Source organism: Pistacia vera, unplaced genomic scaffold (genome assembly GCF_008641045.1).
Source record: "Pistacia vera cultivar Batoury unplaced genomic scaffold, PisVer_v2 Contig715, whole genome shotgun sequence".
Lineage (NCBI taxonomy): Eukaryota > Viridiplantae > Streptophyta > Magnoliopsida > Sapindales > Anacardiaceae > Pistacia > Pistacia vera.
Genome location: NW_022196574.1, coordinates 152,622 through 290,412, shown reverse-complemented (window position 1 = coordinate 290,412; position 137,791 = coordinate 152,622). Strand labels below are relative to the sequence as shown.

General features: G+C 36.2%; 20 protein-coding genes and 1 non-coding gene across 32 annotated transcripts in view; 10 read left to right on the top strand and 11 right to left on the bottom strand.

The window, feature by feature from the left end:
• Positions 1–1,833, bottom strand: part of LOC116114622 (casein kinase 1-like protein 3) — a 7,209-nt gene extending 5,376 nt beyond the window's left edge. For all 4 annotated transcript variants that reach the window (XM_031400761.1, XM_031400763.1, XM_031400762.1 and 1 more), the window contains exons 1-6: positions 1,536–1,833; positions 1,413–1,453; positions 908–977; positions 670–818; positions 382–477; positions 216–286 (exon numbers count right to left, since the gene is read on the bottom strand). In XM_031400761.1, the coding sequence (XP_031256621.1) occupies positions 216–286; positions 382–477; positions 670–818; positions 908–977; positions 1,413–1,453; positions 1,536–1,611 (503 nt within the window). In that variant the 5' untranslated portion in view covers positions 1,612–1,833. The remainder of the gene's footprint in view (positions 1–215; positions 287–381; positions 478–669; positions 819–907; positions 978–1,412; positions 1,454–1,535) is intronic.
• Positions 1,834–2,228: 395 nt separating this feature from the next.
• LOC116114621 (splicing factor 3B subunit 1) lies at positions 2,229–6,490 on the bottom strand. Its single transcript, XM_031400759.1, has 2 exons — positions 6,416–6,490; positions 2,229–6,294 (listed from the first exon to the last, which is right to left on the bottom strand). The coding sequence occupies exon 2, from the start codon at positions 6,266–6,268 to the stop codon at positions 2,486–2,488; it is 3,783 nt and encodes a 1,260-aa protein (XP_031256619.1). The 5' UTR covers positions 6,269–6,294; positions 6,416–6,490; the 3' UTR covers positions 2,229–2,485.
• Positions 6,491–13,010: 6,520 nt separating this feature from the next.
• LOC116114615 lies at positions 13,011–19,290 on the bottom strand. The gene is made up of 5 exons (XM_031400753.1): positions 19,276–19,290; positions 17,954–18,035; positions 17,682–17,836; positions 15,177–15,387; positions 13,011–13,450 (listed from the first exon to the last, which is right to left on the bottom strand). The coding sequence occupies exons 1-5, from the start codon at positions 19,288–19,290 to the stop codon at positions 13,011–13,013; spliced, it is 903 nt and encodes a 300-aa protein (XP_031256613.1).
• A 3,070-nt stretch (positions 19,291–22,360) lies between these two features.
• On the top strand, positions 22,361–25,661 carry LOC116114629 (protein NRT1/ PTR FAMILY 1.2-like). The gene is made up of 4 exons (XM_031400771.1): positions 22,361–22,385; positions 22,479–22,696; positions 23,907–24,457; positions 24,629–25,661. The coding sequence occupies exons 1-4, from the start codon at positions 22,370–22,372 to the stop codon at positions 25,503–25,505; spliced, it is 1,662 nt and encodes a 553-aa protein (XP_031256631.1). The 5' UTR covers positions 22,361–22,369; the 3' UTR covers positions 25,506–25,661.
• A 1,857-nt stretch (positions 25,662–27,518) lies between these two features.
• Positions 27,519–30,527, top strand: LOC116114635 (protein NRT1/ PTR FAMILY 1.2-like). The gene is made up of 4 exons (XM_031400778.1): positions 27,519–27,671; positions 27,768–27,985; positions 28,706–29,256; positions 29,544–30,527. Exons 1-4 carry the CDS (start codon positions 27,560–27,562, stop codon positions 30,409–30,411), a joined length of 1,749 nt encoding a protein of 582 aa, XP_031256638.1. The 5' UTR covers positions 27,519–27,559; the 3' UTR covers positions 30,412–30,527.
• Positions 30,528–31,806: 1,279 nt separating this feature from the next.
• On the top strand, positions 31,807–34,815 carry LOC116114634 (protein NRT1/ PTR FAMILY 1.2-like). The gene is made up of 4 exons (XM_031400777.1): positions 31,807–31,959; positions 32,056–32,273; positions 32,994–33,544; positions 33,832–34,815. Exons 1-4 carry the CDS (start codon positions 31,848–31,850, stop codon positions 34,697–34,699), a joined length of 1,749 nt encoding a protein of 582 aa, XP_031256637.1. The 5' UTR covers positions 31,807–31,847; the 3' UTR covers positions 34,700–34,815.
• A 555-nt stretch (positions 34,816–35,370) lies between these two features.
• On the top strand, positions 35,371–37,822 carry LOC116114614 (protein NRT1/ PTR FAMILY 1.2-like). The gene is made up of 4 exons (XM_031400752.1): positions 35,371–35,520; positions 35,617–35,834; positions 36,321–36,874; positions 36,967–37,822. The coding sequence occupies exons 1-4, from the start codon at positions 35,451–35,453 to the stop codon at positions 37,820–37,822; spliced, it is 1,698 nt and encodes a 565-aa protein (XP_031256612.1). The 5' UTR covers positions 35,371–35,450.
• Positions 37,823–40,139: 2,317 nt separating this feature from the next.
• Positions 40,140–45,838, bottom strand: LOC116114613 (tocopherol cyclase, chloroplastic-like). Its single transcript, XM_031400751.1, has 9 exons — positions 45,663–45,838; positions 45,169–45,413; positions 44,632–44,711; positions 42,959–43,035; positions 42,629–42,798; positions 42,383–42,480; positions 40,828–40,944; positions 40,454–40,603; positions 40,140–40,316 (listed from the first exon to the last, which is right to left on the bottom strand). The coding sequence occupies exons 1-9, from the start codon at positions 45,836–45,838 to the stop codon at positions 40,140–40,142; spliced, it is 1,290 nt and encodes a 429-aa protein (XP_031256611.1).
• A 2,222-nt stretch (positions 45,839–48,060) lies between these two features.
• On the bottom strand, positions 48,061–51,951 carry LOC116114612 (tocopherol cyclase, chloroplastic-like). The gene is made up of 10 exons (XM_031400750.1): positions 51,599–51,951; positions 51,250–51,494; positions 51,097–51,176; positions 50,389–50,465; positions 50,065–50,234; positions 49,828–49,925; positions 49,270–49,377; positions 48,799–48,915; positions 48,469–48,618; positions 48,061–48,370 (listed from the first exon to the last, which is right to left on the bottom strand). The coding sequence occupies exons 1-10, from the start codon at positions 51,949–51,951 to the stop codon at positions 48,194–48,196; spliced, it is 1,575 nt and encodes a 524-aa protein (XP_031256610.1). The 3' UTR covers positions 48,061–48,193.
• A 1,121-nt stretch (positions 51,952–53,072) lies between these two features.
• On the bottom strand, positions 53,073–53,154 carry TRNAS-CGA. Its single transcript has one exon. It is a non-coding gene; the product is annotated as a tRNA-Ser (tRNA).
• A 228-nt stretch (positions 53,155–53,382) lies between these two features.
• On the bottom strand, positions 53,383–59,071 carry LOC116114604 (probable beta-1,4-xylosyltransferase IRX9H). Of its 5 annotated transcripts, XM_031400740.1 has the most exons (5): positions 58,818–59,071; positions 57,401–58,689; positions 56,421–56,670; positions 55,643–55,851; positions 55,367–55,413 (listed from the first exon to the last, which is right to left on the bottom strand). In XM_031400740.1, the coding sequence occupies exons 2-4, from the start codon at positions 58,306–58,308 to the stop codon at positions 55,681–55,683; spliced, it is 1,329 nt and encodes a 442-aa protein (XP_031256600.1). In that variant the 5' UTR covers positions 58,309–58,689; positions 58,818–59,071; the 3' UTR covers positions 55,367–55,413; positions 55,643–55,680. The 5 variants fall into 5 exon arrangements, with proteins under 5 accessions (XP_031256603.1, XP_031256601.1, XP_031256600.1 ...); XM_031400743.1 differs by lacking the exons at positions 55,367–55,413; positions 55,643–55,851; positions 56,421–56,670 and adding exons at positions 53,383–53,811; positions 54,039–54,247; positions 54,817–55,066 and having other exon boundaries at positions 57,401–59,071; XM_031400741.1 differs by lacking the exon at positions 55,367–55,413 and adding an exon at positions 53,384–53,811 and having other exon boundaries at positions 57,401–59,071.
• A 526-nt stretch (positions 59,072–59,597) lies between these two features.
• LOC116114636 (ER membrane protein complex subunit 1) lies at positions 59,598–66,068 on the top strand. The gene is made up of 12 exons (XM_031400779.1): positions 59,598–59,825; positions 59,922–60,049; positions 60,161–60,223; positions 60,700–60,821; positions 61,283–61,398; positions 61,494–62,298; positions 62,868–63,599; positions 64,187–64,408; positions 64,495–64,590; positions 64,669–64,863; positions 64,989–65,102; positions 65,617–66,068. The coding sequence occupies exons 1-12, from the start codon at positions 59,731–59,733 to the stop codon at positions 65,875–65,877; spliced, it is 2,949 nt and encodes a 982-aa protein (XP_031256639.1). The 5' UTR covers positions 59,598–59,730; the 3' UTR covers positions 65,878–66,068.
• Positions 66,069–66,262: 194 nt separating this feature from the next.
• On the top strand, positions 66,263–67,849 carry LOC116114639 (E3 ubiquitin-protein ligase PUB23). The gene has a single exon (XM_031400781.1). It carries the CDS (start codon positions 66,812–66,814, stop codon positions 67,808–67,810), a length of 999 nt encoding a protein of 332 aa, XP_031256641.1. The 5' UTR covers positions 66,263–66,811; the 3' UTR covers positions 67,811–67,849.
• Positions 67,850–69,418: 1,569 nt separating this feature from the next.
• Positions 69,419–71,942, top strand: LOC116114638 (L-gulonolactone oxidase 3). The gene is made up of 3 exons (XM_031400780.1): positions 69,419–70,201; positions 70,604–70,859; positions 70,949–71,942. The coding sequence occupies exons 1-3, from the start codon at positions 69,530–69,532 to the stop codon at positions 71,776–71,778; spliced, it is 1,758 nt and encodes a 585-aa protein (XP_031256640.1). The 5' UTR covers positions 69,419–69,529; the 3' UTR covers positions 71,779–71,942.
• Positions 71,943–75,896: 3,954 nt separating this feature from the next.
• Positions 75,897–83,226, bottom strand: LOC116114625 (protein EMBRYONIC FLOWER 1). 2 transcript variants are annotated; one of them, XM_031400767.1, is made up of 8 exons: positions 83,001–83,226; positions 82,642–82,738; positions 81,858–82,056; positions 80,966–81,393; positions 80,765–80,881; positions 79,189–80,654; positions 76,937–78,635; positions 75,897–76,811 (listed from the first exon to the last, which is right to left on the bottom strand). In XM_031400767.1, the coding sequence occupies exons 3-8, from the start codon at positions 82,013–82,015 to the stop codon at positions 76,801–76,803; spliced, it is 3,879 nt and encodes a 1,292-aa protein (XP_031256627.1). In that variant the 5' UTR covers positions 82,016–82,056; positions 82,642–82,738; positions 83,001–83,226; the 3' UTR covers positions 75,897–76,800. The 2 variants fall into 2 exon arrangements, with proteins under 2 accessions (XP_031256627.1, XP_031256628.1); XM_031400768.1 differs by having other exon boundaries at positions 79,189–80,651.
• Positions 83,227–90,887: 7,661 nt separating this feature from the next.
• Positions 90,888–97,111, top strand: LOC116114611 (protein tesmin/TSO1-like CXC 5). The gene is made up of 10 exons (XM_031400749.1): positions 90,888–90,991; positions 91,109–91,160; positions 91,268–91,648; positions 92,352–92,459; positions 93,236–93,413; positions 94,032–94,388; positions 94,754–94,854; positions 94,954–95,048; positions 95,866–96,285; positions 96,885–97,111. Exons 3-10 carry the CDS (start codon positions 91,272–91,274, stop codon positions 97,109–97,111), a joined length of 1,863 nt encoding a protein of 620 aa, XP_031256609.1. The 5' UTR covers positions 90,888–90,991; positions 91,109–91,160; positions 91,268–91,271.
• Positions 97,112–98,074: 963 nt separating this feature from the next.
• On the top strand, positions 98,075–101,634 carry LOC116114631 (putative esterase YitV). The gene is made up of 13 exons (XM_031400774.1): positions 98,075–98,332; positions 98,514–98,590; positions 98,670–98,750; positions 98,970–99,098; positions 99,191–99,277; positions 99,581–99,634; positions 99,861–99,951; positions 100,039–100,109; positions 100,204–100,273; positions 100,413–100,465; positions 100,760–100,853; positions 101,175–101,272; positions 101,488–101,634. Exons 1-13 carry the CDS (start codon positions 98,092–98,094, stop codon positions 101,575–101,577), a joined length of 1,236 nt encoding a protein of 411 aa, XP_031256634.1. The 5' UTR covers positions 98,075–98,091; the 3' UTR covers positions 101,578–101,634.
• Positions 101,635–102,100: 466 nt separating this feature from the next.
• LOC116114632 (protein PEROXIN-4) lies at positions 102,101–104,379 on the bottom strand. 2 transcript variants are annotated; one of them, XM_031400775.1, is made up of 8 exons: positions 104,293–104,379; positions 104,164–104,197; positions 103,692–103,758; positions 103,261–103,380; positions 103,058–103,186; positions 102,562–102,691; positions 102,262–102,448; positions 102,101–102,226 (listed from the first exon to the last, which is right to left on the bottom strand). In XM_031400775.1, the coding sequence occupies exons 3-7, from the start codon at positions 103,695–103,697 to the stop codon at positions 102,360–102,362; spliced, it is 474 nt and encodes a 157-aa protein (XP_031256635.1). In that variant the 5' UTR covers positions 103,698–103,758; positions 104,164–104,197; positions 104,293–104,379; the 3' UTR covers positions 102,101–102,226; positions 102,262–102,359. The 2 variants fall into 2 exon arrangements, with proteins under 2 accessions (XP_031256635.1, XP_031256636.1); XM_031400776.1 differs by having other exon boundaries at positions 102,101–102,229; positions 102,265–102,448.
• Positions 104,380–105,486: 1,107 nt separating this feature from the next.
• Positions 105,487–108,429, top strand: LOC116114620. 2 transcript variants are annotated; one of them, XM_031400758.1, is made up of 3 exons: positions 105,487–105,738; positions 105,839–105,957; positions 108,147–108,429. In XM_031400758.1, the coding sequence occupies exons 1-3, from the start codon at positions 105,584–105,586 to the stop codon at positions 108,164–108,166; spliced, it is 294 nt and encodes a 97-aa protein (XP_031256618.1). In that variant the 5' UTR covers positions 105,487–105,583; the 3' UTR covers positions 108,167–108,429. The 2 variants fall into 2 exon arrangements, with proteins under 2 accessions (XP_031256618.1, XP_031256617.1); XM_031400757.1 differs by lacking the exon at positions 108,147–108,429 and adding an exon at positions 107,183–107,315.
• A 1,077-nt stretch (positions 108,430–109,506) lies between these two features.
• Positions 109,507–116,441, bottom strand: LOC116114618 (TOM1-like protein 9). 2 transcript variants are annotated; one of them, XM_031400755.1, is made up of 10 exons: positions 116,098–116,441; positions 115,378–115,456; positions 114,439–114,537; positions 113,458–113,571; positions 112,939–113,099; positions 112,425–112,506; positions 112,063–112,148; positions 111,696–111,887; positions 110,604–111,130; positions 109,507–110,229 (listed from the first exon to the last, which is right to left on the bottom strand). In XM_031400755.1, exons 1-10 carry the CDS (start codon positions 116,196–116,198, stop codon positions 109,616–109,618), a joined length of 2,055 nt encoding a protein of 684 aa, XP_031256615.1. In that variant the 5' UTR covers positions 116,199–116,441; the 3' UTR covers positions 109,507–109,615. The 2 variants fall into 2 exon arrangements, with proteins under 2 accessions (XP_031256615.1, XP_031256616.1); XM_031400756.1 differs by lacking the exons at positions 114,439–114,537; positions 115,378–115,456; positions 116,098–116,441 and adding an exon at positions 113,671–113,763.
• Positions 116,442–117,477: 1,036 nt separating this feature from the next.
• Positions 117,478–120,818, bottom strand: LOC116114630 (D-amino-acid transaminase, chloroplastic). The gene is made up of 5 exons (XM_031400772.1): positions 120,441–120,818; positions 120,248–120,294; positions 119,962–120,140; positions 118,595–119,268; positions 117,478–117,857 (listed from the first exon to the last, which is right to left on the bottom strand). The coding sequence occupies exons 1-5, from the start codon at positions 120,607–120,609 to the stop codon at positions 117,763–117,765; spliced, it is 1,164 nt and encodes a 387-aa protein (XP_031256632.1). The 5' UTR covers positions 120,610–120,818; the 3' UTR covers positions 117,478–117,762.
• Between the last annotated feature and the right edge of the window lie 16,973 nt (positions 120,819–137,791).

The following is a 137,791-nucleotide window of genomic DNA, read 5'->3' as shown; positions in this document are numbered from 1 at the left end:
ACGAACGGTAAATTTAGTCCACAAGAATTTACTGGCAATAGAATGTTTGGGTAAACACAACCAAAAAAGTTTTTAAAATAAGGCATATATCATTAACTTCACTCATATGGGATAGATATTATGTGTACAGTACCACCCAAAATCAACAACAGCATGTGGACAACAGAAAAAGCAAAAACCGTATATATGGCAGGACTTCACAATTGATTATTCACCTGTAAGGAATATGGCGGTTTGTGGTGGAGTCCCGATATCTTTTTGCAAGTCCAAAATCAATAATATAGACCTGGTGATAGCATATAAAGAGAAATAAAATATGAGATAACAGAGTAATTCGTGTAAGTCAGATAATGAAGTAGTATGCCAAAGCACAATAATTACCTGATTTGCTTTCCTACCAAGACCCATGAGGAAGTTATCTGGTTTGATGTCTCTATGCAAAAACCCTTTGGAATGCACAAATTCTATTCTCGTAATCTGCAGCAGGGTGAACCCAACAATCAAGTGCATTAGAATATCTGTCTTTTTTTTATTCTTCTCTTCATCCAGGTTCATGTAAAAAACTCTGATCTTACTTCTTCTAATACTAAATCCCAAAATAATGATTATAGATAGGCTGACTACAACAACAATCACCCCCAAAAATCAAGAAACATATTTGCTAATTACCATCTGATCAGCCAGCATCAAGACAGATTTCAGTGAAAACTTCCTCCCACAGTAGACAAATAGATCTTCAAGACTCGGTCCTAGCAAGTCAAGAACTAGAACGTTATCATCGCCATCTACTCCATACCATTTGATGCTCGGAACACCGCCTGAAGCAGAAAAGACATGTCAAACCAGCATCAACAATAGCACATAAAAAAAAAAAAAAAAAAAAGAAAAAAAAACCATTGACTCATACTTCCTCCTTGAAGATTCTTATATATCTTGGCTTCATATAGCAACTGTGGATGTTTGGTTTTGTTGTTTTCCTGCAAAACCAAAAGAGAACACAAAATGTAGCCCGTGCCCATAAATTCTCCAGAGGTATATAAATACGACTGCAGCCAATTAAAAAATTATGACGACTTGGTGTAAAACTTGGAAAGAGAAACTTAAACCTAAAAGCTTAACAAGCCAAAGGAAATAAAGCAGCATAGCGAAATTCATGACAAATTTTACCAAATGGTGATAAATATCTAGAGGCTTGATACTTAAATAAGGACGTAAATTCTCTAAAATTGAAGTTTGCAAAATCAGTGACCACAAAACTTTAGGTCAACTAAAAACAGTTCATATCCATGAATTATTAAAAAAGATTCATCAAGAACTTCAATCTTATTCTTCATATTGAAAGCTGTCCATATACACAGAACAATCAGCTCAAACTTTATACATTTCAAACAATTACAGTCCAAGAGACTCACAATTTTAACTGCCACGATTTCATTGGTGTCGACATGGGTCGCTGAAACAATTAAGGAAAGAATTAACCAGTTTCCTTTAACAATGATCAAGAAAATTGAAAATTATATAAGATATTGGCATACCAAGAAATATTTCACCAAAAGATCCGCTTCCAATTTTGCGACCTAACTTGTACTTGTCTCCGATAATTCTCTCCATCTCTCTCTTTTAGCTAATAGCTTTAGGATTGAGTTGAATTTCAACGTGAGAGAGAGAGATTTAGGGTTTTAGGTGGAAGATTGTTAGGGAGAGGGAGAGGGAGAGGGAGAGGGAGGGCGATCGAGGAGAGCGAGAGGTGCGAGCGGGGGTAGTTAATGAGATTTTAGAAAAGTGAGGGGTTTTATCGAATTCTATACTTTGAAATTATAGTTGGGAAGGTGGTTGGTTTAGGATTTGATTTGTATTGTTCGATTTATAGTTCATGAGAATTGCGTGACGGCGTCTTGAAATCCTTTGGATATTATTTCAAGTAACCCAAGGAAATGACGTTTCTAATTTTCTGGTTGTCAAAAAGAATATCATCATCTTCGAAAAGAAACAATGCTGGTACAAATTTGATTTCTTGTTACCCATTATTAACTGGGAATAGATAAAATACTGAATGAAAAACACAATGCTCCAACGCCAAAAGTATCTCAACATCAATTGATAACGTATATCTAGGATTTTGACAATTCAACATGACATTCATATTTTCACCTTTCATTACCACATCGCAAATCCAAGTAACTCAGTTGATAACAGCTGAGGCTATGTAAGAAAGCATGCATCGAATCTGTAATGAACCCACCAAAATTAGAGAATCCACAATCACTAGAAATTACACCGCTATGAGGTTTCTTTATATAAGTGGACTACTAACAAGCTATTAAACAAAATAATAAGATGAAGCACCAGAAATTCTGATACATCAATCCAGCCCAGTTGCGGATACAACTAAAACAAATTACTGCAGCCAAATGCAAATATAAATCTCTAATATAAGCTCTAATACGAAACCATCTTTCCTCTCTAGCTGCAATGACGTTGCACCTCAGACGAACATCAATAACTCAGGCCTACTATATATGTTATTGTGCTCATCCTCCAGTGTAGGATACGCTGCCACAAGAGCATCTTGAGAGCCAATATATAGTGAGTTGTAAATCTTCCAGTAAACTTCCCTAACCTTCCGAGCAGGATGGAAAAGCCCCTGCAGACAGTAGTTCAGCACAACAGCTGCACCCAAGGCAACCCTCATTCCTTCAATGGCTTCCATGACTGCATTTATGACATGAGGGGAAGTCTCAAAAATATTTGGCCAGACATAGTTCATTAAGTGGACCAGAGCATCCTCACAACCCAATCCAGCAACCCCCAAAGCCATGTGCTTGACAGCAGATGCTGCAGTCTGCCTGTGAACCAAATCTCTGTCCATCAGGGCATCCTCAAGTAATGGAGTCACAGCATAGATATAGTCCTTGCCCATTTCGCCAATGTACTCAAACAGGAAGGAAAGGGATTTCAAAACACCATTCTGCACATTGAGCTCTGGTACACGGTACTCATTCATTAGGGCCGGAAGAACTGTAAAAGGAGAACAAGTTTCTGCAACAATTGCAATAGCAACAGTAGTGCACACACGATTCTGACGTTCCTGCACCTTGAGATTGTTTAAGAGAGTAGCCAGGACATCTTGTGGCCCAATGGCTTTAGCAATATACCCAAAGGTGTTCACAGTAGCTCGACGAATTCCCTTCTTGTGGGCTTTAAGCATCTCAAGAAGTTCAAAGCAAATCCTCATCCACTCCCTAGCTGGGACAAACTCTGCTCCACGATCAGCAATTCGACCAACAAGATCAATACAGTTTTCCTGGACTTTCTCATGCCTATTCTTCAAAATGGGAGTCAATCTGGGAAGTAAATCCTTGATCGGAGGAGTCATTTTTGTCATACCAATAACATTCACAATGGCCTTAAGAGCACCCAAAATTGATCCAAGAACTTCAGGATATTCTTCTCCCAAATATTCATATAACACAACACCAAGATGACCCATCAGTTGCTCCTCTTGGCACTGCTTCATCACCACTGCAATCCTTGAAATAAGATCTGCTGCCTGCTGCCTCACCTTGGCACTTTTGTTATTCAAACGCCACTTAATGGTACCACAAATCTGGGGAAGGTATGGCTTGACCCTCTGCCCAAGAGAATTCACGACTGCACCAAAACCATTAAGCATCACATTGGCATCATCACTGGTCTGCTCTTGGAAGGCATAAAGAATTCCGTCAATAAGAAGCTCTTCCAACCTAGCATCAATATCAGATGCACCCAAATTAGCAACCACCTTTTCAATTGTTTCCATAACCATTCGCCTATAAGGTTCACTTTCATCTTTAAGATCCTCAACAATTCTCCCTACTATGTCAGCAACTCCGACTTTGTTTGCAATCTCCACAGTTGTCTCCACAAGCTGCTTATAGTTTCTCCGATCTAAAGCCATCCTTCTAACCCAGAAATTCCTAAAGAACTCAGGAAGAATATCACTTCGAATATAATCAGCTTCCACACCCTCTGTACTCACACACTGCTTTACCACTTTCAACACAATTTTCTTCATTTCTTCATCAGGAGACTGGAACTCACGTATCAGAATAAACATAACTTCCTTGGTATAGTAACTAGCATAAATTGCATCCATCAGAGGAATGATAAAACCAATAGCCTTCAAAAATGCTGCCAAGACCTTACCACGGTGTGACCTAATACCCTTCCACAATGGCTTCAAGACAGAGTCAAAGCTTTCGATACCATATGGAGCAGCAGCCTCAGCAAGGGCGGCAAGAGACAAAGCGGTAATCGTCCTCACCTTCTGATTCTCATCATTCAAACCATGTTCAATAATTTCCACAAGCGACCTAAGATGTGGAAGAACAGCACAGCCAATCAAGATAGCAATCTGCTGTACAATCTTGATCCCAGTGTGACGTGCTTGCCAGGATTTCTTACTTTGACACACGGCTTTCAAGAATGGCAACAGTGCAGGAATTCCAAGAGCAGATGCAACAACACTAAAAGCTCTAGCAGTTGTGTTCCTAACGTACTCATCAATATTATCAATATCTGGACGCATAGCAGCAATCATAGTAGCCAAACCAGCTGCCTTACTCAAATTAGATATAATTTCTCTTCCCTCAACACGGGCATAATAGTCCTCATCAATTAACAAAGGCTCAATAACAACAAGAATCTTATGCACATAAGGCCTAACCAACTCATCTAGCTTGTACAGCACCCTATCAATAACCTTAACCAAAAGATGCCTCTCCTGATCTTCTAAAGTGGGTTGCATAAGCAGAGGTAAAATACGATTAAATAAAGGACCTGCACCAAATTCTCTTGCTTTGTCAGTGAGCTGTCTCAATGCAGTCTTCCTCTGGGGAGGAGTGCCATTCTTCACCTTCAATAACAGCTTCATAATTTTTCTCTCTTTCTGCTCATCGGGAGTCAACTCCTCCTCCTCATCCTCATTCAATAAAGCCCCAAAGTACTGATAATCCTCAGGCTTCATAAATGGCAATCCACCAGGCGCTTCCTTGGGCACATCAAACTGCTGTCCACGATTCTCTTCAGGAATTTGATACATTGGAGTCCCAAGAGGTGTAGGTGTTGCAAGTAGCTTCCTTGCCGGAGTCCTTATTGGCACATAAGATGCCGGTGGTTCCAAAATCTTATACCCTTCTTGTGGAAACATAGCATCAAGCTCTTCATCAGTTAATGGACGGTTTCTTTCTTCTATATCCTTCTCCCACCTCAATAAATTATACTGCTCAGGAGTAATAGAACCCCGCAAATTAATAGCACTCGGAGTAGGAGTTGCCACGTCCATTGCTCCCACAGGAGTAACACCAGGTGTATAAGCAGCGGCAGGTGTGGCTCCAGCCATTGGAGTGGCACTGCCCATGGTGGCAGGCGTCTCATCCCACCTCGACCGCTGTCGTTTTGGCGTTGGAGTGGCTAACCCTTTAGGAGTGGCATCCCAAGTCATTCCAGCTGGCGTGGCACCAGGAGTAACCCCACCGGATGGTGTGGCATCAGCATCTGCTACTCGTCCAGGTGTCGGGGTCTCATCCCATCGATTCCGTCTCCCCGCCGAAGGAGTTGAATCAGAAACTCTCCCAGGTGTGGGAGTGGCATCCCACCTACCAATGCCGGGCGTGCCATCAGGTAAATCCCAATCCGATGTGGCTTTAGCCTTCTTAGCAGGCGCAGCACCAGCATCAGCATCCTGAGACTGATCCCACCTATTCCTCCTCTTAGGTCCCTCAGCTTTAGCAGCTTCTTCCTCTTCCTTCTTCTTCTTAGCGATTAATTTCAATGTCTCTTCCTTCTCTCTCTGCAACGCTTGCTCCCTCATGACATCAGCATAAGTCCTAACACTTGGATCAGGCGTCTTCTCTCCCGCAGCAAATGCATCGTGCCTCTCAGGCGAAATCACACGTTGCAGCCTCCGTCTTCTGTACTCATCTTCACGGTCAATAATTTTCCCCGGTTTCTTAAACCCTAGATTACTATCATCATCATCACCACCACGGGGAATCTCATTGAAAAGAGACTTGGGAGCCGTGTAAGATGCGAGTTTTCGGGCAACCTCGGAGTCCATGGCGTCGAGATTGTTGGCTTCGTCATCGTCGTTAACTGGAATCGAACTGACGTAAGCTTCACGATCAGTGCCGCCATAGAGGTCGCGATCGTAAGTCAAAGAGGTAAGTGAAGCAAGCTCTTGCTCCATTCGTTTACGCTCTTCTTGCGTCTTTGCGATTTCTGTATCCATGATTATTGATGTGGTTTCTCAAAGCCCTACAAGATTTAATGAATTTGAAATTAAATGGGAATGAAATATAGAGACGAAAGAGAAATAACAACAATTGATTGGTTAAAAAAGAAAAAAAAGAAAAAAAAAGAAAACAGAAACAATTACCTGAGTCGAACAGAATGAGGGAGATTGATGTTTTAGGGTTTTGTGGAGTAGATTGAGGATATTTGGGGACAGGGGTGACCATATAAATGTTGGGCTTTTTATAAATGAAAACCGACTTAAAGAAGGTCGGTTTGTTTTTCAGACTGGGTTATGGCCTGCCTATCATTGGGCTACCTGAGTTCTGTCCCAATTCTACAAATTGGGTGGCCTATACATATATTTGCAAATTGCAACAAAAGTGACTCGGGCCTATTACTCTTGACTACCTGTTTAGCATGAGCGATTACACTACCAGTTTGTATATATCTCAATTAATCTCTCAAGATCCTAGAATTATTGATCGGATAAGAGCTCCAGACTCCTATTAGTAACCATAGGGACTTGAACTCGAGAGGCTATATTAGATCATTCTTTTGCTTTTTCACTTCAAACTCAAACTTGGGAAACCATGTTACATCCTCCTCTTAAAAGATCATGTTAAATCATTCTCTTACTCTTTTATTATATAAAGAACTTGATCTTGAAAAACTATATTAAATCCTCTTTTGATAACCCTTGCTGATATTGGTTGAAGCCCAGCTATCCTTTCCTCCTATTTTAATGACTTCATCAAAGTTGTTCATTGTGAATGAAGAAGATTATTTTTAAGTTGTCTATTCATGAGTTCTACAAACTTCGCAGTCTACACTATGCTCAAGTTTCTCAATTATATATATATATATTCTCTCTCTTTTTGTGTCATTGAAAACGAGTTAATCTCTCCCTTAAAATCTGCATCAAATCTCCTAAATCACGTTTAACCAGACTCCTTATCACAGACAAATTAGCATGCGCAAATACTTTTACTTGTGAATGATAATGTATTTAATGAGAATGAGAGAATGTGAAACTTGTATTATAAAATATTATTTGAATTATTTATCTTTCAGGTCACATAAATTAACTTTCACTTCCACCACTTCAATAGTTAATCTAAACAAAGACAAGACAGTTTTAATGTTACTCAACACATGTATAGATCCTCTCAACTAGTTAATCTTTTAATTTCCCAGTTTATTAAAAAGAAGAAGAGTGCACCATTAATGTTACTGTACCATCTTCTTCTCACTTTTACAGTTATTAGAGGGCTACTGGTCTTGCGGTTGCAGAAGTGGCGGCCAACATTCTTGGCTCGTTATCTCTTGTATTCACAAAGAACAGAAAGACAGGAAAGGTTTATGCCAAATCTAATTAAACTCCTTCCACATATCATATAAATATCTAGTTATATAATATCCAAACAATATTATTTGATAGAATTGAGAGGGCAAGAGATACAATTGGAAAGAGTAATAGTATGTGTTAAAGATATCTTTGAGAGGGTAAGAGAGACAACTGAAATGATCGGAGTATGCCTAAGAGATATCTAAGAGAAATTCAATTGACTTTGTAAGGATATAAAATATTACAAATAATGATACAATCTCAATAATAAAATAAAGAAAATTATATCTTAGTATAATTAGGAACGAGAATATGTGATTCTCATTCTATGTCCAGATGATATGTGAATTAATGTCATATATTTTCTTCTCATATTCGCGTGTTAACATTCCTCCTTAAGTCAGGGCCGTCTCAAGAACAATTGTGACCATAGGCAAAAGGTATTATAAAATTATTTCAAATTTATTTTTCTTGCCTTTTGAGATGCAAAATCACTAATTAAATTTTGATATTCAAGTTTAGAAACCAAATCTTTTTCAATTGATAATATAGCCAAATTACTTAATATTTTTTGTGACATAGTTGAACGCAAATAAGATTTTATTAACTTTAATTTTGAAAAACTTCTTTCTGAATAAATCCAAACCATCAATATTAGAGAGCATGTCATGTTTTAAAAAATTTTCAAGATTTAAACAATGTTTCTGCAAACTATCATCATCAAGCAATTTTAACTTTTTTATATTATAAATGAAACAAAAATTATTACTATATATTTCAAATTGTTCAAACCTACTTTGAAGTGAGGAAATGGCATGATCAACTAAATATGTGAAATAATATATTCTAAAAGATTCTTCGGTAGACAATTTCATCTCTTCGTTTTCATTCTCATCAAATTGTTTTTTTTCTCTTTATTTTACGTTTTTCATGAAATTTTGGTTCTATATTCATTTGCTCTGCAATCTCTTTAGCAGAAATCATAGAAGATATAAACCCATTATCTCTATATTTTTCAAAAAATGAAACAAGACATTTCAACTGATTTGTTGCAACAACAATGTCCATATTTTTAGATTGTACATATTTACTAACTGTATTAACAGCAAATAACATTTCATACCAAACATTCATGCTTAATAGAAATTCAAAATTTTCAATCTCATATGTTACGAAAGAAATAGCTTCACTTTTTGTTTTAGGATCTTCACTAGTTTCTACTAATTAATATAAATCATCTCTTATTTGTGGAGCTTGAAATTTTATTGCTTTAACACTTTCAACGCGACTTTCCCAACGTGTTTGTGATAATGGCTTAAGTGTCAAATTAGAAACATGATCTTGCAAAATTTTCCATCGTTTTGTAGAAGAAGAAAATAATGAGTATATACGTTGTGTTACTCCAAAAAATGTAATAGCATTAGCATATGAATTAGCCATATCACAGAGAAATAAATTAAGACTGTGACAACCACATGGTGTATAAAATGCTCTAGAATTTATATTTAATAATCTTTTTTGCACACCTTGATGTTTATATTTCATATTAGACCCATTATCATATCCTTGTCCTCTCATATTATTTACATCAAGTTCAAGATTTTTTAATATACTTGTGAGAACATTAAAAATGCCTTGACCAGAAGTATCATCCACTTTTATAAAATCTATAAAGTATTCTTCTATTTTTATTGGACTTATTAAAATATCTACACATTTTAATATAAGTGACATTTGTTCTTGATGACTTGTATTTGAGGTACAATCAAGCATAACTGAAAAATATTTTGATTCTTTGATTTTTTTTAATAATGGTATTTCTTATTTCTAATGCTAAAATATTTATCAACACATTTTGTATATTATGACCAAGATAATGAGTATGAATTTCTCCATTTTGAATATGTCTAAAGTGTTCTTGCATTATTGGATCAAACTCAGCAATCATTTCAATTAAACTCAAAAAAATTTCATTATTTTCTTGATAAATCTTCTCATTTGTACCACGAAATGCCAAATTATTTTTTGAAATTTTTTTTACAACCGCTATAATTCTTAATAGTACATTCTTCCAGTGCGCTCTCTCTTTATTTATTTTCTCTTATAAATATTTATCATTTGTTTTGTTTTTAAGCAATCTCATCTCAACATCAACACAAATGTTCATATTTATAGCATGTTCATTGTTTGTTTCGTGACTTTTAAGCTTGGCACTAAGATTTTTCCAGTCTCCACACCCTTCATTTGCTAATTGAATTGTATTTGCTTTTAAACTAAATAATTTACAACAAAAACAAAATACTTTATTTAATTCTTTTGAATATACTAGTCATTTTCTATCATGTTTTTCTCTATTTGGTAATTTTCGAATATAATGAATTGTAGAAAAGCGTCTAGAATTTTCATCTCTTGGAAAATCTAAAACTTGTCTAATTGGACCTTTCTCAACTAATAAATCACATAAGTTTGTGTCTAAATTATTCCAGTGTACCGGATCATAAATATTTTTAATAGTTATTTCATCTTTATCATCAATATTTTCATTTTTGTCGAATGAAATTTCTTCTTCTAAATTTTCATGATACTCTTCACTAGTATTTGATGAATTTGAATTGTTATCTTTAAAAATTTCTTCACAATTTTTAATTAATTTTTCATTTAAATCTTCATTTGGTTTTTCTAGTATTTGGTGTTTTGTATTAATAACAAATTTATCAAGTGCACCTTTTTGGGATTGAATTAGTTCTTTTATTCTTTTTTTTTTTCCTTACATTTTTCAAATCCAGATTCATACTTCCTAGTAGACATCTATATTCAAAGAATAAATAATTTAGAGCTCTTAATGTTGTTTTGCTAAAATAAAAATAATTATAAAAACTAAGAAGGAACTTTAGCACCTGATTTATGCTCCTGATTTTGCTTTTTACTGTGCTGATACTCTAAAATCTTATATTATTACCCTACATAAAAATAATAATATAAATCACTTATTCACTTGATCAAATATAAAGTAAATTCAGTTGAGAATGCTAAGAGTAAAATGATTTAAAGCTCTTAATATTACCTTGCATAAAAATAATAATGTAAATCACATTCATTTGATAAATTTACGTAATAGAGATGAGAAATGAGAGACAAGGGAGTAAAATGAGATGGGAATAATAAGAGTAAAAGATAAGAAAACTTTAAGTGAAATGAGGTTTATATAAGAGATTGTCTTTCGGATTTGGGAGAGAGAGGAGATGTGATTTGACATTTGAGAGTTGGAGAGTTGCGTGAAGGTGTTTCAATTTTCAACGGAAAAATGAGCCGCCAATTGTGTCTCAAGTTTAGAGATAGGCATGGCTGATTGGACACATGGTGGGATTGATGAAAATTGAGAAATTATAAATATATTAAAAAACTCTTAAAAAAAATATTTTGGGTAGAGATAGGCATATGCGATAGTACATGGTGGGATTAATGAGAATTAAAAAATTATAAATATATTAAAAAATACTTTAAAAAATAATTTTAGGCCCCTTTTTTTACCCCTTTTTTTGGGGGCCCTAGGTAGGGGCCTCACCTACCTAGGGGTTAGGCTGGGCCTACCTCAAGCTTGTGATATGTATAAGTCATAAACCCCAAACTTGTGTAGTGGATGCGAATATTGTTTGCCATTAGATTAGAGCGGATTGATTAGCAAAAGCTTGATTACGGAAGACATTATCTAACCCAAGTGCCTATGTATCTTACAACTTGAAGCAAAACTTGAGCCTAGAGTGGGTTGATTAACGAAACAACTCAATAACTCAAGATAGTAATAAGAGTTGAAAATGATTCAATATACACTAGGAAAATTTCTAGGAAACACTGGAGGGGTCACAAATGGTCCCATTTAAAACCCAACATTTTTAGATATTTATCGTATTGTTGACATAATTTTCCTAGACATGCATATATGCATATAAATAGCTAGACATGCATATATCCATATGAATAGCTACTCATTGTCTTAAAACTGGATGCTCTGATACCATCTCAGAATTAAGAGGGTAAAAAAGGCAATTGAAGAGAACTGTATTATGCTCGAGATATATCTTTGGGAGAGCAAGAGAGACAACTGAAATGATCGGAGTATACCCGAGAGATATTTGAGATCAATTCAATTTAATTGTATTGAGTTGTGAATACACAACCTATTTATACAAAAGTGTGATAACTATGTAAGGATATAAAATATTACAAATAATGATACAATCTCAATAATAAAATAGAGAAAATCATATCTTAACATAATTAGGAATGAGAATATGTGATTCTCATTCCATGTCCAGATGATATGTAAATAAATGTCACATATTTTCTTCCCATATTCGCATTTCAATATTATTGTTCATAATATATATCATGAGTGGCACTAACAATAGGTTGATGCTAAACATTTTGACACCCAGGCATGGAATAAAAACTGCAAGAGAAGTCAACATAATATTCTTCTTGTCAGTTGCCACCCATTTCATGGAAATGGCGGTTCTTGGGGCTTTTGTTGTGCCCGGATTCTTAAATAGGTCGAAAATGAACGTCGGGTTTGGATCTCTCAATAATGTTGTTAAGAAATAAGGGAGATGTGTTTGAATAACTTTGTGTGTATATTATTCTGTATTCTGCTTTACAAAATATATAGGTGTATAATGAAACTAAGTATGTAAATTTACAAATAAGGAAAATATTATATTGTAACATATGCCTAAAAAGAAGAAATCCCTGATTTTATGCAATCCATAATTTTGGAAAGATACGATTCTGTCAATACTCCCCCTCAAGTTGGCGCATGGAGATCCGTAATGCCCAACTTGCATGAGAAATGATGGAAAAGTTCTTGGCCTAAAGCTTTGGTGAAGATATATGCAATTTGCTCATATGAAGAAATGTGAACTGCTTTGAGGAGACCGAAGCGAATTTTATCGCGAATGATGTGGCAATTGATCTCAATGTGTTTAGTACATTCATGGAACACTGGATTGTGGGCAATGTAAAGTACAGACTGATTGTCACAGTAGAGGTTGAAAGGCTTAGGATGAGGGAGGCCAAGATCAGTGAGAAGTTGCTTTAGCCAAGTGAGCTCACAAGTGGTGACAGCCATGGCATGATATTCAACTTCAAAGGAAGAACGAGCAACGGTAGCTTGTTTTTTTGTACGCCACGAGATCGGACTGGTACCGAGCTGGATGAAGTAACATGTGGTGGAACAGTGTGTGGTGGGACAACTAGCCCAATCAGAATTAGTCTAAGCTGTAATTTGTGTGGTGTTAGAGAAAGAGAAAAAAATGTCTTGGTCGGGACTCCCTTTGATGTAATAGAGAACACATGTAGCAGCAGTCATATGAGGAACACGAGGGGCATGCATGAACTAACTAAGAATGTTGATGGCATAAACAATGTAAGGTCGAGTGATGGTCAAATAAATGAGACAACCAACTAGACGACGATAAATGCTAGGATCAGGAAGTAAAGATTCATCTTCATTGGAAAGCTTCAAATGTTGTTCCATTGGAAAGGAGGCAGTCCGGGCACCAAGTTGACCACTATCAGAAAGTATATCCAGAGCATATTTTTGCTGATTCAAGAAAATGCCTGTAAAAGTACGTGCAACTTCGAGGCCAAGAAAGAACTTTAGAGAGCCAAGGTCTTTGTTTTTGAAGTGAGTGGAGATAAGGTTCTTGAAAAACTGAATTTGGGGTAGAGCATTGCCTGCCACTAAGATTTCATCAACATATACAACAACAATAATGATGCTGGTATGAGTGACAAGAGTGAATAATGAGTGATCAGCCTGAGATTGGCGAAAACCTGCATCAAGAAGCACAGTAGTTAGTTTGAAAAACCAGTTGCGGGAGGCTTGCTTGAGACCATATAGGGACTTTCTGAGTCGACAAACATAGGTCTCCCTCTAAGTGCAATAGCCAGGTGGTAGGATCCTGTAGACTTCTTCATCAAGATCGTCGTGCAAGAAGGCATTGTTGACGTTGAGCTGATAAATGATCCAATTTTTTGTTGCAGCCATTGCCAATAAGCAGCGGACAGTGGTCATTTTGGCAACCGGAGCAAAAGTCTCATAATAGTCAAGACCTTCAACTTGAGTGTAGCCCTTGGCAACCAATCAGGCTTTGTACCTCTCAATGGATCTGTCAGCTTTGAGTTTGGTTTTGAAAACATTTACATCCAATGGGTTTCTTACAAGGTGGAAGTTGCTCGAGAATCCAAGTGGAGTTATCTTCTAGAGCTCGGAGCTCAGCGGACATTGCCTTGCGCCAATGAGGGTGTCGGATAGCATCAGAATAGCATGAAGGTTCAATGCAAGAGGTGAAAGCATTTAAATAAGTAATATGTGAGGGAGAAAATCGAGAATATGAAAGAAAGGTCGATAAGGGATGAGTAGTACCTGAAGCCGTTGTAGCAGGTAAAGACGTCGTGGGCTCTGTATGTAAGGTGGGGCATATGTAGTCCTGGAGATAGGCAGGCCGTGTAGTGTGGTGACGAGGACAGGAGATGAGTGGAGGTGAAGGTGGGGAAGGTGGTGAAGGTGGGGTTTCGAGAGGGTTATAATGCAACCAGAACAGCTCAAAACGTCAACCTTCCACATTGCTTCATCCCAAACAAAACATTCTTCATTCATTCTTCCACTCCAGAACCCAAAGATTCAGAACTTCAAAATCAAAACCATCTCAGAAACGAAACCCACAGATTTTGGACGACAAATGAAAAGCACCAAAAAAAAAAAAAAAAAAGAGTCAAGAGTCTTACTTATCTAAGCAGGCGACGACAACAGAAATGCATATTGCAAAATGCAAATGAGAGAGAGATATGTTAGGGAGGGCACAGTGATTAGAGTTTTGGGATGGGATGAGAAAGAGGTTAGGATTAGGGTTTGAGAAAAATGGATAATATACTTAGGATAATACTGTAATTAAAAATATAGTATAAGGTAAATTAGTAAAATTGACACTAAATTTTTGAGCTGGGCCGGGACTGAAGATATACCCATACCCGGCCCTACCCTTTTGAACCTTAAAATCAGCTCAAGCCAAGTTCGTCACCCACGGTTAAGTCCAGCCTTTTCGGGCCGGTTACCCAAAATCTTGGGCCCATTGCATCTTGTCGGACCTACTCCGGTTTTTGTTTAACAATTTCATTGTCTTCTCTTTTTCTACATCATACATCTTGAATATGTCTTTTTTAATAGTGTTTCTACTCACAACCTTAAACAACGGTTGCATGTTGTTACAAAATTTTCTAAACCCGTAATGATCAACCATGCTCAAAGGATATTCGTGTAGAACAATCATCATTGTTAGGTCCTTCCTCACCGACTCTTGATCAAGCTGATGCGAAGTTAAGGTCATTTGTGACTTTGAACTTGAATCCTCTCCCGGGGTCATCGACAGAATCTTCTGTGATACATCTCCATACTTTCACCTTGGACAAATTTTAATATGTTCATGCAAGTGCCTTGTCCCATTTTTGGAACCACCAGCAAGTTGTTTACGACAATAGTTACACTCTGTTTTATCCTTACCGTCAACTTTAACTTTCTTGAAATGTTGCCATACAACTGATTTTGTCCTTACAGTATTGCTGCAACTGTCAACATCATTAAGGGGGCCATTTTCTTCATGTGTTTCTTCCTCAGTATCAGCAATTGGGGATTGAATTTGACTACTTCCAATCAGATCCGGAGTCGGCAATTTTTTCGATGAGTCAGAAGGTAGATTATTTCCTTCTCTAAGCTTTTTCGTTTACCAAGTAAAGAAGTTTGAATTGACATGTTGAAACCTAAAAAAATGAACAAAAAGTATGAATATCAAATAACATTACAAAATAAAATTAAAAGAGATGATATGTCATATTAATTTGTTAAAAAATAATAGTTATCAGTAAAGTGGTTAGCTTTAGACTTTAACGAATTGCATGGCCTACAATGTCCCAATTGTCAATTATTTAAAGTATGGACAAAATTTTAATAATCAAATAACATTGGAATTTATATAAGTCGGATAATGACTTCCCTATTTTTTTCAACTGCACTCCTCATACTTTTAATATCCATATACTTATTGGAAATTTGATTATTATAATTTTGTCCATATAATCCTTACTTATATGTACAAAAAAACTTCTGATACGTTTCTGCTATATTTGAAATTTCACAAAAATTTCATTTACCAATATACCAAGTCTGTTAATTAGATGTTTGTTCATATTATTGACCACCAACTAAAGTGTCTATCATCATAAGCTGAATCAAAGAATTACATAACCTTGTCACCAGAAAGAATGCATTATATTTTAACAACAATATTTTAAATCTAATTCAAGGGTTCAAGGAAATTTAATAAAAGAAGAAGAAGAGAATCTCACTTTTATAGGACCACTAGTCTTGTCGAGTTCGTATTTCACTTTACTCCCCTTGCCAATCTCTACGACCTACAACAGAGATTTACATTATGATATGGAAGCACGAATTATTTTTGGAGAAAAATCTGCCTATCATTGACAAGAACAACTTTATGTGAAACAACTCCAAAGCTAAGAATCAACATTCAGCAAGCTACTTCAAGTGAAAATTTGGGATATGTGGCTTTATGTTGTGGACTGGTGGGAACAGGATTAGCCTGATGTTTTTATTAAGAGTATGTAAGTTTGTTTTTTGGGACTTGTAATTGCTTGCAAGAACTTTGTTGAGTATTTTAACTCCTCTCTCTCTCTCTCTCTTTCCTTGTATGCTTCGTTTGTTTGTTTTGATGTATGTGATAAGTCTAGTGAAAAGTAAAAACCAAGTGATGATCTAGGAAAGGTTAGGAACCAAGGAAAAGGTTTGGGACCACTGAAGCTCACATAAAATATTCTAGTAAAAATGTTCTCTAGAAACGAACAACAAATTAACAGAACAGAACAACCGGAGGGATAACGAATTAACTATAACAAGATTGAAACTCTTATAACCATAAACCTTTTCTCCACATATTCATTACAAAATGCAACCACAATGGGATACTACCTTGAAAAAAGTACTTTCTCTTCCACCAATTTATATGTAAATAAAAGCAGTCAAATTTCAATATTTTCCCCTAGATTGAAACTCTACAGAAGCCACATCTGATGGAAACTGCAATTTCCAAAATAGAACTGCATTAACAGTCTCGAGCATCCATTGCAATACACCCAACTCTGCACAGACTGCAACTTTGCTGGAAACTGCAAAAGAAAAGCTACAGACTCCTGAAATTAAATTAACCCAAAACCCCATTAAAACAAGTCTTAAGGGAGTCCATCTCCATACAGTCAAAAAAAATGAAAACCCCCCCACGTAGCAACCAGAACAGCTCAAAACGTCAACCTTTCAACATTGCTTCATCCCAAACAAAACATTCATTCATTCATTTCTTCCACTCCAGAACCCAGATTCAGAACTTCAAAAATCAAAAACCATCTCAGAAACGAAACCCACAATTTTGGACGAAAATGAAACACCAAAAAAAAAAAAAAAAAAAAAGAGTCAAGAGTCTTACTTATCTAAGCAGGCGACGACAACAGAAATGCATATTGCAAAATTGCAAATGGAGAGAGAGATATGTTAGGGAGGGCAGCAGGTTGAGAGAGTTTAGGGAATGGGATGAGAAAGAGGTTAGGATTAGGGTTTGAGAAAAATGGATATATATACTTAGGATAATACTGTAATTAAAAATATAGTATAAGGGTAAATTAGTAAAATTGACACTAAAATTTTTGAGCTGGGCCGGGACTGAAGATATACCCATACCCGGCCCGTACCCGTGGTTGAACCTTAAAATCAAGCTCAAGCCCAAGTTCGTCACCCACGGGTAAAGTCCAGCCTTTTCGGGCCGGGTACCCAAAAATCTTGGGCCCATTGCCATCTCTAGAGACTCCCTTTGATGTAACAGAGAACACACGTAGCAGCAGTCATATGAGGAACACGAGGGGCATGCATGAACTAACTAAGAATGTTGATGGCATAAACAATGTCAGGTCGAGTGATGGTCAAATAAATGAGACAACCAACCAGACGACGATAAATGCTAGGATCAGGAAGTAAAGATCCATCTTCATTGGAAAGCTTCAAATGTTGTTCCATTGGAAAGGAGGCGGTCCGGGCACCAAGTTGACCATTGTTAGAAAGTATATCCAGAGCATATTTTTGCTGATTCAGGAAAATGCCTGCAGAAGAACGTGCAACTTCGAGGTCAAGAAAGAACTTTAGAGAGCCAAGGTCTTTGTTTTTGAAGTAAGTGGAGAGAAGGTTCTTGAAAAACTAAATTTGGGGTAGAGCATTACCTGCCACTAAGATGTCGTCAACATATACAACAACAATAGAGATGCTAGTGTGAGTGACAAGAATGAATAATGAGTGATCAGCCTAAGATTGGCAAAAACCTACATCAAGAAGCATAGTAGTTAGTTTGAAAAACCAGTTGCGGGAGGCTTGCTTGAGACCATATAGGGACCTTTTGAGTCGACAAACACGGGCCTCCCCCTGAGTGCAATAGCCAGGTGGTAGGGTTCTGTAGACTTATTTATCAAGATCGTCATGCAAGAAGGCATTGTTGACGTCAAGCTAATGAATTATCCAAATTTTTGTTGCAACGATTGCCAATAAGCAGCGGACAATGGTCATTTTGGCAACCACAGCAAATGTCTCATGATAGTCAAGACCTTCAAGTTGAGTGTAACCTTTGGTAATCAATTAGGCTTTGTACCTCTCGATGGATCCGTCGGCTTTGAGTTTGGTTTTGAAAACCCATTTACATCCAATGGGTTTCTTACCAGGTGGAAGTTGGTCGAGAGTCCAAGTGGAGTTATCTTCTATGGCTCAGAGCTCAGCAGACATTACCTCGCGCCAATGAGGGTGTCGGATAGCATCAGAATGACATAAAGGTTCAATACAAGAGGTAAGAGCATTTAAATAAGTAATATGTGAGGGAGAAAATCGAGAATATGAAAGAAAGGTAGATAAGGGATGAGCAGTACCTGAAGTCGTTGTAGCAGGTGCAGACGCCGTGGGCTCTGTATGTAAGGTGGGGCATATGTAGTCTTAGAGATAGGCAACCCGTGTAGTGTGGTGATGAGGACGGGAGACGAGTGGAGGTGAAGGTGGGGGAGGTGGTGAAGGTGGGGTTTCAGGAGGGTTAAGAGGTGTTTGGGAAGTAGGTAAAACGGGTTCAGGGATGGGAAGAGGAATAATTGGAGATGGAGAAGGAGATGAGGAGGTGTCTAGAATATCTTGAAAAGGGAATTGTTGTTCATAGAAGGTGACGTCATGAGAATAGAAAATGGACCATGTATCAAGATTGTAGAGTTTGTATGCTTTGTGGGTGCTGGGGTACCCGAGAAAGACACATTTAGTTGCACAGGGGGAAAATTCATCACGGTGAGCACGAAGAGTTTGTGCATAATAGAGGCACACAAACACACGGAGGTGATCATAGTTGGGTTTTTTGTTGAAAGAACCTCAAAGGGTGATTTGTTTTGGAGAGTACGATTGGGAGTGCGATTGATGAGGTATCCAACGGTGAGAACACAATCACCCCAAAAAGAAAGGGGTAAGTGTGCTTGAAAACATAGACTGCGGGCACCATCAAGAAGGTGCTGGTGTTTACGCTCTGCAACGCCATTTTGTTGAGGAGTTTCAATACAAGTAAGTTCATGAATAATGCCACGATTAAGAAAATAGGTTTGAAATTGATGAGAGAGAAATTCTTGTCCATTATCAGTTCTAATTATTTTAACAGTGGTATTAAATTGATTTTGGACAAGGGCAAAAAAATGCGTTAAATGAGTATAAGCTTCAGATTTGAAACACATAAGATATATCCAAGTGGTACGGGAAAAATCATCAACAATTGTAAGGAAATAATGAGCCTCACATAAAGAGGAAGTATGACATCCACCCCAAATATCACAAAATATACGATTAAAAGGAGAAACACTTTTATTAGCAAATATAGGAAAAGGTGTACAATGAAACAAGGGAGATGTGTATGAATAACTCTGTGTGTATATTATTCTATATTCTGCTTTACAAAATATATAGGTGTGCAATTAAACTATGTATGGAAATTTACAAACAAGGAAAATATTCTATTGTAACATATGCCTAAAAATAAGAAATCTCTGATTTTATGCAATCCATAATTTTGGGAAGATATGATTCTGTCAATCGCTGGTTAAAAGTCCATTGACAAGGGTTAAGCTTGGTGAATCTGAGGGATGAAGAAGACAAGGGGAAGGGAGGGTTGGGTTGGATGAGTCAGCCATGGCTTTGCAAGACCTTTTTCTAGTCTGATACCATGTTAAGAAACAAGGGAGACTTTTTTGAATAACTCTGTGTGTATATTATTCTGTATTCTGCTTTACAAAATATATAGGTGTACAATGAAACTAAGTATGGAAATTTACAAATATAGGTGTACAATGAAACTAAGTATGGAAATTTACAAGTAAGGAAAATATTATATTGTAACATATGCCTAAAAATAAGAAATCCCCGATTTTATGCAATCCATAATTTTGGGAAGATATGATTCTGTCAATAAATATTTTACTTACAACTGAGTCATACAACCAGACAAAAATTACACAAAATTTATGTAAAATGACTACAATGTCTTTTGTTTTTTGTATGATTGTATGACTCAGTTGTAAGCATAACATTGCCCTTGATCTATTCTAAATGTTCTTCTTTCATGTGTTTGTGAATGTAACTTAATTTAACACATTTCTTTTTTATCTTTTTAAGATTCAACTCTAAAGAAAGGAATTAAGATATCAGAAAATGTTCTTCAATTTAGGTATGAAATTTTTGGGATTAGTTATTCATTGTAGGGAAACAATATTCTTGCGTCTAAGAATAGGATAAATATGAAATGTTTTTATAGGTTGTCTTAGAAAATGAGGAATTGAGGATGATTGTTCCATCTATATGGATACTTAATAAATGTGAATCCTGTGTCAAAACTATTTTATTCCAAAATCATGTTTGGCAGAGAGTAGTAATCTAATATAGGAACAAGAACAGTCACAGAAGCACCCATGGCCGACTGGATAAGGCATATGACTTCTTATCAGGCGATTGTTGGTTCGAGTCCCACTGGGTGTGTTAATGTATCTTTACTTGCCAAAAAGTGACAGACTTGAGTTTTTTCTAGATGTGTTTCAAAGCATGATAGTTTTTCTCCTTCTCTTACTGTTTCTTATCTCTCCTGTCCTTATATTTTGCTTCTTTTTCCTTGATTTGAGGAACGGTTGATGCTACCACATTAATGTGGTTATTGATTTGTCCATAAACGAAGACTTTCAGGGTTTGTGTATATAAAAGTCAATGCCAATGGCATGGCAGTGGTGCCACCGCATGGTTCATTGCAGCGTGTCTCAACTGGAACTGTAACGCCTGGTTAACTCCGGACTAACCTTCAATCCTCGTATATATAAACTTAAATCAATGTAATAAATCCCATATTTAATTGTCGCTGTATGATAATATATTTACTGTTTGTACAAATAACCTTAGTATTATGATTTTGTTTGATTCATATGCAATAGGGGGAATAATCATAACATTTTCACATTTAATATAACAGTACAACAAAATTAATTTCGTTTTAATTGATGGAAGAAATTACCAGAATTATACAAGACATTAAGAGTAAATGACTTTTTCCCACCCAAATAATAATTTAATGACACTTTCTCACCCATAGACTTTTAAAATACTACTTTACTGTTCAAATTTATATTCCGTTTCCAATTCTGACATCGTTGTGACCTCATATCACTATCGTTCTTTTTTCCAATCATCACTCATCAAAACCCCTTAAACTTTACCCCTAATGACCTTGTCAATCATTGATAATCAAGTGATTAATGTTTGCACAATCTGTTCTCCTAAGTTAAATTTTGATCAATCTCAATTACTAAAATCCAATCTTTTATCATCAAAAAATTTATCGGCTTTTCCTCTTTAAAAGTCTCAATAATTTGGATCGAGTTTATTCAATGTATTATCAAAATATAAATATAAATAATAAAATGATGGATGAAAAAAATATCATCCAGTATTTGAGTAAGAAAAAGTCGTTAACTCAAGATATTAAGCATGGATATTGTTTGAAAAAAGTGGCTGAAAACGAGAGAACGGTGGGTGACAATTCCAATAAGACTGGCTGTCCCCCTTTCCGGCTTTCCCTTTGGAGTCTCAAAATATTTTATTAAATTCATCACTACATGCGTGTCGTGACCAGCAACACTTTCAGCTCCTGATGCTGATTTCTTTTTTTCTATTTAATTCTGCTTCACTTTTTCAATACTGTAGAAAACTTGAAAGAGAAATGTTAGCTTAGTTTAGTTCTACTTTTCACAAGTGAACTTCACATCCCACGGTCACGATTTCAACTGAAGAGAGATTATTGGCTTCTGATCTTTCAAGATTCTTCCTTTGTTCTTATACTAGTCTTTCTTCCTTGGCCTACCACCTCCTTTCATTGTTGAATGCTGAGTGTCCACACCTCTTCTCACACTACCTACAAAACCTGCAACTTAATTTCTGTTTTATTTACTGCGCTAAACAGCTAAAAGCTGCTGCTCGTTGGGAAGAATCAGATGGGAAGTCAAAGTGCTTCTGCTTCAGATGAGAAGAAAATGATCACCGAGCCACTGTTGAGCGATAATCTGAACCCAAAGGGTGGCCTCAGAACCATGCCTTTCATCATAGGTAACTCTAACATGAATCAAAACCATTCTATTTAAATTCTTATGTACATGTAAATTTCATGAATTAATGAACTGTGTTTTGTGATTTCGACAGCAAACGAGGCATTCGAGAGGGTGGCGAGTCTTGGTTTACTGGCAAACATGATATTGTATCTATCAAGAGAATATAACATGGAAACTACAGAGGCATCTAATATACTCTTCATCTGGTCAGCTGTCACTAATTTTACGCCAATTCTTGGGGCCTTTATCGCCGATTCTTATACGGGTCGCTACCAGATGGTCGGTTGGGGTTCCATTGCTACACTCTTGGTAATCTTTTATTCTTTCAGTTCAGTTTTAGTGTTCATCATTTCTTGCATACTCAGATAGATCTCCTCTAGCTTCCCCTGGGTTATTATGTTATATTGGTATTGGTGGACCATGTTTTCCTTTTCACTCTTCCGAATTCTAAGACTTCTCCTCTTTTCTTTTTTGTATTTTTCGCCAACCTTCAATTCAATGTCTTTTTCTCTCCACAAGACAAATTTCCCTACACAACCGGCTTTGAATTCTTTAATAATTTTTGTTTCTAGTCTTATCTCTCGTCCCGCAAACAAAAAAATAGTCTATTAATTTCCGACAGATGATAACTAGTGTTAAAAGATACGATAATTCGTTCGACGGTTGGTGAGTTCAGATCTTCTATTCGGAATTATAGTAGTAAATTTAATAATTATTTGGCTCTGAGATTATACTCTATTGATTAATCATATATCTTTAAAAATCTAAAAAATTGTCGAAATCACTTGAAGTGCACAGAACCAAAATCAATTTAAGAAAAAAGTATACTTGGTTCGGAAATCGAATCCTAGTTTGATGTTAACAGTATGGATTTTCGGAACTGTGCCTTTCTCAAGATTTTTACATATTTTGACCTCAACTTTTTTGGCTCCAGGGAGCTAGCGAATTTTTGAGGCAAAAGTCGGAGAGAGCTGTATTGGATTTTGATTATATTATTTTGTTTATGACAGGATTTTCCTACACATATAGTGTCCTGAAAGCTGATATATGTTAACAATTCAACGGTAAATGTCTTAAGTCTTTGTAGTTCATGTCTAGGGTTCAAGTATTCTTTACCTAATTTAGATGCAGAATAGATTGTAAACGAAATTACCCAATTTGATTTTTTTGAAAAATATATTCTTTTCTTGGGAAACCAAGGTCTAAGTTCCTGTTTTCCCTGACGACAAGAAGACAGTGACTTGAGATATTCTGTCTAAATATGCAGTTTCGATCACAGAAGTTTTCAGTGTTAAGGTTTGTGTTGGAAAATAATGCTGCTGGCAATTGGCAGCATCTATGAAAGCTGATTGTCATTTTGGAATAAAAATGGGATATATGGAACCTAGTTTTTTTATTTTTAAAATTTGAAGAAGATTGATGCCAACAATAAATAAGGATTATTTTAGTTGTGTATTCTAAGGTAGCCTCTATTATATACAAATTATAGGAGTTTCTTTTTAACTTTTTCATGTTACAGGGGATGGTTCTTTTATGGTCTACAGCCATGTTTGAACAAGCAAAGCCTCCTCCTTGTGAGCCAGGAAGTAGCATTTGTGAACCCCCGACGACATTCCAACTTCTGTTATTGTATTCTTCTTTTGGTCTTATGTCTATTGGAGCAGGTGGCATAAGGTCATCCTCCTTAGCCTTTGGTGCTGATCAGTTAAGCAGGGGAGACAACCTCAAAGATGCAGGCATCTTACAGAGCTACTTCAGCTGGTACTATGTTTCAGTCACGGTTTCATCTATGTTTGCAGTAACTTGTATTGTGTACATTCAAGATAACATGGGATGGAAGGTGGGTTTGGGAGTCCCGGCTGTACTGATGTTCTTATCAGTTCTTTCATTCCTCTTGGCTTCTCCCTTTTATATCAAGTTGAAGGCTAAGACAAGCTTGCTTGCTGGGATCGCTCAAGTCTTTGTTGCCTCTTACAACATTAGACATATGAAGTTATCATCTCAACCCACCGATGAAATATACCATCAAAGAAGGGGGTCAATGCTTCTCAAGCCAAGTGAAAACTTAAGGTATTATCAAATAAACATTATGCTGATAGTTTTTCAGCTTTGTATTTTATCTTTGTTCCACATTTAGTATCAGAGCAATGAATTAGAAATTAGAAATTAGACAAAAAAATCTGTTCCTTATGTTTTTTATTACCATTCTTTTATAAAAAGTATTACAATTTGCCTGTCCAGGTGTTTCAACAAAGCTTGCATTGTTAGAAATCCTCAACAAGACTTGACAACAGATGGAAGAGCCTCAAATCCATGGAGTCTTTGTACAGTAGATCAAGTAGAAGAGGTAAAAGCATTAATCAAGGTGATGCCACTTTGGTCGGCAGGAATCATGATGGCTGTGACTATTGCTCAAAACACCTTTCCAGTAATCCAGTTGAGCACAATGGACAGGCACATCACTCCTTACTTTGAAATCCCTGCAGGCTCTTTCAGCATATTCATGATCATCACTCTAATCTTATGGATTCCCCTCTATGATAGCATCATTATCCCACTAGCTTCTAAAATCAATGGAAAACCAATTTATCTAACCTTGAAAAAGAGACTGGGAATTGGACTACTTTTCTCTTGTGCATCCTTGGCAGCATGGGCAATTGTGGAGAGTTTCCGCCGAGAAATTGCAATTAAGGAAGGATTTTCGGATAACCCTCGAGCTGTGGTGCACATGTCTTCGATGTGGCTACTGCCACATTATGTCCTGGCAGGGTTGGCCTTGGCTTTCAACATCATTGGGCAGACACAATTCTATTACTCTGAACTACCTAAAACCATGTCTAGCATCGGCTCCAGTCTTGTAGGAGTAGGAATGTCGGCAGCGAGTTTGGTATCAAGTTTTATAATGAATGCTGTTGATGATGTTACGAAAAGAGGAGGAAACGAGAGTTGGGTTTCAACCAATATCAACAAGGGTCATTATGATTATTATTATTGGGTTCTTGCGGGTTTAAGCATGGCTAATTTTATTTACTTCCTGGCTTGTAGCAAAGCCTATGGTCCTTGTAAAGAAGAAGAAGTGGATGGAAAGGAAGAGGATAGCATGAGTGATGAGCGTTAGTTTTTAAATGATCTATAATATTGTATATATTAACCAGCGAAGTTAGTTATGCTAATAAAAACGAAGAATTGAGGTTTAATTACCCAGTCCCCATTAGCTAACTTGTATGCGAAGAAATCTTTACTTTTCTCCTCACTGTAAGTGCCTGTGGGTGTGACATTTCTATTGCGTCTTACAGTTTTTTGCAGTGCCCATGGTGGTTCACCTATTCTTTGGCTCGTTATCTCCAATCTTCTGAAAGAAGAGGAGGAGGATCCCAGATGGTAACACAACTGAAAAAGTCCTTATGAGAAGAAAATGATATCGAAGAGGTACTCTTGAGCACCCTAAACCCTAAGGGAACGCCCTTCATTATAGCTAATAAATTAAGAATCCATCTGTACACATATATGTTGATGTACATGTACTGTGATTGATTAACGTAAGTAAACGGTTTATTGATGATGAATTAATATTACGAGTGCCATTAAAAAGAGTTAGAACTTTAAAGATAGGTTTTGTGTGGCAGCAAATAAGCATTTGAGGTGGTGGGAACAACATACTGTACTTGTGGTCAGCTGCCACCCATTTTATGTCAACTCTTCTAGACTGTTATATCGGCAAGTTAGAATCTAGGAAAATGATAGAATTATCGAAAATTACACACTAAATTCATGCATCAAATAATATGGTAAAATTCTGACTATTGATTAATATTAATTTATAATGAATCAACGGTTAAGATTTCGTTACGTCATTCGATACACGAATTTGGTACACATCCTTCTATAATTGTAGTATTACTTCAGAATCTATTGCTAGCTTTTTCATATTCTTTCGTTGATTCGTATCTTTTTTATTATGTCGGCGGGTCAGATCTATTGCTAGCTTTTTCATTTTCTTTCGTTGATTCATATCTTGCTTATTCAGCTTTACTTCTGTTATTTGTTTCATTAATTACTTGAAGGCCTCATTACATGTCACCCCCACAGGCTTGGCGAATAACAAAACACCCACTGGTTTGAAAAATTCAATTGTAATCTCCATTCCGTTAGATTTTGCGGTTAAAACTAACGGATAGAAAGGTCATTTTGACCTTTTAATAAGGATATTATTGACTTTTTAAATACCCTTAGAAACCCGAATTTCTTTTATATCTTTCTCCCCTTCTTCTTTCTTCTTTATCCCTTTTTCCCCCTGTTTTTTTTTTTCTCCTTCTTCTCCTCTTAAATTCTTTGATTCTTCCTCTTTTTTTATTCTCCCGCACCATTTCAGTTACCAGATCCCGGCATCTGGTAACTGAAATTATAAACTTTACTTGGGAAAGTGTGAGAAAGGCAAACCTTGGGTGGGAAAAAGTCGTTTACTCTTAGTTTATTATAAATTCCTTCCACAATGCGAGGAGTTATTTTGTCTCAGAATTGGTGCAGTTTAGTGCAGTGCCAATATTTAAAAGAAAGAAAGAAAATTCTAATTAAATTTTAAAATAAATGGGGACCAAGTAGTCAATTACATTATTGATTATTATAAAAAGATCAAAAACGGGGACCAATAACATAAAAATAAATATTTAAATTTAATTATCTTTTTATTAAATATTTTTTAATAAACAGGGACCAATGTACATCACAATAATTCTAATTAAAATATGCTAAAAGTTATCATCAATACGCTAATAATAAACTATTTTAAAAGGAAAGATCAGCAGAGAAGGTGGGTGGGTGAGGTTCCTACTCCTAGTCCTACTATATACAATTAGTATCAAAACGTTGCTTAAATTCATGACCAAAGCCATTAGCTCATGGTGCTTATTTTTTCTATTTAATTTTTCCTTCACTTACCATTCAATGCAGTACCTTCCGCCATAACTGATAAATGTTATATATATTTAAGTTTGTTTATATCTCCTTTTCAGAAAGGGAAATCCACTCAAGATTATTGGCAACTTAGAAGAGACATCTTTCTGTAATCCCTTCTCCATTGAATCATTGTTATATTATATTATTGTCTACCACCTTTTATTGATTGCTCAGTGTCCACAACTCTTCTCAGTTTGATTACAGATACTGAATCAGATGGGAAGTGAAAGTTCTTCTACTTCAGATGAGAAGAAAGTGATCATGGAACCTCTCTTGAGCGATAATCCAAACCCAAAAGGAGGCCTCAGAACTATGCCTTTCATCATAGGTAATACTATAACATGAATCGAAATCATGCATGCATGTTTAATTACTAATATTTTTTTTCATGTGTTAATGAACTGTTTTTTGGTGATTGTGACAGCAAACGAGGCATTTGAAAGGGTGGCGAGTATTGGGTTGCATTCCAACATGATAATGTATTTGACGAGAGAATATAACTTGGAATCTGCTGCAGCAACTAATATACTCTTCATCTGGTCAGCTGTTAATAATCTTATGCCAGTTCTAGGGGCCTTTATTGCAGATTCTTACGCAGGTCGTTACCGGATGGTCGGTTTTGGTTCCATTGCTACCCTCTTGGTAATCTCTTCCATCTCACTTTTACATTACTGTTCATTGTTTCCTTTTATATTATTTTTGGACTGGACCATTTGTGTTGTCCTTTTCATTTCCATTATTTAAACATCTTTTCATGGTTATTATCACCACCATCAACTCTCCTTCGCCCCAAGTCAAATTACCCCGAGACCAGGGGGCAAGAAAATTAATATCTAATAATTCTTGTGGCTAGTATATATATTATTATCTACCGCCCGGGGACCATGTTTGTTAATTTTGGGTGAAGTATTCTTTGGTAATGTTTCGTCAGATTGTGTCATGAATGCTGGTATATGCTAAAATTTTAACTGTACATGCCCTTGAGTTTTGGCTCATTATTTTTCATGTGTATTCTTCAAGCACTTCTACTTAATCGAGATGATTAATAGATGGTAAACGAAACACGTAAATGTTTTTTATTTCATTAAATATGAAAAATAAAGCCATTTGATTCCTTCCAGTTTTCTTTACTGAATAGAATCTACACATATTATGGCTAAACCCATTTCAGTTTGGACCGCAGAGTTTTTGTTGAAACCTGGTTTTTCATAAGTTGAATTGGATCGAGCCAAAATTGCCACCATTGCGAATGAATAGAAGAAAAGTTGTTTCTTTTACTCGAGTAATACAAGGATTCCCCTATCATATAGATACACAAATTGTTTAGAGGTTCAGTTTAGCTATTTGTTTTTCATGTTACAGGGGATGGTTCTGTTATGGTTGACAGCCATAATTCCAAACGCAAAGCCTCCTCTTTGTGACCCAGCAAGTGGCAATTGTGAACCCCCGACGACATTCCAACTTCTGTTTTTGTATTCATCTTTTGGCTTCATGTCTATTGGAGGAGGTGGCATAAGGTCATGCTCCTTAGCCTTTGGAGCTGATCAGTTGAACAGGGGAGACAACATAGAAAATGCAGGCATTTTACAAAGATACTTCAGTTGGTACTACGTTGCAGTCTCGGTTTCATCCATTTTTGCAGTAACTTGTATTGTGTACATTCAAGATAACCTGGGGTGGCAGGTGGGTTTGGGAGTTCCTGCTGTACTCATGTTCTTATCGGTTCTTTCTTTCTTCTTGGCTTCTCCCTTATATGTCAAATTGAAGGCCAAAACAAGCTTGCTCACTGAGCTCGCTCAAGTCATTGTAGCCTCTTACAAAAATAGACATATGAAGTTATCATCTCAAGCAACGGATGAAATATACCATCACAAGAAGGGATCAATGCTTCTTATGCCCAGTGAAAATTTAAGGTACCATCAGATAATGATTATGTTGATAGTTTTTCATCTTTCTAGCTATATTGATCTTTATTCCACGTCTCATATCAGAGCAACAAATTGGCACATCATATTTATCTATTTTAGGAGCACCTTTTTTTATCTGTGATGTGGACTGCATTGAAGGTTTATGTAGGTGATTACACGTTTGGGATATTTCTCCTGGATATCAAATTATATCGAATGTTTAAGAGTGACTAAGCATATTCTTTCTAATGAATTTTGGCTTTAGCCTTCTATTAATCACTGAGAATGTCCAGGTGGTTAAACAAGGCCTGTATAGTGCGGCATCCTCAACAAGACTTGACCTCAGATGGAAGAGCCACAAACCCGTGGAATCTTTGTACAGTAGATCAAGTAGAAGAACTCAAAGCATTGATCAAAATTATTCCACTTTGGTCTACAGGAATTATGTTTGGTGTGACTCTGAATCAACAATCATTTCCCATAATCCAGCTGAGCACAATGGACCGAAAAATTACTTCTAACTTTGAAATTCCTCCAGGCTCCTTTGGCATATTCATGATTATCGCTGTAATAGTATGGATTCCTCTCTATGAACAAATCATTATCCCTCTAGCATCTAAAATCAGTGGAAAACCAGCTTATCTGAGCTTGAAAAAGAGACTGGGGATTGGACTACTTTGCTCTTGTGCATCCATGGCAGCATGGGCAATCGTGGAGATTTTTCGCCGAGAAATTGCTATCAAGGAAGGATTTTCCGACGACCCACGAGCTGTGGTTCACATGTCGTCAATGTGGTTATTGCCACATTTTGTCCTTGGAGGCTTGTCCATGGCTTTCAACACCATTGGTCAGTCTCAATTCTATTACTCTGAGCTACCTAAAAGCATGGCTAGCATATCTTCCTCTCTCCTTGGAATAGGAAGTTCAGCAGCAAGCTTGGTATCAAGTTTCATAATGAACATTTTTGATAATGTTACTAAAAGTGGAGTAAAGGAGAGCTGGGTTTCAACTAACATCAACAAGGGTCATTATGATTACTATTATTGGCTTCTTGCTGGTTTAAGTATGGCTAATTTTATGTACTTCCTGGTTTGTAGCAAAGCTTATGGTCCTTGCAAAGGAGAAGCCAATGAAAAGGAAGACATGAGTAATGGGGAATAAGTTTTATATAAACCAGTGAAGTTGCAGTAATGAATTTGACCATTGTGTACTGTGTAATATCTAAAAAATTGGGTCCTTTCTTATGTAATCGAGGGCATTGAAATAGTTAAATTGGTTCCCCATGAAAAAATGCATCAGATCCCCGGACATGATGTTTACCCAATCCTTATCAAATACTACAACTTAGCATGAGTAAAGTTTTTAACTTGTGAAAAATAAATTTAACGAGAAACGTGAAACTTATTATAAATAATATTTGAAGCATCTTTCTGTCACCACACTTTCAATTCCCTTTTTTCCCGGTGGTTCATTAATCCACTGAGAGAAGATGGTCTTAAATTAGACTAATAATTTGAGGCTTAACCAGTCGTATCAACTAAATAAGCACACAAATATCTTTGAGTACGTAACTACCGCCAGTTAAATCTGCCAGCTTCTCTCACTTTTGGTAGATGTCAAAGAATTGTATAGAGATTGTATATTCAATATTAAAAAAAAGTGTACAATATATAGGTTCAACAATCATCCTAATAATGAAATTAATTAAAACTATAAGGAAATACAATCATCATTATAATGAATTTAATAAAAAATATAAGAAAATATAATAATCGTGATAATAAGAAAATAAATGATTTTATTCCTTAATAGATGTGACATTGCTAGTGTGTAATGCACTTTCTTGGTTCGTAAACTCCAGTCTTTGCAAAGAAGAGAAAAACAATTGGGATTAGTTTATTATAAATTCCTTCCACAATGCGAGGAGTTATTTTGTCTCAGAATTGGTGCAGTTTAGTGCAGTGCCAATATTTAAAAGAAAGAAAGAAAATTCTAATTAAATTTTAAAATAAATGGGGACCAAGTAGTCAATTACATTATTGATTATTATAAAAAGATCAAAAACGGGGACCAATAACATAAAAATAAATATTTAAATTTAATTATCTTTTTATTAAATATTTTTTAATAAACAGGGACCAATGTACATCACAATAATTCTAATTAAAATATGCTAAAAGTTATCATCAATACGCTAATAATAAACTATTTGAAAAGGAAAGATCAGCAGAGAAGGTGGGTGGGTGAGGTTCCTACTCCTAGTCCTACTATATACAATTAGTATCAAAACGTTGCTTAAATTCATGACCAAAGCCATTAGCTCATGGTGCTTATTTTTTCTATTTAATTTTTCCTTCACTTACCATTCAATGCAGTACCTTCCGCCATAACTGATAAATGTTATATATATTTAAGTTTGTTTATATCTCCTTTTCAGAAAGGGAAATCCACTCAAGATTATTGGCAACTTAGAAGAGACATCTTTCTGTAATCCCTTCTCCATTGAATCATTGTTATATTATATTATTGTCTACCACCTTTTATTGATTGCTCAGTGTCCACAACTCTTCTCAGTTTGATTACAGATACTGAATCAGATGGGAAGTGAAAGTTCTTCTACTTCAGATGAGAAGAAAGTGATCATGGAACCTCTCTTGAGCGATAATCCAAACCCAAAAGGAGGCCTCAGAACTATGCCTTTCATCATAGGTAATACTATAACATGAATCGAAATCATGCATGCATGTTTAATTACTAATATTTTTTTTCATGTGTTAATGAACTGTTTTTTGGTGATTGTGACAGCAAACGAGGCATTTGAAAGGGTGGCGAGTATTGGGTTGCATTCCAACATGATAATGTATTTGACGAGAGAATATAACTTGGAATCTGCTGCAGCAACTAATATACTCTTCATCTGGTCAGCTGTTAATAATCTTATGCCAGTTCTAGGGGCCTTTATTGCAGATTCTTACGCAGGTCGTTACCGGATGGTCGGTTTTGGTTCCATTGCTACCCTCTTGGTAATCTCTTCCATCTCACTTTTACATTACTGTTCATTGTTTCCTTTTATATTATTTTTGGACTGGACCATTTGTGTTGTCCTTTTCATTTCCATTATTTAAACATCTTTTCATGGTTATTATCACCACCATCAACTCTCCTTCGCCCCAAGTCAAATTACCCCGAGACCAGGGGGCAAGAAAATTAATATCTAATAATTCTTGTGGCTAGTATATATATTATTATCTACCGCCCGGGGACCATGTTTGTTAATTTTGGGTGAAGTATTCTTTGGTAATGTTTCGTCAGATTGTGTCATGAATGCTGGTATATGCTAAAATTTTAACTGTACATGCCCTTGAGTTTTGGCTCATTATTTTTCATGTGTATTCTTCAAGCACTTCTACTTAATCGAGATGATTAATAGATGGTAAACGAAACACGTAAATGTTTTTTATTTCATTAAATATGAAAAATAAAGCCATTTGATTCCTTCCAGTTTTCTTTACTGAATAGAATCTACACATATTATGGCTAAACCCATTTCAGTTTGGACCGCAGAGTTTTTGTTGAAACCTGGTTTTTCATAAGTTGAATTGGATCGAGCCAAAATTGCCACCATTGCGAATGAATAGAAGAAAAGTTGTTTCTTTTACTCGAGTAATACAAGGATTCCCCTATCATATAGATACACAAATTGTTTAGAGGTTCAGTTTAGCTATTTGTTTTTCATGTTACAGGGGATGGTTCTGTTATGGTTGACAGCCATAATTCCAAACGCAAAGCCTCCTCTTTGTGACCCAGCAAGTGGCAATTGTGAACCCCCGACGACATTCCAACTTCTGTTTTTGTATTCATCTTTTGGCTTCATGTCTATTGGAGGAGGTGGCATAAGGTCATGCTCCTTAGCCTTTGGAGCTGATCAGTTGAACAGGGGAGACAACATAGAAAATGCAGGCATTTTACAAAGATACTTCAGTTGGTACTACGTTGCAGTCTCGGTTTCATCCATTTTTGCAGTAACTTGTATTGTGTACATTCAAGATAACCTGGGGTGGCAGGTGGGTTTGGGAGTTCCTGCTGTACTCATGTTCTTATCGGTTCTTTCTTTCTTCTTGGCTTCTCCCTTATATGTCAAATTGAAGGCCAAAACAAGCTTGCTCACTGAGCTCGCTCAAGTCATTGTAGCCTCTTACAAAAATAGACATATGAAGTTATCATCTCAAGCAACGGATGAAATATACCATCACAAGAAGGGATCAATGCTTCTTATGCCCAGTGAAAATTTAAGGTACCATCAGATAATGATTATGTTGATAGTTTTTCATCTTTCTAGCTATATTGATCTTTATTCCACGTCTCATATCAGAGCAACAAATTGGCACATCATATTTATCTATTTTAGGAGCACCTTTTTTTATCTGTGATGTGGACTGCATTGAAGGTTTATGTAGGTGATTACACGTTTGGGATATTTCTCCTGGATATCAAATTATATCGAATGTTTAAGAGTGACTAAGCATATTCTTTCTAATGAATTTTGGCTTTAGCCTTCTATTAATCACTGAGAATGTCCAGGTGGTTAAACAAGGCCTGTATAGTGCGGCATCCTCAACAAGACTTGACCTCAGATGGAAGAGCCACAAACCCGTGGAATCTTTGTACAGTAGATCAAGTAGAAGAACTCAAAGCATTGATCAAAATTATTCCACTTTGGTCTACAGGAATTATGTTTGGTGTGACTCTGAATCAACAATCATTTCCCATAATCCAGCTGAGCACAATGGACCGAAAAATTACTTCTAACTTTGAAATTCCTCCAGGCTCCTTTGGCATATTCATGATTATCGCTGTAATAGTATGGATTCCTCTCTATGAACAAATCATTATCCCTCTAGCATCTAAAATCAGTGGAAAACCAGCTTATCTGAGCTTGAAAAAGAGACTGGGGATTGGACTACTTTGCTCTTGTGCATCCATGGCAGCATGGGCAATCGTGGAGATTTTTCGCCGAGAAATTGCTATCAAGGAAGGATTTTCCGACGACCCACGAGCTGTGGTTCACATGTCGTCAATGTGGTTATTGCCACATTTTGTCCTTGGAGGCTTGTCCATGGCTTTCAACACCATTGGTCAGTCTCAATTCTATTACTCTGAGCTACCTAAAAGCATGGCTAGCATATCTTCCTCTCTCCTTGGAATAGGAAGTTCAGCAGCAAGCTTGGTATCAAGTTTCATAATGAACATTTTTGATAATGTTACTAAAAGTGGAGTAAAGGAGAGCTGGGTTTCAACTAACATCAACAAGGGTCATTATGATTACTATTATTGGCTTCTTGCTGGTTTAAGTATGGCTAATTTTATGTACTTCCTGGTTTGTAGCAAAGCTTATGGTCCTTGCAAAGGAGAAGCCAATGAAAAGGAAGACATGAGTAATGGGGAATAAGTTTTATATAAACCAGTGAAGTTGCAGTAATGAATTTGACCATTGTGTACTGTGTAATATCTAAAAAATTGGGTCCTTTCTTATGTAATCGAGGGCATTGAAATAGTTAAATTGGTTCCCCATGAAAAAATGCATCAGATCCCCGGACATGATGTTTACCCAATCCTTATCAAATACTACAACTTAGCATGAGTAAAGTTTTTAACTTGTGAAAAATAAATTTAACGAGAAACGTGAAACTTATTATAAATAATATTTGAAGCATCTTTCTGTCACCACACTTTCAATTCCCTTTTTTCCCGGTGGTTCATTAATCCACTGAGAGAAGATGGTCTTAAATTAGACTAATAATTTGAGGCTTAACCAGTCGTATCAACTAAATAAGCACACAAATATCTTTGAGTACGTAACTACCGCCAGTTAAATCTGCCAGCTTCTCTCACTTTTGGTAGATGTCAAAGAATTGTATAGAGATTGTATATTCAATATTAAAAAAAAGTGTACAATATATAGGTTCAACAATCATCCTAATAATGAAATTAATTAAAACTATAAGGAAATACAATCATCATTATAATGAATTTAATAAAAAATATAAGAAAATATAATAATCGTGATAATAAGAAAATAAATGATTTTATTCCTTAATAGATGTGACATTGCTAGTGTGTAATGCACTTTCTTGGTTCGTAAACTCCAGTCTTTGCAAAGAAGAGAAAAACAATTGGGAAGTTCTTCGGACGAGAAGAAAATGATCAAAGAGACACTTTTGAGCACTCCAAATCCCAAGGGTGGCTTTCAAACGTTGCCTTTCATCATAGGTGAGTATTTTTTTTTTTTTTTTTTTATATACAAATTAAAGCATTCATGTATAGACCTACACTTGATGATGATGCTGTTGATGTTGGTGATGGCAGCAAATGAGGCATTTGAGAGGATGGCAAGTGTTGGCTTGATGCCAAACATGATATTATATTTGACCAGAGAGTATGGAATGGAAACTGCAAGAGGAGTCAACATACTATTCATCTGGTCAGCTGCCACCAATTTCATGCCAGTTATTGGGGCTTTTCTTGCAGATTCTTATGTGGGTCGGTACCACATGATCAGCTGTGGATCTATTGCTAGCCTTCTGGTATTCTTTCCTCAATTCATCATTAATTTTCTTCTTATCATCAATTTTTCTCCTGTGTGCATTCTCTAGATTTGTTGAATGATATATATGGTTTTATATTCTGAATGTTATTATTTCGTCTTTTTCTGTGTAGGATTATGAAACATTAATATAGTTGAAGAACCTTGATGTTGCGTTCTAAGAATTTTACATTTGATAATTATAAACGATCGTTTAAATGGGTGGGAATCTTCATAATTCATTGTTGTGACAAAATTTACATAAATTCTAAGCTTAGGTGATCTTTCTTTGTTGTTAGATATGAGTCTTCCTTACTGTAATTTTGGGACTAGAGAGTAGAGACTAGACAGCGATTAGAAGTATCCCCTCTAATCCACTTCATTATGACTTTAGATATAGCTTATTGTCATGCCTTGATCAAACCATGTGTATGAAGCCAGTTTTTGTCGGGATACAACAAAAATCAGTTAAACTTGTCTTGTTGCAGGGATGTTTCTGTTATGGTTAACAACCATTTTTCCGCCAGCAAGGTTTCCTCACTGCCACGAATTAAGTAAAAACTGCTTATCTCCCACGACATCCCAGCTTCTGCTCTTATATTCATCTTTTGGATTCATGTCAATTGGCGCTGGCGGCATTAGATCATCCTCCATAGCTTTTGGTGCAGATCAGTTGAAGTCCGGGAGAGACAACCTAAACAGTGACGGCATATTAAGGTGCTACTTCAGCTGGTACTATGTTTCAGTCTCAATTTCAGCTATTATTTCAGTAACTTGTATTGTTTACATTCAAGATAAGCTCGGATGGCGGGTGGGTTTTGGAGTTCCTTGCATGCTGATGTTGTTGTCCGCTGTCCTTTTCTTCGTGGCTTCTCCCTTTTACGTCAAGCTGAAGGCTAAAGAAAGCTTGCTTACTGGATTTGCTCAAGTTGTTGCAGCCAGTTATAAAAATAGGCATATAGAATTATCATCCCAAGCCACAAATGAATATTACCATTACAAGAAAGGAGCAGTGTTTGTCAAACCAACTGAGACGTTAAGGTATAGTATCAATTGGGTTTAGTGCTGTTCATATTGAACATGACAAAACTTGTAAGTTCTTATAAGTATTCTTTTTTGTCCTCTCTGTCCAGGTTTCTGAATAGAGCCTGCATAATTAGGAATCCTCAACAAGACTTGGCACCAGAAGGAAGAGCTTCAGATCCGTGGAGTATATGTACAATATATCAAGTAGAAGAACTGAAATCGCTAATCAAGGTGATTCCATTGTGGTCATCAGGAATCATGTTGTGCGTGACTCTTGGTCAAAGCTCAATTGCAGTACTCCAAGCAACTACAATGGATAGACACATTACACCAAGCTTCCAAATTCCTGCAGGCTCCTTCAGCTTCTTTATGATTTTCACAATAACAATATGGATAACTCTCTATGATCGTATGATTATCCCTGTAGCATCAAAAATCGTCGGAAAACCAACTTATCTCGGCTTGAAACAAAGAATGGGGACTGGACTTATTTTCTCCAGTTCATCCATGGCATCATTGGCAATAATAGAGACTATTCGACGCAAAAGAGCGATCGAGGAAGGATTTTCAGACGACCCACAAGGTGTTGTGAAAATGTCAGCAATGTGGCTACTGGCATATCATATTCTGAGTGGTCTGGCAGAGGCTTTCAATGTAATAGGACAGATTGAATTCTATTACTCAGAATTGCCTAAAAGTATGTCAAGTGTAGCTTCCTCACTTGCTGGAGCAGGGATGTCAGCAGCCAGTTTGGTGTCCAGTCTGATATTGAGTTTTGTTGAAGATGCTACCAAAAGAGGAGGAAAAGAGAGTTGGGTTTCCAGCAATATCAACAGGGGTCACTATGATTGGTATTTTTGTCTTCTCTCAGGATTAAGCTTGCTTAATTTTGCTTATTTCCTTTCTTGTTGCAAGGCTTATGGCCCTTTAAAGGAGAAAGCAATAAGATGTGCCCTTCAATAAAGGGCTTGCGATGAGAGATGATTTTTAGTTTTTAAGTTAATATTTTCAATAGGTTAGGTTATGCATTTAGTTTTTTAGTTTTTTATTATTACTTTCAATAGGTTTATGCATCATGACATCAATAATTTGATGTTCAATGTTAGGTAAATATTATAATATGCTCTGTTTTAAAAACTGGACCGAACTAGTCGGTTGGACCGAGACCCGGCAGCTTCTCCGGTTCGGTTCAGATCTTAGGGGATTTTTTTAATATTTCAAAATTATAAGGGTTACTTTGTAATTTTATAGGGGTGTTTTGGAGATATGTCAAAAGTTTTAGGATTAATTGGTAATTTTTTTGGGGGCATTTTTGAAATAAATAAAAATTGTAGGGACTAATTGGAACTTTTTAGGGGAATTTTTGTAATATATTAAAATTTGAGGGATTACTATGTAATTTTTTAAAAATAAAATTGTCACTGACGTCACCAGTGTTGGACCGGTTGACCCGAGACCCAGGTAGAAAAACGGTTTGGCCTCTGATCCGGGTTTTAAAACAATGATAATATGTAATTCATATACTTAAATATTAATGTTAAACCCTTGCCTAAAGTTTTTGGTTAAGTGGTTACTTAATTCGTGTGTCAAATTTGGCTGTGTTTGGGGCATTATTCAAACCCTATCCTATCCTACTATCTTATCCAAAAAAATAAAAATGCATTTGTTTTAATATTTCCAAAATCCAACCCTATCTATTCAACTCAAAACATTAATAATTATTTTTTCAATAAAAGTTTTAAAATTAACAAAAATACCCCCACCTTCTCAATAAAAGTTTTAAAATAGCAAAAACACCCTTACCTACCCATTAAATGCTGGCCACCACCGCCGAACAGTGGCTGAAAATCACTGGAATAGCACATGATTGGCTGGATTTGACCGGTCATGCGTCGATTTGGCTTTTTCGACCAGATCCACCATAGATCTGGCCATTTTCGGCCAAATCTGTAGTGGATTTGGTCGGAAAATGCCAGATCAGCCCACGATCGACCAGATCTAGTCTTTCGTATGCTATTCCAATGACTTTTGGCCATCGTCCAACGGTGGTGGCCAGCTCTTGGCATTTAATGGATGGATAGGGGTGTTTTTGTTATTTTTAAAACTTTTACTGTAGGGGGTGTTTAGCTAAATTAACAAATGTAGAGAGTTAAAAAATAGTCTAAATATTTTCAGAAAATGTTTTCCAAAAATTTACTAAACACATTTTCAAATTCAAATCCTATTCTTGTGAAAACAAACCAACTCAACTCAACTCAACTTTTTCAAAAATACTATTCTAAATACTCAAACAAACACAACCAATCTTGATACCTTAAATTTGGATTTTCAAATCAACCTCTAAACTGAAACCAACCTTAATCAAATTCAAATTCCACGTGAAGAGTTGTCTGTCATCGAGTCCATTCCATTAGAGCTTAAAATCATACTCATTTCAAGTTGGTCTCTAACGATTGAAATTGGACCTTTACTAGAAACTTAATATGTTTCGTAAAGTGGTTATTTAATAACAATAATGCTAGACATACAAAGAAATCTTACAAATATTTATATACAAAGTGATATGAAAGAAAATGAATGGAAGAGTGAATACAAAAAGTCAAACTCATCATATTCACTCTTTATCAATTGATAATTGTAGTAAATTATATACAGTCCTATTCCATGAATAATGTGAACAATAATAAAGATAGGCTGACAAACGAATCTTACTAACTTTCTCTCACAAACTGACAATTGATAACTGGTTTCTAATGAATTCATCATACTAAAAAATTTATCAGAAACCAATTAGCAGTTGTCACGTCGTTTATGAGAGAATGTTCGTTTGTCAGCATAATATTTCCCTGTGAACAAACAAGTGAAGATGCTCAACCAACCGCAAAAAAAAAAAAAAAGGTGTAATTGCATTATAGCAGCGCTTTTTCCCCCATCCACTGTTTTCTGTTAAAATCCAGGAATGAATGCAGGGGATGAGTTAAGTGAGATGCAGATTCATTTGCAGTCTTTAGTTTTGCTGAAACTTCGCATCAACCTTTGCCATATTCTAATGATTCATAAATCAACTTGAAAGAATATGCACTCCCAGAACAACAACAACAACAACAACAACAAAAAAAAAAAAAAAATTATAAATACAAACTAAGGAACCATTGCAAACATCAAACCCTCAACTTTAAGCCTTGCAGTTTTTTAAGATTTTATACAGTAAATATAAAATTATCACTTTAGATATTTTACAAAATAGGTCTCTTTTTTTTTTTTAAACACTGGACAATGGCTATAGACCAGGGGGCTTGAAAAATGGAATCAAACTAAAAAACCCATCCACATCAGCAGGAAGATTTAGAGCACAGTTAAGAATCTCCGGTGAAGCAGTCTTACCTTTCCAAGTGTTGAACCATGGTCCTCCTCCAACCTCTACTGCAGCCATGCCACTTGTAACATCCAGAATGACCTACATATTGAAAACATTTAATTAACTCAGAAAAAGCATGGAAACACCATATGTAGAAAAAAATACGCTGACAAGTTTTAATTATAACAATATGCATAGGTACGAATTAGAGAAGAAATCCAGTGTGAGAAACAGACCTTCCCTTTGGTGCCATCAGATCTTCTCTCCCATATTTGCAATCTTAGCTGACCAGAACAACTGTCTTTACAGACTGTAGCAAAGCCAGCTTCTGCAGTTGGAGCACGTATGGGAGTACCTGGATCTGTTGTTGTCGCCTTTAATTCAACCTGCCTCGGACAAACAAATACTACGTATTAAATAAATCATTTGAAAGAAAGTCCATACTGGAATCCAGATTTTGATTCCAATGCATAAACTCTCCCAAGTCGAAACGTTGAGGCCAAATACACAGGAAGGTCACTTCCTACAGCTAGCAGGTTTTATTATATGAGATTGGTTAATTAGTACTAGCCTGTCAGAAGAAGAAAATATAAGCAAGATGTAAAATTACCATATGTGTCTCGTTCTCAGCAGCCATGTTCCAGTAACCCCATGGAGCAATTTCCCAATTTGCAACACCATTCCATGGCACAAATTCATAGAAAATTCCATCACAATGTACTCCAATCTGCACCAAGGTATATCATAGTAAATATGTTAACATGTAAAAGAAAAAGTTGGAGACTCAGCATAAGATCGACTCTAAATATATCAAAGACATTTTCTGCANATCATAGATCAACAAGAAGTAAAGAATACAGCAGACAATAGGTAATTACTAGTCTTCAAGAACACTTACTATGACAAAATTGGGCTCAATTTATCATTATCGGAAGTAGGAGTATTATTAAGAGCATCTCCAATGGTGTTTTTTTTTTTTTTAACAGTATTTTTCATATAAACAAAGATCATCTTCATTAATTTCTAAATATAAAAAATATAATTTTTATTCAAATCTAATAAACTCTTTAAATTTAATAAAAATGCTCTTTATTTTCAAGATAAAGACTTAATATGGGAGAAAATTAATAAATAAAATGCATAGAAACTTATAGTTTATTAATTAAAATTAGGATACAGAGTGAAATTTGACTCTATGAGCCAAACTCACTCTTTAATTTATATTTTAAAGATAAAGAGTGTATTGGACTCTTGTTTTTAGAACATCTTCAAATGACTCTTTATATGACCCAAACTCTTTATTATAAAAAGTCTATCCATAAAAACAAGAGTCCAACAGACTCTTTATCTTTAAAATATAAATTAGAGAGTGAGTTTGACTCTCCACATTTAGAAAGTCAAATTTAACTATCTATCGTAATTTTAATTAATAAACTACAAATTCCTATATATTTTATTTATTAATTCTCTCTTCCATTAAGTCTCTTTCTTACAAATAGAGTCTATTAGATTTGAATAAAAATTATGTTTTTATATTTAAAAATTAATGAAGATGCTCTTTATTTATATGAAAGATGCTCTTCAAAATAAAGAGCATCATTGAGATGCTGTTATGGATAAATTCTTTATAATAAATAGTTTGGATCATATAAAGAGTCATTTGGAGGAGATGGCTCTAAAACACATCACTTGCACATAAAAACGTAAAATTTAACAGTATAAATGGCCTTAACATTACACTTGAAGAGTAGAACGAGGCTTCACAGACAATACTTCAAAAAATAGATAAGCTGCATACAACTAATAACCTCACTAAGTACAAATTTTCATATGAAGAGGTTCAGCAAACAAACAGTGCATCGGAATATCATGTTGTCTCACTGCACACAAAAAATGGCTGCATGATCAAGGATGGAGTCTTGTGCAAGCAACAACACGGCAAGACAATTTTATATCCACCTAAGTCAACATTTGAGTGGAATAATTTGATGAATGACCTTTAAGAGGTCTTCGAAAATCAAGACTGGAATAATTTTATAATGTAACCCTTCTTAAACAGTATTTTTTATCACTGAGAAAAATGCAAGACTGAAATTTACTACCAACGGTATATTTAATTACTAAGTTGAACATTATCACAGCAAGAACAAGCAAGGAACAGTTACCCAAAACCACTTTCTGGGAAAGGCTCCACCCCAATTCTTTTCTGAATACGAAGGGGCATCTTGAAACTCAAACAATTCACCATCCCACTCTATCCAACCTATGATCAGAAGTAAAAGCCTGAGCTATAATCACACAGTAGGCAGATTTCTTACAAGAGCCATTTCACATTTATACTTTTTAGTTAGAAATGGCAAATCATAGCCACAGAAAAATGTCAATATAGGAGGAGATTGATTAGCAAATACCTGTTGATAGTCCACTTGCCATGCATATTTGCCAATGGGGTTCAAAAACAGGAAAAGCCGCAGGCCAGCCCGCTGTAGACTTCTGTTTAGAATCAACATTACCCCATCCATAAACAGGGCGAGTGCTATACTCCCAACGTACAGTTTTCACAGTTTCAATATAATTTGACCTGCAATCAGAAGTTCCATCATTTCAAAATAGAATTAGTCAGATACAATTGTGTGAACCTGTTTAACCAAAATACTAAAACAACCTAATTAATGCTGTGGCCAGGCCTCTCTTGATTCAGAAATTAAAAAAGAACCAAATACTATCCAAGAATAAGATACCTGCCATCATCATGAATAGAACCTTGATTCCACAGTGGAGTGACTTGAAAACCTTCAAATACTCTTCTATTGAATTCCTGCAAAGAATAACCGATGTAAAATGCAGGTATAGAAATATTCCATGGTTGTGACATATAATGTTAAAGACATATGCAGGCAAAAGAATATTGAATGGTATCTGACATGTAAGCTTTCAAGCTCTCTTCTCCCAAATGTTCATGACAAGTTTCCACATGGTAAAACAGTGATCCAACCAATTGAATAATTCACTACCCGGAATAAAGAAAACTGAATTTTTAAACCTCTCCAGAGGAGGCATAGATGTTCCCATATTGCATGTATCTAGGACTGTCAGACGAGTTGAGTGGCTCGCGAGCCAGCTTACCTCGACTCGACAATTATCGAGTCGACTCGGCTCGAATTCGGTTTATTAATTGAGTTGAGTTCGAACATGGGGGAGCTCGGCTGGTGGGCTCTCGAGCCTGGGCTGGCTCACGTATGCAGTTATGCAGGGTGCTTTGGTGAGTTTTATAAACCATGAGGTACTAAACTGTTATGTGGCAGTGAAAAAACTTTAAAAAACTGACACTTATCTATTCTCCACATTATTCTGCCACTTCCTCACATTTTCTTCAATCTCTTCCACATTTCTTTAAGCAGCATCAACCTTACGCTCCACTTTGTCTTTCGCATCCTTCAGCCTATTAACTTCTTCTCGGAGATTGTCAAAGTTGGTATTGTAGTTGTACAAGTACATAAATCGACGCCCAATCGGAGCAGCCAACCACTTGCAAACTTGGATAACAACACCCAAGACACTCGAAATATTCCCGACAGGTTCCACCATTTTCAACCCTTTTTCAAGTTTGAAAAACAGAAGACAACGAAAGAAAATGAAAATAAAACAGAAATAATAACAGGACAAATAGGGTGCAAACTCAAGTAACATAACAAGAATATGGGAAAATGTTGAAAGAGATATATATAAAAAATTTTGTAAACGAGAAATAAGGAAGAAAGGATTTTTATTTTAGTTCGAGTCGCAATTCCCAAGCTCGTCAGGCTCAAGCTCAAACTCGAGCTCGACCCTATAGTAAACGAGCCGATCTTAATAAGTTGAAAACTCGACTCGGCTCGGCTCGTTTACAGTTCTACATGTATCTCTAAAGTGTACCCTAAAATTTTAAAAAATCAATCTCAAGAATCCTATGTTAAAGAGTGTTATGAGAAAAAAAAATTATTCTCAGCAAAATTTTCGAAGGACAGAATTTATTAAATTTAGTACATAACCAGTTGTTTAGACCCTGGCCCAAAGGCCATCTAAATATGTCCTTTTACTAAGTTAAATGTGTGGCAAAGTAGTTTGAAACCAATGCCAGAAGCTCTGAACCATACAAGATAAATCCGTTGAACTGATCAACCTAAGACTGTTGAGTATCAACGGCAACATATCATAGATCAACAAGAAGTAAAGAATACAGCAGACAATAGGTAATTACTAGCCTTCAAGAACACTTATTAAGTTATTATGACAAAATTGGCCTCAATTTATCATTATCGGAAGTAAGAGTAGTATTAAAACGCATCACTTACACATAAAAATGTAGAATTTAACTGTATAAATGGCCTTAACATTACACTTGAAGAGTAGAATCCAAGTGATGTATGTTAACCTGTGGAAGAACTTCTTTGTTTGGAGGCTGCGAATCTTTCTCAGCTGTAAAAGTATTCCCCAATATCAAGCCATGCCTACCTATCCATTAGCAAAATTTAATTAAGAATTCGACAAGAAGACAAGGTGGAAAATAGAAAATAAAATGACAGGATTACTGTTCCAAAAGTGATGTCATGACTTATGATAGATTAATAAAATAATAAACATGAGAAAGTCCCATGATCTATTAGGCTCGGCTCCTTACCCCTTTTTTTTCTTTTTTTATAAGGATCGGCGTATTCAAACCAGTTTCACGTACCTCAACTAACCCCTGAGACTCTAAAGGTAAAAACTCTAGTTACTATCCCTGTTAACAATCAAGAAAAGATTCAAACTTAACCTTTTGAGTAATATATCTAAGAGTTTTTATCAAACTATTTTGTTACCTACATTAGTTTTGGCTCCTTGTCTTAGTAAGACGGTAAAATAACTAATCAGAATTTACAAAAATAGAAAAAAATTAAATTATTAAAAATAAAATAAAATAAAAACTCACTTGCCCAAAAATTTGAAGATTCTTGAGAGTTTTGACATATGTACTTGTCATCGGCACCAAGAATTTGATCCCCAACTCCAGTGAATCGAGGACCGTACTGTCCCAATTCCAATGCTGACAATTTTGTATTGAAGGCAGGATTTTCCACAGTATACATAAAGCAAAAGCTCTGTCTCTGCTCTGGAATTGAGACCTTGAAGTACCAACCCTCAAAAAATTTCCGCGCAGTCCCATCGAATTGGTACCTGATTCAAGTATTTATCGCCGCATACCACACAAACCATTAATATAAATCACAAATTAACCGATCACTAGTACATGATCTTTCAAAGCGTGTCTGATTATAGTTCTTTCAACTTTGCACGAACGTTGAAACAAAGATTTTCTTTCTTTCTTTTTATAAACATTTGCATTGCATGAAGTATTATAAGAGCAAAAATGGGAGGCTCTGTACAACACAGAATTTGAAAGTGAAAGAGAGGTATGAGTATTACCCGCTGTGAGGAGTTCGAAGGTGTCGATTGGGCGGTGTGGTCTCATAAGAAGAGACTGTGTTCACAGTAGTCTGAGTTGAAGAAGTGGAAGCGGAAGCCAACACTCTAGACCGCAGTTGAGGTTGAAAGCAACTGCGTTTTGAAGACAGAGAGGGCAAACAAATGATTGTTTCCATCTCAAATATAAAAGGGAAACAGAGAGGCCAGTTTCAGGCAACGGTTGAAGCGAAAGCAACATGAACATGGACATCAGATCAACGTACTGTTTGTTGCGTGTACACCTTTGTGACATGTTGGACAGTTGCAGCTAAACCATTGGATTGGCAATGACTCAAAATTAGATTCTCTTAACTGTTATTGGCTTGTAGATGTAAGCAAAACTATAAGAGTCCATAAAGGAAAGTTTAAAAAAAATAAAAATAAATAATTTAATATGGTGAAAATGATCATCATACTTGAAAACTGAACCACTAATGAAAGTCATGAATAATAAAAATTAAAGAAAAATGTGCAAATTATTTGGATGATTCGGGGCCTAAGCTTTAAAACAGTTGGGGATTGTGTCATTGACGCAAATTACGCAACAACCGAAGCACAGGGAAAGATATGGCTCGGTTGAATTCTCTCGTGTTGGATTATGAAGCTTTAATAATATTAGAGTAAACACGACATATTCTCACCCGAGATTTAACGAAATTCAATTGAATTTTCGTCGTTGGAATTGATCAAAATCTAGCAAAGAATAGTGAAACCCTAAGCCTTACGACGCCGACGATTGAAGGGGCCAATGAGTTGGGAACCAAAGGGGTTTTGGAGGACGGACGACGGGGAAGGTGATGCAGGTGACCAAGGGGTTCAACACCATCAGAAACAACCTAGATCCAACAAAAACCGAGAGGGTGTGCAGTCACCGAGGGTGTTATTGAAGTAATTTGAAAATAAGATGATTAATTTTATAATTTTAGTAATTTAGGGGTTAAGACATAATTTATTAATTTATTTATTAAGGGCATTATGGTAATATCACCTTCTGTAACCTAAATATTGCTAACAGTGTTATTTTAAGGGTGGGAATCTAAAATAAATGGAACCAGGGGTATTAACTTAGGATTTCGTCAAACCTTTGTGGGAATATACATTGTTTTAAAACCCGGACTAGAGGGCAACCCGTTTTACTGCCTGGGTCACGGGTCAACCGGTCCAATCGGTTGAACCTGCCGATTGGACCGATAATGTCAGCGACAATTTTATTTTTAAAAAATTACATATTAATCCCTTAAATTTTAATATATTGCAAAAATTTACCTAAAAAGTTCAAGTTAGTCCCTAAAATTTTTATTTATTTAAAAAAATACCCCAAAAAATTATCAATTAATCCCTAAACTTTTGACATATCTCTAAAACACCCCTATAAAATTTCAAAACCCTTATAATTTTAAAATATTACAAAAAGTCCGGTTTTTAAAATAGAGGGAATATGTCTCATTTACTCATAATATTATAATAACATGGAAATAAAACACAAACCTTGAAAATCTTCATCCTAAACAACTGCATAAAATTGTACAAATCAAATAGTTGGTAAATCCAATCAAACGAAACACAACAAAAAACAATACACAACATGAAGCCACAAATTCAACAACTCAAAGTTTAGAATAGTGTTTTCCAAGGTTTGAGTAGCATTTATTTAGTTACGTGAAACAAAAAAATAATAGTGGTCAGCTTACGTACACCTTAATTAATTATTTGAGACTCTAGAACCATCGGTCAGGTAAGAGTTCTAGTGGCTACCTCTATTATCAACTGAAGTAGAATTTAAATTCAAGACCTTTTGAGTAATACATCCAAAAATCTTTATCGAATCACTCGATCATTCAGAGATAATTGTAACCGCATCTTATTCCCACCCGTCAAATTTGATTATTTTATTTTATTTTCCATATCTTCTTCAAATTAATTATTCAAAGGAAATATAGAGTATACACACAGCACAAGCTTTTAAGCATATATATTATTAAAATTGAAAAATATATTTTCTCTACACATCCCAATAATTATAAAAAAATAAAATTAAATAAATCAAGACTTTATAAAACTAAAATATTATCCATAAGACATTAGTACAAACAATTGCTAGAAAATAATTTCATAATTTTTTTTTATGATTGATCTTTTGATTTCATCAGAGATGGCTTCCATATTTATAGATTTCCTGAATTACAATTTATTGAATGCATAAATAAAGTATACACTCACCTAATTAAATAAGAATTAATACTTTTGGCATATTGCTTGCTTTGTTGCCCAAAAGATTGTTCCAAATCCAAGTCACAGATAAGACATTACTTGGGACAGTCCTCATAAACTCATAGTTACCTCAGCATCATATTCATGAGAACCCTAAAATTGATTTTTCCAAGAATTTTCCCCAAAATCAAGCACTGTAATTAAGCTATGCCATACAGCCTTCCAGAATGGGTATTCATTTACATAAATATCACGCATCCTTTCCCTAGCGTAGCAACTGGCTATAGACCAGGTGGCTTGAAGAATGGAGCAAAACCGAAAAGTCCATCCACATCTACAGGAACACCAAGAGCACGTTTAAGAAGCTCTGGTGTTGCAGTCGTCCCTGTCCATGTATTGAACCATGGTCCTCCTCCTACTTCCACCGCTGCCATGTCACTTGTAACGTCCAATATCATCTACATATTAAAAAAAATTGGAAGTATGAAATCTATACAATAACTCCATCCACAAGTGGCATGCTAAATATGACTACCAGTGAGAAAATAGTATACACCTTTCCCTTACTGCCGCCATGTCTTCGTTCCCATAACTGCAATCTTAGCTCCCCAAAACAAGTATCTTTACAAGCTGGAGCTAGGCCACCTTCTGAAGTTGGAGCCCGCAAGGTAGTACCAGGATCCTTTGTTGTTGCCGTTAATTCAACCTGGCCATAGACACAAACACTGTCTGTTAAATCATTTCAAAATGTAAAGTCTCACACGTCCAAATCAATGAAAAAAAAAAAAAAAAATCACAAAAGGTCCCGACAATGAGCAGGTTATTTGATGTGAGACTCTTTAGACTAGTGCACAAGAAGAAAGAGAATATAACAAGACAATCTTACCACATGTGTCTCGTTTTCTGCAGCCATGAACCAGTAACCCCATGGAGCAATTTCCCAATTTACAACACCATTCCACGGCACAAATTCATAGAAAATTCCATCATAATGCACTCCAATCTGCATCAGTGTACATCATAACACATATGTCAACGAATGAAGGAAAAAATGGTTCCAACATGCCAGAGTCTGTAAGATTGGCTCTATATATATATATATATATCAAGGCACAGCGTTCTATGCAATATGACAATGAATGTTAAGCTAGCAAGAACTAATTCCAATTTCTTAATCAATTTTTTAATTAATGTCCCTTGAAAAAGATTACACTGTCATAGCACAATGATTAGGACATAAAAATGAGGCAGCATGCCTCTTGGTTTTGGTTTCACCCTAACCTAACTACTGAGCAAAAGAAACTTTGACAGGATGAAGCAAAACAACACAGATGTAGAAATTGCCATAAAAACTTACCAATGCAGCATTTTCAAAGGTGTCAGACAGTCCAGGTAGTTGCCTCAACCCACCAGCTGCAGTCAAAGCAACTTCTCCACTTGCACCTTCAAAGACATTACATTGAACCTGAAGCACCACATGAAAAATGGGAGATGCAGAAAGTTACAGCATGTAGGTAGTTCAGCACAGTGCTATTACTGTGAGGATATCAAAATTAGATTGCATCCAATTAAGAACCTAACAGAGCATAAACATGACCAGCAGACAGAAAGTGTATTGTCATTGAAAGCAGCCTTGCTGGGTAACAAAAAAGTGGGCTTCATAATCAAAGACAGAATCTAGTGAAAGAAAGCAAAACAATTTAATATCCACCTAAGTCAAAGTGTGAGGTGCAGAATTTGACATAGAGCCTTTAAGAGGATGTGATTTATCCAGAATGGATAACAGGAAAATCTATTCATCTTAAACACAATTATATCACCAGACAAAATGCAAGAGTGAAAATTATAGCCAATGAAACAATTAATTGCTATGCTGAAAATTAGCACAGCAAGCTGCTAAGACTTAAACATTTACCCAAAACCACTTTCTGGGGAATGCTCCACCCCAATTCTTTTCCGAATAAGAAGGGGCATTCTGAAACTCAAACTTTTCACCATCCCACTCTATCCAACCTAGGATCCAAAGTAAAAGCTTCAGCCAAATAGCACAGCACATATAAAAAACTATAATATGATTGTCAACTGCAAAGCAAGAAAATTAGCCAACAAATACAATGTGTTTGTTAATTGTTAAAAGGAGATTAGTGAATGCCTGTTGAAAGTCCGCCTGCCATGCATACTTGCCAATGGGGTTCAAATACAGGAAAAGCTGCCAGCCAACCAGCCGTAGACTTCTGTTTAGACCCAACATTACCCCATCCATAAACAGGGCGAGTACTATACTCCCAACGTGCAGTTTTCACACATTCAACATAATTTGTTCTGCAAGTAGAAGCTCCGTCATGTCAAAGTCCAACTGGTCAAATAAGGTTTGGTACTTCTAGTAAAGTACATGTCAGCATTACATGATAATAAATTCAAAAACTTAAATGCAAGATATTAAAACCCCATATATATATGTAATAAAAGAAGGTACCTGCCATCATCATAAATACAACCTTGATGCCACAATGGGCTGACTTGAAAACCTTCTAATACTCTTTTATTAAATTCCTGCAGAACAACCATGTAACGGTAGCCAAAAGCAATTAAAATTGAGAATCCATAGTATAAACTATAACAAGCATTTCTTACAAATGATGAGAACAGAACTAAACCTTCCTGCTTGGTTTTTTCACCATGCAGATATTAACTTCTTTTGAGAGAGAAAATTCAAGAGAGAAAAAAAAAATGTTTATCAACAGTAATCCCTAATGGTTGGAAAAAGAAATAATAATCATTTAATTTTCTGACTTTGGAGTAGAGAGATAGCAAGTAATGCAAAAAGTCAAATATCAATAATGAGGCAATACAGTGGCCAGATCCATATCAATTGACGTCAACAACCTATAACCTATGCCTTCACAGCAATAATTGGATAATGTGATGCACTACTATCACTTGATATTTTTGTCGAGCAACCTCATTTTCAAGCATGATGGGCTGCAATTGGCAAACTTTCTGGAGGCATTTTCCTTTAACTCAGACAAATCTAAACCAATTATGTGGTGTAGACATATAGGCCACCAGACTCTCTTAACCCAAATGTTAAGAAAAATGAATTTAAATGAAAATGAAAATTGACAAAGGAATGAGAATCCTTCACAACAATTGAAAGTGTAAGATACAAGTAGTATATACTAACCTGAGGAGGAACCTCCTTATTAGGAGGTCGTGAATCCTTCTCAGATACAAAAGTATTCCCCAATATCAGCTCATGCCTACCTATGTATTAAAAAATTGTCAATTAAGCACTGGCCATTAAATATTGAGATAACCATAGGTGAGCAAAACTTACTTCCCCAAAAATTAGAAGATTCTTCGGAGAATTGACATATATACTTGTCATCAGCACCAAGAATTTGAGCCCCAACACCGGTAAATCTAGGCCCATGTTGTGCCACTTCCAATGTCGACAATTTCTTCTTGAAGGCAGGATTCTCCACAGAATACATAAAGCAAAAGCTTTGCTTCCGCTCTGGAATTGAGACCTTAAAGTACCAACCCTCAAAAAATTTGCGAGTGGTCCCATCAAAATGGTACCTGATTATTATTATTTTTGTATAAATAAACCATTAATATAAAAGACCAACAACAACAAACTGATAACATCAATGAATTTGTAAGTAAATTAAAACAAATCTGACCCGCTGTGAGGAGTCCTAAGATCTCTATTGGGCGGCGTGGGTAAGTAAACCGGATTCACAGAGACTCCGCTCTCTGTTTGAGCTGAAGAAGTAGAAGAATCATTTCTGGTGACCGAACCGGAAGCCGCGACTCTAATACTTGCCGTTCGAGACCGAAACTGAGAATCAAAACTGCATCGCTTTGACAATAAACAGGGGCTAAAAGTGATGTTAGGGTCAACAGCCGGAAAGCCCAGGTTCTGTGAGAAACAGACGTTTGTTTTCATTGGAATAGTGCGAGATCCACCAGAAACGGAAGTTGCTTTTGTATTTTTAAAGTTTAAACAAGTGCATAAGTGGGTATCAATTGTCATAGAAGCGAGAGTGAAACACGTGGCGCCTAAACTCGAAAACAAGACAAACGTCACCGTTTGATATATAGTCCCTTTATTTTGACTTCCGTCTAATTTTGTGTCCATCATATTTAATTCCATATAATTTCCACTACATTTTTTGGAATTAAAAACATTCAAATTGTTCATACTAAGTCAGATTGATAAAATTATTGTTGAATTCTCAAGGAATTTGGTCCAATTACAGGATATGCTCACTAGCAACTAATGAAGTTAAAATCAGATGGGTGTATATGAGAATTTACATTTGGCCGGTGGAGAATTGTACACATCCTGCTCCTCATATTCACTCATATTCTTCCTCTCAATAGCCACATGTTGAAACTAAAAAACAAAATAATCAAAGGCAATTAACAAACGGTATTGTAATTTGTATTTTAATACAATGGAGACCAAAGTTGTTAAACAACCCAGAGCTCTGCAATCACCGAGTTAAACAACCCAGAGCTCTGCAATCACCGAGTAACTGCATCATCAGCAAATGTTAAGCAAGGTTTAAATCTGAAGAACTTCAGTTCATTATCTTCGAGCTTTGAGAAGCTCAGCATTCATGCGGGTTATGACGTGTCTGCCCTTTTCTTTGAATTCGGGGACTACACGTTGGAGCCAGGATTGTGAAGCCGAAACAATATCAATGGCGTAACGCAGTATCATGCAAAGAAATAGAAAAAAACCCAGCTCAAGATCGGCCTCTACTGTCTCAAAATACGGAGAAGAAGTCGAATAAACTGTGGATAGATCGATAGCGATAATTGACAAGAGGGATAGAGAGAATGCTAGTGACATGAGAATGACGATGAGTAAGACGAGCAGAAGAAGAACAAAAGCAATGAAGGAGCCATGTAGAAATGCAAGGAGGATGAGGTCTAAGTTTGGAACCATTTGTAAATTGCAAATGAGAAATAAAAGAAAGCTGGCTAAGAAAAGAGTTTATCATTATGAATTGTTGATTCAGAGAAAGCAATTCAAATTTGAAGAAGACAGGCAAAGAATGAAGTAAAATGCACTCATTCTACGGCATAGAATCAGAATTTTACTGCAGTATAAACTAACGCCCAAAAACGAGAAAATAGAGTTCAAAACGTCGACAGCAGGATTCGAACCTGCGCAGGCAAAGCCCAACAGATTTCGAGTCTGTCTCCTTAACCACTCGGACATATCGACTTTTATATTCCAATGCTCAAATACATTTACACAGTATTAAAATTTAAATTTAAGACAAAAACTCAGACCGTATGCAATGAAATTTCGATTTGCGGCTTGAATTATTCTCGAGATATGCTGCTGCCTTGCCTTGCCTTTGTAATGATTTTCTTATTCCTGTTTAAAAGAGAAGTCAAGTTTTAATTAGCTCACTGGTCTGATCCAATATGACTGTTATCTTAGTTCTTGAATGAATATGAACAAGCCCGAGAGCACCAAACAACTAAACGTATTGCTTTTGCTTTTACACAAAAGGAAAAGTAAAGCATGAAAATGAGGGCGTACAAAAAAATTACATAATTTATATGCAACTCATAAACATAGGATGGTTTGCTTTTGACCATCCTGTCCAACTTAGCCACATTAAATGTCACCTCTTTGAACATAGGAGGCGACTCAATGCACAAGTTGAATAACTCAAGCAATTGTAGCAAAATAATGATAACTCTTGTCTGCAAATTTTTTGCATTGTTTTGGAAATCGGAAAAAATGGTGTATGAACCAGCCTCTATGCTCACATTAATGAGAACTCTAAGCAGGCATCAGCCAGCCTCAATCTGGGACAAGTTTTAACCACAATCAGAAGTGTCTGTGATCACACTGCTCGACTGATTTGTCCTATCACAACAAAATCATCAACATGAAAAATCAGAGAACAGTCGAAATTGAGTTAGCATATAAACATATTCATGTATGAAATGTCACTTCTTTTCCATGTGACAACTAAACATCCTGAAGTGAGAAATCTGAACATATATATATATATATATATATGTATGAAATCCAACAAATTTAGAGTAATATAGTATGGAAATGCAAAATAAATGTCAGACGAAATCACTTACCTTCACCATACAAATTTACATCTTCCAAATCAAGAACTTCACGCAAGCGGGGCAATGACATCAAGATTATTCTTCAAGAACCATTTCTGAGGATAGAATGAGTCAGATGACTCAGAAGGAAGAAGCCAAACCATGATTCTGGAGCAGTTCTCCAGCAAGCCCTCCATTTGGCTTTCATCTTCCACAATTTGTTCAATAAATGTGCTTGCCTGCAAATAGAAACCAATGAGCTTACTTGTTGAAGTCAATCTCAAAGGGGTAGAATGATGCATTTTAAATTAAGGACTAATCATTTTGGGCCTACTAAAATTCAAAACATCAAGCTTTCTCCTTCTTTTAAAGTTTGTCTTCATGAAAGGAGAAGATTCGGTCTTAGCTTTCTCTGGAGATCATCGACCATCAAGCAGTGAAGAGTAAGCTCGTCAATTTGCCAAAATTAGAACTTGATTTGGAAAAATAAACCCTCCCATCTTCATTTTCAATAATGAATCGATAATAATATGTTATTTTAGAAGGAGAGACATTTAAACAACAATCTCTTTACGGGAAACCGAATGTCTGTTACATCTAGACCTTGCACACCAAAGGCATGCAACTGAAGACCCACAAACCAGAATAGCACGTTACTAAGTTCATTTAGTGTTTGCGAGGAAAAGGCAATTTAATTTAAATGATAACACTTCTCGATCATGTAGTATGATGATTTTTGTTTTGTCCCATGAGAACATGCCAAGCAAAAGGATGATGAGCGACCAAGATTAATAATGAGACAACTTACTTGAAACCCATCCTTAGTTGTATCAATCTGCCGAATAGGTTCAAGGGTAGGTCGGTGCCATTGCTTTGGATCCCAGAGAATAGTACTATTGAAGGCAAACCCTGACATTTCAGCATGGAATCTCCGAGACCTCCTACTTGGTTCATTTATATGCCATCCAATGACTTGAGTTCCATTGCAAATGGGACCCTCCAAGACAGCTTTGACTCTGTTTTCTGTTAGTTTGGCCACTGTCCATGTTCCAAATCGCCTGCAAGTTAAAATAAAATGAACCTTGCTAAAACAAGATGCACCAGAAAAAGATGTATTTGCAATTAGATTATCTGGTTTCGAAGGAGAGGGTATGGCAATAGAACCTAAAACCAATAAGCAAGTGCCACAAGCAGAGAATGACAACTAGGAACCACGCTAAAGAGAAAGTTCCAAAGGAGCATCAACAGCCGCTTATTGTTAATTAGAAAAATGTGCAGAGAGAAACTCAATCACTTTAGAGAAGTTATGAATCAAATGAACATGTGGTACAGGTTCAGATAGATATACNACAAGTTTTAACCACAATCAGAAGTGTCTGTGATCACACTGCTCGACTGATTTGTCCTATCACAACAAAATCATCAACATGAAAAATCAGAGAACAGTCGAAATTGAGTTAGCATATAAACATATTCATGTATGAAATGTCACTTCTTTTCCATGTGACAACTAAACATCCTGAAGTGAGAAATCTGAACATATATATATATATATATATATATGTATGAAATCCAACAAATTTAGAGTAATATAGTATGGAAATGCAAAATAAATGTCAGACGAAATCACTTACCTTCACCATACAAATTTACATCTTCCAAATCAAGAACTTCACGCAAGCGGGGCAATGACATCAAGATTATTCTTCAAGAACCATTTCTGAGGATAGAATGAGTCAGATGACTCAGAAGGAAGAAGCCAAACCATGATTCTGGAGCAGTTCTCCAGCAAGCCCTCCATTTGGCTTTCATCTTCCACAATTTGTTCAATAAATGTGCTTGCCTGCAAATAGAAACCAATGAGCTTACTTGTTGAAGTCAATCTCAAAGGGGTAGAATGATGCATTTTAAATTAAGGACTAATCATTTTGGGCCTACTAAAATTCAAAACATCAAGCTTTCTCCTTCTTTTAAAGTTTGTCTTCATGAAAGGAGAAGATTCGGTCTTAGCTTTCTCTGGAGATCATCGACCATCAAGCAGTGAAGAGTAAGCTCGTCAATTTGCCAAAATTAGAACTTGATTTGGAAAAATAAACCCTCCCATCTTCATTTTCAATAATGAATCGATAATAATATGTTATTTTAGAAGGAGAGACATTTAAACAACAATCTCTTTACGGGAAACCGAATGTCTGTTACATCTAGACCTTGCACACCAAAGGCATGCAACTGAAGACCCACAAACCAGAATAGCACGTTACTAAGTTCATTTAGTGTTTGCGAGGAAAAGGCAATTTAATTTAAATGATAACACTTCTCGATCATGTCGTATAATGATTTTTGTTTTGTCCCATGAGAACATGCCAAGCAAAAGGATGATGAGCGACCAAGATTAATAATGAGACAACATACTTGAAACCCATCCTTAGTTGTATCAATCTGCCGAATAGGTTCAAGGGTAGGTCGGTGCCATTGCTTTGGATCCCAGAGAACAGTGCTATTGAAGGCAAACCCTGACATTTCAGCATGGAATCTCCGAGACCTCCTACTTGGTTCATTTATATGCCATCCAATGACTTGAGTTCCATTGCAAATGGGACCCTCCAAGACAGCTTTGACTCTGTTTTCTGTTAGTTTGGCCACTGTCCATGTTCCAAATCGCCTGCAAGTTAAAATAAAATGAACCTTGCTAAAACAAGATGCACCAGAAAAAGATGTATTTGCAATTAGATTATCTGGTTTCGAAGGAGAGGGTATGGCAATAGAACCTAAAACCAATAAGCAAGTGCCACAAGCAGAGAATGACAACTAGGAACCACGCTAAAGAGAAAGTTCCAAAGGAGCATCAACAGCCGCTTATGGTTAATTAGAAAAATGTGCAGAGAGAAACTCAATCACTTTAGAGAAGTTATGAATCAAATGAACATGTGGTACAGGTTCAGATAGATATACCCACTAAGCTGATTAAACCATATGATAGAAGCACAGGTTTGAAATTCTAGATATAAAATACTTTCAGCTATATGATAGAGATTCTGGGTTAGTGGAGTGCATGCTTAAGATCAACTGTACCCAAGACAGTAATCTAGCAACAGACAGAGGTATCCATTTTTTACTATCAATTACCACTTCGCACGAAAGCCTTACCCAAACAATAATTTTAAGCCTCTAACAGGTCCCTTGTATGCCAACAGCCTAAATTCAGGCAAAACAAACAGATCCACTACCAATTACAAATGCAAATACAAATGCCAGCATGTGATCATATATGGGGGATCTGAAATCAACACCTTTTATTCTAATACCATGTTAAGTTACTATTTCACCTAAAAGTTAAGTTTTCAAATAACAGTCCAAACGATAATTTTAAGCCCTCTAGCAAGAAAAAGTACCTGATCTCTCTCAGTTGCTCGAAAAGATCAGTAGAATATACATTATCATCATCGGCAAAGTAGACAATGCCATCAAGACGATGATTCTCAATATGAGATAGAGCCACATTCCTTTGGTAGACTCTTCTATCTTTCACATCAGTTAGATTTTTTTTGCAAACAAGATGCCTGTACATAACCCCAGTTCTCCTTAGGATGTCAGTTGTTTCCTCAGATTGGGAGGACATTTCCACAACTATCCACAACAGAGGAGGTTGGACCATCCATAATGTGTGCGCCAAACGGTTTAGATAATAAGCTTGAAATGGTTGAGTATTTGTTGGGGTCACAATTATCAAAAGTTTCCGATACACCAAAGCTGAATCTTGAGGAATTGACTGATTTGCAGAGTCATCATTAGATAAAACATCAATTGATTCAAGTTTCTTCACTTGTGATTCTACCGTTGCATTACGCTTGGTACTTTCACTATTTATCAGCAGTGCTGCATTGCTTGTTGTACCATCGTATATTTGAAAATTCCCAACAGCAGAGACCATCTCAAAGGTGAAAGCGTGTTGCTTTGATATAAGATTTGTTGACAAATTCATGGAAACAAATGAGGTGAGTCCAACAAAAACCCCAACCACAAAACAAATCAAGAAATGAGAACCAGCTCTCCTCCATATTTGCCCCTTTGGTTTCGACCTCTCAAGGGATCTGGAAGGTCTTGGTGAGGAAACACCAAGAACCGAAGCTTGGGGGTCCAGTGAACTGAACAAAGAAGATAACAGTCCGTTGGAAGCTGGAGGGTGATTCTGAGTACATGATGAGGTCTTTGATAAAGGTGAAGCAACCGAAAAAGCTTCCCCATTTAATAAAGTTCCCGCGCTAGGAACTGGAGACAAGTTTCTTCTAAATGATGCCATCGAATCGAAAAAACCAAGCCAATCTTAATATCTCACCTACTTAATAGCTCCTAGCAGCATCTTAACATTATCATTGCCGCTGAAAAACATAAAAATCTACCAGTCTCATTATTCTTATTTGATTTACTAACTTAAGTTCAAAAATACATAAGTTGTCCCATTTTATACATTCTCAACAATATCTTAATGCTCGTTACAAATAATGGTAGACTTCAAACCAAACTAGTATTGCCACCATTATATAACTAGAAAATCTCCATCCAACTCATCTTAAAAAACGCAACTTTTCTCTCTTATCTCAACGATGTGTTGGGAATCTAGACAAGCTCTGATTCACAATAAACGTCGCAAAACAAGTTCAAATCGAAGCATCAAAAGAACCTTCAATACCATTTCAAATCAAACCAAATTAACGTTAATAACACCAATGAGGACCCGAAACAACGAGATTCATAAACAAAACATTTAAAAATCCAACTCAAATGAAATGAGAGACCGGATTACCGCACAAGGCCAAAAGGGTCTTCAATCTTTTGAACTAAAAATCATTTAACGGCAGCGAAACTGACACTCTTGCTCTGCTCACTAGCAAAAAAAATCAGCGCTTTGGATCTTCCCGCTAAGAAAGGCCGAGACTTTTTGCTGTTCTGAGGTCAAATCAAGTGAAAAATAGGAGTTGCAAAGTTCTTTTGGAATCTGAGTGAGTTGTTTTTAAAGTAGCGTAAAAAAAAAATACAGTGATACTTCACTCCACAGTCTCTCCCAATCACGATGATTCAGACACTAGAAAAAAAACAGTAGATTTTTGTTTTCCTTTATATCTGGATGATTATGTCACCGGTAGTTTGATGGATTTTGTATACCACCTAGGACAATGATCCATGTATAAATGGGTCATTGGACCATACCTGTGCAGCCAGACTTTGGTCCAGTCATTTAAGGATCACCGTTGATCTTAAGATCATAAAGATTAAATAGGAAACAATAGAATATAGATGTTTTAGGGTGGATTCTGTTAATCAATAATTTCTATGGAACAATTAAAGAGGCTATTTGCATTCATAAAATTACTGTATTATATTATTATTACATCCTTTAATTATTATTATTAGTTTTTCCTTCATTTATTCATATCAAATCATAATTTAATATATAAAATATTTCGCATAAACATTTTATAAATGTACTAAAAAAATAAAAAAGAAGGTTATAAACTTGAGGAGGGGACAAATGATACTTATTGAAACCAAGGGGAGGTCCTAATATTCCACATAATTATGTATCAATTTTTAACTTTATTAGATGCAGCCGGCTTTTTGTAAACACTGTTCACTTATAAGCTCTTACAAACTCGTCCTCGTCTTCTCAGATCTGTCTCTTCTCACTGGCACAAACAGAGGGGGAGAGTAATTTGCCATATTCATGGCGACTAGAGTTTTTCTTCTTATTCTACTACTTTTATCATGTGCAACTTCCATCTTTTCGCTTTACGAAGATCAAGTCGGCCTCATGGATTGGTAACTCATTAACGCAATTAATTATACTTCAAATCGTTATTTGTTTCGATCGTGTTAGGTTTACGTTTTGATTTTTTTTTTTTTGGATTAATTCAGGCATCAACAGTACATAGGCAAAGTGAAGCACGCAGTGTTTCACACACAAAAGACCGGTCGAAAGCGTGTGCTGGTATCCACTGAAGAGAATGTTATTGCCTCGCTTGATCTCCGTCACGGCGAGATTTGTTAGTTTCTCTTCCCCGACTATAAACTGAATTTGTTTTCATTTTGATCCGTTTGAGCTGTCTATCAAATTTTTAACTGTACTGAAATTGGCTTCGCTGGCACTTTTGCAGTTTGGAGACATGTTCTTGGGACTAATGATGCTATTGATGGAATTGATATTGCGTTGGGTAAATGTAAGTCGTCGCGCAAACTATGGTTGTTTTTTTTATTATTATGTTAGAAGTGATATCTGTTTTGTTTTTGCCTAGTTATATGTATGAGTGATATGAGTTAGTGGCTTTGTGCAAGTAGTTACTTGGTCATAGATGAATTTCCTTCAATAAAAAATAGAGGCAGCACGAGGATGTTTTATTGAATTTCAATAATTCTCAATTTGGCATCTCTTGGACATTAGTTTGGCTGTAAGAAGGATGGAAAGGAAATAGGAGGATGATCACTTTAATCCCCAATTTTATAGTCGACTTTGAATTTCAATATTCTTATGGTTCTATCATGTCTAGGATGTTAATTATCATTCAGTGATACTCTTTCAGACTTTTTTCTGTCTTTGGATACTATTGTTTTTCCCTTTTGGCATTACCGATAGGAGGTGCAAGTACTGAAAAGGAAGAGTTCATTAAATTTTGAATGTTTCATTCAATTCTTTCAGATGTTATCACCCTTTCATCGGATGGAAGTATTCTAAGAGCGTGGAACCTTCCCGATGGGCAGATGGTGTGGGAATCTTTTCTTCGTGGTCCAAAGCACTCAAAGTCATCATTAATGGTGCTGGTCAGTAAATAACATCGAGTGAATGTTACAGTAATTGTTGGAACTTATTAAATTAACACTATGTTATTTGTGATTCTTCTTCCCCTCTTATTGTCTTTCTTCTTTTTCTCTCAGAACCCATTGTTCTTAAATAACAATTTTTAGAACATCTTGACAATTGTTGCACTTAATTTAATTATTCAAAGGAAGTAAATAGTTTAGTTTCAGATCCTTACTATTTCTGTCGAAAGTTGACTTCTAAATGTCATGGGTCATGTACAGAATAATGCATGCTATCAACATGTCGTAAGAAGCTTCTTTATTGAATTTTTCTTTTCTTTTTATCTTAATTTGCACCCTTCCTGGAATTTCATTGCTTCTTCGAGGCATTCTCCAGGCAGTTTGCACATATCTATTAAGTTTTACTGCAAATTTCTGCCTAAATTTGGAAAATATGTCATTAATTGAAATGGATAATGCAGAAAACTTTGAAAGTTGACAAGGACAAAGTGATCATTGTCTCTGGTAAAGGATGTGTTCATGGTGTTTCAAGCATAGATGGTGAGGTTCTTTGGACAAAGGATCTTGCAGCTGAAAGGTTAGTTTGGAGTTTCATCTCTCAAACTGTCTCTTTAAGTTGAACTTGTTGGCCATCAGAGTGCCACTGATATCTTGTGGTCTTTCTGTCTGCAGTGTAGAGGTTCAGCAGGTAATTCCGCTTCATGATAGTGATAAAATATATGTGGTAGGTTTTGCCGGTTTAACTCAGTTTCATGCATATGAAATCAATGCTATGAATGGGGATTTACTGAAGCATGAGACCACCGACTTTTCTGGTGGTTTTGTTGGGGAACTTGCATTAGTTTCAAGTGAGACACTGGTGGCTTTGGATACCACTCGATCAATTTTGGTGACAGTAAGCTTTAGAAATGGGAAATTAAACTTTCATCAAACATATATTTCAAGCCTTGTGAAGGATTCTACAGGGATAGCAATGATATTACCTTCAACACTAACTGGGATGTTTACTTTAAAAATAAATACCCTCAAGCTAATTATAAGAGTGACAGGCGAAGACCAGTTGGAGTTAGTGGAAAAATTTGATCATGCAACAGTAGTTAGTGATGTTCTCTCAATCTCTGAAGACAAAGAAGCATTTGCAGTGGTTCAGCATGGAGGCAATAAGATTCACCTTCAAGTAAAGCTGAGTGATGACTGGAACAGTGATTTGGTTAAAGAAAGCATTGAAATGGACCAGGAAAGGGGGCTTGTCCATAAGGTCTTCATAAACAATTATATCAGGACAGATAGGTCTCACGGATTTAGGGCCTTGATTGTCATGGAAGATCATTCACTTTTGTTACTGCAACAGGGTAAGATTGTTTGGAATAGGGAAGATGCTCTTGCCTCAATAATAGATGTCACAACATCAGAACTCCCTGTGGATAAAGCTGTGTCAGTGGCAAAAGGGGAGCACAACCTCATTGATTGGCTCAAGGTATGAGTTCTTTTTGAAATGCTTTCAAACAAAGTTATGATTGTATTGTCATGTGTTAATTGTTATAAATTCACATTGAAATACCATATCTTTCTACTTAATCTTGAATGGAGGCAGAAATATATATGAATTTTCCTTTTAGGGTATGAAAATGCTATTGTTGTGCTTGCATTTTGCAGATGAACAAGCTTTTCTTTACCTATTAGTGACATTTTCTTGTATTTGGATTCAAATAAAAGCTTGTTGTCTTGTTGGTTGATGTTGTCTTGTTACTGCTATGAAGTCATGGATTAAGATGCTCTATTGTCCTTTTCTAATGTGCAAAGGAAAATGATGAATGAATTATTGTTATATTTCCTCTCCATTTTGTAGTATTGCCATGTTTAATGTTATATATGTCCTCTTTAAAATGAATAAATTTTGTTGGATCTAAGAGTGACATTGCTGTGTTATTTATCTCCCCACCTTATATCTTTACTGCTCCACTTATTCCTTGAAATCAATGATGTATACATTTGATTTATTCCCCTCTGTTAATGAGATTTTAACATGTTGTTGCTACTGAGAAGGGACACATTCTGAAGCTTAAAGGGACCTTAATGCTTGCAAGTCCTGAGGATGTGGTAGCCATACAAGCAATTAGGTTAAAAAGTTCTGAGAAGAGCAAGTTGACCAGAGACCACAATGGTTTTCGGAAGCTGCTTATAGTACTTACTAAAGCAGGAAAAATTTTTGCTTTACACAGTGGAGATGGACGGGTTGTCTGGTCTCTTTTACTGCCTTCTTTGAGGAAATCAAAAGTATGTGATTGTCCAACTGGGCTAAATTTGTATCAGTGGCAGGTCCCCCATCATCATGCGATGGATCAGAACCCATCTGTTCTTGTTGTTGGCAAGTGCGGATATAGTTCAAATGCACCAGCTGTACTATCATTTGTTGATACTTACACTGGAAAGGAGCTTAATTCTTTGGATCTTGGTCATTCTGTAGTGCAAATTATACCACTGCCACTTACAGATTCAACTGAACAGCGTCTTCATCTACTAGTTGATGCAGACAGGCGAGTGCATTTATATCCCAGAACTCCTGAAGCTAGAACTATTTTTCAACAAGAGTTCTCAAACATATACTGGTATTCTGTTGAGGCTGATAATAGCATTATCAAAGGTCATGTGATAAAGAGAACTTGCATTGGTGAGGTTGCTGATGATTTCTGCTTTGAGTCTGGGGATTTATGGTCAATTGTATTTCCTTTGGAGTCAGAAAAGATCATTGCAACTGTATCAAGAAAATCTAATGAGGTATTTCTTTTCCACATAGCATCCTTGAAGTTTTTTTTTTAATTATTTATTTATTTATTTATTTTGGGATATGCTATTGGAAATTTCCCGTAGATGCCTTAATATACATTTCATGGTTTTCAGAAAAATGTTGTTAATCTTATTATTGTGCTTATTATTATTATTATTTTCACTTTTTTGTAACATCAACATTTTAAGTTAATTGGTGCTAAAGAGGGGAAGGCGGCAAAGTTGTTTAGATAGCATGATGAAATTTGACTAGTAACAGTTATAAAATTTTACCTTTGATCTTGCCTATTCATGGTTCTGATTCCCCCTTCACTGTTTAGAAAGTCTAATCATCTGTTGCTGGTTTTTTATCATGCTTAAATTTTATATTTAGTTCTAAGTCTGGTGATAGATGACTTTATTATGCTGTCAATGCCATACGGTAAATAAATATCTCATTTAGGAGAATATGTTCCTCTCTGCAGTCTTCCCTCCTCTTTTGAATTGGCAATGATCTATTCTAGCTTTTTGCAAGATTTATTAATGCTTCAGTATTATGTATGAGTTGTAATGTTCTGTTTTTGATGTGGGTTTACCAGGTGGTTCATACTCAAGCAAAGGTTACATCAGATCAAGATGTGATGTATAAATATATATCGAAAAATTTGCTCTTTGTGGCTACTGTTTCTCCAAAGGCCAGTGTTGGAATTGGATCTGCTGACCCAGAGGAGGCATCGTTGTTTGCATATCTTATTGATACTGTAACTGGCCGTATTTTGCACCGCATGACTCATCATGGTGCACAGGGTCCTGTTCATGCTGTGAGTTACCCATTTTTTTTCGCATGTCTTGTCACGTATCAAATATCATCAAATATATTGGTTTATGTTTTTGTACTTTTTTGTAGGTTTTTAGTGAAAACTGGGTTGTGTACCACTACTTCAATCTTAGAGCACACAGATTTGAGATGTCGGTCATTGAGATTTATGACCAGTCTAGGGCGGTAAGCCTATGAACTTGAATCTTGTAATTTTGTGTACCTTTGCTGCATATGATACTTAAGCGAGTTGAATATCTACAGGAAAACAAAGATGTTTGGAAGCTTGTTGTAGGAAAGCATAATCTTACTGCACCTGTTTCTTCTTATTCACGACCTGAGGTTGTAACAAAGTCTCAGTCCTACTTTTTCACCCATTCTGTGAAAGCGATAGCAGTGACGTTAACGGCAAAGGGTATAACTTCAAAGCAGCTTCTTATTGGTACAATTGGTGATCAGGTTGGTTAAGATTTTGAAAAACCAGATTCCCGAAGTTATTTTATTATTTATTTGTTATGGATTTATTTTTGTGGTTCTTCCTGCAAAAATGGGCCTGTCTGAAATGCCACTTCATATTTTTACAGGTTTTGGCACTTGATAAGCGTTTTGTGGATCCTCGCCGAACAGTTAACCCCTCACAAGCAGAGAAAGAAGAAGGAATCATACCCCTTACAGATTTTTTGCCAATCATTCCTCAGGTCAGTTGTCATATATTTTCTTTCTCCTCTATCATCATATTCTTAAAGACAGTTGTTTAAGAGAATATGACAGTTGTTTATGATTTATTTTCTCAAGACTGTCAGTTTACCACATTTCCCCATTAATAGCGATGTCATTATATGTATACCAATTCTCCGAGCTCAAGATGCATATACAATTAGAGTCAGTTTCTTGCATTATTCATACATTTGGAGAGGGTACGTTTGGGGTTGTTTAAGTTTAACTAAAGCCTGGTGATTTTACAACTTCATGACATGTGTATGAATTTATCCCATCATCTATTGGTACATTGGGGATTGCAATTTGCTTGTGAGCCTGAAATTGCATATTAATCAAAGCCATCTAAGCTTGCTGTGTTTGCAGTGAGCTGCTGTAGAGGAGTTTGGTTGTGGCATGTCAAGTTTTTTCCTGTTACATTTTTATTTGCGTGATAATTCATTTATTGAAAGATTTGATTATTCACTAATTTTGATCCATAAATTGTTCCTGCAGTCGTATGTTACACATGCCCTTAAAGTTGAAGGTCTCCGAAACATAGTGACAGTGCCTGCTAAGCTGGAATCAACAACCCTTGTCTTTGCATACGGAATGGATCTCTTTTTTACTCAGCTTGCACCCTCCAGGACCTATGATTCACTCACAGAGGATTTTAGTTATGCTCTACTGCTCATTACAATCATTGCCCTTGTCGCGGCTATCTTTGTGACATGGATTTTGTCGGAGAGGAAAGAACTGCAGGATAAGTGGAGGTGAGATAGTCGTTATGGTTAGCATGTCTGTGCCCTAATAGGTTTTTTTAGCATAAATTGCATTTTGATTGGATCTATTCACTGCTGACTTGTAAGTTTTCATAATCTTGTAGCATCTCCTCTTCAAAAAGCATTTTTGTCACCGTTTTACAATGGAATATTTATAATTTATTTCACATCTTGATTATATCCTTCCATCTTTCTGTGCCTTACTGCCTTTCTCTCTAGCTGCCGATGTTTTAGTTGATTCGCGGAATAATGCGAGAAACTCCAGAATTTTTTATTATCATATTACAAATTATGACAGAACCAAGATTTATTTTTTCTCAATTCAACTACAGCCAATCGAGAAAATTGTAATAAAATCATGCAGAGTTTCTGAAATTATTGAACTCTAATAACCTAAACAAAGGAGATGATGGAGTCTTGAACGAATCTTCCCAACCGGACCACAATTGAAGCCGTTACTTGGTCATAAGGACGATTACAATCACATAGCTTTATAATTTAGGACTGCGGCATGTCAGTTGAGTTTGTCCTCAAGTGAAGTACATTGTAATCTTGCTGAAAGCAAGTAAGATTTATCATTTTTTACTGGGTAGTCTTGTTGAAGAAACAGCAGAGCTCACAAGCATGGTGGGACATCGTGTTCATTCATTGAAAATGATACGTTTTGGAAGTGATGTCATACTGCTACTGATACAGCGATACTTGTGTCTTTTAGATGACCAACTTCCCAGTAGTCCCCATCCTCACTGGCCTGAACCTGAACCTGAGCCTGAGCCTGAGCCTGAGCCTGAGCCTGTCATCGTTCAGTGACAGTGTCACGAGCTCACTTCCACTTCTTCCAAACTTCCATTATTGTTCAATTTTTACTGCTCATACCAAAACCCTTCAACATTTCTCCCTCTTCACTCTCTTCACTTCCATTTTTCAACATGAAAACTCACCACCATCATCCTAAACTCAAAACCCAACCACGTCCACTCTTCTCTTGTGCCTTCTTTCGTCATTGCACTCAATCTGTACTCAGTCCCACCAACTCTCAATCCCCTCCTCTTCCTCTCACTCCTCAACAAACACCTCCTCCACCACCACCTCCGCTGCCGTCCCCACCACCACCATTATCAACCCATCAACCTGAATCTTCCTCCTCCTCTTCCTCCACCTCCCAAAGCTTCACTCAATGGAAATTCCCTTTCCCTCTCCCCGCTTCACCCATCCACCCACAATCACAACCCGACCCCAAGCCCATCTCTCTCCCGCCTAAACCATTACCGCCCCCAATCCCCTACACTAGCCTCCAAGAACTTTTTCACCTAGCGGAGCTCCAACTCACTACTGGGTCTGATTCCGATCAACTCGCCGCGCTTCATCTTCTAGAACGTTCCCTCGTACCGAACCCGCCTTCCGACCAGGCTTGCCAGCCCGAGTTGATGCGCGGGGTCGTTGCCAATTTGAAAAATAAAGCAGGGGCAAAACCGGCAACTAAAGTTTTATTAGCGCTTTGTCTTGGGGAGAGTAATCGCCACGTGGCAGTGGAGGCGGGAGCGGTTGGGACGGTGATAGAAGTGATAGCGGAGCTGGAGGGTGCGGCGGGGGAGAGAGCTTTGGCTGCACTGGAGCTAATGTGCACGGTGGCGGAGGGAGCGGCGGAGGTGAGAGCCCACGCGCTATCGGTGCCGGTGATGGTGACGATGATGGGGCAAATGGCGGGAAGGGGGAAGGAGTACGCGATAAGTGTGATGGCTGTGATTTATGGGGGAGGAGATCAATTAGTGTTGGCAGCGCCGCCGGAGGAGGTAGCGCGTGCAGTGGCATTGGCTTTGCAGGGGGATTGCACTGCTAGAGGAAGGAGGAAAGGGGCACAGTTATTGAAAGCGCTTAATGAGTATGGACGGGTGGATTCGAATGAGGAAGAACATGAACAGCTGTGATTGATTTGTGTGCTAGGCCCATCATTAGTTCACGTACAGGGCCTGTTTATTGTACTTTTTATTTATTATTATTCTAATAATTTAATATTAAATAATTATATGAAATATGGTACTGTATATATATTATGAAAATTAATTGATGGTTTTTTGAAATAAAACTTTATCGTATAAAAGAAATTTAACAAGTTAATAAAAGCAACAAACTAATAATAATGTCAAAAATAGCATTTTGTTATACTATTTTCATGTATACATAATTATTTATCATTTTATTGTGTACTTTCTGGTATATTATTGCAATGCTAAATTTATTAATTATTTAATATTGAATAAATATACACACCAAGTGATTGTCACTAAACCTAAGTACTGTATATATAGAGATTAATTTGAAGATGCAGTAGAAAATTAAAATAATATTTGAAATTTATGTGAGTGTGGTATGGATAGTGTGACGTCTCTCAAATATTTCATCAAACATTTAAGGCTGCACGAGTTCGAAGGAAGCATTTCATCAAACAGTTAAGGTTGCACGAGTCCGAAAGGAAGCAATCGGGTCGTGACAATAGGAATATGTTTGCTTTCAATCCGACTCTCTTTCAATCTAATTCCATAACAAAACACTCTCATGGTCACCGTCACCTCATGGAGACACAAATTAAATTTAATATCATATATTTAAACAATAATCTAAAGTATTAAAATATATGTGAAGTATATCAGATTCCTGACCTTCTCTCTTACATAATTAATTAATTTAAACTCCACGAAGCATTCATGGATAGTGGTTGAACATTAAATATACATGAATGCTTCTCAATTTCAGTCCTAACTCCCAGCGACTGTCCCACCACAGCCGAAGGATAGAAAGAAAATGAATGAAAATTAAAGTAAAGAGTTAACGACTTTTCCCCACCCAAATAATGGCTTAACGATACTTTTTTACCTACAAATTTTTAAAATACTGTTTCATTATCTAAATTTATAACTAACGGTGAATAGAGAGTAAACTCGATCAAAACTGTCAGAGTTTTTGAAGAGGAGAGGTCGGTAAATCTTTTGCTGGTGGAATGTTGGATTTTGGTGGTTGAGATTTATCAGAATTTGACTTAAGATGAGCAATTGCGTAAACCCTAATTTCTCAATTACTGATGATTGACGAGGTCGATAAGAGTAGGGTTTGAGGGGTTTTAGTGAGTAATGATCAGGAAAGAGAATAGTAATGGTGTGGGGTCGTAATGATGTTGGAATCAGAAACAGAACATAAATTTGGATAAAAAAAAAATTGTATTTTTAGAATTTGTAGGTCGAAAAGTGTTATTAAACCATTATTTGGGTGGAAAAAAGCCGTTTACTTTTAAAATGAATTATATAATGATCCAGGTATTCTCTTAATCAGGCACAGATCAATTTGTCAAAGCGTAAAAACTCTTGTATTAATTAAAGGAAGGTAGTAAATTTTCATATTCTAGGATAATGTGAATGCTGACGCTTAATAAGTCCAACTATAAGGACCTTTAGCATGAAAATATTTAATTATTAGTATAGTAGTGCTACACATGTTATAATATAGTATTATTATCTATATGCATTTAACTTAATCTCTAATTCAAGGAACTTCCTTTCTTTTGTGTCGTACGTTCCCTTCAAAGCATTCCCTTCATCTTCAGTCCCACATATTCAAAACTTTTGGATCGGCTACGGCTACCAGACAAAGCAATGACGCCAAGATGGATGCATTCTTTTTGGTGGGTTCTCATCATATGTGTTTCAACCACCCACGCCATGCCACCGCCACCTCCCGTTCAATGCAATGAAACTGGCTGCATCCTGTCCAATTCTTACGGTGCATGGGGAGACAGAATTGACTGTCATGTCCCAGATGTTACATATCCAACAACTGAACAAGACCTTCGCTTAGCCGTCGCACATGCTAATCAAAACAACCTCAATATCAAAGTAGTAAGCAAGTTCTCTCATACTATACCCAAACTCGCCTGCCCTTCTGCAACACAATCAGGAAACGCGTTACTTATAAGCACGGAGAAATATAACTCCAACATTGAAATTGATGTAGCCAATTTGGCTGTGACGGCAGATGCCGGGGTGCCTCTACGCCAGTTGATTGATCGAGTTGAAGAAGCGAATCTGAGTTTGGTGGCTGCACCGTATTGGGAAGGTGTGAGTATTGGAGGGTTAATTAGCACTGGGGCACATGGTAGCTCTTGGTGGGGAAAAGGAGGAGCTGTTCATGATCATGTTATCGGCCTCAGCCTTATCGTTCCTGCTAAACAATCTGAAGGCTACGCCAAAGTTATTAGAATTGAAGCTCAGGATCCGCTCCTTGATGCCGCAAAAGTTTCTTTAGGATTGCTAGGAGTCATCTCCAAGGTCAGTTTTTTTGTCTCCTTTATGAAAAGTTACAGTTTCTGATGCTGATTTTGTACCAAACATTATTTCGCCACCGACAAACAAGAATGCTTTTTCCGACATTTTGATGGTTTGAAGGAATTATTTAGTCTACCCTAATCAATAATAAAATATAATATTTATATATATAAAAAATAAAATTTGGTTTCAAGAATGATTGTTCAAGCGAGATATCTTTGCGTACAAGCACAAGCATGTCAAGTGAGACATCTTTGCGTACAAGCACGAACATGTCCTAACTCCTAATTATTAACGAAACCGCGCTTAAAACTTATTAAATTATGTTTAGTTTAACTAACGTTCTCTGGTATTGCTCGGTGGATTTATTTGAATGAATGTTTCTGAATCAAATTATGATTATAGGTAAAGTTGTCACTGGAGAAAAGATTCAAAAGAAGCATAACCTATAATTTCACTGATGATGCTCACATTGAAGATTTGTTCATGGACCATGCAAAGAAGTTTGAATTTGCAGATATAACCTGGTATCCGTCAAGAAATAAGGCTGTGTACAGATACGACAACCGAGTTCCTTTGAATACACCTGGTGATGGAGTGTTTGACTTCCTTGGCTTTCAATCCAATTCTATTTTGGTCTCCAAAGCAACTAGAGCAACAGGTATACATATATGCTCCATTACTCATCTTCTATTTAATGTTCTACAGTGTACGAATATTTTAAGTAGCTGAAAACTGTATGAGTTGCAGAGAAAGCATTCGAGACTGCAAGAAACGTGAATGGAGAATGTACGATGGCATCTTCATTTGTCGGGTTTAAGAAATCAATCGCCAATGGATTAAAGAGTAATGGTCTAATATTTACTGGTTATCCAGTAGTTGGTCGCCAGGGAAAAATGCAGACATCTGGTTCTTGTTTATATTCACCTCCTTCAAGAATTGATTCATCTTGTGCTTGGGATCCCAGAATCAACGGACTATTCTTTTACGAGTCAACAGCAATATTTCCCGCTAAAAAGTTCGGAGATTTTATCCGCGATGTGAAGAAACTGAGAGACCTAATTAAACCAGAAAATTTATGTGGAATCGATATCTATAATGGGATTCTAATACGTTTCATCAAAGCTTCACAAGCATATCTGGGTCAAGCTGAGGATTCAGTAGTAATCGATTTCAACTATTATCGCGCTGATGATGCTTCAACTCCAAGACTGAACCAAGACGTATGGGAAGAAATAGAACAAATGGCGTTTTTCAAGTATGGAGCCAAACCTCACTGGGCTAAAAATAGGAACTCAGCTTTCTCAAAAGTGAATCAAAAGTATCCAAACTTCAACAAGTTCCTTGCAGTGAAGAAACAACTGGACCCGCAAAATGTGTTCTCCAGTGAATGGTCGGATGAGATATTATTTGGAAAAGAAGGCGGTAAAAGCGATGGATGTGGCCTAGAGGGACAATGCATCTGTTCAGAAGATAGACATTGCAGCCCAAGCAAAGGGTATTTGTGCAAACCTGGTGTCGTTTACAATGAAGCGAGAGTTTGCAGATATTCGTCATCTTCCTCCATTTTGGTCGTGTAATATTACCAGGTAATCGACAATAAATAAATTATTTATTAGACCATGGTTTCTATTATTTTCAATTGTAAATTGAGGTGTTCCTTTCAAGAACACTATGAGAAATAAATATCTGTTTTCATAAAAGTATATATGCCAATATTTGTGATGGCACCTGCAATGATAATTAATTGTAGGGCACCATGTTAATGGATTCTAGGTATTTGAAAGGAACCAATTAAATTGTGCAGTGATTCTTCTGCTTTATGTCAAATTTGGAGTTGGATCAATCAGTTCTCACTATATGATAATTAAGATGAGAGTGTAATGGTAATTGTGTGGTGAAAAAAAGAGATAGAGAGAAATCTGGCCCAACAACACCAACACCACTTATTATGTTAATTTAATTACCCTAGTAAACCAACTAATTAGACCAATATTTCATGCATAGTTAACGATAAATATATAAAAAATGAAGAGGTTTCTTGTTTAAAAATGATATGTTTTTTTTTTTTATAATACCAAAACTCCTATGAAACATATGATTTTTGTATTAAAAAGGTATTATTATTACCGTAAAACTTTTTTATATTGATATTCTATATAGGAATAAACTCTACATAGTCATAAATTTCTTTTTTCCCAATTTGGGATAGTTATAAATAAGAATAAACTCCACGTTGTAATTAGTTATAATTTTTCTAATTCCCATCTTAAAGAAAGTTGTCTCCACATAGTAATAATTATCTTTATATTGTAAAAAAATATATGGTATGTTACATTAAAGGTTTAAGATTAAATAAAATATTTATTTGAAGTTGTTTGAGACAATAATTTATGTTTTAGAGTTGTTATTACATCTTTTAACTTGCGGGTACATTACTCGCTAGCATAGACATTTTCTTGTTAAAGCCAAAACATTTTTAGCTTTTCAAGCATGTTTGGAGCTTTTTGACATGAAACTTTTTGTATTTCCGTACTATCATCCTCATAATTATTTCATTTCTCTTCTTGTTTAATTGTAGAAATGATTTTTTCTTTTGTTAAAGCATACATGACTTATTACTTATTTGGATGATTAAAGAAAACATTAATATTCATTCAATTAGTGTAGTAAAGTTGTCGAATCTGATCACTCAATTCTACAATAACTCTTTGGTTCTCCTCATCCACTTCATTTGTAACTTCCAATTCATTGACATCGGGGTTCCTAATTTTGTAACGCATAAAACAATTGGCAATTGTCTGTTACTTCACATCAGTTGTCATACAGAAACTACATTTATAATTCCATCAATGACAGTTATCTTTGTTGGTTTCAAAACACGATCTTCTATCCGTTTAAAAAATAAGCAATTGAAGCGCTGAATTGAAACCCTAATATTATTCAAACATGAATTGAAATCCTAATATTGTACTACTAAAACATGAATTATGAAATAAGAAATTTTTTTAATTACACCTCTATTAAGTTATAACCTCCTCATAGTAATAAAATTAGTTAGTCCGATCATTATGACTATAGAGATGTTTTACTATAGTTAACGTTGTGTAGTGGATAAATCCTCAATTGGCATGCAAATATCTTACGATATGGATCTCATATTCAAGCAGGCTGAAGATGACGAAACTTTTCGTTTAATTTTATTTGAATATATCTCCAACTCAGCCATGTTACTAACACTATATAAACCTCATTATAATCTATTTTGGGGGATGGCAAAAATAGGTCATAGAGAACTCATTAGAAACCTTTTGTAAAGGTAGATCGCTTACTTCACATGTTCAATAACATAATATTAGACGTAGGTTTTGTATTATAAGCATTCGAATCACTTTATAAAGTTTCTTTTGTTCTTTAATATTTTACGTTAATTACTGCATATTATTCATCATATTACTCCATCGCTGATCTATCATGATTACACATACATCCTACGTACGTGGTTCTAACATTGTCAATCACGTAACTCTGGTTGCTGTAAATCTTTGCATCAACGGTTAATAAGGAGGTGGACCAAAGGGAGGAAATGGATAAATAATCAAAGAATACTATCACTTCCTTTAATAAGATGATTTGAATTATTCTAAATAATATTCTTCATCCTAAATATCCATAAAAAAAATTAAAAAAAAAAAAGAACAAAACCCTTTCCTTGGCTGATCAAACCAAGGAAGTTAGGTAAGCCAGATATAAGTGGACCCTGTAGTTTACTATTAATTGAATAATTGATCCATCGATATCTGCATATTTATTATTTAAACGAGGAAACAGTTTCACAAAAAAGACCAAGACATGTTTTAAATACCTTTTGCTTATGCAAATCTTTTATTAGCTGCCAGTTGTTGAGAAGAAAAACCAGAAACTGGATGGATCTGCCAGTTCCTATAAGGGAGAAGAAACAGTATGTGCATTGATTGGTGTCGCAGAATATATATACATGTGTTGGACTGCTACTTTTGTAAAAATTAATGGCAAATACAAAGACAAACAGAATGAGATTTCCAGAAATTAGTGACACCCGTATATAATAATTTCCTCCAGATTATAATCCTGTAATATATGTGCTAGCGAATGAATCAGCAAAGCATTAGCTTATACAGTATATATATATATAATCAAACATAATTCTCAGTTAAAGGAGAAACGAAAAGATTGATGGGGGTTTGGGTTGACATCCAGTCCAGAAAGGTGAACTTGACTTGTATGTGATTCAACCATTGCCAGACCTTTAACATGATCGATCCATCTTTCTAGAAATTCCCCCGCCGGCCGGCTGGTTGTTCAGCTGGACTTTTAGGTTTTTCATGAATTAATAAAGTCAGAAATGATTCGCAAGATGACGTTATAATAACCTATAATTAGCTGATGCTTTTATGGATGGCGAAGATGACCATGTGGTTGTGGGGCTCTTAGTTAATTTTATCCATAAATATAACCATGAAGAGAGGTAGCCACGTCCTACAGCCCACTCACCAATTATTCCATTCCATGCATATTACTAAATTTATATATACTTCTCTACAATTAAAATAACTAATATTAGTTTACTTCAATTCAAACCCATCAATTAAGATTAAACTATACTATTAGATGGCGTATTTATCAACAACTGTTAACTTATATGCATTACTCATTTTAAAAGTCTGTATTTCACCAGGTTCTTATTAAAAGTAAACCTGATCAAATGACCTCATTTTTGTAACTGGGTTGTTTTAAATATGGAAAATATTTTCTACCAATTAAACTGCTAACTAATTAAGGATGGTGTTCAGCCTTTCATTCATCAGATTCTGCTACATCAACATCTATATATATATATATATTTAATCCTTTACCCTAAATGTACATATGTATGATCTTAATCTCTTTTTTTTTTTTTTAAAAAAAAAAGAAGAAAATCTTTTATTTAATTAACAGCGGTAATCAATTATTAATGTTACAATTAGAGAAAGTGGATAATAACCTAAAGAAAGTGAAATCTTAATGGGATATATAATGAAATCCAGTGTTGTTATGGTTCCTGTGAATTAATATAAAGCTAAAAGGTAGGTAGATATAAAAGCATGCACCCATTGCCATTATCTATGGATGATAAGTGCAGAAGGTTGGAAAATACAATGGAAAGAAAGTATCAACTTTCACTTTCCAACTCATTTTTCAGGAAAGCATTACGCATACATACCAAATCCACACAATATTCTCCGGATAAACTCCATTAACCAACCTAAACCCATTGCTTTTCTATTTATACAACCCAATCCTCATCCTCCCACATTTTTTTTTTTTTTTTTTTTTTTTTTAACATTTGGTAGCTCATATATTTGGTCTAATTAAAAACAAATTAAATGTACATCTCTTTTTTTTTTTTTTTGGTATCCGAGGGTGTCCAGGACAACTTGCGGGCACCTCGTTGTGTGCATACATTATTATGATCATTTAATAATTATATTATTTTCTAAATTTAATAATAATAGATAATATACAAACCCTCTTTACTAATTGACTAGCATGAAGTGAATGAATATAAACTAACTCAATAATTGCTTAATTGATAGGGGTAAAAACAAAGTTACCCTACATCAATTGACATACAAAAGTTTTCTTTTAAGTATTCATGGTACATTCAATATATGCGTGTGTGTTACACTTCCTTTCTAAGTAAAAATACATCTCCGATTAATAAACTTAGATTTATTCGAAAACTGATGAAATAAAGGGCAATCTTTTCTCATCTATAAACACAGATTCAAGATCCATCGACATCAGAAAAATCTGCAAAACCATAGGTTTTGGCAGAAATTTCACTTCAGTATTTAAGCACAAAATTTCCTTCAATCTTTTCATCAGGCAGAGAAACGTCTAAGAACAAATCTCAGAGGATAGGAACACTTAAGTAACAGTAATCTCTCATAACAGGTGGTAAATAGAAGAAATTTCTTCAACAAGGTCATCGAAGAAAATAATATTAACTTAAATATAAGACATATTTCTGCTTTCAGAATCTGGTATCTGGCAGTCTTATTTCAGGCTTTCAGATACCAGATTTCCCCTAAAGTTTTGACACTTATAACTAAAATATGTAAGTTTAATCAACAACTACAAACCCCCTAGCTAGAGTACTCCAAACATATGCATCCAAATATTATATTAGCTTATTGAGAAACCCCCTGTTCTTTTTTCTCTTCACTCCCATTTCCACCAGGGATTGAGCACAGAAATAATCACAGAATAACAAACAAGCCCTATAGGCTTTTACAAAACCTTTTACAGTACAACATACAACACCAAATTCAAAAGTACATACATCTAATTGTATTCCTGGAAGGTTAAGGCATATGTAAGTATATACAAGCCTCGCCCTGCAGCCAGTCTTCCACAGCCAGCTTTGGACATTAAAATGCCAACATGATCAAAAGTTGATACAAATGGATTATTGGTTTTATAAATATCAGCTTCTGTGCAGCACAGGATTACAACATTTGCTATCTGACATTTGTAATGCTTCTAAGTCATTTACGTATTGAGGTAGCTAGCACAATACTTCAGACTTTACCTGCTCAGAGTAAGCAAATCAAATTCTGGATGAGTATAAAACAAAGAAGAAGAAAAGAGCTCTGTGCCAAATTTTAGAAAGATGAGCCCTGCACTCATCAGTTTGATGAAGAGGTGAATTTCAACCTTTTGCAGCAGTAAGCTTCCTTTGTCGCTTGCGCCGATCCAATTTGATTAAGCCAGATCTATTATCAGAAAAGACTGGCTTTCTAAATTTAAGGTCTTCACCTCTAATCATGTAAATATTTCTTGCTTCTGGCGTGCTAAAATCAGCAGGGTTTCTGTTAACACTGCATTTTTCAGTCTTGGAACTGCTTTTCAGAGGCAATATACCACTAGTAGTATTGCAGGCTTCCAACTTACGTTTTGATGCATTTTCCACTACATGGCACTGCAAGGGGAAGGCCATAGAATCTGAAGTGCCAAGGAACATTTTCTGCATATTAAAAGGAATGGACCCATGATTTGTGCTTGAACCACCAGTTGTAAGCACAGATTTTTGAGATCTATGGCTTTTATTTTTTGAAGGTGAATCAGAGCCTTTAGTCTTCTCCTTCTCTTGGGACCGAAGTGATGCCTGACCTGTAAAACCAGTGGTCTTCTTGACACCTTTATCATGATGAAATGAAAACCCAGAAGCACCAACGGTTGACATGCCAGTAATATATTCATGAGAATTCTCTGGAAGGTGATTTTTGCCATAATAATCATATAATGGGGGTTTCATGGTACTGCTGGTCTTGTATCCCCCAGATGACATCCCAGAGACGTCCTTAGAATGATGATCATGCAAAAAGGAGGGTTTTTTGTGGAACTTTGGTGTCCCATCAATATCAATTGGTGCACCTGACCGCAATCCTGCATCCATGAGACTCAGTAAATGCATTGCAGGTATGGTTTCATTAGAATACAGATCTAGTGATCCCATCCTGCTATGTTTACAAGCAAGTGGATACTCAGCTTGTGGCCTGCTGACATTTTCAGAATCAGAGTTCCTATTCTGCTTTTCAGTGCTTGTAGCGTTTAAATTCAGAAAATTTATACCGTGATTTCCATTTAAGTTCCCCTTGCGCAGACTGTTGGGATAATGTGGAAATGCATCTATGTTGCTTGATGGATCTGCATGTTTTTGAGCAAAATTATATAAAAAGGGCATGTGATTTGGCATCATAGATGACCAAAGATGAGCTGCTTCTTTATTCTGTCGTGGAACACTCTGGCATGTGTTACAAGCTCCTAAAGTCTGCAAATTAGTTTGAGAGGACCTGTGCCCCAATATATTCCCAATCCACTGGCAATTTTGAGAGCTGCCATGCTTACTGAAACTGGTATCAGAAAATTTGACTCCACTTGGTAGCCTCTCTTGACAGTGAGGAAATGCCCTAAACTCTGTAGGGGCACTAGTTGGTTCCAACTGGTGTATATTGATGTGTTCTCTATTGACATGAGAAAAGCAATCAACTGACTTCTTTTTGGTACTTCCAACACTTCCAACTCTTGTGATCTTGCCATTTTTACTACTTTTAGCTCGAGGTTTTGGCTTCTGAGCAGTCTCCTCCAACAGAAAGTTAAACTTCCCCTTTGCGTATATCTCAGCATTACTGGTGTTAATGGTTGTTTCTGATTGACGATTATCGTTTTCAACATCAGGAAGACACCTTTCATACTGATTCTTTGCCATGAGTTCAACAATTTCCATGGGTATGTCATCGATAATTCCCTGTTCAGATACCTTATCAGCCCGTTGAGCACAATGTTTCTTAGGAAGCGCTGAATGCTCCAGTGTTTCTGTAGATTTCATATTGTTGTTTCTACCACAAAAATCCTGCAAAAAGTTGGCATTATTGTCACAAAACTATCTAGCACTTCAACATATCAACTCCACAAAGACAGATAAAGGATAACTGTGGAAGGTGACAGCTCATAGAGAAAGACAAATTTTAACATCTTGTCATTAAACAAAAAAGCGAAAAAGAGTTCTCCTTTGCATTGCAACATCATTTACCAACCCCAGTATGTTAGAACAAAATGAGATGAAAATCAAGCATTCTAATACTGAAATACAGATTTAAATATAGGCTAGCTCAAGTCAGATTTATTGGTCTATAATTCATCAAAACCAGAGGTACTCTTTATGAGGGGTTGCAGCACCATGAGTTGTGCCAGATTCTAAAGCCTAAAATGGTTTAAAAGACAAAGTCCACCAATATCTATCACTGTTGAGAATTGACTGACATATATAACTGAACATCAGACAATATGAAAGCTAAGAAAGAACATAAGGGAAACAAACGAAAATTGTCATTCCTTCCACACATACATATAGGCAAGAATATAACAATTATAAAGAAGTAGATAAAGACATGAAAAGGTCATACCATTTGCTGCATGAGAGAACAGCTTCCTGTTTCAGCTTGAGATATGGACTTTTGCTTATCATTCAGGAAAGATGTTCTAAGGGTATTACTACTGAGATCACAATTCACTTTCCTCTGATATGCATCTGGCTCTGATTTAGACGGAAAATAAGAATCTCCAGTATAGTTTGTCTGGCTGTCTTTCCCGGTGACCTGGTTTTCTTTTGATATACCCCCTTGCCAAAGAAACAGGCAGTCTTCGAGTGGAGAAATATATCTTCTGTCATATCCTTCGGTGGACAAGCAGCTATTTAGAGAAAGATGTGGCCCCTTTTCGTTGGATACATCTTGTGCTGATTGAAATGGAGCAGTCAAGGATGGCATTTGCGTGATTTCTATATCTTTCCTTGTTAATGGACTTCCTCTGAGAAGACCATTACTCCAAGGAATTAGAGAGGCCTGCCCATCATCAACAAGTGGCATCTTGCTTTTCTTCTTGCATAAACTGGAATTTCTCTCTGTTTTCTGAGGCAATGGAAAAGGATGCATCCCCCTGCTTGTAAATGTAGTGTGCCTAGATCCAGAAAAGACAGTATTCGCAACACTAACATCTCCAGCTTCATTCTGATATTCTTTCTGCACATGTTCTTGGCATGGTACTGCCAGGGACAAAAATTCATCAACAAACTGGCCTTTTTTGTTTTTCTTCTTACTCATAGTCGGACTTCTAACAAGCCTGAATTTATTCAATTGGCTCTTTTCACCAATTTGTAAGCCAGTTCCAGCATCTTCTTCTGAATCCGCACTTGCAAGTCGACTAACAGTTTCCGCACCTTCATTGCAGGTTCTATCTCTTTTATTGAAATTATTCTGGGAGCTTACCTCTACAGGTCTCCACTCTTCATCTCGAAGGAACTTCCTTTTCCTATTTTGATCAAAAACCCGAAGAACATTTCCTTGGACAGCCACGGGACATTGGGGTGTAGAGGGTGCAGCTACCTCAGCAGATGCGTCAGGAGCAGAATTGGATGAAAATTTTTCATCCCTTGGTAGATTCGTGCTTGCATCTCCATTTTCAGCCAACAATTCGGTCAGTAGACGCACCTTCCGAGTTTTTCTACGATGTGAACCACTTGAGTTATCATGATGATCCTCAGGATCATTTCCAGGCAGTGTCTCAGCACTTTCAGATGATGCATTATCATAATCATCGAATCCCAGGCAAGGATGTTTGTTTGTACTCTTGACAGCATCAATCACATCATTAACCATTCCATTTACTTCGGATGTCCCACAACTTACAACTACATTTAAGTGTTCAACTTCAGCTGAAGGCTGTATTCCTGTTTGACAAAGTCCTGAAGAATTCTTAGCTACGGTTTTGAGATTTTGATCAGAAAGTTGTTCAACCTCAGTATTTTCATAACTTCCATGGCTGAGCTGGCCTAATTCAACAGATCCATTGCAATTTGCCTTAAGTGCTTCTGCTGTTTAAATCAGAAAGATTAACATTGCGTCAAATATGATTCTAACTTTACTTTCAAATCAGATAAACTGTTATATAGCGTAGCAGGTTAATTATTAAAAATTAATTGACCTGTGTCGTCGGCATGATTACTTCCAGCTGTCATCATTCCAGAAATACCTCCTGTTGCAGCACCAGCTGATTCAGGGATATCCAGACTTGTGTTATCTTCTGAAACAATCTCATGCTCTGGAGAAACACAAGAAATGTACCAATTATTGTAATATAGTAAACACATAACAGAATAAAATGAAAATCGGATTGGAGTATTACCTATGATGGGGTTGTCTGCAGATTCAGATTTCTTCTCTTTCTTATCAGTACATGAAGAAGGATGGAAGTCATCATCGTTCAGATTAGTGGCAGTACTAGCATCAACTATTGTTCTATCAAGAATGTTTAATTTTGGACCTTGATGAAAATCCAATTGCTGCACCGGAGCAAGGGAGGACGTATGGGAACAAGTGCCACCAGATTTAAATCTTGCACTACTACAATAATTAAAGGCATTTCCATTATTATATTTTATGCTTTCAGCACCAATTTCCTGTAAACAGTTCTGGCAACGCCACCATCTGAATTTCGAGACAGGTAAGGGAGGAAGTGTACATGCTTGCTCCTCAAATTTATGATGATTATCATCTAAAGCAAATGGCCAACAATTTTTCCAGTTTTTTTTGCGAATTTCAGACACATATCCGCTGTACCAACATCAAAACATGTAAAGAAAACAGTGTGAATGCAATATCAACACACTTTATAGAGCACAAAACTAGTTATTGGCAAAGTAACTATCAATGTAACAGTGTATCTCCTCAATATTATCTTTAATAGATTACCAGTTTGTCGATCATTTGTTTTCTTAATGATAATACTCATTACATACAAACATTAGTTTAAACCCAGCTCTCAATGTTGTATTTAACTAAGTAAAAAAATTCTATATCTCGTACACACCAGCAACGCTCAGTTGTCATTACAAGGTAGAAATCCCAACAAATACACATCCACACACCAGAATGCACATGTGCAACCATGTACACACAAACAAACTCAAAGAAGCATGCACTCAAACAGCACAGATGCAGTAAAACTGGTGCCAGAAGTAGATATGGAAGCTCAAACAAATTCTAAAAGATTAGTAGATATTAGGATCAAGGCTTACCGTATAGAAAAATGTTCACACTTTCTTGCATCATTCTCATTGTTACTAACAAGATCTATAGAGATTGAGTCAATCTTAATGGATGATCCCACAGACTTCGAGACAAGATCAGAATCACTAGTGTGATGATTCTCCTCCACCATAATACTTCTCTCCATGTTATTAGCAACCAATGGCACAACGGACAATATACAATTTCCTAGAACACAAATCCAAATATTATCTCTGGTGGCATCAACACCATAGGCTAAATAAGATACCATTAGATTGAATACATATATATACATGGAAAGAAAATAACTTAGGGTGTGAAGTACATTACAAGGTCTAAATTAAGGCAAAGTTTCAAACAACAATAATTGTGTTCACCTACAACTTCCTAGTAAGCATAAGCGGAGACAAGAACTTCATTTTCAAAATTGAGATAGAAAGAGAAAGAAGCTGAAGTACACCAATGAATAGTGATTTGACACATAAAATAACGAACTTTAGCAGAAACGAGCACATCGTCCTAAAAGGGAACAAAATCTAAAACCCTAGTTTTCCATAAAATTAAATAGAAAGATGTTTGGAGTCGCAGCTTTCAAGCTTTAATCACATAACTATGAACCATATAACTAAACCCACCCATTTAAGATCAAAGCAAATCATAAAATAACAAAAGCAAGATGAAGCACAAATTAGGGTTTTGTAACACAAAATAATAGACTTTTTCTACAATAAGAAAAGTTGTGTTAATCCTCTCAATATAAATGCTAAATGACACAAACCCACTTCGACTTACCCGAAAAACTTCAAGTTGCTTGGTAGAATCACGCACATCGATCCGGAAATGAAATAGTTAGGGTTTGTTTTATTTCGAATTCACCACCAGTGAACAGCTAACACCAGTTGTAACAAGACAAAACAATCAAAATAATACATAAAATATAACAAAAGTTAATAGACTCATCAACAAAACAAAACCCAGATAAGAGAATACAAAGAAATAGCTGAACTTGACGTACAAAAAAACAGTAAAAAGACCAAAATATCTCGAACAAACGAGCTCAAACTCAGATAAAACTGATTCTAATCTAACACTAAAACAATCAGAAACATCTTAAAGACGACACAGAGGATTAATTAGAGTAAGAAACTTACCGGAGTACAGTTAACAAAGAGTCAAAACAATCTCACATCGACTGGGCTCCGATTCCTGACGGCAAGGGGAGAAAATGACATCAACAGATAGAGCATTTGGCGGAGAGGACAAAGAGGTAAGAAGTGACAATAGATTCGAAGCTGGCTGAGTAGAATTAGAGTGCGAATTTCGAAGAAACCCTAGAGCTTGAAGGAGAGGTTTGCGATTCTTTTAGAGAGAGATAGAGTGAAGAAAGAGAGAGTTTATTATCTTTTGTCCTTGAAAGAAGGTTTTGTTGTATTAAAATCATCAATTCACCATGACATGCCAATGTCATCATACCATACATACATCTGCTAAAGTTAGAGAGAGAAAGAGTAAAGAACCAATGGAATACTCCCACGTGGCAGGAAGGTGCGGTTCTTATCACAATCCATTTAGAAAGGAAACCCTAAAGGAATAGTTGGAAGTACTATTCACCACGCGTCGTTTGCACGCTCTGTTGGGAAGGATAAATTAATAGTCCTTGTCATGTCATCTGGGATCAAATATGCCTTTAGCACATAAAGGGATTGTGATTGGACGGTGTAATGAACGCACCATTTTAGAGAGTGGATTTAGTTCAGCATAAAACCCTAAGTAAAAATTCTGGCAGGTAATGAGAGGAAAGGAATGTAACCCTAGCTAAATTTTTTTTCATAAATAAATATCTAACCCTAGCGCGCCCCCCCCTCCCCCCGGCCCTGGCCTAGTCAAATAGTAATTCAACTCAAGTGTTGGATCACAAAGTGTTCTAGATAGATTCAACATGAAATTGCAGCCAATCATACCAAAATTCATCTCATTTTCTCTTTTTAATTAGCTCCAATATTCTAGCTAACACAATTATGTCACCCACCATTAATTCACTAGCTGTTATCATTCAGACATTAAACCTTTAAACTCTTCACATTTCTAAAGCATAAAGAAAGTGACCAAAAATATATGCATATTACGGATTATATAAGCTTTCGTATAAATTTCTTTTAATAAAGATATGTTGACAAACGAATCTCACAAACTTTCTTTCATAAACTCAACGTGGTAATTAATAATTGGAATTTGATGAACTCATCAGGACGGGAAAATTCATCAAAAGACAATTATCAACTGTCTATGTTGGGTTTGTGAGAGCATAATATTGCTTAATTTCTTTTGAAAAAGAGAACAATGAACATTACCAATTAAAGATGTAGATGTAGTACATACAGATTGGTCCACTTTGTTGTTGCGTAGCAGTGAAGTTTTTATAGATATATATTTTATGGGTTGATAAAAAAAAAAAATATATATATATATATATATAAGAAGAATAAAATCCAAGGGACATTGCTTGCACAAATCCCTAAAATAGTGTCATATAAATGTAAACATAAATGGATATAATTATAACTTTCACATGTATATATTAATTGATGAATCCAAAATTGCATTTCTATACACGAAGCAAAACTCAGGAATTAATATGCCAGAATCCAGATATCTCTCTCTGTTATTATTATTATTATTTTTTTTATCTTGCTTTTCCACTTGTAGCAAAATGACCAGAATCTCCATTGTTTTACAAGGACCACATTCAAGTCTACCTAGCCCGAAACATTGAATTCTCTTTAAATGAATGGGATTCTTTTGGTACAATTGTCTCCTCTGCAAAGGGTTGATGAGACCTTCATTTTCATTCAACCATCGATAGAGCAGCAAGCTTTTTTGGAGAGAGAGAGAGAGAAAGAGAGCAGGAGTTGGTAAAGTGAAATGGCTAAATATGCCACCGATTCTTTAGACCAAAAAAGAGGAAAAAAGATAACTATCTTCTTATGTATAATGCAGCTCTTGTATATAATCACTAGTACGGGAGGCAGGTCAGTGAACCCACTGAGATCTGTGTTGAATTTGGTGAAATATGACACAGATCTTTAAAAAAAAAAAAAAAACAAAAATTATAAGGTCTAAATAATCTAATGGCTGAAAAGGATACCTCAACTTCAACCTTCTAAAGGATAGGGCCCCCTCTTGGTATCTTCTTTCATCATACCCATAAATCAAATCGGATCCAACAGAATAATGTTTAGAAACACAAGTGCTTCCATGACCTAAGGTCCCTGTCTACTCCTTAAATTTCTCGACTGTTCATGTCTGTTGCCACTAAATTTAAGTTTAATAAATTTGGAGGCTTTTATCCTCTTTTTTTATTGCTGGGGGCGGCGGTTTAGGAGTCAATAAACTAAAATAATATTACAGTTTGTCTGTCAACCACTGATTTAGAAAAAAGTTCAGCAAGGACGCTAGGTTGACATGCAAGCAAGCTTTTAGCTTGTTAATTAACCTAAATACGTTGTTAAATCCATTCCCAAACTTGCCCATTTAGTGTTTTAATGGTAAATCAGACAGATCGATGTTCGATCTCGTACAATTCTATGAAGAGATTATACTTTGCGTTTGCGTACTTTCCTGTTTCAATTTCCAGAAGATAATGTAGAAATGCAGACGGCGGATCAGTCGTGAACATTTCAGAATTGAAACCCATTTCGAGTAATGGGTTATGGACAAAATAACATGAGAGAGAAAATCAAACCAATTAAAAATGGATACGAATCAAAAGCTTCAGATTGTTTTCAGATCTTTACCAGTCAGACAAGAAGATGTTTTTATGCGCTCAAAATTTCTGCGTTACGTATATGGATTTGAGATTCATAAATCTAACCCAGAGATCAATAAATTCTGGGTTTGCCCACTTGAATAGTTGAATCCCTCTTCTTATTTAATTAGCTCTACGATACTGTAAGTACTGTATATAGCATATACATCGAATAACTATGTGTTTTACAGCCAGACCCATACACTTTTTTCTTTAGAATCCTATTTGTATCTGCAGTACGGTGTTTCTATTTCGCTGCTTGAACCAAATTATCACTCAAATTTACTAATGCTTCCCTGATCGTTGGATCATTTCCTGCGCCCATGCATTCATGCATGATTATGATGAAATGGACGCAGTCCCCAAGGGGAAAATTTTCCTTCTCGTTTGTCTGCGAAAACTAGACTGCTGAACGCAAAATCTATGATTATTTCTGCTAATTAATTGATGTCTAAATCGTGATTAGTTGGGTTGAAGATGACATGTGCCGACTAGGAAAGAGATCCTTTATGAACAATTAATTGTTAGGAGATTGATCACTTTTCTTAAGATAGCGAAGTAGCTGGTTTACTTGAGCACTCCACCACCACTTTTCATTGCTTTGTGCATGTTTAGTATGTGTTTTTCAAGTTTCAGAGAGATGGCGTAATTTTGTTAGATTGAAAGTCTTGGAGACCTAATCATATTGTAAACGTTTCATTTGTTCGATTATAACTCAGCAATCTTAAGTCAGTTATAGTATTTATAATGTTAGTACTGTATTATAATCTATATATATATATATATATATATACTAGATGAATGAGAGGAAAAAAATGGAAATTATATACATACTATAGATATCAGTCATTTATTTTAGGTGGGATTTACTTCTTAAAATATTTTTGAAGAGAGAAACACTATAATATACAACAAGAGAAGAGAAAAACTTGCAGATACTAGGAGCCTTGCTGTTTAATGTATATATATTTTCAGCCCTCAGTTTTATTTATTTATTTATTTTATATATAATGCTTTAATATTTATATAGCTGTTAATCAAACAGGAAAAAACTTAAGAGTAGTTAAATGACAGATGTCAAAGATTATTAGACACTTGAAATTGTCAGAAGAAAAAACTTAGAAAGTAACGGGAAACTAAAGATGGCCATTTAGCCAAACTAGAAGAAAAAGTCATAATGGAAGAACAACAAAGACGGTAATAAATTTGGACAAAACACAACATCTGGAAACTAACTCCAAGAAAAGTTGCATGAGTTGTAATGCACATATGATGTGTGTATATATATATATATATATATATATGAAACTAGCTAGCACAGTAGTGTTGCAGTATATGAAAGGCCTATATATATATATGCTGCAGTATCTGGCTTCAGATCCAGAGTGATGTTACTGCAACTCCATTTTTTGTATATATAGAGCTCTCTTAAATCATATATCCAGATTTGCGTGAAGCAGCTGGAGTTAATTAACATTAATTATCTACATCCAACAAATATAAAACGATTCCCAGTCCCAGCTTATGATGATACAACTATATATCTTTCTTTTCTCTCTCTCTCTCTCTCTCTTTTTTTTTTTTTTTTAAATTTTCTGTTAAAACCAAACTATAACTTAATTCCTTTATAATCAGATTATACACAAGTAACCTCAAACGAGAGAGAGATCTCAGCAAATACCACTCTAGATTCTGATATATATATATATATATGATTACTTTGCTCTTCCCATATACGGGAGAGATGTCTCATCAGATACCACTGTATGAATTCGTCTCTGCGCGAGAAATGCTTGATTATTCTTCAACGATTAATTACAGACGAGATGGCGTAACAAGAAGTTCATCAGCTTTCCACCTAATTACCATCAATTGTATTTGATCATTCTTGATTTTAACGGTGAGATGTATTTTTGTCGGCGAAGATTCTTCCATTTTCCACAATGAAACTACTTGGAAGGATATAAGAAATGACACGTCGTCCAAACGACCTGCCTTGTGTAAATGTAAATGTAAATGTAAATCTTGTGGCAATTTGCAAATTGACCACGTCATCGACAAATATGAAAATCGGAAAACATGTCGTTTAAATATTAATTGATTCATAAATCACATTCGTGTAGTGTCATAAAATAGACTTAATCAAGTATATAGTGATGATGTTTGAGTTTGAATAAATAAAGAATGTGACGACTGACACGTACATGCATTCGTTTTTCAAAAGCCTACTTTTTTACGTGCTGAATGTGTTCACGCAATTCCAAGACGACTCTGATTTACTATATGCGTTACCATCATATTAAAAGCAATTAAAGAGGCAAAAATAGAGAGCTTTTGTGCTAATTAATTTGAACAACTTAGTGTTACCGATGTGGTTGATGATAATAATTTTGTACATGTAATAAGACCATCATAGATAGAACCAAAGAGGGTATCACTTATTCTAAGCCGGCAGGCCACTCTTAAAAAGGTGTTAATAAAATATGTTCAACTCATAAATTTTAATATCACAAAATTAAATGTTTATACTCTGCATAACTGATTTATGTAATTTCTAAGGCTTTTTTATTTTGTTTATTATTTAATAGTTTTCTTTTATTGGTCACGTGCACTTCTCTCTCTTATATACAGTAAAACATTTTTACAATGATATCGTCATAAAAAATTATATTTCAACTTATGATAGTTATAAATAAGAATAAACTTTGTATTATGATAAGTTATAATTTTTTTAATTCATGTCTTAAGAAAGTTGCCTCCACATAGTAATAATTATTTGTATATTATAAAAAAAAATATCTAATATGTTACATTAAAGGTTTAAAATGAAATAAAATATTTATATAAAGTTGTTTGAGATAATGATTCAAGCTTTACAGTTATTACTACGTCTTTTAACTTGTGGGTATATAATAACTCGCTTACATGAGCACCTTATTGTTTAAACCAAAATATTTCAAGCTTCTCAAGTATGTTTAAAGCTTCTTGGCACGAAACTTTTTGTATTCCATACTATTATCTTCAGGATATTTCATTTTTCTTCTTATCTAATTACAACAATAACTACTAAAATAATGAATTGAAATCCTAATACATAATACTAAAACGTGAATTATAAATAAGAAATCAAATCAGTAATTTTTGTAACTACACATCTATTAAGTTATAATTAGTTTGATCCAACCATTATGATTATAAAGTATAAAAAGGTCTTACTTTATATATAAAGGGTTAGTGTTATTTCATTTTCAAACATCAATTAACATAGACAAAACAAAGCCATCCATTTTCGTCTTTTCCTTAATCCAATTAAGGAAAGCCCAATTCAAGCATTTTTGGATGTTGCCTAAATTATCTCACTTCAATAACAGTCATTGATTTCATGATCTTAAGCAAAACTTTTTTCCAAAAATAAAAAAAAAAACCCTTTAAAAGCCTATTTTATAAGGTGAATTGATGAACCAATAACTTAGCGTTACAAAATTAATTTGTATACAAAATCTTATATAAAAAGTGAGAAGATAAATGACATATCAATAAAAACGATAATGTCACATCACTTTATATACTCAGATTTTGTATTTGTAATACTATTACNCATCAATTAACATAGACAAAACAAAGCCATCCATTTTCGTCTTTTCCTTAATCCAATTAAGGAAAGCCCAATTCAAGCATTTTTGGATGTTGCCTAAATTATCTCACTTCAATAACAGTCATTGATTTCATGATCTTAAGCAAAACTTTTTTCCAAAAATAAAAAAAAAAACCCTTTAAAAGCCTATTTTATAAGGTGAATTGATGAACCAATAACTTAGCGTTACAAAATTAATTTGTATACAAAATCTTATATATAAAGTGAGAAGATAAATGACATATCAATAAAAACGATAATGTCACATCACTTTATATACTCAGATTTTGTATTTGTAATACTATTACTTTGAATTTATATATAAAAATAGCACGTTACATGTTATTAGTTTTGTGATAATTTAGAATGACCTAATTTGGGTATTTTAATCAGGTAAGAACTACTCCTCATGTTGTTCACATTTTTTAGATGCTATTATTTCAATATTAATAACTAAAATTTACAAAATTATGGTATATCCATCATGTGATAAGAATAAAAAAAATTTGGGTTTGTTTGAAATGTTATAACTATCCAACCAACCAAATTAAATTCACGATCCACAAATCATTTAGTCGAATTAATTCAAATATTAATTTGAAAGATGTCTATAAATAAATTATTAGGAAATATCAAGCATAGAAATTATAAGATAAAAATTCCTTTTAGTTTAAGCAATCTCTTTACTTACTGGATCGGATAGTTATTAATCAACTTATTAAAGTTTTACATATATTAAATCAGATAATAATAAGTTAACACATAGTAATTATGAATTAATTAACTAGGAGATGAAACCTTTTAGTTAACTTTCCTTTAAGGTCATTAACAAAATTAAGATTATTTCTCATAAATTTCAAATCTATATGAGACCCCTTTATTTTATGAGTAGTTCTACGTTTGTAAAATAAATATATATTTGAAAATAATTAATTTTTGGGATAAAGATATATCTAGAATAGGGATAATTTTACATAATTTAAATATGCTATTTTTTTCATATATAAGTGGCAGTAAAATTAAATATTTTTAAACAAAATAGGAAATTATCAAAACACATTTAAATATTTAAATATCTAAAGGAGGGTCAATCTGCTCGGTCTAACTTTCATGGGGCCCATGCAAAATCCATTCAAAATGACCTAATTTAAAAACCTTCTTTTGTTGCAACGTGGGCCTCGTGGCAATATCCAAAAAATCCTTGTTCAACTTCAACTTGTCATGCCAAAAACAATTTCTTTCAACTAAATACTATTCTTAGATAGCAAAAAGTATCAAATATCATCCGTTCATCTGAACCTCAAGCTCCAGTGATACCCAACCTTCACCGTACACGTGTGCAAACACAAACAAAATCCATGTCCCATTTTGGTTCTATTCAGGTTATTAGCGCCAAATTTCACTCCCATCACTTTCCTAGAATAAACCCCAAGCTCTCCGAATCCAACGGCTCATGAACTCTCAATACACTTTCATTGAATCTCACCCGTGAATAAAATAATTTAATTTCATCCGTTGGATCATCCACCCTTCACATCTAACCGTGAAATATTCAGTAAAATTCAATTTCAAAGTGAACGAGAGGGAGAAGAGGAGCAGGACAAAACAAAAGCTTCAGCCCTCTTTCTACGAGTTCCCGTACTAATCGAGATTTTAAAAATTCGTGAATTCCATAAAATCGCGCATCGCCTACGACGGGCAACGTGAGTTGAAGACGACACAGCTGTCTCCCAAATCTATTTTGTTTAATTTTTCGTCAGTGAAAGCTAAAGTATCATTTTTTTTTTTTGTTGTACGTACAAATCGGGGGAGGATTTTAGATTCAACTCTTTTGGGAAGGTTTTTCTGGTTAATTGATTCAGAGTTTGGCGGGTACGGAAGTCTAAAACGGCATGTTGATATTATTGTTTGTTGGATTGTTGTGGTCAAGAGGTGGATTTTGAATTTTGTTTTGTTGAATGTTATTTACTTATTTGAAGATTAATGGAACAAGGTGAGAAGATTTCTGATTTTGCGCCGAAGAAGTTGGCGAGGCAATTGGATTTCACCGTTTGCCGAGCATCGGCCAACGCCATATTGTCGGAGCAGTCGATAAAGTCACACTCACAGCCGCAACAGTCACAGTCACATCCGAAATCGCAGAAGGAAGTGGAATTGCAAGTAGCGTCACTGCCACAACCACAGCCACAGCCACATGTACAATTGCAGTTACAGCCAGAGTCACAGCTACAAGTGCAATGGCAGATAAGATCACAGCCACAGGTAACGCCGCAATGGCAAGCACGACCGCAGCAGGCGGCCATGATGCATCGGATACCACACCCGGTGCAAAAACTTCAAATGCCGACACCACATATGGCGTAAGTTCTTCAGAAATCTCTTATTGTCCTTTACAATAAAGGGTTACAATTTTTTTGTTTTTTAATCAATGATTTGGTTTTGGATTTGTTGAATTAAGTTTGAATATTAGTTATTAAGCGTGCTGAAGGTAATATTTGTTGATGTTAGTGTGATATATATTTTTTCTAAATTTTTTCTTTTTATATTTACTAATGGGTATATAATATTTGATAGTCTATGAGGTTATAGTCTGGGCATTGAAATTTCTGGAAATTTCTAAATATTAGCAGAAATTGATGTGCACAATGAGCGCCCAAAAACGTTAGAAACAGGTACTCTTGTATATTGTGCAGCTGGCAAGACAGATTTGGGGGCTTTGGTATACATATTTCAGCTCATGTTCCAGCCCTGTGGTTGGTTTTTGTTGCTGTTGATACTATCTTTAGCATTTAATTTTAAATCTTTTGTTCCTAATAAGTGACATCTGAAGTTATTACTTTAATGCTTTTGACTAATTATATTTTTGTCTTGAGTTGATAGATATGCTATTGATTTATCAACATACTATGCTATTGATTTATCAACATACTTTTTCCGTGCTGGCCAAAATCTTTTAATGGCTTTGTTTCTGTAATTTAAGGTGGCTTGAAGTTTTTGTAGATGTTTGAGATTGCATAGACCTAAACTAAGTCATCTATTGACCCTTCCACATTATCTATTCAGCAAGCAAGAATCGCCTAGATCACAACCGCGTGGTAACAATGAAGCAAAAGATGGTACTCCAAAGAAACACAAGCAGTGTAATTGCAGAAATTCCCGATGCTTGAAGTTGTAAGTACATTGCCTCCATTTAAAATTTTCAACCATGACAGATGTCTAAACCCTTTCCTTGTGTTTGCTCCTATTTTTGACACTGTTGCTACCTCACAACTTTATGAGCGGGACTGCCTCCAAAGAATGAAGGTGGTTGTTTAAGTGAATTACTTGTGCCCTTCTAGAAAGTGTGGGCTATTTGATGATTGACCATATTTGTATAGATACTGTGATATAGTGTAAACTAGGTAATATCTTCATGCCTTCTTTATTAGCACATCTCCAAAAGAAGTGATAGAATTCAACTTCTCTGTGGTGGGACAATGCAAGATGTTCCTGAAGTATAAATAAATTTTTCATACAAGTTTAGGTTTTAAGAAGTATCATTCACACAGGAGCAATGGATCATGTCGCCGTTCTTTCTTCTCTTGAGGTTTCCTACCCTCCTCCTTAATCCTTATTCACTCTCATGTAAGCAATTGGGTATGAGCCAAATTCTTTTATTAGAAACATGATGTAACATGTGGTTATCTTTATTATGCTCATGGGACACTTGTGGACTTAAACAATGCCATCCTGGTAATTTTCAATGTGATTTTTTCTGCCACATGTATCTTGGAAGGCACTTAATTTGTTGAATGAATCGTTAAGTTTCTAAGCCAACTTTCATGAACTTGTGCCTGATAGTAGAATATTCCTTGGAGCTCCAATGCACTTTATTTTATATTTAGACTTGTTGCCACTCTTGCTTTTTGGTTTACAATTATCAACGAGCAAATTTTCGCACTTGTTAGGTACTGTGAGTGCTTTGCAGCTGGAATTTTTTGTGATGGGTGCAATTGTGTAAATTGTCATAATAATGTGGAGCATGAGGCTGCTAGGAAAGAGGCTGTTGAAACAACCCTAGAGCGCAATCCACACGCATTCAGACCAAAGATTGCTAGCAGTCCACATGCATCTCAGGATGCTAGGGTAAGTAATCTGACTCCAATAGGTTTTTAAACAATATTGTCTGACCTGTAGTAATATTGTTAAGTTCTAAAGTGCTATTGTGATGGCTTCAATTTACTGAATGAAGTGTCGTGATCAAGTTCCGGAACAGAGGGAATATATCATTGGATTTCATTCAATATATATATATTTTTAAATATAGGTAAGATGTCGAAGATTATTTTGGAACTCGTGTTTGTTCTTTTTCATTATACTAGTACTTGCTGTTTTCAGTTAAAATCAGGCAGTCAACAGTTATTAAACTGTTTATGTTTGTGAAATGGACCAAAATGTTCCAATTTCAAGTCATGACGGATAATGAAATTACAAGTTGAGTTCTATCAATTCTGTCCATATCTGGATTTGACTTAAAAGGACATAGTAATTCATTAAGGTCCCTGCTCTTATTGCAGTGCAGATTTTTCTTTTTCTTCTATGATCAATTTGTTTGCTGTGTAGCTGCATGGGGAGTAGCAGGAAGAAGGGCAGGCAAACACGTGTAGTTCTTGATCATGAATTTAATATGTTGCATAAATTAATCCAATCTAAGTGTTATTGTTGTGAGATACATACCTTTAATATGCCTCAAAACAACTCCAGGAAGATGCAAGGGATGCTCAACTGGCAGTAAAGCATAATAAAGGATGTCACTGTAAGAAATCAGGATGCCTCAAGAAGTATTGCGAGTGCTTCCAGGCCAATATTCTGTGCTCTGAAAATTGTAAATGTTTAGACTGCAAAAACTTCGAAGGAAGTGAAGAACGAAGGGCTCTTTTTCACGGGGATCATAATGCTATTGCCTTCATGCAAAGAGCAGCCAATGCGGCAATTAGTGGGGCCATTGGTTCATCTGGATATGGGACTCCTCTGGCAATGAAAAAGAGAAAATGTGAGGAACTCTTATTTGGTGTAGCAGCCAAAGATCAATCCATCAAAAGGAATGCACCTTGTCAGCAGGTAATTCTTCTATGCCATCCTTCGATGTAAGCATATGTATTTTTAGAGATCAAAATGATCAATTAGTTGAATTTTATGTGTAACTTTATGTTTAAGTAAATAGTTCTTTATAATAATTATTTTGGGGTCTTGTAATTTGACATAAGTAATTTCATCATTGTCATAAAAGATTTTGTTTACTGCTAGTAGTACTTACATGAGCGTATACAATTTGCATTTTTCATCTTTGGTTGCCAGGTCATTATTAGTTCCTATATCTATGGCTCAACTTAGGGGATGCAGTACGTATAGAGAAGTATTCATGAAAGATATGTTAATGCTGTGGCAGTCATCTCTCTCTCTCTCTCTCTCTCTTTTTTCTTCAGGAACACCATCTACGAAATTCTGCTGTCTCTCCGATTCAATCTGTTCCTGTTTCTCGTTCCACTAATACAGCCATATCAGGATCTTCAAAATTCACGTATAGGTAAGCTTCTCTTTGTCCACTTTTTGCTCATAGTTAATGGAAGCTTTCTATTCCACTTTTGTTATGAACTCTAACTAACATAACTGCTCTTGATTGAAGATCTCCATTAGCAGACATCCTTCAACCACAGGATATGAAAGACCTATGCTCACTTTTGGTTGTATTTTCATCAAAAGCTACTATGACTCTCACAGGTACTGATTTCTAAAAATAATTGTTAATATTTTGTATGTTTCTTTGCATTTTAGTTTGGTTTTAAATTTTCAGCCAAGCACGGGGCTAAAATGATTATAATAACATATGTTTCTTGGTCTATCATTCTGTTATCAATCGCAGCGGATGTAGTAGTCCATAAGAGTAATTTTCCACAGATGTATAGTGTTTGAAATTAAAGTAATTGTGCAGATGTTCACAAGTAGTTTAAAAAATATATTTATACACTATAAATTTCATTTAGAAATTTCTTTACTCTGAGTCATATTATGGGACTCATGTATTTATCAGGGAAAACTCAATAACTTGTTTTCCTTTCTTTTTCTTTTTTTCTTCTTTATTTTGCTTAATGCTACAAGTATTTTGAATTGTCCTTTGTATTTATCTAACCAAAAATTTCAGACTTATGTCTGGTATTATTTTCAGTGTTATTATTTTCTTCAGGGTCTACTTTTGGATTGTAAACATTCAGTGATATGGTATTTTTTCTATCTATACTTGAGGTTTCAATACATAATCCTGTCTATTTATTTATTTTTATTTTCAAATTGAGTATCCATTTCCCCTCTTGGTTTATTGTCTTGAGCAATTAATTAAATATTCCCATTTTTCATCTTAAAATCGTAAACGGAAAAATGACTAATAGGAAAATGTTCAATCGTTGCATCTGCAAGGTCACCCCTACGGCAATGTTTATTTGTCATTGTTTTTTTCGAAAGAGTAACTGAAGGTGTAACTCTGCTCCATTTTTATGAAATATATGATATGATTTTTGTTTCTGTAATTCTAAATCTGCAGAAAAAATAGGCGAAATGGATACAAAAACACAGAGAAACAATACTAAGACTGATGTTGCTTCATCCACTCAAGAGATTGAGGATTCTAAGCAAGGAAATGCATTTAATAATGGTGCCCCTAATGATCCTTCAATTGGGAACAGCATGGATGTGGAAGAAAGAAGTGGTTCTGGAGCAGATGGCTGTGATATGCAAAATGAGAGGCCATTGTCTCCTGGAACACGTGCATTAATGTGTGATGAAGAAGATACAATGTTTATGGCAGCTGGGTCACCAACTGGATTGGCAGGCTGTTGTCCAAGCACAACTCAAAAATATAATGGGCATGAATGCACAAGGATTTATGCAGAGCAAGAAAGGATCATCTTAACTGCCTTTCGGGATATTCTCAACGATCTCATAACTGTTGGAAGCATAAAAGGTAAGTTTTTTTTTTTTTGGTTTTGTAATCCTATATTTAAAGCCATTAAAGGTCTTCTTGGAAGCTAGAACCATCCTCTATAAGGGTCAGTTGCTATTGGAGAATCTGTTAAGACCTACAATTCTCACATGTTTGAAAATTTGGAATCTGTCTTCTTAATGTTTGAGTAATTTTTATAGTTAGGCCCCCTATCCAAACAACTTTAATTTTTGGTCGGTTTAAAGGGGCATTTAACATTTCCATTAATTGTAGTACTCAAGCGAATTAACTGGGAATGGGTACTTAATGTGATGATATAAAAGGGATTTGAACTTCTTGTTACATAAAAAAAATTCAAAGTCAGTTCTTGATATTATTATTTTTGTTTATTAGGTAAAGATTGTTTGTGTATAGATGAAGGTCAGAATTTATTGGTTTAAAAATTCAAGATAAAATCAAAATACATAAAGTGAGAAATTCTGTCGTTTACTTTAACATTAGGCATTGGTGGATCCTTCAAAACAGCAGATGTTTTCATTTTCACCTAATCGTCAACAGATTCTTTTCATTTGGTTCATTAAGTAAACATGAAAGATGGTTTTTCTTCTTTTCTGTTGCAGAAACAATGTGCTCGCCAAAGAGGTTAGAACCCGTAGAAAATGGCACCATGAAAGCTGGAATGGAGATGAAGAATCACAAGGAGCCTTGTGGCAATAGCACTGGAAAACCTATACTGCCAGCAGCCGTGGAATTGTCTCAGACTCCCGCTACAATAACTTCCACTTGTAAGAATGATCTGCTGATGAAGGTTGGCTTGCCCATTGAAAATGAGAAAATGGATTCATAGATTAAGAGCTTTAACCAAGGAAAAAGACATTAGGATGCCTATAAGATGGTTGGCCATGCTAATAATTTGTGTGGTTATAATTTTCCCGGGGCTCTAATTGTTAGAAATGTCTTTGGTCTTTAACATCACATAGCTAAAAAGTATTTCTAGGTTGTTTATTACTTTGAGTGATTTATTTATCTAATAAATCATATTGCCCTGAGTTTTAGGGTTTCCGCAATTGGAGCTTATCTGTCTGTTTTCTTATGCTGGGAAATTGGTAACGAAGTTGCTGGTTAATTTAAAACATAAAATGCTTTTACATCTCAATGGCACCAAATGAATACAATTGATGCGCACATGTAGTGTCCTGCTAGCTGAATGATGCCGTTGACATTGCCCTTTTTAAGAACTAATTAACTGGTAACAAAGGAAGCTTCTGTGAACTTTCGTTGCCTGGTTTTATCTTCCAATGTGACAATGTCCTATCCATGGAGCTTTCCTCGACCTTCCTTTGCCCGTTTTTATGTGCTTTACGTTTTGGGTTAGTAATCCCCTCGACTCTAATTTAAAAGGAAATAGTATTTATATATTTTTGTAAAAATATTTATTTGATAATCAATTAGAATTTTTAAATGTATTATCGAAGAAGTTTTAAACTTCGATTTATGGTAAAAAAAAAAAAAAAATTATTCAGAAGTGTACTTTCAGTGAAATTGTTTGATAATAGTGGTTACTGGTTAGCATGAAGCGGCAGTTGCAATAATAGAGGAAAACAGTAGACCGGCCCTGACAGTCTGACTTAACTCTATTAAATTTTATTATTATAATTGAATACCTTAAAAAAAACATGTGCGACTTTAATACATATGATTAAACTTTGGTTGGCTACTGACAAACTGTTTTGGGTAAGAGAAAAGAACTAAACAAAAACAATGATGAAGCTTCTTGTTTCAGTTTTTCTTATCCTCCGTTCATAAACACCCCTGTCCTATTCATCCATGTTGATCACACCATCTACCACACACGTGCATCCTCTAAAACTCTACACGTGTGTTCCACACGCATTCTGTGTGTGGACCTGCCCGCCAAAAAGGTTTCCTTATAAATACGGGATCCAAATCAGAAACAAAGCAATCACTAGCTCTACACATACTGAAATGGATAGGCAAGGTGCCGACGATGCTGAGAAAATTCGATCTGATTTTCTCAAAGTTTTGCGGAGCAGAAGATCCGCTGAAGGTACTCTGCTTGATTGTTTTCACATGATTCATTCAATTTTTCACAGCTGCCAATCAAATCACACATGTTTTTATGTTACTTGTGACTCTGTTAATAGTTGATGATTTGTTTAGTAAATCTGATATTCAATATGTTTTGAAATCTAAAGCCGTTGTTCTGGTTAACTTGTCGGAATTGGCAGTTCCGTTGACCGTGGAACCTGCAAAACCTGTGGCAAATCCTTTATTCCAGGAAGCTTCACCTCCACGCTTTAGTGAGGTTATTATCGTTGTGGTTACGTTGATGAAGAATTGTTGATTGTACTGAACTAATCTATTCTTATTGATGTTTTTACTAGGCAATGGAGTCATGTCCAAAGGCTAAGATAGAAAATTTTAAGGAGTTACTGAAAGAAGAAAATCTTTACTTGCATACTGAGGTATTTGATATTTTTTCCCCTTATTATTTCTATTTTTTTATTTTCAATATCTAAACTGGTTATTTCTTTTGTTTGGTTAATTCATCCTGTCTAAAAATTTCTAAGATTTTGTTAAACCCCTCAAGCTAGTGAATTTGTTTAAGTATCTATGCATGTGATGTACACGTTGCATGATTTTGGTTTTGAAGATAACAATGGTATTATGTTCATTGTTGATAGGCAGGAGAGCAGGGGCGTTTGCCTGTGTTGATTTTAAGTTTGAAAGAAAGTGAACACCGGAGAAGGCCTGCTATTGTTTTTCTGCATAGTACAAATAAGTGCAAAGAGTGGTTACGGCCGTTGCTTGAGGTAGCTACTCTTCTGGGTTTTATCTTGATTTCCGTTTTGGTTAAACTTCATTTTTTTTTATGTTGAGCTCCTCTTATTTTTGTTTATTTCAGGCATATGCTTCTCGGGGATACATAGCGATTGCTATTGATTCTCGCTACCATGGGGAACGTGCTAGCAACTTAACCACTTATCGAGATGTGTGTATTTTCTACTCTTAATTTTGCTTCAAGTTTGTCTGTTTCAATTGTTTTTGCTATAAAACTTGAGAAAGAAAAAATGATTTTATGCAAATTTTGTTCTTCTCCACGTATCACCTTTTTGGCTGTTAAAGGAATCTTCAAAGGATAATTGTTTTTCATTTGCGAGAATACTAGAACTTGTATCAGTGCAAAGTTGCAAATTTCTTATGTGAATGTGGAAGAATCTATGGTTTTAGTTAGTCCTTGAGCAGTGAAATGTTTCTTTGATGATCTTGATCCCATTAATCTATTTGGATGCAGGCTCTCGTTTCATCATGGAAGAAGGGCGACACGATGCCATTCATATTTGATACAGTAATTCCTCGGTCATTTCTTCATTTGCTCTATGTAGTTATTTCTGCATTGTTTACCTGCTTACAGTATTGTTTGGGATAATTGAGTTGGCAATAAGTGGAAAGTTTTGTTGTTTAGTTTTCCTTGTTTCTATGGCTCAACAAAAAATGCTAACTAAACCATAGTATTCTCTTTTCTGAATTTCTTTGGTTCTTGAAATAGCAACTTAGGACTTTAAATCTTGCAGGCCTGGGACTTGATAAAACTAGCAGATTATTTAACACAGAGAGAAGATATAGACCCAATGAGGATAGGTATCACTGGTGAATCACTTGGAGGTTGGTTAAGAGAAATTAAAAAGAATTGACACATTATTTCCATACTTACTGTAGTATGCAAACTGATGTGGTCATTAACCAATGTAGGAATGCATGCATGGTTTGGTGCTGCTTCTGACACCCGCTATGCAGTGGTTGTTCCTATAATTGGAGTTCAGGTGTGTTGATAAAATTCTAATTTTTATTTTTGAACGTGTAACAATTTTACTTTTGAATGACTTTACTTTTATACAATAAAATAATAAATTGTAGGGATTTCGATGGGCTATAGACAACAATCAATGGCAAGCTCGAGTTGACAGTATAAAGGCTGTGTTTGAAGGTAAATCACTACAGTGTGAAGCCTTTATATCTGAAGTTTTGTGGTAAACTGATTGGGAATTAAATAAAATGAAAGCATCTGTGGATCTTCTCTATGCTTCTAGCATTTGTTTGACTGATGTTCTTTGTTTTTGGTTCAGAAGCAAGGATTGATTTAGGTAAGAGCGCTATTGATAAAGAAGTGGTGGAGAAGGTTGGTTACTGTTTTGCCCTTATAGATAAGCATACAACTTTATGTTTATCCTTCAATGGCATGTTCATATTGTTGTCTTTTATGATGTGTTTCCATGTGCTGATCCTTGTGACTATCATGCGAATACCACCAGTTATGAATTTAAGAATTAGCTTTCGGATGTAGACATATGCATTTAATATGATGATCTTGTTTTCATCCTTCAGAAGTCAACCTTTTTAGCTTATTCTTTTACAGTGTGTATCTGAAGTCAGATTGCCTCTTAACTCTTATTGTTTTTACTCTTCTGAACAGGTCTGGGATAGAATTGCTCCTGGTCTAGCTTCCCAGTTTGATTCTCCTTACACAATTCCAGCCATTGCTCCACGCCCACTGCTTATTGTGAATGGTATGTATTTATTTCGTAAACTTCAATCTCCCCCATACAATTGTTCTTTTGCTACAATAATTGTTCTATGCAGAGGCTTATTCTCACAGTAAGGGTTTTCAATCATTGCGCCCTTGGACTTTGGGGACAAGTGATTTCTCTTGCTTTTTTTTTTTCCCCCATCTTCTATAGGTTATCCCCTGATTTAGAAGACCTGCAATCTTTATAAAGCTGCACCTTTCTTCTAGTTTTTTTCACTTAAATAGTTTTTGGAAATAATCTTTTACTTGAGTCTAAATGTTCATTGTGCATTACAATGTTGTTTTGATTTTAAAAATATAGGCGCAGAAGATCCTCGCTGTCCACTTGCAGGTTTGGAAATTCCCAAAGAAAGAGCATGCAAAGCCTATGGAGACACCAATAGTGTGGATAAATTCAAGGTACGTACTTGCTTTATCTGGTGCAGCAATTATAATGTCTTATGTAAATGAAATAATGTTTTCTGCTCCGCCATCGTCCAGAAGTCTTAAGCTCTGTATTTATACAACAATAAGTTTTAAAAGCTTTATAAATTTGAATAATTGTCTTTGCCATTGCTGTTTCTCATGATTTTCTGTGCTTTATAATATACAATTATTATTTCCTGTACATGCAGTTGATTGCACAACCTGGAATTGGGCACCAGATGACATCCTTGATGGTTAAAGAAGCTAGTGATTGGTTCGACAAGTTTCTGAAGAATTAATTTTTTTAATGTAATATTTGTAATTGTTTTCTTTTCCCCTTTGAGTAGTTCAAAAATCCTCATAAGACGTAATTCCAATTCTCTCTTAATTTAGTAACGGCAAGTAATTTCATTAAGATCTTCCTGTACATGCACATGCTCCCCAGCCTTTGTCAAGACAGACACAAGGCAGATGGAAAATTTTATCAATAATGTTAGACGTACAAATAAATTTCCAAAGATTTCTTATACAAAGTGATATAATAAGAGATAAATGAATAAATGAATACAAAAAGTCAAACTTATCATATTCACTCTTTCATTTATCTTCTATCACATCACTTTATACAAAAAAAAATATTTGTAAATCTAGCATTGCCCAAATTTTATTCTAGACTAACCTCTTTAGTATTTGTAGTCTTTTATCATTTGTCCAACCTAAAAGAGAAGATTTCTACTTTTCCACTATATATATATATATATATATATATATATATATGCAGACCTATACCTATTGAATGATTTTTCCAAAAAAAATAAAAAATAAAAAAAAGTACAAACCAACTGAAAATAGACAACACTTAAAAAAAAACTTTTACATTCATCCTTGGCAAACATAGTGTGTCACATATGACATGTCAGTTTCAATGATGCTTTTTATAGTAGTATAAATACAGAAACAATGTAAGTTTGAAATTCGAAAATAATTATAAATACAGAAACAATGTAAGTTTGAAATTCGAAAATAATTCTTTTGGACCGATTAATCCTCTCATGATTCATCACATTAAACAGCACTAAAGTCAGCCTTTCTTAGGCATTGCTGCAAGTCTAGTGTACATCCTTGCCATGGATTGGTATCCCCTGGTATCACCCGAACGCAGCAGGTTGCCTGTCCACGAGAAGGAAAAGCCCAGAAGATGAAACTTCTTTATAATGAAAGCAACTTAATAGTAGGCTTGTATTAATTCCTATTCTTTGGATGTGAGAAAAACATCAATATACCTGAATCACAGTTTAGTGGACTATCAGGTTCCGGGTGTGCCATCAAAGCAATAATAGCCCTACAAACAGACTGAAGTGTCCAGGCTGGGCTCCATGCATTTTTCAAGATATCAAGGCATATTTCTCCTGTCTGTAAAGAGAAATTAACAATACTATACTCAATTAACACCTTTTGCATCAAAAGTAAGTATAATTCAACTTAACAACCAACAAGTTGTTTAATGTTTGATAGGTTGAAGCTAAACAAAGAGGAAAAAAAATATTTATCTTTCAACAAATTTTTTTAGCAAATCTTCAAATCAACTATATGATTCAAAAAGAAAACAAACAAACATCATGCTAGAACTAAAGAACAATTCAGTTTCATGAACATTTAATATGCTGATGTTGCTTATGATATTAGTTGAATCCCTCATAAGATTTAAACAATGTTCATCTCCCCTTTTTTGTCAAAGGAACCAAACAACGAGTTAAGGAATCATACTGGGACTCATACCTTAAAATGCACATTTGGATGGAATATTTTTGTTAAAAACCGCACTTGCGGAGGTTGCAAAGGATATTGCTCTGGAACAGCAAAAGCAAGCTGGAAGACTCCACCCTCAAAAGGAGTCTCTGATGGTCCCTGAATAGGAAATTAGACAATGCAAGTCAAGCAAAAACAAAGTTGACCTTTTTTCTCATCATAAAATCACCTACCTTGATAAGAGCAGTCCATTTAAATATGTTGGAATCATCACAAACTAATTGAATATCTGGGTCAGCTGATTTCTCTCGTTGCACTTCTTTGTATTCCTTAAATAACCTTGCCCTCGATGCCTGCATATGGAATGCAACTGATGTCAAAGTTTTCTAAAGTCCAAACTAATTTGCTCCAGCCACATAAATCCTTCTCTATTCCTGCTTATCCACAACCATATTCAGGACTCATACTCATCCATGAGTATCAAATATGCAACAAAACATGAAATATAATGTCAAAGGATAAGTGAGCAAATGGAGCAATCCATATAACATGATCTATTTTTTATTTCTAGGTTTATGTCTGACAACGTCAAAGAACAAGTGACCATAACCACACAAAATAAACTATCATTAAAGCAAGAGTAATCATATCAATAGTAGCTAACCTGCATTTTAGTTGCTGATTATGTACTCGATAGAGTTCAAAAAGAATATCAAACTTTTACCAAATAACTGCATGAATCAAAGAAACAAACATCATGAACAACAATTAATCAATTCCCGGTGAATAATAATATACTACACAATAATTGCAACAAGGAGAGCTTCATATCCGCACAAATTATAACAAAACTAAAGCCAAATATGTAATTCCCATCGATCAAGTTTCTAAATCCTAAGATTTCAATTCTAACAAAACACACAAGTCTCGTTATTCTAATTCTTAGCAAAAGAACAGGAATTTAACAAAAAGTTTTGAGCTTTCACAACATCCAGTAATATGATAAATCTACACAAAAACAATTAAAATAATCATAAACAAGCTCATCTTCACTGGACAAAACTACAAAACTGATAGCCCAGAATCCGATAAACAAAGGAACAAAAAAAAAATAAAAATAAAAATAAAAATCTTACGTTTTTTCAGAAATTTTCAAGGCGACCAAACAAACTGTAGAGATCGGTACGGCAAGATCGAGAGACGAAACAAATAATCAAAACAGTGATAATAATAATAAAGTAAACGAGAAAAGGTAAGAATCTCACCTGTTGAAGCTATCTGAGAGCTTTCAATTGCCTTCGATTTGAGAACGGAAAAGCAGTTTGATCAGGAAGTTTTTATTAGGTGTGTCATGATCTACAATATCGTTTCGCCGTTTGACAATCTGTACCGTCTTCTCCAAGATCAACGGCTCAAAATTACTTGATGACGTTGGTTGGAAGCAAACACAAAAAGAGTTGTATCCTGTTATTTTACTCTACTAATTTTATTACTACTTTATAATTTTGTACTAGATTTTCTCTAAATTCCGGAGCTTTAATTTTAAACAACGTATTATGTGTATTTTTTGTAATAAAATAAAATTATTTAAATAATTAATTTTTTGTAACCTATAATGCCCTTGTAGGCCTGAATTATCAAAGCATTTGACAGTAGTTGGAGGGCTGAATAGTGAATGACATGTTCCCACCCCAAATTTGAGGAACATAATTTCCCACCCAATGTTAATTGTCCATCCATATCAATTATCTGTTGACCAGCTTTGACCTTGTAAATACCCATTTTACCCTTACTATTCATTATTTTCCCAATTAATAAGTATTAAAACCGAAATTAATCAATAATTAAGTTAAAAAATGCCGAATTACTCAATTAACAAATCAAATCACAAATTATTCAAAATAAGAGAAAAAAAATGTCAATATATCCAAGACTAATCGTGCTGATGTTGTTCAGATAGGCGTTGTTGTCGTTGTCTAGATAAATGCTATTAATTATATTATGGAGTTGATAGATGTAGGGGAGAATAGGAGGAATTTCATGGAATTTATCTTTTGACAACATTTGATTTGAAAAATACAGGGAAGAAGTGAGAGGAGTTTTCTGTTTTGTTTTTCTACTATTTGCTTTTTGAGATATGAGTTGATAAACACTAGAAAGTCAGGGGGAAAAGTGAAAGAGTTGAGGATTTTTATTATTTTTTAATGTATTTTTTTATTTACATAATAGGGTTTAATTAGGTTTAGGGTTGGTTATGTTCAATCTGGGAATATGAAATCACGTCAATACCCTTGTGCCGTTATTTTTAACGTTTAAATTTAAAAAAATGGGGTGGAAAAATGCTGTTTCTGAAACTAGGGGTGGAAAAGTACATTCCTCAAAGTTCGGGTAGTTTCGGCCGTAGTTGGAGTGCTTTAATTAAACGTACTGATTGAAATATATAAAACCGAACCCAAACAGCTTTAAAGCGCATTACACACTAGGCGCAAGTTATTCATTACGGGATTTGTATAAACCCTAGCAATAGCTTAAAACCCTGGTAAGAGCTCTGTGACAATGGCTGGATCAGGGATTCTCTCACGGTTATCATCAACCCGCTTACCCTCTTTTTCTGTCAAGCTGAGAACCAACAAATCGGTTATGTCCACAATTTCTCCATTGAAATCAAGCTCTCAACCTCAGGTCTCCTCCTCAATGAAGCGCATTTCAAGGTCAGATATTTCTCAGAGTGTACCCAATAACCAATGCTTGATTTGTGAGAAAATGCAAGCAAAAATAAACTAATATTCTGATTGTTTTTGTTGGATTTAGATTACCAGTGGAATTGAGCTGCTTGATGTCGATGATGCCATTGCATAGTGCAGTAGCTTCGGCTCGGCTGAAATCATTTCTTTCCACCGATTCTCAGAGCTGGGGTTTGGTTCCTCAAGGTCGTTTTTTATCTCTTTCCTGCACATACACGCAGACATTTAGCTGTATTTATATTGATTTAAAGGACTTCCTTTGTCGAATGTGAGAAAAACTTCAAGCACTTAGGAACTCTCTTCGTTAATTTATGATATGCATAAAAATATTATAGCCTTAAAATTCTCTAACTTATTAATTATTACTAATTAATATTATCATAGCCTTGGAATTGTTAAATGCTCTTCGAAAATTTAACTGTTAGATATTGTCAAAAGTATACTATGCTTTCTGGGAGAAGATCTTTCCACCAACCAGACAGCACTTAAAACTTATGTAGATTTGAATATCTATAAGCCACTCATTCAGTGTAGGTTGTACAGCACCGCACCTTTCTTAGATACATCCATATATTTATGGTTGTCAAGAGGTAGTGTATATAACTTCACAGAGATTACAGATTTTTACAAAATAAAATATCTATATATTTATAGTGTAGAGCTTCTCCTTTGCTAAAAATAAAGAATAAAATACTGGAGAAAAGAGATAAAAGAAAATAGTGGTTTAAGATTGCTCACATCCCTTGTGTTAAAATCAAGATTTGGAGTATGACAATTTGGTTCAAGCAAACTTGAAGTTTATCAGAAACCAATTGCGAGCTGTTACGTCGGAGTTGTGAGAAAAAGTTTGTAAGATTAGGTTGTAAGTGTAGTATTGCCCCCCGACAAATCCTCTAAACAAATAGATGTGTGGCAGTTGCTACATCACCTAATGGTAATAGGCATGAATAATTGTAAAGTTTAGACCTTCTGAAAGGTCCATTAAAAGAATTACATATTCCATGGTGGGTAGCTTATCAACATGGTGGCTGTGTCCGTAAATAAAATGATTGATCTTCTGTTTGCTACTCGGAACACAAACAGGTAAACATAGGAAGTATTATTAATTCCATCAGGGATGGCATGTTAGAATTAAAATAGTTCCAGTACAAAACACACTGTCAATATGGTACTACATTGTTTCAAGAAGCAACTGAAGAATTTGCATGGTAGAAGTAATAAAAGTTTAAGACAACGAAGGATCATAGAACCTGTTCCACAAACATGTCTATAACTCCTTGCCCATTTAAGAGACTGCATCTGATATTTGTTGTGCTTAATATGATGAGCAGTGTATTCGGATGTAAATGTTAGTTATCATTAATGTAACCATTGTGATTGTTTATAATTTTTTAATCTTTCTTTGTGGCAGGTATCTCTATGCCTTTATGACAAGTTTTTGCTGCGGTTGTATCATCAAACAGATTTCATGTTAATCTTATAATGCATTTTCTTCTTGAATTTGATAAAGGTAAGGGGTTTTAAGATGTTGGTTTTTCTTTGCCTCTTATTCAGTGTTGGAGGGATGTATTCTGTGAGAAATATTTGCTCAATGAAAAATCTGAGCAAGAAAATGTTGAATACATGGATAACTTTTTGGATTGAGCTGAATCAATTTAGTTGCTATAATACATCTCAATAACTTATTTTCTGAATTTCAAACCTTGCAATTTGCAAGGTTTTACTTTAATTTGTATCTTGTTTGAATGTATTAACATTAGAAACGCTATACATGGGTTCCAATTGATGGAATCTTTTAGTTTGTTCTTGATTGTCATTTGCAAAATTTACGAAGAATTATCTCNCCCGACAAATCCTCTAAACAAATAGATGTGTGGCAGTTGCTACATCACCTAATGGTAATAGGCATGAATAATTGTAAAGTTTAGACCTTCTGAAAGGTCCATTAAAAGAATTACATATTCCATGGTGGGTAGCTTATCAACATGGTGGCTGTGTCCGTAAATAAAATGATTGATCTTCTGTTTGCTACTCGGAACACAAACAGGTAAACATAGGAAGTATTATTAATTCCATCAGGGATGGCATGTTAGAATTAAAATAGTTCCAGTACAAAACACACTGTCAATATGGTACTACATTGTTTCAAGAAGCAACTGAAGAATTTGCATGGTAGAAGTAATAAAAGTTTAAGACAACGAAGGATCATAGAACCTGTTCCACAAACATGTCTATAACTCCTTGCCCATTTAAGAGACTGCATCTGATATTTGTTGTGCTTAATATGATGAGCAGTGTATTCGGATGTAAATGTTAGTTATCATTAATGTAACCATTGTGATTGTTTATAATTTTTTAATCTTTCTTTGTGGCAGGTATCTCTATGCCTTTATGACAAGTTTTTGCTGCGGTTGTTTCATCAAACAGATTTCATGTTAATCTTATAATGCATTTTCTTCTTGAATTTGATAAAGGTAAGGGGTTTTAAGATGTTAGTTTTTCTTTGCCTCTTATTCAGTGTTGGAGAGATGTATTTTGTAAGAAATATTTGCTCAATGAAAAATCTGAGCAAGAAAATGTTGAATACATGGATAACTTTTTGGATTGAACTGAATCAATTTAGTTGCTATAATACATCTCAATAACTTCTGTTGTGAATTACAAACCTTGCAATTTGCAAGGTTTTACTCTAATTTGTATCTTGTTTGAATGCATTAAGATTAGAAATGCTATACATGGGTTCCAATTGATGGAATCTTTTAGTTTGTTCTTGATTGTCATTTGCAAAATTTACGAAGAATTATCTCACCCTTTGTGACCAGATGGCGAACCCTTCAACCATTGAAGTTGGCTATACCTAAGGGGTAATGTTCGAATCACAAGAGAAGTATCTACTACATTTGTGCAATTACGTTAGATTAGACAAGCTTTAATGTGAGCTTCGATATCTCACTTATGAATAAAAAAATTATGAAAAATTAGGATAGCATGTCTAACAATGCTTAAATATAGAATTCATGTGCTTTGCCAACTCATACAACTATTTTCTTGAATGAATGATGGAATGGATCTAGAACTCAATTTGGTAAATTGGTGATTTCTTTAATTGTTTTGAGTACAATTGACCGACAGTGAAATTAAACAAGAAGGATGAACAAGGACGATCAACTTCCTGCAGGGTATAAATAAATAGAATTTATCATCTCACACATTGATACAAGCTAAAAAATATTCCAGCTAATATAAGAGACGCTCTCAGGACCTTGTCTAGTAAGTAGTAATCTCTTTTTCCATTTCTTTACCTTGAACAAATGACCAAAGTCAATTGCTGAAGTCCGAGATGGAAGCCTGCAAGAAGCCAACAGTACGACTCATACATATCTTGGGGAATAGGTTGAAGAACAAACATTTTTTATCAGCAAATATCATTCACAATTCAACTTGCCAGCAGAAGGGGAGTTCTCCACAGACGAGTAATAAAGCATACTAAATAACTAGAGACAACTCCCATAGCATCTTAGTCAAAAAATTCTGAAAGAAATGGTAGTCATCTGATATTATTAATCGAAATAAAATATCCAGAAATCCAAGAGAAACTCAGCTTCCAATTCCAAGTTCCAACTACAGTGTCAACTCTTTTTTTTTTTCTTTCTTTTTTTTCATTTTCTCTACAAGCAATGTACATGATTCCAATGCCAAACGAGCAACACAAATATTGCATCAAAACGACCAAAATAGAAGAATATATATATATATATATTGAAAATTTAAAAAAGAAATAAAAGAAGCAAGTTAGCAAACAAAATGTAAAATTAGGAAATAAAATGCTAAACCAGTCAAGGTTTCACATGCTACCAGCTCTTCCAGAAGTGGGCTTTGTTGGCTTTAATTTAGCCATGTCAACCAGGTCTCCAAATAACTTATCCTCTGGTTTCGAGGTCTTCTTCATGGGCGGCAAGTAAGAGGAATTGGAAACTTGATAGGAAGACGCTCTCAACCCACTGTCATCTCTAACAGATAGCCCATACATTTGCTGCTGAAGATACGGTGTCAGTTGCTGCTGACCGTAGCCATATCCTGCCATTTGGTTGCCGTACATTTGTTGCGGATACATAGAAGCCATTTGGTTGGCTTGCATTTGCTGTGGAAGCATGCCCATATACTGCCCTCCATGGACAGATTGAGGATTTAACCCCACTAAGTGATTGCTTTGAATGGCCTGATTATTGGTTGCCAACAAATGACCACTTGTGACAGGCTGAATATACATACCAACTACCTGCTCATTACCTGAGGGATGTCCTTGAGGATATTGGCCACTCTGCACAGGCTGAAACTGTGTGACAGCCACCTGAGTAACTTGCATTTGCTGAGGATATTGAGAACCAGCTGCCGGGCTAGTGTCTGCTGCCTGAGCTTCCCAGGGAGGTAGTGGCAGTGACCCACTGCTTTGCAAACCTTTTCAACGTCCCACAATGTGAGCTTTGGAAATTTAGTTAAGCAGGTAAAGAACAAAAATTCTATAGAGAATCCATTCAGTCACAAGCCTGGCACACCGCTTCAGTTTTGGAAAGAAGAAAAAATATGAATGAAATGCACAAAACTAATCTTGTTTATGATTCTCATGGAGAATCGTAAGTTGACTGTTATGGGGGTAAAAAAAGAAAGTGTACAGTCAAGGCCAGTCTGGTAGAAAAACACACAGGCAGAAGATCACATCAATAAAAAAGCGATGTGGCCTGCTATGACAGTATATATGAATACAAATCATAGGCCCTGTGCCAGCTGCAAATTTCATGGATGAAAAGTCTTATCATAAAATAGAAGTGTACCATATGATGGCGAGTGTGGCTGCTGCTGGGGAAGCTGACCATTCCACGCAGGACCAGTGCCTTGTGTATAAAGTGATTGCTCATACCGAGGTGATCCCATGTTTGGGACACTTCCATTTTGGTAAAACCCAGCTTCTGGAGTTTGAAAATTCTGCTGTTGGAATTGTGGTGCTGAAAGATTTTGTTGTGGGGTCAAAGGATTGGCTTGTTGGACCAAAGGATTTGGTTGTCCAGCCACATTGGGAAACTGAGTATTGACAGAATTTGGAGCGTTGGTGCCATCCGAAAACATATCAAAGAGAGCAAGGGCAGTCTGCTGAGAAGATACAGGACTGTTTGATTGCGGCTGTCCCACAGGAACAAGAGCCAATGAATTGTCTGCCTTTGGAGAGCTATAGTCATCGCCGCTCAGAAGGTCCATTTTGGGATTGACTGGCGTTGAAGTAGTTGGACCATTAGCAGCAGGAGGGGCAGGAAGCAATAACTGATTCAGTGGTTGAGCCCCAGCACCACTACTTGAGGTCGACCTGCAAAAACATCCTGGTATTTACAGCTCAAATAACAAAAAGCAATCTGATCAACATTCTAACTAGTTCGTATTTATCTTCAGTCTTGAAACACATTGAAATTCAACAAAAGCAAATGATTTCATTTACCATACAAATATATATTTCAAAAGCTATTAAAATTCTAAATATAAGCCAAAACTGAAATTCAAAACCTCGATTTACATTATGAAATTGACCATTCCTAGGGTCTCAAAGCACTTAAAAACTTATAATCTAGTCAAAATAATCTTAATTGATAATTCAGCCAAACAATCCTTAAAACACAGAGACAACTTGAAATAACTAATACAGCAATCAAATTCATAATCCCAAGCCAGTCAACGGCCAACTAAAGCCAATAACTAGTCTTAAGTCACAGGTACCCAGTTAAAACACAAACCCCGGCCTCATAGAACTTCAAAATTTTAATAATATAACCTATAATGGTAAAACTTAGGCACTGAACATAAAATAAATTCATTGAGTATAAATCAGTTCCAATGGATTTAGTCAGAGTATAAACGGTTTGGATAAAACAAAGTACCTCCCATCTGGCTGTTTAGTAGCATCTTTGGTGTCAACTACAGGACCATCTACATCTACTAGTGCTCCACTAGATTCAGGCTTGGGCTTCTCCGTTGGAGCAGATTTCCCTGTAGCAATTGATTCATGCTTGGCTAGTACACGCTGCAAGTCATCATTCAGTGCTAAGCCTTGACATAGCAGTGATTCATCTCTGAAAGAAATAGATAAAAATTTACCGCAGAAATATATATGTTGACATAGCAGTGCTGAAACTTGACATTAAAATAACAATAGAGCACCATAATATTGAAACAGAGTAAAAGTAAAAATTGAGAGTTATTACAATATAAGCAACACAAACAAGTGGGTGAAAAACTATGACTTACGCAGTTGAATTAACAAGATGTACCACTCTTTGCTTGTATGTCCGGCACTGTTCCACCAAGTCAACAATAACCTCCTGCCTAAGGCCCTGCAGGTTGGAATAGAGATAGCACAACATGCAACTAGAAAATGAACATCAGATTGTCATGTACAGAGAGAAAGAAAAAATAACTGAAAGGATTCAAAAGTTTAAGAGGTTGATTTTTTTTTTTTTTTTTTAATCATAAACATTTAAAAACTTGCATGTACAGATCTTATAACTGATCTAAATTTCATAAGTTTGAGCATTACATGTCAAATAATTATCCAACTCACACCAAGATTTAGTAGCAAAGTGTCAATTCAATCAGTATTTGAATAGTACCTCTTTGTTGCTTGGATCTAATGCATTTAGCATTTCTGAAAGGACATCCATAATGCCACGTGCATTCTGAATTTCTGACAAGCTAGTCAAATTCCAGCCAAAGTACGAAACATGATTACAAATTATACCACAGAAGATAGTAAAGGAAGTAGTAAATGTAATGCAACCATTAACATTAAATCAAAGCAAATAGCCTATGTTCATCTTACTTTTGCAACTACTCATATCATCAGGTGAAGTTAGTGCTTTAGTACACAGAAGTAAGAAAGAACAAAAAATAAAAAAATAAAAAATAATAGAGCCATAAGCAGAGGGGAAGGACCACTGAAATGAAAACACGATACAACAACAAATGAAACAGTACACCAATCAAGATAACAAACGAGGAATTTTAACATCATATTCTCACAGGCAGCTTAAAAAAAAACACCACAAGTGTCAAATAAATGGCTATGCTGATGACATTAGTTACCACTAAATTAGGCTCCATCAAAAAACCAGCAAACAAAAGTACCTCAAAGTTGGGAACTCTGAATCTGCAGAAGACTCAGCTGCCTCTTGGTGATTATCAGCATTTCGAATATTTTGAGGATAAGAAGATAGAGGTTGAGTTTGAGGTGGAGTGAAGACAGGTGCAGTCCTCTCAGATCTCTGAGGAAATACTGCCCCAGCACGCTGATACACAAAATCTTTTTTCAGAGAATGCTAAAATAAAGGAAAAAAGTCACATGTAGTCTCTCTCTCCCCCTCTCATACTCTCTACACAGCATGGCAAATAAAGTTGCATGCACAAATGGAAGTGAACCAGAGACATCACCCTCCTTTCCACTTTATAGGAGAAACAAATGGAAATTAGCAAAGCCTAAAAGAGCAATTAGCACTACTTATAGCAAAAGTAGTAGACAAATGTAAGATAAAATCAGTCTATGGAGATGATGCATGAAAAGATGAATCAAACAGTTGTGCCACGCCTCATCAGATAGGTTTTTCTGCATTTATTTCTCACTAAAAGAACAATCCTCAAGCAACGTACCAACAACTCCTGGTATGCTGCAAAATATTGTGGATATCTTGCCCTCGGTCCTCCAAAAGCTTCTTGCCAAGTATCTATTAGAATCAGTATCTTCTCTTTGACATGAAAGTCGGGCTACAACACAGAATCATAAGAACTATGAACAATCTTCAGCGAAAGGAAATAAGTAGAACCAGAGAAAGACAGCAAAAACTACTCGAGAAGCATTCTCACCTTTTTCTTGACTATTTTAACCATCTCATGAAGAACATCTTTCTCTGCCACATGCATATGGACAATGTCCCCACAATTCTTTATGATGGTCTCCAACAACTACAATGTAGCCACCAGAATAAAATTTAAATAAGTTCAGTTAATCTGAGGGAGAAATTTGTTAAAAATGAAAAGACATGAGAAGGGAGACTATAACTTTCCAGCAGATATAAACAACTCATTTATACTCCATATCTGAATCAGGCAAGATATTAAGAAGAAGAAAAAAAAAAGAAGACAAAAATCAAAAGCCTTAACGAAGTTTCCTCTTTATTTCTCTCTTTGAAAGAACATAAAGAAGTATAACAGTTTCATCAAAATTTGGAGACTGAGCAGGCACCACCCATTAGCATCAAAATTCAATCATTTTCATCTTTAACTAACAAATGCATCAACTATTTTGGCAAATTTGTGTGTCTTTAAAAAATTAAAGGTGTCATACTCTAAAATGATGTCAACTTATCTTGCAAATGGCAATATTAAATATTTCTACCTCATTAAACCAACCAGACTTTAAAGTCCATAATGCAGACAATGAGTAGAAATTGAAGAAAAACAACATAAATGACCTCAAAGTTCATATCTAAGACCATCGCCAAACAGTTATTATAACTGTNCATGAAAATCAGGCTACAACACAGAATCATAAGAACTATGAACAATCTTCAGCGAAAGGAAATAAGTAGAACCAGAGAAAGACAGCAAAAACTACTCGAGAAGCATTCTCACCTTTTTCTTGACTATTTTAACCATCTCATGAAGAACATCTTTCTCTGCCACATGCATATGGACAATGTCCCCACAATTCTTTATGATGGTCTCCAACAACTACAATATAGCCACCAGAATAAAATTTAAATAAGTTCAGTTAATCTGAGGGACAAATTTGTTAAAAATGAAAAGACATGAGAAGGGAGACTATAACTTTCCAGCAGATATAAACAACTCATTTATACTCCATATCTGAATCAGGCAAGATATTAAGAAGAAGAAAAAAAAAAGAAGACAAAAATCAAAAGCCTTAACGAAGTTTCCTCTTTATTTCTCTCTTTGAAAGAACATAAAGAAGTATAACAGTTTCATCAAAATTTGGAGACTGAGCAGGCACCACTCATTAGCATCAAAATTCAATCATTTTCATCTTTAACTAACAAATGCATCAACCATTTTGGCAAATTTGTGTGTCTTTAAAAAATTAAAGGTATCATACTCTAACATGATGTCAACTTATCTTGTAAATGGCAATATTAAATATTTCTACCTCATTAAACCAACCAGACTTTAAAGTCCATAATGCAGACAATGAGTAGAAATTGAAGAAAAACAACATAAATGACCTCAAAGTTCATATCTAAGACCATCGCCAAACAGTTATTATAACTGTCCAAGTCAACTTTCACAATTATAAAAAAACTTAAAGAATGGATCGCAATGCAAAATAAGGTTCAGTAACCTTGTAAATAGAAATAGATAATATACTATAAACATGCATATTTATATATAGGCAGCAAACTTTACATAGGGCAAATAATGCAGGAGAGGCCAAGGAATATAGTAAAATTTTAAACTAAAAGCCAAGTGTTAACCACACAGAAAGCAGGGAAAAAGTGAAATACATATTAAAAGGAATACTGTAACTAGATGAAATATAGATCTCAGAGAGCTTACAGTTAGGGCAAGAAGTTGAACTTTTGAATTCTTACTTCCAATGCGTTTCTTTATGCCTTTAACAATATCCCTTGCTTGCCTGATAAAACATTGTCAAACACCAAATTTTAAGAGACTAAAGGAAAAGAGAAAAAATTATGTTGTTTCAACTACAAAGTGTTCTATCAGCAACTTTGTTTACAAATTACTGTTAGCGCAAGGATTCGCAGTGAAGAACGAACAACCGCTTATCGACCAAAATTAAGTAACCATACTATATTGCCAATAATAAGGATAATATAAAAATTATGACCTTATGAGCACAGTCAGTCAAATAAAAAACACCAATAATCCAAGCACAAATACGAGAATTTTAAAGAGTATGACTAAACATAAGCTATTTACAATCATCAAAGTTTCCAATCTCATAGCAATATTTCAACTTCATTATATGCAGCTGGGTGGTTTATCAATCAAAATGACCAACACCAACTCAGAATATATTTGAATTTTAAGCAATAATATCAAGGCAGGCTTTCCATTTATCAAAAACCAGAGCAAGACGGTACAAACGATTAATGGTCCGAGAATAACAAGAGCTATAATTCCAATTCGTTGGCTCAAGAAGATAAAAGTTGTTCACTCCAATTTACCAAATCCATAAAAAAGAACATATAACTATAAGGAAGAAAAAAAAAAAAACGAGAGGGCAGATTAGAATCCAGTGCGACGAGTGCGTACCCGGGGTCGTGATTAAGCATGTCACAGATCTCGATGTTCATGGCCCAATCAGGCCCGATCAACATGTCGCTCGTGGCTCTCTCCACCATAGAATTCACCATCTTCTCTGCTCTCCCAAACAAAAAAACGAATGAGTCAGCCTCTTAGAGATCAGACCGATTCCGGCACCGAGATCGCAGGAAATTACAATTACGCCGCCGAATATTCCGGCCACTAACTCTCTATTCTCCGATCAAACAAATCAAACAGTCCTTGATCGACAGGTATCGCTCTCTTTTCCTCTTAACTTTCTCTCTATATCCCACACTCTGTTTCTTTTCTCTCTTTAATTTATTAATTTTTTCCGTTGATAAATGATTTTGATTATTTTTCTTCTTTTTTTAGGGTTAAATAATTCGGGAGGTGGGATTTAAAAAAGAAGACCAACGAGAACGTGCCACGTGTAAAACAATGATGCCGTACTGGGGTATACTTCTATCGAAACCGTTGATTTGGCCTACCTTCTCCATCAGACGGTATTTACCATTTTATCGTTAATTTAAGCTCGGTGTTCTGTGTGGTTCGATTTTGAGGCAATAAAACAATATAAGTACAAAAGAACGGTGTCGTATTTACAAATTTGAAGAGAAAAGCAATTTTGCTCACCGACCTAGCGCATCCATACACCATACCTCACCCACCAATAAAGTAGGAACCCGTTTCCTCGAGACTATAAACTAATAATGGCTGGTTGCATGAATTGTCATATTACAATTAAAACTAATACAATAAATGCAAGAAGCAAAAGATAAATGTAATTAGAGAATCAAACCACAAACTGACAAGAAGTAACTAAATTCAAGAGCAAAAGCCTCTTTATTCAATGTACAAAGGAAGTTTCATGTAATCTAACCACTAAATCATGTACTCAACAATGGCTTTATTTTTAAAAATGGGCCCATAATATCTATCTTTTTGACATTGATATTGGTAAGGGTGAGAAGAAAACAAATAGGGCATCACCTTTTACAAGGCAAAGTGGCTTAGGTGACAACCATTTACTATAACATATTTTAGCCCAAGTTGGATGCTTCACCCACTGGCTTTTACTAATTATTTATATGAAAACAATATAAATTAATTTGTCCTTTTTCAATGATTCATTAGTACATTGAGGTTCTATATATAATCATATTATATCACATTTTCCATATAATAAAATGTACGAAGATGACTACAAATGAGTTCCAAAAATTTAGCTGATTGGTCGGGCATCTTCATTCGGCAAATGCAGGTGGGATTAGTGCATAACCTACTCATGTTTATTGCAAAATTGTCTGGCCAATGTGGTTTCCAATACAACTGTCATTATTTTATGCGTCAAATTGTGAGCTGAACTTGTTTAGTAGAGAAGAAAAAATGTAGATAACATTATGAATGGGCTCCCCCATCATGTGATGTTGAAGTATATAGTACAGTGATGCTCTTTGGAAGAACCACAGAAGAGGAACCAAAAAAAGGGCTCAAAATGACACACAAGGTCAGAATTCTGTATTTTGTTATGTACAAAATTCAGAGCAACTTGCATTAATAAATCTTTTGAATTACAAACAGTTCCATGTCAATCTCCATAACCAACACATGTGAAGCACTTTCGATACAAATCAAGAAAGGAGATGAAATTTCTCAGTAAGGAACAGGAACTCGGACAGTAGAGGGGCCAGATTTCATGTCCTTCAGTAGAAGATCCAATAGAGCTTCAGATATGGGACCTTCTTTGCCTACAGGAAAACATATAATTGGGACATAGTCAGCACCCAAAACTAAGAAAATCAACAACATTTGACTTCCACCATAAAAAATAAAAATAAAAAAGCAATGCAGGTAGCTTGGTGGATTACAGGTTTAAACCACAAAATGAAATTAGGTGATGCTTGCAGGAAATTTATACGGGAAAAAGGTTTCCATGGCTATCCAGTGATATCAAATAAACTATTTTACATCTCTACCTTGGAGGAGAGTAAAGGAACAATTAACAATATAGTGTTTGTTGAGGAAACTGCAAAAAGACAATTGCCTTTTTCGGTTTTTCCCCCACTCCTCCAACGTGGACCCCTTAGCTAAAGAGCTTTTAAAGCCAAATGCATTGTCGATAAGGACTCATGGTTACACATCATGAGAAGGAAAAGAGTCATCACGGTTCCAAGTGCGACTGGAAATTTTATAAGTGAAATAAAATGAAACAATACACACTATAGTCATGCAAAAAGAAGGCAGCAAAAAAAGAAAATTTATGCATCCTCAAATCAACATCAATATTTTTAACAATAACTTGATCTATTAGGCAAACATAACACTAACTAGAATTTTCTTAGGTAATATGTGAAAATCATGTTTGTTCAGCTGCAAGCAAGTTCTACATTGGTTTGAAACCAAACCATTGGAGAACTTTCATGTAACTTTTGTTGAAAAAAGGTATTGCTTTTAAGGGCATAGATTAAGATGGAAAAGTTCTTACCATTGCCAATGACCTGGTCATCCCATTGCAGTACTGGCTTAACAAGAACTCCACTACCAATAAGCATCATCTCCTCAGCTCTCTTACCTTCTTCCACTGTGACATTACCTACTCTAATTCCATGGAGCTTACCTTCCCTCACTAGCGCCTCTGCAAGACTTAAAACTCTCTTGGCTGTGCACCCGCTCAGGATTTTATCAAAGAGAGGCATCAGAAGCTCCTTCGTTTTTGTAACAAATGCAACATTCATGTTAGGCCCTTCAGCAATGAACCCATCAGCATCGAGCCAAATGGCAGCATATGCACCATTTTCTTCAGCTTCCATTTTTGAAAGCACATTTGGTAGATAATTCACACTCTTCATGGTGGCAAATTGTGGAGGTTTTATTGGGATAGATGAAGTTACTACTTTAATGCCTTTTGAAACAAATGGTGATTCATCCTGTATTACAATGGCATAAAATGCAGGTTCATGGCACCCACTTGGAGATAATTGGAAATCCCCCCCTCCAGCTGAAAGCCAGTATCTCAATGATCCTTTCTTACACTTGGAAGCACTCACAGTTTGTATGAGTATTTTTCTCAGACTTTCCCGACCATAAGGAAGTTTAATTTTGGCCATGGAGGCTGACCTTATTATACGGTCAAGATGTTGGTCTAATTCATACAGGTATCTGAAACGTGGAAAATCAATAACGAGATAAGAGATAGATGATAATAGGTAGCCTAAGAAGAGAACAGAGTAATCATATTGACCTTAAATTGGAGTGACTATAGTTCATCATTTTAATATTGTGAAAAATATAAACTAACACATGTTTGTATAACAGTCACAAAACACGGTTTTCTTATCTTGGAATCAAAGATAAGTTACTAGTTCAATAGGCATTAAATAAAAGAATGTTAACAAGTAGTATATTATACATTTTAGGGAGAAAAAGATAAGAAGGGAAGAACAGAGCTCAACTTCGAAGGAAAGTTAAATATACTGTATATTTATCCATTTCAAGTTTCTAAATCTAGTCAGCAAAAAATAAGTTTTCTAGGATAAGATTTAAATGCGCTTGTTACATTGCTAGAGTGTTGACTAAATTGTGTATAACACATTGTGAATATGGAAACCTTAGAAGAATGATTAGAGAACATCAATGAACTACTTTCAGCAGCAATGAACAGAAGAAGTTCATCATATACATAGCCACTCAAAAGTTACACATGAAAGAACTTGATACTACCTCCAATATGATAGAAGAAAGTTCATCAATTGATTCTGACAAAGTTGGATAGAAGCAAAAAATTAACAAACAGTTAAAAATGGAAAAAAAAAAGGAAGAAAGATACATTGTTTAGAGGTGAAATTTACTAACCCGTCCACTATTGCAGCAGTATCAAAGACACCGTGTCCCCGGTGGACCATGTGATCATCCATAGGGATCACCATTGCAGCTGGATCTGTTGTTATTCCACCAAAAACGCTAGAGTACATGGCCAGATACTGCTGCTTGCTTTTCTGTTTTGCTCGATTTACTTTTAGCATTTCAATAGCCTTAAAAAATAGAAACACACACAAAAAACTCATTACAGGGATTGCATCTTTAATTTGGTCAATAAGCTAATGAAGAATTCAGCTCTAAAATGACAAAGAAAACAAACCTCTGAGCAAGACAGTAGTGGAACATCAAATATTTGAGGACTGGAATCTGCCAGTATAAAGTACGGCATTATAAGAGGTTACCGCCAAAAGAAACATGAAAACACACGCATTTAATTCGGAATTGTATTTAATTCATAATCTAACAAGCCAATATCACAGAGATTACAGTGATCAACAGAGTAAAAGACTTACCAACCAAGGCCTCGTTTTGACCAGAACTTCTAACGATTCTCAATTCTCTTATCGACAGAGGTCTGGTAAAAGAAATATTCCGCGAAATTACCCCCGAGTTATTGGCATGATGAGGGAGTTTTGTGGGAAAACGTTGGTTTTGAGAGAGGGGTGTTTGGAGAAAAGCCATGGGAGAGAACAAGAGTTTCAGAAACTCAGAGGTGAGTTGACTTGAGATCAAGCAGTGGCCATATTGCTTTCTACGCAACTCTGAACGAAAGATTCCAAAACAAAAACCAAAGTGAGCCGAGTGAGTGTAAGGTTTCCAATAAAATTTTCTGCCGCCGGAGATTCATAAACTATATTGCCTACGCTCCTTGGTGGCGCGTGGATCACATAATTGGGGAGTCTAATCAGTCCCACGTAAAATATTTTAATCATAGTCTATGAAATTTGGGATTGGAATCTACTCAGATTGAATACGGTATCGTAATTACTATCTCCATAAATCCAGACGATAACAATACATGCATGTATCCAGTACATCTACAAAGCACACATCTCAGATTCTAGATATTTCTTTGGATACTTATCCACATACATCTCCCCGACAAATCCCTGCTGGCTGGATTCAATCAATGGGTTGTCTCGACTTCTAGGATGAAGACTCGTGGCACGTTACCAACTTGTCAGACGATTAAAGATTTGCGTGTCCTAAAATATATAGTTGTGTCTTTTATGTAAAATAGGAGTGGACTAAATGACAATTTGCCTTTTCAATGTAATATCTCCCGTATCTTTGTAAAAAGTCAAGTGTTGTAAGATTATGTTTTGTCAAGAATTGTAGGATACTTAATTAAAAAAAAAAAAAAAACCCAAAAGTAAAAAAGGTTGGTCTTGTATTTAATATATCCTTTATGAGTGGTTGTATCCCTTTTATCTATAAATAAAGGCTTTTACCTTCTCGGGAGGAGGAGGAACTCTGTAAAACTTAAACTTTTGTTTCTCACTTTCTCTTCCATATTTTCTCTACACTTCTATACTTTCTTTACGTATCTTTACTATAATTCTTCCATGTTTCTTTCATATTGCTAACTTTTCCTCAACCTCAAGGGTGTTGTAATACTCTGAAAATGTTATAGATAGCAAAAGATCCCAATATGCTTTTAATTTATGTTCTTTAATATGTTTAATATTTATGTTTTCATTTATGTTCTTGTTCTTCAGTTCTGTACATGTTCTTTATTTATATTCTTGTTCTCCATTTATGTTGTTGTTTAATATTCACTAGCCCTTTTAGATGATGTTAGAAGTTGTGTGGATGTGCGTGTCTGTGGGATAAAAGGAGGGCCTTGACCATCTTTTCGACCGATCGTTGTGTTGATTGGTTCCGCTTAGGTCGGCTATCATAGTTTCCCACATGCATAAACTCCATGATTTTCTGACAGCATCTCTAAGGTCTAAGTAACCATACAGGTTACTAGACCTTAGAGATGCTCATACGGGTTACTAGACCTTAGAGATTCTGTCAGAAAATCATGGAGTTTATGCTGTGGGAAACTATGATAGCCGACCTAAGCGGAACCAATCAACACAACGATCGGTTGAAAAGATGGTCAAGACCCTCCTTTATCCACACACCACGCACACGACACAAGCTTCTAACAGCATCTAAAAGGGCTAGTGAATATTAAACAACAACATAAATGGAGAACATGATATAAATGAAGACAGTACAGAACTGAAGAAAGAACATAAATGAAAACATAAATATAACATATTAAAGAACATAAATAAAAGATATATGGGACTTTTGCTATCTATAACATTTTCAGAGTATTACAACACCTTGAGGTTGAGGGAAAGTAGCATATGAAAGAAACATTGAAGAATTATAGTAAAGATACGTAGAGAAAGTATGGAAGGAAAGTGAGAAACAAAAGTTTAAGTTTTACAAAGTTCCTCCTCCTCCGCGAAGGTAAAAATCTTTATTATAGATAAAAGGGATACAACCACTCATAAAGGAGATATTAAATACAAGAACCAACTTTTTGACTTTTGGGTTTTTTTTAATTAAGTAGCCTACAATTCTTGACAAAACATAATCTTACAACACTTGACTTTTTACAAAGGATCAGGAGATATTACATTGAAAAGGCAAATTGCCATTTAGTCCACTCCTATTTACATAAAAGACACCATATATATTTAGGACACGAGAGTTAATCGTCTGACAAGTTGGTAACGTGCCACGAGTCTTCATCCTGGAAGTCGAGACAACCCATTGATTGAATCCAGTCAGCAGGGATTTGTCGGGGAGATGTATCTGGATAAGTATCCGAAGAAATGTCTGGAATCTGAGATGTGTGTGCAGATGTACTAGGTGCATGCATGTATTGTTGTCGCCTGGATTATGGAGATAGTAATTACGAGACTGCTAAAGCTCTTCTCCGCACAGTATCTGGCGGAGTCCGGGTACCACCATTCTGGATAGGCTGAATCAGCATCGAATTGAGCATTGATGGAACGTATGCATGTGTTGGCTTGGAGTAATTTCTCAGTGTAGTCTGAGGAAGAGTGTCCCACGGAGCATCATCATGAAAGGATGGCCATAGTGCATCTGGAATGATCTAATTTTTTTCAAAAAGGATTTTTTGAATTGATCTAGTCTAACAGGATGATCAAACATATTATGGACGAGTCATATGGATAAGACCGATGAAATGTGACTTGATGCTGAGAAAAATATAGGCCATCAGATCTGATAGAGTGATGTCTGTGAAAAAACATTATAGACCATGCCATTTTGGTAGACATAGGACCTTTGTATCGGGCAAGTTGGTGAGCAAACACAGATTTCCATTGTCGAGGGTTTTGAACCATCGGAGAAAAGTCATCAAAGAGCGTAGTTCAGGGGTTGAGTTGATGGTATTGGAAAATTTTTTCAACATAGATGGATCGGGAATTAAATAGCAATGTGGTATTGATGTAACATATACCAAAAGAACCATAATATTCTTCTGGAAATATGATATCAAGTCCTGGGGTAAACAAAAGATTTTTGAAAAGGGGTAATCTAGATGACCCCTAAATATCACATGGATGACCACATTTTTCAATGCATTGAAGTTGGTAAGAAAACATGAGGGTGGTAGCATTTTCATCAATGGTAGTGTTTGAATAAGGTCATGAATTCAGGAGGTATGTCTGGAGTATGGTTTGGTGAAGAGGATGATGAACAGGAACTGGACTGGGTAATGGTTGGAACATGAAACATGGAAGAGGTTGGATCTAGGGTTCATGAAACCAACTTGTTTGTTTTAGGTGGATAAATAATCTGCAATGGTGTAGTGTGACCTTTGATATGCTAGACGGTGAAAGAATATTTATGAACCATTCTGCCCAGCGAAGAACTACTGATGGGAACCTTATTCTTATGGAAACGAGCATTTGATCAAAAGACTTATATCAGTTTCAACAAAGAAATGATGTCCAACAAGGGGAATTCAAACCTTTCAATGGCATTTTTACTGCTAATCATTCCTTGAAAGTAGAATGATAATGTGCTGGTATGGTTTGAATTGTCCACTCTGGTATGCACAAAGTCGTACCTTGTCCTCATCTTGTTCAAAAAATACTGCACCCCAATGAGTGTCACTAGCATCCGTCTGAAGAAGCGTTTCCCCGAAGAAGGAATCTTTAATGGCTATGTATGGAACCTTCACTTTACTGCATTTGTCTGCTTTTCAGACCATCTGGAGGATTCTTCTAAGCATATGGGAAAGTGGAGTAGTGAAACGAGAAATGTTGGGAATGAAACAACGCATGTAATTGGCAATTCCCAAGAATTGTTGTATTTCTTTCTGGTTGTGAGGACATCTGGGAATTTTTGCAATTCATTAGCAATATGAGGCTGAAGATCATCTTGCCATCAGCAATCACCATACTAAGAAAATCATCTTTGTTCCTAACTGCATTTTTCTTCATAGAGCATGATACCATAAGTGTGGATGATATCAGCAAAGTCACGAAGAAGACGATATGAGATTCCTCATCTTTTTAAAAGAGAAGGATATCACGATATAAATGAGATATGTATGCAGAAGGGGAGAAAAATCTTGTCATGGCTTCTGAAACAGGAAAGGAGCGATTTTAAGTCCAAAAGGCATGACTGTCCACTGGTAGTATTGATTGGGAATGGTAGAAAGAGTCTTATGACGATCATCCGGATAAATTAAGTTGCCAAAATCCAGCTTTGAGATCAAATTTGGAAAACATCTTTGCATTATGGAGATTTGCAAAAGAACTTGTCTGGAAGGCAGAGGAAATTTATCATCACGGAGAAAGAAATTCAATGGTGATAATGATAACAAGTCTGAGTTTCCTCTGGCTTGTTCTGCCCGTTTATTTACATAAAAAGCTTCACATGCCCATTGAGAGTCTGTGGGTTCAATCAATCTGAGATAAAAGATAAGTACATTCTTGTTGGGCGGACTGAGATGTTCTGGTGACATGCCGGAAGACTAGCTTTAGTGGGATTGATATCTTCACTCTTGATGAATGGAAGACGGATAAAGAATTCCAATTCTTCCATAATGGATGAGCACATTTAGTGAGAAAATCAGCATGAGAATCTGCGCAAGAGCGGGAAATAAGCTGGGTCTTAATCTGCTCAATAGGATTGCCTCAATCTGGAATAAATTAGGCTGAGTGGTCCAGGATTGAAAAAACATCTTGTACCGAACACCATCAGGGAGGATTCAGTTTACTGAGTTTAGAGTAAACATCAATAGAACCATATCTTTGCCAGGTAGATCGGAACCAAGAACTTTATGAAAAGTGAAACAGCTTGGAAAATTTGGATTTTAATGGGTTTGCTAATCAGATGAGTAGTGAAAGTCTCACTATTAGCCGTGTAGAAGACCCTGAACAGGTTTCCACTGAGAGGCTGGGGGATCTTAGGGTTGATAATGGTACGAGTAGCACCTGTATCAAAAAAGCTATGACTGAAATGGGCTTGGAGTATTTGGTGGGGAAGATCTGAACTTTTGCTGTAGGTATGTGACATGGAAGGCTAATGATGGAAGGCTGCTTGTTGATATGGTAGAAATAGTGGCAATCATCTGAATCAGAGGACTTATTATCAGTGGCGCAAACTGGAAAATAGTGTCTAAGTGGGTTCTTGATCCATGGAAAACCAAATTTCAACATCATCATCAGAAAAATCTATATCGGTGAGCTGAGAAAGTTTTTGCATCATTTTGACTGACTGCTGGGGTTGTTTGGACAATTTTTGGCAAAATGACCCGGGCGGTTGCACAAATAACACTGATTAGACCATTTGCCTTTGCGTTTCCTTTTCGAAGAAACTGCAGTTCTTGAAACGTCGAAATTTGCGTCGAGCCAGAGCATTAGGTGGAGGAAAACTTGATGTGTCTAGAATGAAACTTCTTCTTGGTAGGACAAGAACATGAGCGATCTGATTTGCATTTGATTTGCAGTCTAGTCATTGGCAAACCTTTGTCAGCTGTTTAGAACGCTTCATATAATCATCAAAAAATGTTTTGAGAACAGAGCTTTTCCAGAGCAAAAATAACAAACTGGAAATTTCACCAAGAGAAGGGATCCAAGTTGTTTGTTCTGGGACTGCATAAGCTTGGTTGGTTTATGACAAAGGATTCGGAATTGATGCCAAAAAGGCTTGCTTCATATTAGGATCATCCATACCCCTAAGTTATGATACCTTTTTACCATCTCTTATAATGTCTGTCAAGATCTTTCTTTTTTAGATAACAGCATCGCATTAATATTCTTCTTTGACTTGGTTCATAAAGGTGAGGTAATCCACAGAATTCATCATACATAGGATACAGGGCTTGCAGGGCTTGGTTGATATCTGACATTTGGAGAACAAATTTTGTCTATATTCCTAAAGACTATCCACACATCACGGAGAATGCCACCAAATCTAGCTGTAAACTACGTAAGTACAGTGGAGACTTGGGCATTAGGTTTAGCATCTCAGCTTGAACCAGGCCTGAAATTCATACATCCGAGTTCTCCATTTGTGTGGAGGAAGATCATCGACGGTAAAGTGTGGAGCCTTGCTGAAGGTATAAGAGTCACGTTTAGCCGGAGTATGACGAGATTGTCGATACATAGGCGGAGAGTCTGGAATGGAATCATCACCTTCAGGTATCTCTACACGACCTCAGAAACAACAGGGGTCTAGATGATTCAGGTTGATGGGTCATCAGTTGGGGATAAACATTAGGATGTTGATCAGAAGTATTACTGTCAGAGTCAAGTCAAAGTCCTTTCAAATGATTCATCAGTCGAAGGTATATCGGCTTCGATTCTGTTTGGAATGTAGATAGAGAATCATGAGAAAGACCGAAGTGGCAAGACGTTGTCTTCTGCCCGCTCTTAAAAAAGAGCTCAAAAATTGGAAGAGACGAGATTTTCTGAAGAGGAGGATTAGCAGAAGGTTGGCGGTCTTCCATCATCATTTGTGCACTGGAGCCATCCTTAGATAAGGACGATGAGGCTTAGGAGATGGATGATATGGTGATTGGAAGAGAAAGAGTTAGGAATATCAGCAGATGGGGTCTGCAGTCTAGCAAAATACTTTTTCGCTTCTTTTGTTCTGCTTCCAGCTTGATCTTTTCATCACGTTCTTTGCGGAGCTTGGCATATAACTGTTCAGTATTGTCAAAAGCTTAAACACACAGAAGGTATATGAGGTGAGAACACAGTTGGCTAATTTTTGGGAAAGGGAAAAAAGAGGATTGTGGCATGCTATTGTGGAATCAAAAGGGTTTGGTACTAATGACATTTCTGGAAAGTCTGTGGTTCTCGAGTTTTTGTTTAAGATATTCCTGCTTAAGCGATGCCATAAGTTTTTATGACTTCATTTCTACTTCCTTCTGGAGAAACTGAGCTGAATAGCCATGAGAGCTGCGACAATGTGCATTATTCCTGATGGAGATGATCAATTTGTTTTTGTAGCCGAGAAATCAGCATAGTTTGGTTCTGAGATTGAGAGTCCTGATGAGCTACTAAATCCAGTTTTTGTTCAAGTCTGGTCATGGTTTTGTTTTGGGTAAGCATTTTCAGTCTACCAATTGAGAAACTGCTCACCTTGAGAGAGTTTAGGTGTGGATCCATTAGGCTGTATAGCTTTGGAAGGAACAACTCTGGTTGTTGAGTGGCAGTTTCCTGAAGAGAAGGAAAATTTGTATCATAATGAAATTGTCCTGTCTTTGAGGGCTCAGGGGATTGGATCATCATAACGGACTGAACAAGGGGAGGATGAGCAAGGGGTGAATGGGTGGTTTATGTTCTTTTGCCATCCACCGCAGAGACTGTGAACATGGTAAAGGCTATTTGAAGTAAGGTGATTTGGCAGGTTTAGATAGTTTTAAAGGTGATTTGGGTTGAGGTTTCGGAGGGATATCCATGAGGGATTACTGGATAGTGAATCTTTTCTGGCGGGTGGAGAATATGACATAATAATCAAATTTACCAGACGGTTGACCAAGAAGACCAACTCAGGATCATGTTCTTCAAATCGGGAATGAAGATCGCTGACTGCAGCGAGCTTTCTTCTTTTTCTGGTGAAATAGTTTCGTTTGGAAGATAATGCTCATCGATTTCCCAAATAGGATCATCACGGCATTCCGAGATTGGCAGTCAAGATCAAATGGAGTGTGACCAGTGACTGGATCATATTGATGATAGACAGGAGCACCAGATTATTGAAAAGAATGAATGGAAAGTCCAGGTTCCCATATACGGTAGTGGGTATGAGGAGTAATCATGAATTGAGTTGCCGAAAACTCAAAGGTGGAGCACTGGGAGTGTTGGGACTTAATCTGATGTGTTATTCCGTCACTGTTATCATGCATGGTAGATTCTGTAGAAACCACCGAAGTTTCTTTTTTGTTAAGAGACTGTAACTTGTCACCCAGAGGCGAGTAACAATTAATCAAATCATCTCTGAAAATTTTCCTGGGATATTGATGCAGTGAAGAGTATTTTGAGAGTCAACAGTAAGGAGCAGTGGATCAGTATCGTAGGGATAGCGGATCAAGAGCATGGTCTTGGATTCGCCAAACATTTGATAATGCAAAGTAGAGTGCAATACTTCCTGGATTTAGATCTGCACCAATGATCTGAATTGAACTTTAAGAGCCTTAGAGCAATGAACATCAGAGGGGACAAGTTGAAATTAGGAAACAGTGTCATAATGACTGTCCCAGCATTCAAAGTTGTCTATGTGTCCTATACAAGCATGTTGATATTGGACAAATCTTGTGTCCAATAAAGCAATTCGAACAGAGCTGGGAGTCCTTTTTTGCCATGATAAGAGAGAGCGAGCCGGATAGCGTCAAAGTTCACATGAGAGTATCCTTCACAGATCCATTGAGTAATGGATTCTTGAGGGATTTCCAAAGTAACATATTTGTCTTGGGATGTGGTGGAATTTGACACTTGCAAAAGTACTAGTTTGGACATACTCTTTGACGGGCTTTCTGGAAGGACGGACAAGAGTTTTAAAGGTTTTAGACAAAGAAGAGGACTTGGAAAAGGCTGTATAAGGATTTACAATAGGAGGGATAATGTCTTGGATTTTTTGATTTCGAGGATATAAGATATTTCATACAAACTGTCATTTTAGAGGGAGATCTAGATAAGCTGTATTTATGGTAGCAGTAAACGTAGATAAAGCTGAAGAGGATTCCATGTGCGTAAGTGTCAACCTCTTGGATATGTATATTACCTCAAATTGGTAAGGATAGCGCAAGACCCAAATGTAAACAAAAAATAAAACATAACATATGAAAAAGAGAAATAAACCATACCAAAACTTAGAGGAGCCAACCGAGGGGAGGTAATCCTCCACACAACAGAGATTGGAACCAATAAGCAACTTAAAGAAGCCAATATCCGAGGGGAGGTAATCCTCCGCACACGCAGAAATTGGAATCGATAAGCGGTTTGGCTCTGATACCATACGGGTTACTAGAACTTAGAGATTAAATTAATTATTTATTGAGTGGTTTTAATTTTTAAATATTTAAACAAATCAATGCAATATTTTTATATGATTGAGATATAATATTGTTGATGCGTGATTTTGACACAACTAAACACATGTGGGAAATGCTGAGCTGACTTAGAAGCACACGTATATGGGGGTATAAACTGAATAGAAGAAGAAGAACAATGTTTAGTGTGGTTCAGATGCTTAAGAAAACGAATCATACGTCCACTAGTACGTATTACTATATGAGGTCAGGTCGCGTAAGGAGCTGACTTATGAGAGATTACAAGAGGAGTAGTATATATGATATTCCAGAGAGCTAATAGCTAATCCCACAAATGGGAGAGGATCCCTTATTTATAGTGGGATGAACTAGTAGGTATGATTACTAAATCGAGAGTGGGTCAGATTGCCATGAAATCCTTCTTTCATCCGTGCTTACTTGCTCGAGTCATTTACTCAACTCTTGCAGGGATTAGACACGTGGATCTCTCCAGCCTTTCACCAGCCTGACGCACACCCACTGCACTGGCAGGAGCATTTCGTTTGCATCAGCGTGCGACGTGGTGGGTCTAAATGGCGTGAGGACTTACTAAGCTCTGACCGCTTATGCTGATAGGGTTCTGCATCAGCCCTACTTTTCCAAACATAACAGAAGTCCCGAGTTTTTAAGGTTCGAGAATCAAGCCTTGGAAACTATGTATTATGCCTTGATTTGATGCGTTTGAAGAGAACTTGTCGATCCGACCTGATTGCAAAGAGGTCGAAGAAACATCTCCATATAGGCGACCTGAAATGGCTTACTCTTAGGGTTAGCGACCTATACTTAGACCATGTTTAGTGCCATAACGATGACTGGTTTTCGACCAAGGTCTGCGACCTATTGCACTTAGCGGAATTTTTTGCTGAAGACGAGGAATCACGTTGCTTTGCAACTGTATAAAACAAGTTGAAGAGTCATGTCGCTTCGCGACAACATAAGACGAAGAGTGTTCTAATAACGACCTCTTCAGATGTTATCCGTTGCATTTTGTAGTTGACACATTAATGAATATCTTTTACTTTACAGACGTGGCTGTATGCAATAAGTGTTAGCCATGCACATTAAATGCGAGCCATGCTGAAACGACATTCCCTAGGGCTTTAAATGCGGATGTGGGCACATTTAATGTGGAAGGGAGAAACGTGTCGTCGCTGAGTGTTTCAATTGAAGAATGACGATTTGGCTTCTCGAAGTATGACGGTCACTTTTTTCGTTGATTCGCGACCTGTGGCAGCGATCAACTGTCAGATGCATTTTCCGCCCAAACGTCGTTTGACTTCGGGAAACCAAAGCGCCACTTCCTTCACTATAAAACCCCAAGCTCATTTAGGTAATGCCACAATATTCACCTTCTCAGAGAGAGCAAAATTTGTGTTAGCCTTGGTTCTTTGTCTGTCAGATAGTGTACGCTTGATATTCAAAGCAGGAGGATTCATCTTCTCATTCCAAGAGGGAAGGATGGTTTCTCTGCCACTTATTTTTATTTCTTGCTTTCGATAGTTGCCATGTGAGATAGTCTGCCGTTAGTTGATCGAAGATGGAATATTCTCCTTGGGTTTGAGCATTCGATGTGGCTCTAAAAGTATTCTGTTAGGGTTTTTCTAGGATTTAAGGGAGGAAGCTTTTGCTCTCCTCCACGTCATCGTACGAAACAGTGTACAAGGACTAAATGATCCCTACGTGTCACTTTTTTCAGACTGTAGTAGAATGGACTCCCAAGACTAGAATTGTAACGCCCCACATGAGGTACGTTGTTATGTTTCCTCTTTCGCTCATTTGAGTTGGTTTTTGGTATATTGTTTGATTGAATGTTATGTTGAATGTTTGCCCTGAATTGGTTGAAAATGGAAGAAGTTTAGTGTACCAAGCTTCGCCGGGGCGAAGTTAATCTTCGCCACGGCGAAGATGTGTTGAAACTCGGGGAAACTCTCTGGTAGTTTCGCCGCGGGACATAAGTTTCTTCGCCGCGGCGACAGGCCGATATAAATGTGGTTAAGTTTTAGATATTTTCTTCCCTAAGGGCAATTTGACCATTCTACCCCTAATAGTAGGAAAAGTGGGGAGTTAATTGTAGGATTTTTCATGGAGAATATGTTGATATGGGGGTGAGTTTGTAATGAATCAAAGGATATAGATGGAATTCCTAAAGAAGAGTAAGGGCAAAATGGGAATGCTTGGTATAAATTTCATTAAAAGGAATTTAGAGTTAGCAAACCCTCATTCTTCTTCTCAAAAACGCAACTCTTCATTCTTCTTCCTCTCAACTTCTCTTTTCTTTTTGATCAAGGAGTTTCAAAGGGTTTTTGAGTGATTTGGGGTGGAAAATCAACCTAAAGCTTCCTAAGGTAAGGATTCCTACTTAAGTTGTGTGATTTGTGAGTATTAGTTCATATTGAAGTTTGAAGGTTTTTGTTATTTGGTTAAGAGTAGGAAAAGTCAAGCAAAACTAGTGAAAGGAAGAGTGGTGAAGTCTCTCCATAACAAGGTAAGTAAACCCCAACCCAAGTTGAGATTTATGAATTTCTTGATTAGGGTTTTGATAAAAATGATGTTGTATGTGATGTACATGTAATATGCCATGTATGGAGGTTTAAATAGAGATTTCTATGCCTTGTGTGCTTACATCTTGCAAATATGAGAAATGAGGTGTTGGGTTGGAGGTAGTTTGAGATGGAATTGAAGGGGTATGTGGATCCCTTTTTGGAAGTGCCTTCTTTGACAGGTTTATGGTTATGTGAAGGGGTTTCTCCCTATTTTGGATGGTTAGAAAAAGTTTTAGAATCATGGCTTATTAGAGGTTTATAGTGCACATGAGTTGTTTGATGAAATGCCTAATAGAGTGTTGAGTATGAGTAGTGACCAATTCTTGCAACATTGCATGTTGGCTTTCATAAGTGCATTAGTGGAGATGAACCATCCAAGGCACTAATTGTGCATTGAAAAGTGACCTAAGAAAGTGTAGGAAAATTGTGATGCATTACCCTATGAGTAGAGAGCTTGGTGGGTAAACAATACTCTAAGGGTAGAGGGCATGAAAAATGCTACAATAGAGTGAATTAGAAGAGTAGTATAGTTGGGATGATGCTTTGTGATCATCACCCACCGTTATGGATCGGGATGATGCTTTGTGATCACCACGAATAGCCCTTAGAGATGGGTCGATGCTTTGTGATCGTCACCCGATGAGTAGTAGAAATGGGTAGATGCTTTGTGACCACTACCCGGTTAGTTGTTAGATAAGTGGGTTGATGCTTTGTGATCATCATCCAACATTAGTAGAAGCGGGTTGATGACTTGGGATCATCACCCGACAGTGACTAGAGACGGGTTAATGCTTGGTGATCGTTACCCAAAGGTCATGAGAAACGGGTAGGTGCTAAGTGGTCTCCACCCGATAGTTAGGAAAACCGATAGGTGCTTTGTGATCCCCACTCGGTAGTCACTAAGAACGGGTTAGTACTGTGTGAATTCCACCCGGTAGTCATGGAGAGTGTGATGGTGCTGTGTGAACGCCATCCGGCCATACCTCCGGTAAGATGAGGCCATGGTATTTAGTAGAAACAGAAACAGAATTAGAAAAAGGAAAAGAATTAAGAGTTATACACGGGGACAGACAGTTAGAGGATTTTACTTACTGAGCATAATTTGTGCTCACCCCGTTATTTTCCTTTGTGGATGCAGGTTCTAGGTGTTGATGTAGTCAGAGGGGCGTCGGCAAGCGAGGAGCAATAGCTACACTGTTTCCCCTATTTTGTCTTTTAAAATGAATTTTTGTAAACAGTACTCTTTGTGTATAAAAGACATATGAATTGAAATGAAAAGAAAACTTTGGGCCCAATTTTCTATTGTTATTATGCATGCATTGTACTAGTTTTCAGTAGGTGTTACAAGAATTGAGGAAAGGGACCAGTTCGCCTGTGCAAGATGCTCCTACGGGTCCCCCTCAAGAGATCCTATCGATAATTACTGTCGAGGAGATTCAAAGGGTGGTAGACTAATACGCTCTTAGCGTAGAGGTCTTCCGAGATAGGGTACACACAGCTCAGAGTCCGCCACGAGGGATGGCTGCGATCTCCAAGAACATATTCAAGAGCGGAGGGTTGATCCCTTTTCACCCTTTTGTTAGGTCGGTCATCGATCATTTTAGGATTGCACAATTACAGCTCACGCCGAACACGTATACGATAGCCGTGGCTATGTACATCGCGTGTGGTGAAAACGGATTGGGTGAGCTAACCGCACTAGAGCTCAGTTGCTCGTACATTCTGAAAAAGAGTAAGGACAAGGATTCCTACTATCTCTCCAAGCAACCTACCATCGAAGTGGGAATACATAGTTACCCGAGCAACGTAGGGGCATACGAGACAAAATTCTTTTTCTTTCGTCATAATGACATTTGCCATTTTTAGGAGTCTAGTAGGTTCTCATTTCTTTTGAGTTGCTAACGAGCTCTTTGTTTCTTTGCAATTAACGAAACGACCAGGTTAATGTTCCTCGAGGATCCGAACAGAATCACTACCTTTGGCTTTCTGCCCGAAGAGAGTCGCGACGCAAGATTTCTCGTGACAACCGCAAATTTACGGAAGTACGGTTTCTTCAATTCCGAAGTGACCTTAGAGACCACATCGAGTAAGCTTTGTAACCTTAGCTTATTTTTAGATTTTTCATGAGGCGAACTGTTTTGCTAACGATGTTCGCATGCAGCGACCATGCCTCCAAGGGTGCCCAGATCGCCGCGACCAAGGCAATTTGCCTTCCCCTGATTCGGTGCCACCAGACCAACTGGAGCGGCTCCCAGCGGTCCCCCCATCAAAGGGACACCGGCGAGTGCTTTGGTCCGGCCTGCGGGCGCTCCCCAACCTTCAGCTGCTTGCCCGAAGCAGAAAACAAAGGCCCAGAGGCCCAAGAAGAGGAAGCAAATTCGGACCAAGGAGTCGGAGTCCGAAACGGAGGCTTTGGGCATTTAGCACTAGAGGTCGCAGCCTTACCAAGCATTTCGCTCGAGAGGGCGACCTAGGGGTGTGACCGGCATCTCCATTATCCCTGAGAGTCCGCAGACAAGGCAAAGGGAGGTTGTAGTCCCCCGAAGAAGGTCAGGCAAAGAGCCAGCGGAGGGAACTCTACCTGCCGGGGGCATAGACACACCCGTGCTAGACTCGATGGGGCAACTTCCAAATCATCTGTAGCCGGTGGTTTTTACCCTACTGGAGTGCAAGCTCGTGGAGGCATTCGAGTAGTTCGTGGCCTCCAACTCCATGGACCTGATGTCCACGTCCTTCCAACACCTAAGCAAGGTAAATGAGCTGTCCTCGGCGAGGACTTATATTTGCTTTTTTAGTAGGAAGGACTAACTTTTTATTCTCTTCATTACGCAGGCCCTGCTCTCCATGCACCTGTCCCTGCGGAAGGTTCAGCTGGGGGCTGCTGAGGGACCAGTCGAGCTAAGGGAAAAGAATGTGTGGCTCAAGAAGGAATTAGAGGCCGCACAAGCAGACAGAGACTCTTCCATCGTTCATGTGAATCAGTTCGAAAGGGATGTTACACTTCGCACAGTGGACTTTTAAAAGGCCGAGCTAGAGAAGCACAGAGAGGAGATAAAAGAGCTCCAGAGGACAGTGGCTAGACTTACAAGGGAGGCTGGCGAGAAAGACTGGGAGCCGAAAACGACCTCCCAACAGGCCTTACGAGCAGAGCGAGAAAGGGACGAGATGTGGGAGACCACTGAGAAGCAGTGGTCGATGCTTTAGGCCAAGCTCCAATTCACTCGAAGCCGCGTCACTTTGCTAACTGTGGAGATGCAGCAGTAGGAGGCGGAGATCGAGAGGAGGGCTATAGAATGGACAATTCAATCCATCTTTGCCCTTCGGCTGAAGAACCCTAAGATGGATCTGTCTGATCTCCTTGACGAGTACTGTGATGAGTTTGCTTCCATGACGCAGGCCGATGATGAGGAAGCGGCTCGGGGACCTGACCTGGAAGAAGAGCATCAGGAGTATATCTTAGAGGAGCTCGCACCCGATCAAGTGATCTGCGACCAGCCTGAGGATGTTGAGGTTGACCCTCCGGGACCTAGGGACGAGGATCGATGATCTGCTTTTGTAGTCTTTTTCCTACTCGCTTATGTTCTTTCCCTTTTATCAATGAATAAATACATGTCTTTCTTAATCATTCATGAGTACTTACAATTTCTGTACCCTATACATGAGATCGCATTCTAACTATTTACAATAACATTGAAACAAGTCTATGTGAACAGAATTATACACTTGTTAATTACAAAGATTAAGAAAAGTAAAATCTTTACAAGGAAAAATTGAGTTCGGGATTACTGATAATATGGTGGGAGATGTTCAGTATTCCAAGCTCGTGGTACTTCGGAACCATTCAACCTTTTGAGATGATAAGTCCCCGGTCTTATCACTTTGGCAATGCGGTATGGGCCTTCCCAGTTCGGTCTCAAAACTCCCTCACTTGGTTCTCTAGTACCGAGAAGGACTTCCTTTAAAACGAGGTCACCGACCTAGAAATCTCTTCTTCTGACCTTAGAGTCAAAGAACATTTTCGCGCGCTGCTGATAGGCTACTATTCTTAGCTGAGCCTTGCTGCGATGTTCTTCAACTAGATCCAGACTTGGCGCATAAGCGCCTCATTGTCTGTTTCGTTGAACAGGTCCCTCCGAAGAATGACAGGCTATTCGCTAGTGTATGAAATCGTGCAAGTAGTAAAACTCGAGTAAACAAGTGTCGAATCCCAAGGGAACTACCTACTAAGTACCAAACTATTATATTCTATTGCTATTTGATTAAACTGAAGTTTAAGAATGAATTTAATGAAAAAGTAAATAAACTAACAACTAAAAATTAAGTACTGAATAAAAGTAGAACTTGTAAACACTTTGAAGTAAAAATCAATATGACTAAACCTAGGGCATAGATTTCGCACCAATTTAATCCTATGTATTGATATTTGTTGTTAACCTAATTAAGCCTATTCTAAAAGCCAAATCCCCTAATATTCCACTAACTCTCTCTCGAGCAATTAGCAAATTAACCCTTAAGCAACAACCCAAGTTATCTCTAAAATGGATTTAGGAGCTAAGAGATCATTAAGATCTATGGAATTTCCCGGAGCCTCACAGATCGCGGTAACCTATCTCTAGCGTTCGCTCAATCTATGGTTTTATTACCTTAGACAAATTAGGTTTCATCTCTCGATCTCAACCCAACCCATGATATCATTCAACTCTCGGATCCTTAAGAATTGAAAGCATTACACACAATAATAAAACTTAGAATTAATGCTCAATAAGAATTAACAACAATAAAGTCAACACATATTCATAAATTGGGCTACATCTTTAGCCCTAGAAAGAGAATTAGTTCATAAATACAGTAATGAAAACAACCATTATATTGAATAACATGAGTTCAAGAACGGAAAATAGAAACACTTTTCTAATTTGTGAACGAGAATCGCAAGAATTCCAATCTCCAAAGTAGTGGCCGTCCTTTTTCCTTCTTCAAATCCCCTTTAAAACTAATTAAAAATCCTTATTTATAGTCTAGGGTTTTCAGGTTACTTAGGAAAATAATTAAAATCCTTAACCCACTCAAATTCGGATTAGGAGAATGCAATAACCCAAATAGGCCCTAGACCCATCGCTGCGGCGATGAGAAACGATCGCTGTGGCGATCGTTCTTTCTGTCCCCAGAGTCTGTGAACTTCAGAATTTGGTAAAGTCATCAACATGAACTTTGTAGCTCTTTGAATAAGATTTCCAACGTCACTAGAATCGTCAATTTCTGATTACCACAGCTCAAGTTATGATCAAAACATCAAAGCATGCTCATCTTAAAGGATTTCCAGATTTTACGTTGTAGTTTCGACGAGTCACAACTTTCTCGTTTCAACTCTGATTCTTGCACCGTTTATTCCTACTTGTCACGAATTCCATCGACATCATTCTTTTTCCTTCAAATATCGGTTTGAACCTGAAAATACTCAAAATACACCCGTGATCCTGTAAAACGTATTTATGAAATAATAAATTCAAATTCCAACAATTAAACACCTTTTTCCACAAATAATCCAATTGAATCACTAATAAAATGTATACTTTCAAGCTCTTATCAAAGAGAATCGGTTCCTACCTCCATAGGGATCATTGCTTCGCAGCCATATGCTAGCAAAAAAGGGGTTTCTCAAGTAGAGGTTCTTGAAGTTGTCCTGTATGCCCACAAAACTTTAGGAAGGTCGTCGGCCCAATTCGCCTTGGTTGCGCCA

Excerpts from the sequence above, each read along its gene's own strand:
- LOC116114618 (XM_031400755.1), bottom strand. The coding sequence starts at position 116,198 with ATGGTGAATTCTATGGTGGAGAGAGCCACGAGCGACATGTTGATCGGG. Across the intron at positions 115,457-116,097 it reads ATGCTTAATCACGACCCCGG|GCAAGCAAGGGATATTGTTA; the intron begins GTACGCACTCGT and ends ATGTTTTATCAG. Across the intron at positions 110,230-110,603 it reads GCCACACTCGCCATCATATG|GTTTGCAAAGCAGTGGGTCA; the intron begins GTACACTTCTAT and ends GACGTTGAAAAG.
- LOC116114639 (XM_031400781.1), top strand. The coding sequence starts at position 66,812 with ATGAAAACTCACCACCATCATCCTAAACTCAAAACCCAACCACGTCCA.
- LOC116114614 (XM_031400752.1), top strand. The coding sequence starts at position 35,451 with ATGATCAAAGAGACACTTTTGAGCACTCCAAATCCCAAGGGTGGCTTT. Across the intron at positions 35,521-35,616 it reads AACGTTGCCTTTCATCATAG|CAAATGAGGCATTTGAGAGG; the intron begins GTGAGTATTTTT and ends TGGTGATGGCAG. Across the intron at positions 35,835-36,320 it reads GATCTATTGCTAGCCTTCTG|GGGATGTTTCTGTTATGGTT; the intron begins GTATTCTTTCCT and ends TGTCTTGTTGCA.
- LOC116114629 (XM_031400771.1), top strand. Across the intron at positions 22,697-23,906 it reads GTTCCATTGCTACACTCTTG|GGGATGGTTCTTTTATGGTC; the intron begins GTAATCTTTTAT and ends TTCATGTTACAG. Across the intron at positions 24,458-24,628 it reads AAGCCAAGTGAAAACTTAAG|GTGTTTCAACAAAGCTTGCA; the intron begins GTATTATCAAAT and ends TTGCCTGTCCAG.
- LOC116114611 (XM_031400749.1), top strand. The coding sequence starts at position 91,272 with ATGGAACAAGGTGAGAAGATTTCTGATTTTGCGCCGAAGAAGTTGGCG. Across the intron at positions 93,414-94,031 it reads ATGCATCTCAGGATGCTAGG|GAAGATGCAAGGGATGCTCA; the intron begins GTAAGTAATCTG and ends AAACAACTCCAG. Across the intron at positions 94,389-94,753 it reads GGAATGCACCTTGTCAGCAG|GAACACCATCTACGAAATTC; the intron begins GTAATTCTTCTA and ends TTTTTTCTTCAG.
- LOC116114630 (XM_031400772.1), bottom strand. The coding sequence starts at position 120,609 with ATGGCTTTTCTCCAAACACCCCTCTCTCAAAACCAACGTTTTCCCACA. Across the intron at positions 119,269-119,961 it reads ACTGCTGCAATAGTGGACGG|ATACCTGTATGAATTAGACC; the intron begins GTTAGTAAATTT and ends TCCACGTTTCAG. Across the intron at positions 117,858-118,594 it reads TGACCAGGTCATTGGCAATG|GCAAAGAAGGTCCCATATCT; the intron begins GTAAGAACTTTT and ends GTTTTCCTGTAG.
- LOC116114620 (XM_031400758.1), top strand. The coding sequence starts at position 105,584 with ATGGCTGGATCAGGGATTCTCTCACGGTTATCATCAACCCGCTTACCC. Across the intron at positions 105,739-105,838 it reads TCAATGAAGCGCATTTCAAG|ATTACCAGTGGAATTGAGCT; the intron begins GTCAGATATTTC and ends TGTTGGATTTAG. Across the intron at positions 105,958-108,146 it reads CTGGGGTTTGGTTCCTCAAG|GTATCTCTATGCCTTTATGA; the intron begins GTCGTTTTTTAT and ends TCTTTGTGGCAG.
- LOC116114632 (XM_031400775.1), bottom strand. Across the intron at positions 103,187-103,260 it reads AATGGACTGCTCTTATCAAG|GGACCATCAGAGACTCCTTT; the intron begins GTAGGTGATTTT and ends TTTCCTATTCAG. Across the intron at positions 102,449-102,561 it reads TCCACTAAACTGTGATTCAG|GCAACCTGCTGCGTTCGGGT; the intron begins GTATATTGATGT and ends TCTCGTGGACAG.
- LOC116114636 (XM_031400779.1), top strand. The coding sequence starts at position 59,731 with ATGGCGACTAGAGTTTTTCTTCTTATTCTACTACTTTTATCATGTGCA. Across the intron at positions 60,224-60,699 it reads TGATATTGCGTTGGGTAAAT|ATGTTATCACCCTTTCATCG; the intron begins GTAAGTCGTCGC and ends CAATTCTTTCAG. Across the intron at positions 63,600-64,186 it reads TATCAAGAAAATCTAATGAG|GTGGTTCATACTCAAGCAAA; the intron begins GTATTTCTTTTC and ends TGGGTTTACCAG.
- LOC116114625 (XM_031400767.1), bottom strand. The coding sequence starts at position 82,015 with ATGGAGAGAAGTATTATGGTGGAGGAGAATCATCACACTAGTGATTCT. Across the intron at positions 80,882-80,965 it reads TGCAGACAACCCCATCATAG|AGCATGAGATTGTTTCAGAA; the intron begins GTAATACTCCAA and ends GTGTTTCTCCAG. Across the intron at positions 78,636-79,188 it reads GTTCTCTCATGCAGCAAATG|GATTTTTGTGGTAGAAACAA; the intron begins GTATGACCTTTT and ends AACTTTTTGCAG.
- LOC116114635 (XM_031400778.1), top strand. The coding sequence starts at position 27,560 with ATGGGAAGTGAAAGTTCTTCTACTTCAGATGAGAAGAAAGTGATCATG. Across the intron at positions 27,672-27,767 it reads AACTATGCCTTTCATCATAG|CAAACGAGGCATTTGAAAGG; the intron begins GTAATACTATAA and ends TGATTGTGACAG. Across the intron at positions 29,257-29,543 it reads ATGCCCAGTGAAAATTTAAG|GTGGTTAAACAAGGCCTGTA; the intron begins GTACCATCAGAT and ends GAGAATGTCCAG.
- LOC116114615 (XM_031400753.1), bottom strand. Across the intron at positions 15,388-17,681 it reads CTAGCATTTATCGTCGTCTG|CTTAGAGAAGGAAATAATCT; the intron begins GTTGGTTGTCTC and ends TAAACGAAAAAG. Across the intron at positions 13,451-15,176 it reads CAAGAAAGTTAAAGTTGACG|GTTTTCGCCAATCTCAGGCT; the intron begins GTAAGGATAAAA and ends TTCTTGATGCAG.
- LOC116114621 (XM_031400759.1), bottom strand. The coding sequence starts at position 6,268 with ATGGATACAGAAATCGCAAAGACGCAAGAAGAGCGTAAACGAATGGAG.
- LOC116114604 (XM_031400743.1), bottom strand. The coding sequence starts at position 58,308 with ATGGCATCATTTAGAAGAAACTTGTCTCCAGTTCCTAGCGCGGGAACT. Across the intron at positions 55,067-57,400 it reads GAGCAACTGAGAGAGATCAG|GCGATTTGGAACATGGACAG; the intron begins GTACTTTTTCTT and ends TTTAACTTGCAG. Across the intron at positions 54,248-54,816 it reads CAACTAAGGATGGGTTTCAA|GCAAGCACATTTATTGAACA; the intron begins GTAAGTTGTCTC and ends TTCTATTTGCAG.
- LOC116114612 (XM_031400750.1), bottom strand. The coding sequence starts at position 51,951 with ATGACAATTGATACCCACTTATGCACTTGTTTAAACTTTAAAAATACA. Across the intron at positions 48,916-49,269 it reads CCTTTGAAAATGCTGCATTG|ATTGGAGTGCATTATGATGG; the intron begins GTAAGTTTTTAT and ends ACACTGATGCAG. Across the intron at positions 48,371-48,468 it reads ATGGCGGCAGTAAGGGAAAG|ATGATATTGGACGTTACAAG; the intron begins GTGTATACTATT and ends TTTAATATGTAG.
- LOC116114631 (XM_031400774.1), top strand. The coding sequence starts at position 98,092 with ATGTTGATCACACCATCTACCACACACGTGCATCCTCTAAAACTCTAC. Across the intron at positions 99,635-99,860 it reads TGCCATTCATATTTGATACA|GCCTGGGACTTGATAAAACT; the intron begins GTAATTCCTCGG and ends TAAATCTTGCAG. Across the intron at positions 100,854-101,174 it reads CCCACTGCTTATTGTGAATG|GCGCAGAAGATCCTCGCTGT; the intron begins GTATGTATTTAT and ends TTAAAAATATAG.
- LOC116114638 (XM_031400780.1), top strand. The coding sequence starts at position 69,530 with ATGACGCCAAGATGGATGCATTCTTTTTGGTGGGTTCTCATCATATGT. Across the intron at positions 70,202-70,603 it reads TGCTAGGAGTCATCTCCAAG|GTAAAGTTGTCACTGGAGAA; the intron begins GTCAGTTTTTTT and ends TTATGATTATAG. Across the intron at positions 70,860-70,948 it reads CAAAGCAACTAGAGCAACAG|AGAAAGCATTCGAGACTGCA; the intron begins GTATACATATAT and ends TATGAGTTGCAG.
- LOC116114613 (XM_031400751.1), bottom strand. The coding sequence starts at position 45,838 with ATGGAAACAATCATTTGTTTGCCCTCTCTGTCTTCAAAACGCAGTTGC. Across the intron at positions 44,712-45,168 it reads ATCTTCAAATTTTTGGGCAA|GTAGGCATGGCTTGATATTG; the intron begins GTGAGTTTTTAT and ends GCTAATGGATAG. Across the intron at positions 42,799-42,958 it reads TCTATTCATGATGATGGCAG|GTCAAATTATATTGAAACTG; the intron begins GTATCTTATTCT and ends TTCTGATTGCAG.
- LOC116114634 (XM_031400777.1), top strand. The coding sequence starts at position 31,848 with ATGGGAAGTGAAAGTTCTTCTACTTCAGATGAGAAGAAAGTGATCATG. Across the intron at positions 31,960-32,055 it reads AACTATGCCTTTCATCATAG|CAAACGAGGCATTTGAAAGG; the intron begins GTAATACTATAA and ends TGATTGTGACAG. Across the intron at positions 33,545-33,831 it reads ATGCCCAGTGAAAATTTAAG|GTGGTTAAACAAGGCCTGTA; the intron begins GTACCATCAGAT and ends GAGAATGTCCAG.